General features: G+C 39.0%; 2 protein-coding genes and 1 long non-coding RNA gene across 8 annotated transcripts; 2 read left to right on the top strand and 1 right to left on the bottom strand.

The window, feature by feature from the left end:
• Positions 1-33393: 33393 nt before the first annotated feature.
• LOC106794167 (enolase 1, chloroplastic) lies at positions 33394-76906 on the top strand. Its single transcript, XM_041009597.1, is given in 11 exon segments — positions 33394-33659; positions 72633-72717; positions 74565-74753; positions 74756-74792; positions 75152-75169; positions 75172-75243; positions 75246-75301; positions 75383-75700; positions 75935-76086; positions 76196-76241; positions 76700-76906. Coding segments are annotated over 11 exon segments (1305 nt in total). The 3' UTR covers positions 76766-76906.
• Positions 76907-78016: 1110 nt separating this feature from the next.
• On the bottom strand, positions 78017-82474 carry LOC100780162 (plant cysteine oxidase 3). 6 transcript variants are annotated; one of them, XM_041010076.1, is made up of 5 exons: positions 82119-82460; positions 81079-81230; positions 80567-80738; positions 79125-79325; positions 78017-78557 (listed from the first exon to the last, which is right to left on the bottom strand). In XM_041010076.1, exons 1-5 carry the CDS (start codon positions 82234-82236, stop codon positions 78436-78438), a joined length of 765 nt encoding a protein of 254 aa, XP_040866010.1. In that variant the 5' UTR covers positions 82237-82460; the 3' UTR covers positions 78017-78435. The 6 variants fall into 6 exon arrangements, with proteins under 6 accessions (XP_040866010.1, XP_040866011.1, XP_014623855.1 ...); XM_041010077.1 differs by having other exon boundaries at positions 80576-80738; positions 82119-82457; XM_014768369.3 differs by having other exon boundaries at positions 78090-78560; positions 82119-82474.
• A 25366-nt stretch (positions 82475-107840) lies between these two features.
• LOC106796231 (uncharacterized) lies at positions 107841-109014 on the top strand. The gene is made up of 5 exons (XR_005888853.1): positions 107841-107962; positions 108156-108187; positions 108326-108398; positions 108623-108687; positions 108763-109014. It is a non-coding gene; the product is annotated as an uncharacterized lncRNA (long non-coding RNA).
• Positions 109015-141387: the final 32373 nt, after the last annotated feature.

Here is a 141387-nt window from a genome sequence, read left to right as displayed (position 1 = left end):
TCAGTAATTTTTACAAGTTTGTATGTCCAAGCTGCATGCACCAGCGATTTGTTTTTTTAAGCACGATATATTGATTGCCTTGGGCTTACTTTCAACCTTCCTATGTATGTTGAACTCACTAGGATTGTTTACCACAGTTTTAGGAGTTCAATATTCACTTAGGATCAACATTTCAGCCAGCAATTCAATCACCAAAACTCAAATTCACAATAGACACAATCATAAGGAAACCTAAAAGTTCAAGAAAAGGTTCACAATCAAAGACTCTCTAAGAATTTTGCATGAACATGTTAAGGACTAATTAACATGAAAGATTTGACTCAAATCAAATAATAGGCTAAAAGAATTTCATACACTCATGAACAAATGAGTTAGACAAAGAAACAAGAAAATAAAATTCAGCACAACATAAGAAATCTTATGTGACAAGTTTCATGACTAGACATGACTTCTATGACAAAACTACAATAGGTGAACAAGTCACTCTAGATTTTTGAGGTTTTCTTCTACTTTAATATTTTTGTAAGAATTTTATGGTTTCGGTTTCAGCCACAAAAAATAACAAGACAAAAACTCAAAGGAACCTAAACTCAACACAATTCATGGTTCAAGAACAAGAACAAGAAATTTGAACCATAGAAAATCAAATCCAGCTTTTATAGCAAGTTTAATCGGTGGAAACTCTAAAGAATCATGTTAATAACATTTAGAACAAGACATGTGAGGAGATACATGGAGAAAAATGAAGAAACAACAATGGAGGAGAAGGCAAAGCTGAAAATTAATGGAGGTTTAAGGAGCACCTACTTGAAGCTCTTATGCTCTGATTACCACTTGATGGAAACTTGCTTGTGGGGCTTCTATGGAGGCTGGATCTTTGAGCTTCAATGAGGTCCTTTAATGGTGATTTTCCACCATGGAGATGCAGCGGAAGACAAAGGAGAAGAGGTGAGAGGAGGCGCCATCCACTAGGGAATAAGCCATGGAAGAAGGAGCTTCACCACCAAGATGAGCCTTGGATAAGAAGCTTGGAGAGGATGCTGCAATGGAGGAAAAGAAAGAGGGAGAGAAAGAGAGAGGGGGGAGCACGAAATTGAAGGAATAAAAGAGGTAGAGAAGTGGAACTTTGAAGTATGTCTCACAAGACTCTCATTCATCAAAGTTACAACAAGTGTTACACATGCTTCTATTTATAGACTAGGTAGCTTCCTTGAGAAGCTTTCTTGAGAAAACTTCCTTGAGAAGCTTCCTTAAGAAGATTCCTAAAGAAGCTTGAGCTTAGCTACACATACCTCTCTAATAGCTAAGCTCACCTCCTTGAGATGAGAAGCTAGAGCTTAGCTACACACCCCCTATAATAGCTAAGCTCACCCCCATGACAAAAAACATGAAAATACAAAAAAAAAGTCCTTACTACAAAGACTACTCAAAATGCCCCGAAATACAAGGCTAAAACCCTATACTACTAGAATGGCCAAAATACAAGGCCCAGACGAAGGAAATACCTATTCTAATATTTACAAAGATAAGCGGGCTCATACTTAGCCCATGGGCTCGAAATCTACCCTAAGGCTCATGAGAACCCTAGGGCCTTCCCTTGGATCTCTAGCCAATCTACTTGGAGTCTTCTACCCAATGCCCTTGCGGGGTAGGATTGCATCACCAAGTATATGAAAGAACTTCTAAATATGTTCAACGTGGACAATGCAAAAGAAATGGAGACACCTATACATCCAACTAGATACTTAGGGTTGGACGAAGAATCTAAAAAAGTTGGACAAAACCCAATAAATAGCAATGATTGGATCATTGTTATACCTTATAGCGTATAGGCCTGATATAATGTTTAGTGTTTACTTATGTGCAAGGTTTCAAAAAGAACCAAGGAAAGTCCTTTTATCTGTTATTAAATGCATTTTTAGATATCTTATTGGAACTTATAACCTTGGTCTATGCTTTAAAAGAAGGAAAGATTTTGGACTCACAAGCTACTGTGATGTTGACTATGCTGGAGATAAGCTTGAAAGGAAGAGTAATAGTGGAAGTTGTCACTTCATTGGTGGCAACTTGGTAACTTGGATATGTAAGAATCAAGGTCCAATTGTGTTGTCCACTATTAAAGCATAATACATATCAATTGCAAGTTTTTGTGCTTAACTCCTTTGGATAATGAACTAACTTGAAGACTACAACATCTATGAGAGTAAAATTCCTATCTTCTATGATAATAAAGTTGTTTTCGGTCTTTCAGAAAAACCTACATTGCATTCAAGGGAAAACATATAGAAATTAAGCATCACTTTATAAGAGACCATGTTCAGAAAGGGATAGTGGATTTATAGTTTATACCCACTGATGATTAGCTTGCTAACATATTCACTAAACCTTTTACTGAAGAAAGGTTGATTCTATTAAGAAGTCAACTTGGAATGGACTTTATAAAGGATTAAGTTAATATCTATATGTCATCCACTGTCACTTAGTGTCCATAAAACCCATCGTCCAATGACTCTAAGGAGACACACATGCACCATCGTCCAACGTATGGATACAACATTTACTGAGTCACTTCTTGGATGGCAGGCCTAATGGTTATTTTTCAAAAAAACCCACACAAAACCCTAAACAGAAACCCTCAAAAGGCATTTTCCTTCTCCAAAAAAACCCTTCACCTTCAAACTCTTCACAACTCAAACCCTAACCAAGAAAACCTTATCTATGCCTTCTAAAAGCACACTTGAAGAAATATGTATTCCTAACGTGGAGATTACCACCACCCACACTGATGACAAACCAATCATCCATGTCGAACACTTAATGAGTTAGAGAAAGTTGGTCTCAAACTTAATGAGACTTTGTTGTTATGTGGAGCAAGGATGTACTTCAATGAGCCTCAACTTATCTACCCAGAACTAATAAGGATGTTCTAGAGAAACTCTGAGTTCTTGGACAACAAAGCCATTGTGTCCAAGGTTCTAGGGGTTATTGTGACTTTGTCAAGCAACTCCATCGCCAAGGCTATTGGATGTCTCCATGAAGGCAATGCCTACCATGAAGGTTGGGAGAAGACTTTTGAGCTCTCAACAAGGAAAATGCAGAAAAAGTTGCTAACCAGAAAATGATCATGTACAACCTGATGAGTGAAAGGGCTAAGATTTGGGCCAACATTAAAAAAAAAAAGTGTCCTCTACAAGGTTGGTTCAAAAACTACACTTTCTTACTAGCAAAAATTCGTACCTTTTCACTTTATGAAAAATCTTCATTTTGATCTGCCACACACCATCTACATCAACATTCTTCACAATATAAGGAATCTGGGAGGAATGGATGACATATATTATGCAATGTTGATGAATAAGATATTGTGGGATCAAGGAGTTTATCACATGTTGACAAGATGATCAAACTCCAACCACACCATCATTGTCAAAGGTTTTGTTAGCGCCAAGCAACAAAATTTCAGCAAAGCCAATCTCAAAGCAATGAAAGTGGTGATTGATCTTGGAGAGAAAAGTTACTTAGGTGGACGAGGAAGCCATAAACAAAAGATAACAAAAGAGACATGCCAAAGTAATTGATGATGAAGATAAATGCTTGAATGGTTTTGGCATTGCCAAAAAGGTTGAAAAGACTATGAAAGAGCAACATAAAAGAAGGAAGACAAGAAAATAGATGCAGAGAGAAGAAAAGGAAGAAAAATTAATGGCTAGAGAGAGCAGAACCAAGAAAAGGCATGAGTAACAAGTATGTCCTTTGTTGTTCAAAAAAACCATTAGAATTACTCATCCAATGACCACTAGTCCCAAGAAGATAACTGAGGAGAAAACAACCAATCAAAAGTTTAAAGACTAAGTGAGACTGAGGATAATGAGAATGTCCCACTTGTTCCAAGGAAGAGGAAGGCTAATGCTCAAAAGCAAGCATCCCTTGTTCCTGAGAAAGCCAAGGTAACCAGAACAACACCTAAGGTCAACAAATAAGTAATTACCTCTTATGTACCAAGATGAGTAAAAACCAGAGCAACCAAGGCTAATCCCAAGATAGTTGAAAAGGAATGGGCTCCTCCCTCTCCTCCTTCATCATCAAGCAGTGAAACAACACTAGATGCTCCTTTATCTCCATTGTGAAGATGTCCATCCTCTACATCCAAGCAGTGCCCACCTCCATTTCCTCTCAATCTAGAGAAGTTTAAAATCAACCAAAAGATGAAGGCACCTCTATGGGATGAACAAAGATTTCCATTAGCATTCATTTCAAGTAACCGTGACATCGCATGGAAATTAAGCTACCTTAGGCCTATAAAAGGAGTTGGAAGAAAAGGAAAAAAGAACACCAATCCCTACACACCTACAAGCTGAGACACCGAGACTCGAAGATCTCTAATGAATACATCCTAAGCCTGAGTATCTCAAATAGGGAAAACCCTCTATCTATGTCCATTATCCCCTTCTCTTCCTCTATTCATCCCTCTTCTTCTATCCACATCAGCCCCTAAAGTGTAAAATCTCTCATGACAATGAGAGACTAAAACCCCATTGTTAGGAACTGAACAACCAAATACCCTCGTAATGTAATTTTTCCTTACTATTTATTTAATGCAATGCCAATTTTTATTGTTTCTTTCATGTGCTTTATTGTTATTGTATGGCCTGATCATCCATGCATCTGTTTTAGGGGTTATACATTAGGAAATGGTAATTTCTAAAGAACTGGGAAAGAGCATCTAAACAATTCATTGCTATGGATAAAGTGACTTTGTTTTGTCTCTACAGACATCTTCATACTTCATGCAATTTACCATTCTATCTTTGCAAAGGGATTTGGGAAAGAGAATAGATATATTAAGTTGTTCATCGTGAGGGATCAGGGTTATGTGAATGAGTAGATGTGGATGGAAATTGGGAAAGCAATAGGTAGAGAAAAATCATCAATATTGCATCAAGGGTAGTTGGGCATGCTAGGCCCCAACATATTTTAAATTCTGAATTTACCTTTAATCATCATCTTCATCTTCTATCTTTATCATCTTTTAATTTAAATCTTTATCTTATCTCATAATCTTCTATTTTAAATTTCTTATCCTTCTTATCGCTTACCTTCTTTAAATTTTACATCTAAATTTCTTATCTCTTGCTTGTAAATTGTACTTGCATCAATCTAAGTACAAACAAAGTCCTTGTGGATTAGCTCGGACTTCCGAGTACTTTACTACTTGAGATAATTTGGTGCATTTGCTAATGAGTTAACAAGTTTTTGGCGCCATTACCAGGGACTTTGTTCTTCGTACTTGGTTGTTTGCATATTCAAATTTTAAAGCAATCAGTCTTTATCTTTAACTTTTTATTTTTAATTTTTTCAAAAAAAAAACTATTTTTTTTATTTTTCTTTATTAACTCTTATAATTTTTATTTTTTCAACAAAGAAAAGAGAAAAAAAAAGAAGTATATTTTTTTGGTGAGTCTATGCTTGCAGGGTGGAACCTTAGAAGAACTTGATCCATGGAAGATATTTTAAGGAGGTGGACTGAGCATCTTGAAAGCATACGATTAGGGGTCAGTTGTGATTTTTGTGGAGGAGAGTATTTCAATAATAATTGTCATCTCTACTCTATGAAAAATTCTTGGTGGGGACAAGAGTTACACCCTTACAATCAATATGAAGAAAAAAGACTTTCTAATATGGAGAATATGTTTATGCAACTAATGGAAATATCCCAAGCTAGCTTCAAAGTCAATCAAAACTCAATTCAAAATCTGGAAATTCAAGTTGGCAAGAGTCACTCCATGGAAAATTGTCGATGGGAGCAAGAGTTACAACCTTACAATCAATATGAAGAAAAAATAATTTCTAATCTTGAAAATTTGTTGATGCAACTCATGGAAACAACTGAAGCTACTCAACACGCAATTAAAAATCTAGAAATTCAATTTGGTAAGCTAGCAAAAGAAGTGGATAAATTTTTTGTCACAAGGGAAGAAAACTTTGTAGAGGTTGAAGCTCATGAGGAAAGTCTTCTAGAAGAGCATGATTCAAGAGAAAAAGATGAAGAAAAAAGTGAGAAGAGAATACAACAACCATGGGAGAAGTGCTCACAAGTAGAAATTCAATAAGAAAGTATTCTCCAAGTCAATACCCCTCCTCATCAACTGATTGTCAAGGAAGAAAGGCATGGAGAACATGATAAGTCTTTAATTGTCATTCTCTCCTTGATCACCAGCACTTCTCTTGCAATGATATGGAAGGCATTTCTGGGATACATGAGTTTCATGGAGTCTCTAGCTAAGAAGTGAAAATTCAAGGAAGATGTGTTCTATGTGACCTTTATGCCACCTTGAAGGCATTGGACCCGTCAAGCTAATGACGTTAAAGAAGGGCTTACTGGGAGGCAACCCAGGATTTCTTACCCTATCTCTCTTTTAATTAATCACATTGTGTGTTTTTTAGGATAGTTGTGTTATTTCTTTTCTTTATTTTATTTTGATTTCGTGCAGTTTAATTTTAGTGGTTTAATTCCAGTAGTTTAATTTCCGTCGTTGAATAAAAATTGCATGATAAAGATGTAGGAAATCGATAATTAGCTACAACTTGTTCTGGATGAATTGATGAATGAGATATACCGTGTACTGATGAGATGATTGTGAAAATTCTTATTCTTGTGAGCAGGCGTTATTGTGAGTGATGAAGAATGAACCGAAAGCATAAGAGTGAAGAGGTTAGCATGTCTGAACAGAAATCCTGATATGGTAAGCCGAGCACTTCATAATTGTCCGGTGAGATATGAGACCTTATAACCGTTAGATAATGATTGCTCTTAATTTCTTGATTTTGCATGATTATTAGACTTTTGAATACATGCATAAGGTGGAAATGATCAAGGCCTTGTTTTGATTTTCTTAGCCACAGAGCCAAACAACTGACATATTACTAGAATGAATCCATTGCACCTTGTTTAGCCTAATGCAATAAATTGTTTTTGAAACTTGAGCCGAATGAAATTAATGACCACCTTATCTTAGGTTGTAGGAGAGCATAGGTTAAGACAAATTTAACCCTAATTTGGGGGAGGAGGATTCTTGGGTGAAAATTTTTGTTTCAGGAATAGCACACATCCAGAGGAAAATGAATTATGTGATTAGTTGCTACTGTACTAGTGTAATTCAGTTTTTATAGTTTCTATTGCCAAAAAAAAATAAAAAAAGTATGCTTCAAATAAAAAGCTGATAGCAACTATGAACCGAAGAAATTTGTGTGATGTTAAGAATGAAATACATGAAAGTTGGGGCTGTGAAATATAAAGCCATGGGATATCAGAAAAATATGAGGTAGGTGCTCTCGTAAAACCTAACTTTGAATTCAAAGAAAAATCATGAGTTTCTTGTTAGCCTAGCCACATTACAAGCCTAAAAAGCCCTTAGTAATCCACAATATCTATGTATGATTACCTTAATTGAGAAGAAGTGCAAAGTTGGGAACATTAGTTCGGTTGTTGAGTTTAAAAACACTTTGTCATACCCTAATTTCGTCCGGGGACCATCCGTTTGTTGGGATGCGACCCTCGTTTGACCACTTCGAGGTACATGGCACCCATCGTTAGGCAATTCGTGAAGTCTCGTGACATGCCGGAAGTCAAAAGAAAGCATTGTTGCACAATCCATGAAGTTCCGTGACATGCCGGAAGTCAAAAGGAAGTGTTAATGTGCAATCCGTAAAGTTCTGTAACATCCCGGAAGCCAAAGAAGGGATGATTACATAATCCATAAGGTTTCGTGACATTACGGAAAGAAAACAAGTATCGTTACGTAATTCGTAAAATTCCATAACGTTACGGAAAAATAACAGCAAAAAAAGCAAGGGGTGTATTTAGTAAACAGGGGGTGCAAATAGCAACCAGGCCCACTTGGGCCTTCCAGAAAGTTCCCCAGAAGGCGGTGCCTTCTGGAGGAAGCAACCTAGCTCGCCTAGGCGAGCTGGGTGGCAAGCTTCTCCTTTTTTTCCCCTATAAATAGGGGAAGGAGGGAAGAACAAAAATGTTCAACCCTCCTGGTATCTAAGAATCACTTAAAATTAGTGAGAAAAATTGTTTTCGTGAAGAAAATCCAAGCCGAGGTGCTTCCGAGACGTTTCCGTGGGTGATTTTGCGAAGATTTTCCGCCGTTCTTCGTTCGTTCTTCGGTCTTCAACTGGTAAGTTCCCAAAATCGAACTTTTCAATTCATTCTATGTATCCTTAGTGGTCCTCATTTGTTTCGCGTGCTTTTATATTTATTACATTTACTTTCCGTACCCCCTTTTCATGTGCTTTAATAATTTATTTAAGTCATTTTCTCGCCCAATCAAAAATAAAATAAATTTCCACCGATCATTCGTATTGTAACATCTTTTAATTTTTGTTAAAATGAAATCCGACCGTTCGGTCATGCCGTAACCACGTTTAAAACAAAAAAAGAGGCAAAATAATAATATAGTAATCAAAAAAATATCTTTTAGTAAAATAATCAAAAAGATCAATCGAACGTTTTTTCTTTGGGATTTTTCTTTCTTAATCGAATTGACTAACAACCAAAGTGAAACTAAGGCTAAAATCAATTCATAAATCAAACTTTTGTCATCACCTAAAAAAAAGCCATTTTTAAGGTCCAACGCCTTAAAATGGTCTTTTCCACCTTTATTGGTTAAATGTAGATTTCTAAAAAGCCAAAAACCAACACGTAGTTTTATTACCTCTTGCAAAAAATAACAAGAGATCGTTAATGGTCCAATGCCTTAATGTTTTCTCTCCTTTCAAAAGAATCGAAACATTGTTTAATGGTCCAACGCCTTAAATGACCTTTCATTCAATAAAAACATATTTTGCAAAAAAAGGATAAAAACAATTTAACCAACGTTCGGTTCTCAAAGAACTACGTAGGTCTGATTTCCTTATCACAAATTAAGGAATACGTAGGAGCAAGGGAAACACCCTCGTCGACCACAAAAAGATAAAAAATATAAAAGGCATAAAAAGACATAAGAATGTGAAAAAGGGGAAGATAACATAAATTGAAGTCATATTTGCACATTTGATTAAAGGTTGTCGTCTCTTGTGACGGACGTATGGGGTGCTAATACCTTCCCCATGCGTAAATACAACTCCCGAACCTTTCACTTAAAGTTCGTAGACCACGTCTTTTCCGGTTTTTCCAACATTTTCCTCAAATAAACGTTGGTGGCGACTCCACTGAAGGATAGGTTGCGACAGTTGGCGACTCCACTAGGGACTGTTTTTAGAGAGTTAGGTCATTTAATCTTGTGCAATGTTTTATCATGACTTTCTCTTTTATTGGTTTCCCTTTATTTCTCTTGTGTTCTTGTATATAACTCTTGGATGCCTTTAGTGTATTTTTTGTATGCATAAGATAAATATTTATTCATTTGATGCTCACAAACACCAACACTATTTTGCACACACGGTGAGTTGAAAAAGGGCCCTATACCCGGGTTCGTGGGAACATAAGGAGTGGAGGTGAATCTGTGATGATGCTAGGTCTCCGACTTGCTTGATTACAATGAACCCTCATCTAGAGTTTTTCTCTTTGATAACATATTGTTGCTAGTAGTCCCTACTGTTGCAATATGTTCTTCGAAGCATCAAGAGAGATATGACCACCTTAGGAAATATCACTAAAAGCCCTTTTAGCTCCCTCCCATGTAGGTCCCTAAAATAGGGGCACGAAGCAAACACGCTGCGTGCCATTTTTCACACTGCCATGCATGTAGTCCTAAGTGTCATGTACCCCTTTTCTTATATTTGTTTGTGAATATTGTCGTACTATGTACATCCCCGTGTTGTGCCTTTCGCATATGCATCATACATGGGTTCTGTCTTGATCCCCTCTCTTTGGCAAACCAATGGAGGGTCCGTGTCACCTTCTTAAATACATACGTCGGGCACCGTGCTACCCCAAGACGTTGTATCTAAGAAGGAGACATTTTCCCGGGCTCCCGTATTCATAAATTGTATCTAACAAGGACAACGGCGGCAGAACCAGCCTGATAAGCGCCAGAGGAAACCGTGGGAAGTTTGGGTTAGGCTATAAACCCACACAAGCGGACATAAGGAAAAACGTTGCGGGAAGGAAGAGCGGAGGTCAAGGCTCGCGATTGGGGCGCGAAGTCGAAGGGGGCCCGCCCTACCACATCAGTAAGAGCTTTATAAGCAAAGGTCTAGGACACGAAGGCCAAGTCGTTGCGATATGTGAAGATGATTCTCCGAGTGGGTCGGATTTGGTACGACCATGCCCTCCTGGTTTCCAACTAGGAAATTGGCGAGTGGAGGAGCGCCCGGACATTTACGCGACAAGCATAATGTAACCTTTTGTGGCTTTTAAACTCTACAGCTGGGCCTAGGCTTTACAGTTTCCTTTTGTTAAGGCTTTATGTCTTTTGTTCCTGAATTTATAATACAAAGATCTTTCTTCATTTGTTCCTACGTCTCTACCCATTCTCATCCATTTGCATGTTTATTTCTTTACGTTTAAAACATCAGATCCGACGACGAGTCCCTCGAAGGTACTAATACCTGGGACCCGACCATTGTTTTCGAGCAAGAAATGGATCAGACGGAGGATGAAGAGAACGAAGATGTGGGACTTCCCCCGGAGTTGGAGAAGATAGTCGCCCATGAGGACCAAGAAATGGGGCCTCATCAAGAAGAGATGGAAATAGTGGACTTAGGAACCGACAATGGGAAAAAGGAAGTAAAGATAGGCACGGGTATGACCACACCCATCTGTGAAGAATTGACAGCCCTGCTAAAAGACTACCAAGACATCTTTGCTTGGTCGTACCAAGATATGCCCGGTTTGAGTTTTGACATCGTACAACACAGATTACCTCTAAATCCTAAGTGTTCCTCGGTAAAACACAAACTGAGGAGAATGAAGCCCGAGACATCCTTGAAGATAAAAGAAGAGGTAAAAAACAATTTGACGCTGGTTTTTTGGCTGTCGCTCGGTACCCAAAATGGGTTGCCAACATTGTACCAGTCCCTAAGAAGGATGGGAAAGTAAGAATGTGTGTGGATTTTCGGGACCTGAATCGAGCCAGTCCCAAAGACAATTTTCCTCTGCCGCACATCGATATCCTCGTGGATAATACGGCCAATTTCTCTTTGTTTTCCTTCATGGATAGGTTCTCCGGTTACAATCAGATAAAAATGGCGCTGGAGGATATGGAGAAGACTACCTTCGTCACCCTGTGTAGGCCTAGGATCTTTTTCATCCAATGGAGCTTGTAGGTCTAGGATCTTCGTCATCCAATGGAGCTTGTAGGCCTAGGATCTTTTTCATCAATGGATTCCTTTGCTTCTTAGAAGATAAATGGCAGCGGAATGGCGAAGGAAGAGAGAGAGGAGACGCCACTTCAAGGAGAAGATGAGTCTAGAAGAAACTCACCACCATAGAAGGCCATGGATGAGAGCTTGGAGGAAGAAGGAGATGAATGAAGGGAGAGGAAGATAAGAGCACGAAATTTTGTGCTCTAAATTAGCTTTGAAATCTGAAGTTTAATATTCAAATCATCAAAGTTCCAAAAAAATGCACACACATGACCTCTATTTATAGCCTAAGTGTCACAAAAATTGGAGGGAAATATGAATTTCAATTCAAATTTCACTTGAATTTGAAATTGAATTTGTGGAGCCAAACTTTGGAGCCAAAATTTCACAAATTATGATTAGTGAATTTTAGTTATGGTTCAGCCCACTAATCCAAGATCAATTCCAAGATTCTTCACTAAGTGTGCTTAGGTGTCATGAGGCATGTAAAGCATGAAGGACATGCACAAGGTGTGACTATATGATGTGGCAATGAGGTGTAGTAAGCAAATGCTCACCTCCCCCTCTAAAATTTAATTGGATTGGGCTTTTACCAATTCAATTAAATTTATTTCCAACCACACACATCAAATATTCACTTAGTGCATGTGAAATTACAAAACTACCCCTAATACAAAAACTAGTCTAGGTGCCCTAAAATACAAGGGCTGAAAAATCCTATATTTCTATGGTACCCTACCTACATTATGGAGCCCTAAATACAAGGCCCAAAAATAATGAAACCTTAATCTAATATTTACAAAGATAAGTGGGCTCGTACTTAGCCCATGGGCCCAAAATCTACCCTAAGACTCATAAGAACCCTAGGGCCTTTTCTTGCATCTCTGGCCCAATCTACTTGGAGTCTTCTATCCAATACCCTTGTGGGATAGGATTGCATCATTCCCTCCCCCTTGAAAAGGATTTGAGCTCAAATCCCGAGGTTCTTGAAACTCATTAATTCTTTCCTCAACACCTGTAAAAAGAATAAATACATATGTATTAGTTATGTTGGGTATGTTAGAGTACGGTAAGGACTGAAAGGGGTTTCCTGGCCATCTTCCCATAAGAGAATATAGTTCCTCACCAACTCAATGAGTGGTGCTACAAGTATAGAAAAATATGGGACAAACCTTTTGTAAAAGTTTTTTAAGATATTGAAGCCCCAAATTTCCCTTATACTTGGTGGAGTAGGCCACTCAGGAATGACCTTTATTCTCTTAGGGTCCATGGGAAGCCTTTGATCACTATTTAAAAAGTTAAGGAAAGTAATGGAATAAAACATACCTTTTTCTTTATTTTCATGTTGATTATTCCTACAAAAAATTACGACAAACCTAAGGTGTCCCATATGAGTACCTAAGTTTGTATTGAAAGTAAAAATAAGAACAAACCTACCCAATGAGTCCCTATGTACACAAATCATGAAGTTGTTGGGTGCACGAGTGATTTCACAAAAGAGGGTTGCACCACTCAAAACATTCATCATACCACCTATTTTAGGGATTTGGTGCCTAATAATACCTATTTTGGGCACCAACAAAGCACAAGGATTTAAGCTCTTATGAACCAAACCCTCATCCAACAACTCCTTTACTAGAGGAATAAACTCAAGCCCAAGAGGTGAGGCAATGCTAACAAGTGGCCTTTTACAAAGGAGAAAATGTGGAGGTAGTCTAAGAAGGGAAATTTCTTTAATATTTGTCTTTATTTCAAAATGTCTTTCCTTCTTAGCTAACCTCTTGGAGGAGACACTTACCTCCTTACACTTCTCCTTAACCATTAAAGGTTTTCCTTCTTCTTGGGGGTAGATTTCTTCACTAGATTCTTCCCCTTCTGCTTCTTCACTTTCACTAGAGGAGGGTGAAGTAGTAGCCTCATATTGGCTACTATAAATGTCTTGGATCCTCATAATCATGGTTTTCTTGGTGGGGCATTGAGAAGTAATGTGTCCTCTTCCAAGACATTTAAAGCACTTTATAGAGCTAGTCTTTTCTTGCATACTAGCCTTAGGGGTTGCTTTTCTATTTTCTTCCCCTTATCATCATTGGGCTTAGAAGGTGCTGCCCCTAAGATGCCTAGACCTTGGTCTTTCTTTGGATAAGAATGAGAGCCATAAGATTTTAAAGTAAACTTTCTTTTAAGTTTTTGCTCTACTCTTATTTCCCAATCTAAGTAAGCCTCCACATTGTCCATCCCATGCTCTTATGTGAACTATGATGCCCTCTATAATAGTCGCTAAGTTCTTCACTTAAACTCTTGCAAGAGTCATGACTACTATAGGAGGCATGTTTTTCTCTTTTCATTTCTTTCATTATTTTTCTTCTTTCTTCCTCTCTTATTTTCTCTCTTTCATCTTGACTTATTTCTTCCACTCTTTTTTAACCTTTTTCTTTTCTCTCTTGTTTTTCTTTCCATAACTTAAGGGATCTCAACTCATCTAATATCTTATACAAGGGGTCCTTAGGAGTAGAACCCTCACCATTAACACTAGATGAAGAATGAAGACTCATGTTGGTTCCTAAGTTATGGTTCTTTCTTGTTGGGGGTTTGAAAAAAAGGTAAAAGAAACTATGGTTGAAACTAGCCAAAATAAACACTAAAAGAGGTGTGAAAGATAAGGTAAAAACTAATTGGTAAAAGGCAAGCTATCTAGGCGGTTTGACAATGGAGGGTAAAGGAAATAAGCTATGAAAGTTAGCAAGAAATTAAAGTGCAAGAAATGCAAACTAGGCGGATCCTAAGAGTGTTTGGATGACCTCATTTAAGGATCCCAACAAAACACTCACTATCCTAAGGGAAAATTGCCTAAAATTATTACACACAAATGGAAGTAGGGTGACCTATTGGAGGCTCCCAACTTACTTCCAATGAAAGGCCTTTTTGTTACAAAATTTGAAAGCAAAACAAATTGCCAATTACAAAATTACAAAAAAAAAGTCCTCAATTGTGGTGGCTATTCTCTCTTTAGTGTTTCACTCAATTTGGAGTGCTTCTTAGTCCAATAGCTCTTAAGGTGGTTGGCCCCTTGCTTCTTTACTCAAATTCTTCAAGATATGGCACCAATACTCCTTTCCAATTCCCTATATGGCAACTCACAAGCAAGGAAACAAAGAGACAAGAAATAACCAAAGACAAAAAAAAAAATGAAATGAAAGCTAAACCAATAGAGTTTTAACAAGACAAATTTCCAAGGATTATTCAACAATTAAAGCAATGAAAAGCACAAAAAAAGTAAGCTAGGACTCAAAGAGAAACCTAGAATGGCTCTAGAGTAGAGTAGAAAAACTCTAAAAAAAAAAGACTCAAGAAACCTCTAGTTTTGGCACTTGTTTTCACAATAATTTTCAATTGAAATTTCAGAACTAGGATTGGTATAAAATAGGCACCAATTATAGAACAAATTTTGAGCCAAAACAACAAGCACACTTTCCTTTCACTTTTTTTTCCTGGACACTGATTTTTCTGCCAACTTGTGCGATTTTTCTTATTTTTTCCTTTAATCCAAATCGCTTGGTTCTTTTTTTATAATTTTTTTCCAGATGTCTAAAAAATTCAGTAAAACTTTCAGCTCACAAAATGTAGTGACCAATTCCCAGTAATTTATACAAGTTCGTATGTTCAAGCTGTCAGCACCAGCGATTTCAACCTAGAAATCAAGAGTAGTGTTTATGTTGCTTAAGGCTTGGATAGTTACATTTGTGTTTGCTTATGCTCAATTATCTTGAATAAAAAAATTCAAGAGAGCTTAAGACTTATTTTGATTCACAAATCCAGCCACAACTCAGCACCACAACTCAACTTCATCATAGGCATCATGTAGGAAACTTAGAAAACAAAAAAAAAAGTTCAAGAACAAGACTACTTCTAGGAATTGATTTAGAACATGTTATGAACTAAATAACATGCATGAATTAGACTCAAAATTCAAAATATAGGCTAAGAATGACAAGAATACATGAACAAATGTATCTGGAATTCAATCAACAAAATAAAAATTCAACACAAACTTAGAACATAATGTGACAATTACTATGACTAAACATGACTCTAAGACAACATGGATTAAGTGATTTACACTTAGATTTTTGTGTTTTTTTTCTAATCAATATTTTGGAAGAAAATTTAGATCTAAAGGTTCAGCACAAGAATATTATGAATGAAAAATGATAGAACCTAAAATCAACACAAAAAACATGATTCAAGAGTAGATCTACAAAATTTGAACCAAAGAAATGCAAGAACAAGTGTAGATCTAAGATTTGATCGGTTTATTTTTTTTTAATCTACTCTAAACAGCACCAAACCACAAGACAATGGAGGATATACATGGATAATAAGATGAAGAACAAGGAATTAAAGAGAATTCACCGAACAAAAAGATAGAGGAAGCAAAAGAACATCACCTAGATGAAGATGCTCTTGATACCACATGATGTAAGCTCCATTGGAGCTTGTAGGCCTAGGATCTTCTTCATCAATGGATTCCTTTGCTTCTTGGAAGATAAATGGCGGCGGAATGGAGAAGGAAGAGAGAGAGGAGACGCCACTTCAAGGAGAAGATGAGTCTAGAAGAAGTTCACCACCATAGAAGGCCATGGATAAGAGCTTGGAGGAAGAAGGAGATGAATGAAGGGAGAGGAAGAGAAGAGCACGAAATTTTGTGCTCTAAATGAGCTTTGAAATCTGAAGTTTGATATTCAAATCATCAAAGTTCCAAAAAAATGCACACACATGACCTCTATTTATAGCCTTAGTGTCACAAAAATTGGAGGGAAATTTGAATTTCAATTCAAATTTCACTTGAATTTGAAATTGAATTTGTGGAGCCAAACTTCGGAGCCAAAATTTCACTAATTATGATTAGTTAATTTTAGTTATGGTTCAGCCCACTAATCCAAGATCAATTCCAAGATTATCCACTAAGTGTGCTTAGGTGTCATGAGGCATTTAAAGCATGAAGGACATGCATAAAGTGTGACTATATGATGTGGCAATGGGGTGTAGTAAGCAAATGCTCACCTCCCCCTCTAAAATTTAATTGGATTGGGCTTTTACCAATTCAATTAAATTTATTTCCAACCACTCACATCAAATATTCACTTAGTGCATGTGAAATTACAAAACTGCCCCTAATACAAAAACTAGTCTAGGTGCCCTAAAATACAAGGGCTGAAAAATCCTATATTTCTAAGGTACCCTACCTACATTATGGAGCCCTAAATACAAGGCCCAAAAATAATGAAACCTTAATCTAATATTTACAAAGATAAGTGGGCTCGTACTTAGCCTATGGGCCCAAAATCTACCCTGAGACTCATAAGAACCCTAGGGTCTTCTCTTGCATCTCTGGCCCAATCTACTTGGAGTCTTCTATCCAATACCCTTGCAGGATAGGATTGCATCACTGTGGGGAACATTCTGTTATAAGGTGATGTCCTTTGGGATCAAGAATGTCGGGGCAACTTAAACACGGGCTATGGTGGCTTTGTTCCATGATATGATGCACCGAGAAATCGAAGTCTATGTGGACGACATAATTGCCAAGTCTAAGACCGAGGAGGAACACCTTGTCAACCTGCAGAAGTTGTTCGAAAGGCTTAGGAAGTATCAATTGAGGTTAAACCCCGCTAAGTGCACTTTCGGGGTCAAATCAGGGAAATTGCTAGGTTTCATCGTGAGCCAGAAAGGGATAGAGGTGGACCCCGAAAAGGTGAAGGCCATCCTTGAGATGCCGGAACCCCGTACCGAGAGACAGGTCCGAGGTTTCCTGGGATGTTTGAATTATATTGCCAGATTCATATCACAGCTCACCGCTATCTGTGAGCCATTGTTCAAACTCTTATGCAAAAACCAATACGTCCGCTGGAACGAGGGTTGTTGAGAGGCATTTGGAAGGATCAAACAGTGTCTCATGAACCCTCCTGTGCTTATGCCGCCGGTACCCGGAAGGCCTCTCATCTTGTATATGACGATTTTGGACGAGTCGATGGGATATATGCTGGGGCAACATGACGAGTCCGGGAAGAGAGAGTGCGTTGTCTACTACTTGAGTAAGAAGTTCACGGCCTGTGAAATGAATTAGTCCCTGCTCGAAAGAACATGTTGTGCTTTAGTCTGGGCGTCCCACCGTCTAAGACAATACATGCTGAGCCATACCACCTGGTTGATATCCAAGATGGACCCGGTTAAGTACATCTTCGAGAAGCCTGCTCTCACAGGACAGATCGCCCGGTGACAAGTTTTGCTATCCGAGTTTGATATAGTCTGTCACCCAAAAGGCGATAAAAGGAAGCGCCTTGGCAGATTATTTGGCTCAGCAGCCTCTCAACGACTATCAGCCCATGCATCCCAAATTCCCGGATGAGGACATCATGGCCTTGTTTGAGGAAAAACCAGACGATGACCGGGACAAGTGGACCATGTGGTTTGATGAAGCATCAAACGTTCTAGGCCATGGCATTGGGGTAGTATTGGTCTCTCTAGACAATCAATGTATACCTTTCACAGCCAGGCTGGGGTTTGACTACACCAACAATATGGCTGAGTATGAAGCGTGTGCCCTGGCCGTCTAGGCGGCAATTGACTTTAATGTCAAACTGCTCAAAGTGTACGGGGACTCAGCACTGGTGATTCACCAGCTGAGAGGGGAACGGGAAACTAGAGACCCCAAGTTGATACCCTACCAAGCATATATCAAGGAGTTGGCTGGTTCCTTTGATGAGATCTCCTTCCATCACGTTCCCCGAGAGGAAACCAGATGGCGGATGCGCTTGCCACTTTGGCGTCCATGTTCCAGCTAACACCGCACGGGGACCTACCATACATTGAGTTTTGGTGTCGTGGCAGACCCGCGCATTGTTGTCAGGTGGAAGAGGAATGGGACAGTAAGCCTTGGTATTTCGATATCAAGCGATTCGTTGAAGGCAAAGAGTACCCATCGGGGGCTTCCGACAATGACAAAAGGACATTGAGGAGATTGGTGGCCGGTTTCTTCATGAGCGGGAGCATACTATATAAGAGATACCATGACATGACCCTCCTACGATGCATGGATGCCAAAGAGACGAACCACATGATCGAGGAAGTCCACGAGGGTTCATTTGGAATGCACGCCAATAGGCATGCTATGGCCAGGAAGATCCTGAGAGCAGGTTATTACTGGCTCACCATGGAAAGAGATTGCTGCACCCATGTAAGGAAATGCCATAAATGTCAAGCGTTCGTGGACAATGTCAATGCTCCACCACATCCTTTGAATGTCATGTCCGCCCCTTGGCCTTTTTCCATGTGGGGGATAGACGTCATAGGGGCCATCGAACCCAAGGCTTCGAATGGTCATCACTTAATTCTCGTGGTAATAGATTATTTCACCAAATGGGTCGAAGCGGCTTCCTACACCAATGTCACGAGGAATGTAGTGGTCAGATTCATAAAGAGGGAGCTGATTTGTCGGTACGAACTCCCTAGGAAGATCATTACTGACAATGGCACCAATCTGAATAACAAAATGATGCAGGAAATGTGCGTGGATTTCAAAATCCAGCATCACAATTCCATGCCCTACCGACCAAAGATGAACGGAGCTATGGAAGCAGTCAACAAGAATATTAAGAAAATTATTCTAAAGATGACACTGTCATACAAAGATTGGCATGAGATGTTGCCTTTTGCCCTGCATGGATACCGAACTTCGATACAAACTTCTACTGGGGCAACACCGTATTCCTTGGTTTATGGAATGGAAGCGGTACTCCCGTTTGAGGTAGAGGTCCCCTCCCAGAGGATACTAGCAGAATCAGGCTTAGAAGAATCGGAGTGGGCTCAAACACGCTACGACCAAATCAACCTTATTGAAGGTAAGTGCTTGACGGCCATAAGCCATGGGCGCCTGTATCAATAAAGAATGAAGAACGCGTTCGAAAAGAAGGTGCGCTTGTGCAAGTTCCATTAGGGGGACCTTGTGTTGAAGAAGATGTCCCACGATGTTAAAGATAATCGAGGGAAGTGGGCCCCAAACTACGAAGGGCCTTTCGTTGTGAAAAAGGGCATTTTCCGGAGGGGCCCTGGTGCTTACCAACATGGATGACGAGGAGCTACCTTCACCCATGAACTCCGATGTTGTCAAGTGATACTATGCTTAGAATTTGGGGCAATTGAGGAAGTCACTGCATGTTCTTTTATTTTTATGTGTTCTTCTTGGTTTCCCCCAGGGATTCCAATCCACTGTAATTTTCTCATCACAGTCGTTTAAAAGAAGAGAACATGAGATTGAGGCTTCAGTCCTCACTTTGTGCTTTAAACCATGTGCAGTCTATGATAACCTGAGCTTTTTCGCTCAGTTCATGGGATGCCCCAAGCGCTTAATTAAAACTGAACCTGACCAGTTTTCACTAAAAAGATTGTTGCATTTGAAATATTCATGCATAAGCATACACATGCATATTTTGTTATCTTATGACAGGAGCAGAATCGTCTTAAGCAGTGGTCAGATGTTGGGATGAGGCTGAAGGCAGAAACCAATCAAGGTAAAATGGTAACGCGGCAGACCCGCAGACCCGAGTAAGCGTACACATGCATGTTGGGTTCGAGTAAGCGAACGCCGACCCGCAGAGAGTCATACTTACGTCTTCTCTAAAAAAAATGCAGGTTAGCTCGCCTGGGCGAGCAACCCCTGCACGAAGGTGGTTAAAAAGGGGGAAGGGGAAGTTTTCTGCACCCAAAAACTCTCCCCCATCATTCAAAAAATGAAGGCTCACGAGATTCCTTGGTTTTCCAGCCTTAGGTCACCTTTTCTCCGCGTTTTTGATTCCATTTTGCGCTATTATTCATCTCCAACAAGTAAGTACCTCATTCTTGGACTCTCTAGCTTTCCATTGATGTATTTTGGTGCTCTAAGTTACATGTATTTTCTCAAAAACGTGAGGGATTTATCCTTGAATTGTTGCTTGTTTTTGTTGAATTGAGGGGTTGTAGGGGATGGCCTTAGGCCTAGGTTGTGTTATGAAATAATGGGGCATGCCACATTGCCCCCATTCCCTTGCTATTCATGCCTAAACATGCGCCCACCAAGTGCTCGGTGAAATGCCTCAATGACATTTGGGCATGGTTTTGTGAACTTTGGATTGTGGGGCTGTTTTGTGTGTATAGGGACAACATGTAGAGTTTAAAATAAGTGCCCAAATTAAGGACTTAGACCTTGGAATCCAAGACTTTGGTTTTGAGTGCAAGAAAACATAAAAACGAAGGCATTATGATAGGGATTTCCCTTTAGGCCAGCGGCTGATTTTTGGGGCTGCACCATGATGTTTGCCTTGTTTGTGTAAAGATGTTATTCACCATGTACATGTATATATAGAATAGGTAGCAAGAGACAAATACCCTTCAAATAAAACGTGTATATATTGAATAGGTGGTCAAGCGCTTTATGAATGTACATATGTTTGAATGTGGCACAGGAATGATTCCCAAAATGAATATATGATGTGGAATTGCCTTTCAAAGTATAGATAGATGGCATGAAAATTCCTTTGCAAATAAATGCAAGTGTGTGCATGACATGAGATTGGCTCTCCAATGTGCATATATGTATAAATAAATGTGAATGAAACAACAACAAAATTTTGTATGTTAATAAAATACTTCAAATGTGCATATGTAATTTTTGGTAGCAAAATACTTTGAATATGGACATGTGTAATTTTGGCACAATACCTTGAGCATGCATAGATGAATTCTTTTCAAAAGAATATGTGTGGTAGCTAGAATGTTTTTGTATATTGATATAAATAGCAAGATATTTTGCGCGTATGCACGTTAATAAATGTTCTTCTTTAAGGAAATGTGTGCACAAGTTTGTTCTAAATCGAAAGGATTAGCATGTCGTTTTTGCTTTAAAATAGCATTTCCTTGTAAATTAACTTTCCAAATGTTTGTCCTCGCAGGAAATGGCTCTGAAAAAGCTTTCCGCGAAGATATCTAGGAGGGACGCCGTAGCTGAAGGGACCAGTGCTGTCCCCGAGTTTGATAGCCACCGTTTCAGGAGCGCCGAGCACCAGCAGCGCTTCGAGGCCATCAAAGGATGGTTGTTCCACAGAGAGATACGCGTCCAGCTCAGGGACGATGAGTACACGGAATTTCAGGAAGAGATAGCTCGCCAACATTGGACGTCGTTGGTGACTCCCATGGCTAAGTTTGGCCCTGAGATAGTCCTGGAGTTTTATGCTAATGCTTGGCCCACAGAAGAGGGAGTGCGAGACATGCGGTCATGGGTGAGGGGTCAGTGGATTCCCTTTGACGCAGATGCCCTCAGCCAGTTCCTGGGTGACCCGCTAGTGTTGGAGGAAGGCCAGGAGTGCGAGTTCAGTCAGAGGAGGAACAGGGCCGATGGGTTCGACGAGGAGGCCATTGCCCAGCTGTTATGCACCCCAGGGCAGGATTTCGCCCGGACCGCTGCAGGGAGGCGGGTGCGGATCATGCGCACCAGCATGACCACCTTGACCCAGATGTGGATGACATTGCTACTCAGCAATGTCTTGCCTAGTGATCATAACTTCGATCTCCCTCTGCCGAAGTGTCAGCTAGTGTATGTCATCCTGACACGGATGAGCGTCCACATGGCTCAGTTGATTGCTGACGCCATCTATTTATTTGTAGGTATGCCACCCACCAAGCACCCTCTAGACCCGGATAAGTCTAACAGGGCCCTGGTGATGCAATCCTATCCCGCAAAGGCATTGGGTAGAAGACTGCAAGTAGATTGGGCTAGAGATCCAAGGGAAGGCCCTAGGGTTCTCATGAGCCTTAGGGTAGATTTCGAGCCCATGGGCTAAGCATGATCCCGCTTATCTTTGTAAATATTAGAATATGTTTTTTCTTCGTTTGGGCCTTGTATTTTGGCCATTCTAGTAGTATAGGGTTTTAGCCTTGTATTTCGGGGCATTTTGAGTAGTCTTTGTAGTAAGGACTTTTTTTTTGTATTTTCATGTTTTTTGTCATGGGGGTGAGCTTAGCTATTATAGGGGGTGTGTAGCTAAGCTCTAGCTTCTCATCTCAAGGAGGTGAGCTTAGCTATTAGAGAGGTATGTGTAGCTAAGCTCTAGCTTCTTTAGGAATCTTCTTAAGGAAGCTTCTCAAGGAGGTGAGCTTAGTTATGAGAGGGGTGTGTGTAGCTAAGCTCTAGCTTCTCAAGGAAGTTTTCTCAAAGAAGCTTCTCAAGGAAGTTTTCTCAAGAAAGCTTCTCAAGGAAGCTACCTAGTCTATAAATAGAAGCATGTGTAACACTTGTTATAACTTTGATGAATGAGAATCTTGTGAGACACAACTCAAAGTTCAACTTCTCTCCCTTTTTCTTCCTTCAATTTCGTGCTCCCCCCTCTCTCTTTCTCTCCCTCTTTCTTTTCCTCCATTGAAGCATCCTCTCCAAGCTTCTTATCCAAGGCTCATCTTGGTGGTGAAGCTCCTTCTTCCATGGCTTATTCCCTAGTGGATGGCGCCGCATCTTACCTCTTCTCCTTTGTCTTCCACTGCATCTCCATGGTGGAAAATCACCATTAAAGGACTTCATTGAAGCTCAAAGATCCAGCCTCCATAGAAGCTCCACAAGCAAGCTTCCATCACCTGGGGTTTCTGGCATTGATCACGGGCCTCTGCCAGTCATTCGGGGTTCCCGTCACACCTAGTAAAGTGATCCGACCGCCGATCACCCGAGCTTTCATTGATAAGTATTGCACGCCTAGGCAGGCGCAGGGTGATGCACCTCTGGCCACAGACGCACCACTACCACCTCATCAGGTTGATCCCGCTGTGTCATTAGGCATGGAGCGTTATCTACAGCACTTGGTTCGCCAGCAGGCGGCCAACCACCGGGGGCAGGTGCAGATACATGAGTGTCTTTACCAGCTTAGCCTCAGTCAGCAGGGGCAGGGTTTTGCTCCTTTTGCATGCCCTACTCCAAAGAAGTTTAGGGCTGAGGTCGCATTGCCCAGAGATTGGCCTGAGGCCTATGCAGGGGAGGCGCCTGCAGGATCCCCCGCCAATGCAGAGGAGGCCCGCATGGATGAGGAGATGACGGACTTGCTCGGTTTCTTGGGAGGAAGCGGAGCCATGTGACCGAGGTCACCGCACCTTTTTTTATTGACATTACTGTTTTTGTTAGTTTGCTATTGACGTTTTTTTTGTTATTGTCTATATTGCTGTTGACATTACTATTTTCTGTTTTTGTCTATATGGTTACTAACATTGGGGTTGGACGTAAGTAGGTAGTGTGAACCCCCGTGTGCACGATCTTTTTTAGAGAGAGAAAGGAAAAAAGGAAAAAAAATGAATAAATGATAATAACTTAAAAAAAGAGGAGAAAAAAAAAGGGGGAGCAAGCAAGCAAGAAAAGAAAAAGAAGGAAGAAAAAAAGAAAATAATAAGAATAAAAAGTTGTCTAGCTAAAAAAACAACATGCTTGTGAAAGGAGATAACTTCCAACTTTTCTTTGAAAAACAAAATTCACTGATCATAACCAGTTTTTGAAAAAATGTGTATACATTTGAAGGGTGAATGCTGTAAAAAAATTTCACCGACACCCAAAATGGACTCGGATGAATGCATGAATTGATAAAGGAGCATATTTTGGAAACACTGGGTTGACTTAAATAGGAAAAATGAATCCTGAGCCCTAGTGTCACATGACCATAAAAACTTGATGCTTGAGTGTCCACATGGGTGCATGCATGACCAGTTTTGCATAAAATTTCCTAGTCATCATTGTTGCATGTGTGTCATGGAAATAATGTGGGACATCCCCTTTATCCCTGAACCGCTGGCCAAACCAACACTCCCAGGGTGAGAATGCCCATCCTTGCCCTCAAAAGAAAACAAAACAAAAAAAGAAAGTTCCCGATCAAGGATCGAAAGAAAACAAAGAAAGAAAATTCCCAATCAAAAGAGGGGGAGAAAGCAAAAAAAGGAAAGAAAATTCCCGATCAAACATCGGAAGAAAATAGAAGAAATATACAGAAAGGTCTTTGGACCAGACAATATCTGAACAATACAGAATTGTCACCAAGTAAACAAGAAAAAGAAAGGAAACCACGACCTAAAGTGGTCCTCTCCCTTTGATTGCCAACCAAAATCTTGTGCGCTAGCGACTTTCTCGCCCCGCACTAAACAAAAACAGAAAAGGAAAAGGCAAGAACACTCAAAGCCGCATTCCCCACAAGAAAACAAACCATTCCCAAGAAAAAATCCTATTAATCCATTATCACGCATGTAATCTTTGATTTGATAGGAAATGATTTGCAAAATCAAGTCATGACATATCTATGGTTCGGAATTAGGACGAAACACTTACCTGTGTGAGATCGATACACTTTGAGTGATTTTCTTCTATTTTTGTCGAACCCAGTGTTTCCTCTAAATGGCCATTTAGAAGTGAAATGCTAAATATCCAAAATCTCATTTATGGTTACGAGAAAATTTCATCAGCATACTCTCATTCCCCAGTAGACACATTGTTTTTCATCCAAAAAAGCATATGTTGCTCTGATCAGTTGGAAGTTTTGTCTCTTTACTAAAAGCATGTTCACATTTTAGTGAAGAAAACATCGAGACTATTTTAGTCTCACAAGTTATCCAGAACTACGTAGGTCTGAATTCCTCATTGAGGATACGTAGGAGCAAGAGCCTCGCTTTTGTCGGCCACCCCACAATCTCTGTCATAATGACCCTGGGGTCATGTGACATGCGGAGACAAATTATGGTCATTCCGCTCACCTTTTGTCATTCAGACACAGTCGTGTCCGATGGCACGCAGAGACAAATTATGGTCATTCTGCACCTTTTGTCATCCAAAGGCGGTGGGCCCGATGACATGCAGAGACAAATTATGATCATTCCGCTCACCTTTTGTCATCTAGAGGCGGCGAGCCCGATGACACACGGAGACAAATTATGGTCATTCCACTCACATTTTCACCATTCAGACACAGTCGTGTCTGATGGCACGCAGAGACAAATTATGGTCATTCTGCGCCCTTTTGTCATCCAGAGGCTTCGGGCCCGATGACATGCGGAGACAAATTATGGTCATTCCGCTCCCCTTTTGTCATCCAGAGGCGGCGGGCCCGATGACACGCGGAGACAAATTATGGTCATCCCGCTTACCTTTTCGCCATTCAGACACAGTCGAGTCCGATGGCACCCAGAGACAAATTATGGTCATTCTGCGTCCTTTTGTCATCCAGAGGCGGCAGGCCCGATGACACGCGGAGACAAATTATGGTTATCCGCACGCTTTTGCTATATGTAAGACTCATTGAGTGATAAACGCGCAGAGACCAATTATGGTCATTTTGCGCCCTTTGTCATTCAGGAGCAGGGAGTCGAGTGATAAATGCGCAGAGACAAATTATGGTCATTTTGTGCCCTTTGTCATTCAGATTTCGCAAGTCGAGTGATAAACGCGCAGAGACAAATGATGGTCATTCTGCGCCCTTTGTCATTCAGAGACAGTAAGTCGAGAGGTGGACGGAGACAAATTATGGTCATTCCCCACACCTTTTTGCCATCTGGAAGCGATCATGTCCGGTGGCACGTAGAGACAAATTATGGTCATTCTGCGCCTTGTGTCAACCAAGAGGAACGAACTCGGTAGTATCAGGATGATGTTGGTCGTTCGGTGCTGATCATTTTCAAAATTTTTGCAGGTTCCGCTGGCAGGGAGATTGACCGACCAAATGGTGTTTCGCTCGAACGAAATTAGCGTCTTATCTTTACTTCCCTTTTATCTCCAATAAAAGACAAGTAAAGAGGGGCAACTGCCATACCCTAATTTCGTCCAGGGACCATCCATTTGTTGGGATGCGACCCTCATTTGACCACTTCGAGGTGTTTGCCACCCATCGTTAGGCAATTCGTGAAGTCCCGTGACATGCCGGAAGTCAAAAGAAAGCATTGTTGCACAATCCATGAAGTTCCGTGACATGCCGGAAGTCAAAAGGAAGTATTAATGCATAATCTGTGAAGTTTTGTAACATCTCGGAAGCCAAAGAAGGGATGATTACGTAATCTGTAAGGTTTCGTGACATTACGGAAAGAAAACAAGTATCGTTACGTAATTCGTAAAGTTTCGTAACGTTACGGAAAAAGAATCAGCAAAAAAAAGCAAGGAGGTGTATTTAGTAAACATGGGGGTGCAAATAGCAACTAGGCCCACTTGGGCCTTCCAAGAAGTTCCCCAGAAGGCGGTGCCTTCTGGAGGAAGCAACCTAGCTCGCCTGGGCGAGCTGGGTGGCAAGTTTCTCCTTCTTTTCCCTATAAATAGGGGAAGGAGGGAAGAACAAAAACGTTCACTTAAAATTAGTGAGAAAAATTGTTTCTGTGAAGAAAATCCAAGTCGAGGCGCTTTTGTAACGCTTCCGAGACGTTTCTGTGGGTGATTTCGCGAAGATTTTCTGTCGTTCTTCGGTCTTCAACCGGTAAGTTCCCGAAATCGAACTTTTCAATTCATTCTATGTACCCTTAGTGGTCCTCATTTGTTTCGTGTGCTTTTATTTTTATTACATTTACTTTCCGTACCCCCTTTTGACGTGCTTTAGTAATTTATTTAAGTCATTTTCTTGCCTAATCAAAAATAAAATAAATTTCCACTGATCATTCGTATTGTAACATCTTTTAATTTCTGTTAAAATGAAATCCGACCGTTCGGTCATGCCGTAACCATGTTTAAAACCAAAAAAGAGGCAAAAAAATAATTTAATAATCAAAAAAATATCTTTTAGTAAAATAATCAAAAAGATCAATCGGACGTTTTTTCTTTGGGATTTTTCTTTCTTAATCGAATTGACTAATAACCAAAGTGAAACTAAGGCTAAAATCAATTCATAAATCAAACTTTTGTCATCACCTAAAAAAAATCCATTTTTAAGGTCCAACACCTTAAAATGGTCTTTTCTGCCTTTATTGGTTAAACATAGATTTCTAAAAAGCCTAAAACCAACACGTAGTTTTATTACCTCTTGCAAAAAATAACAAGAGATCATTAATGGTCCAATGCCTTAATGTTTTCTCTCCTTTCAAAAGAATTGAAAGATTGTTTAATGGTCCAACGCCTTAAATGACCTTTCATTCAATAAAAACATATTTTGCAAAAAAAGGATAAAAAAAATTTAACCAACATTTGGTTCTCAAAGAACTACGTAGGTCTGATTTCCTTATCACAAATTGAGGAATACGTAGGAGCAAGGGAAACACCGTCGTCGACCACAAAAAGATAAAAAAAAATATAAAAGACATAAGAACGTGAAAAAGGGGAAGATAACATAAATTGAAGTCATATTTGCACATTTAATTAAAGGCTGTTGTCTCTTGTGACGAACGTGTGAGGTGCTAATACCTTCCCCGTGTGTAAATACAACTCTCGAACATTTCACTTAAAGTTCATAGACCACGTCTTTTCTAGTTTTTCCGACGTTTTCCTCAAATAAACGTTGGTGGCGACTCTGCGCGCATTCCTCCCATGGAAGACACACCCGTGAGTCTCGCGTCACCCTCCCCGCCAAAGGGTAGGTTGCGACACACTCTTAGTAAGACACTTGTATACTGGGAGAAACACTAGCCTTGTGAGGAATGAAGTGTGGTAATTCTGCCTATGGTTGAGATGAAAATATTTTATGATTAGAGTTGACTTTATGTTGAGATCATGAGATTCACCTTAATATGAGTTTTTGGTGAGTTGTTTGCAAGAATTTAAGGTGTTGGAATGTCTTGTTATGCCTTATTAAACTATAGGTGGTTTCATGTGTTTGATAAGCATATGAATGATAAATTTATGATATTATAACCTCTTATAGTGATGAAATTTTTATTTGCTAATTTTTTCCATCTTCGTATGCATTCCTTCATGCTTTCATCACAAGATCAAGACAAATGCAAGCTTAGGGTCAGTCATTGAAAGGTTTGAAATGGTTCGCAGTTATCTCATGTGTCGGTACATTCAAAACTTGTCTTTTACTTGAGACAAGCAAAGATTTTAATTTGGGGGAGTTGATAACTATGAAATTTGAGTTAATTTTGGCTAAGAATGATTGCAATTTCTTTACTTTACCATTGTTTTTAATGAAATAATGAAGAAATTAATATCTTTGCAATTTTTTATTTGTAGGAGTTAAAAGAAGAAGATTTCAAGTGCTTTGGAGGAAAATTGATGCAAAAACTTGAAGAAAAAGCCTTGAAGAAAAGAGTTGAAGAAGGGACAGCTCGCTTAGTGCATAAGCCAGGACCAATGCGTCTCCTCGCTCAACGGCCCGCTCAGGCTTAGCGCGAAGAAGCCCAAAGGCACGCTTTGCATGAAAGCCCGCTCTAAGCGCGAGGTTGCATGGAAATTAAGCTACCTTAGGCCTATAAAAGGAGTAGGAAGCAAAGGAAAAAAGGACACCAAACCCTACACACCTAGAGACTCAGAACTCTCTAATAAATACATCCTAAGCTTGAGTATCTCAAATAGGGGAAACCCTCTATCTATGTCCATTATCCTCTTCTTTTCCTTTATTCATCCTTCTTCTTCTATCCACATCAGCCGACTAAAACTTCATTGTTGGGAGCCTAGCAGCCAAATACCCTAGTAATGTAATCTTTCCTTACTATCTATTTAATGCAATGCCAATTTTTATTGTTTATTTGTTGTGCTTTATTGTTATTGTATGGTATGATCATCAATGCATCTGTTTTAGGGGTTATACATTGGGAAATGGTACTTTCTAAAGAATTGGGAAATGGCATCTAAACAATTCATTACTAAGGATAGAGTGACTTTGTTTTGGCTCTGCATACATCTTCATACTTCATGCAATTTACTATTCTATCTTTGCAAAGGGATTTGGGAGAGAGAATAGATAAATTAGGCTTTTCATCGTGAGGGATCAGGATTGAGTGTCTGAGTAGATATGGGTGGAAATTAGAAAAGCATTAGATAGAGAAAAATCATCAATAATGAATCAAGGGTAATTAGGCATGTTAGGCCCCAACATATTTTAAATTCTGAATTTATCTTTAAGCATTATTATCTTTATCTTCTACATTTCTTATCTTTTACTTTAATCTCTTATCTCTTTAAATTTTTATCTTCTCTCCTACCTCTCTTTATCTTCTATTTTAAACTTCTTATCTCTTGCTTGTAAATTGGATTTGAATCAATCTTAGTACAAACAACGTCCCTATGGATTCGACACTCAGACTTTCGAGTCTTTTACTACTTAAAATGATTTGGTACACTTGCAACGATTTAATAGTTGATTCTGAACTTGCAACAAGCTCAGATGTCCATGTTTGGTGTTGTTGTTGCACCTATCATCCAACCACTTGCTATCGTTCAACCACCACCAACCGTCCAGCAACCACCTGCTTTTAAACAACCACCATCAACAAGTGTTCCACATGCCCCTGTTGAACCTACACCACTAACAACAACAACATAATCTCTTCCACCACCACGAACTCAAGAGAGACAATGATGTCCAATCATGATTTCATTCTTTGAATCCTAAATCTTTTTTATAATGACAAAAAGGGGAGAAGATTAAGGAATTTTGATTCATTGTATGACACCTCTTAATTAATACAAAAGTGGCTTTTTGAGCTACTTTAATTATCTTTGTTTCCGTTCACTCACACACACACACACACACATGTATTCCAATATGCTCTTATACATAACTCATAATCATGCATTACCTCTTCTATCTTATCATGATTATGTCTTATCCTAGTCAATATTTATATGGTTTGTCATCATAAAAAAATGAGAGATTGTTAGGTCTAGATGGTCCACTGACCACTAGACGACCGATCCCTACCTTGGATTTTGATAATTACAAAAAGGTATAAAATTTTTATGCACTAATGAGTTATTGTTAAGTGAGCAGGACCTACTACATAAACAAGCAGACTTGGTATTAAATTGTATTCTACAGCTCTAGTGAGTATGCATCCAAACATAAGTCGAAAACCATTTTATTAAGTTATATTTAGCATCCAACGCCTTGATAAAATAATAATGTCCACTTATTGTGAAATCCAATGTTTACACAATGAGTTGTTTTATATTTGCATCCGCTACACTTAAATCACTTATACACTTCATTTTATATCTTTATAAGTGGCATCCAACAAAGTACGGAAAGACAATGTTGGCTACAAAGGGAAGCACAGGATGTTACTTTTTGAATTTCATATTTGTCTCTCTTGATTTGAATTATTAACATTTGAATTTAAGGAAAGGACAAAATAGAAGCTAATAGAAGGAATTTGCAGAATATTCCCTAAACGTCACTTTCGCTATAGGAAGAGGAACACATGCAGTTGTCTGTTCTGATTATTCATTTCCTCTCCAATCAGAGTGTGTAACGACCCACCTCGTCGCTACGATATCACTACTCTAATAACTGGAAAATTAAATTCTTTTTCTTTCTTTTATGAAAGCTCCATTATTTTGCTTATGAAAATCATAGTAAATTTGAATTTCACAAATATATATATATATATATATATATATATATATATATATATATATATATATGTTCCCAAACACGCACCAATGTTTAACCGAATACATGAATATTAATATAGTAGTTTAGTACACATCATACACATAATGAAGATTAAACCAGTCCGTAGATATAATTAAATCTGTGATTTACATCCTTAATCCAACAAAAGAAATCATGAACCACTATGGAGGAGTTTATTAACAAAACACAACTCTCTCCCTAAAATAATCCCGACGTCATCACATCGGCTTGGCGGCTTCTCAACAGAATCTCATCCCTACACCCTACTGTTGTCATTCTGCTCCCATAAACAAGGTTCACGATCATCACAGGTATCAACCACATGATACAAAATTGCAAGGGTGAGTTCATTATAAAAAGAACCAAATGTTAAATCCAAATAATCACAATTAGCAAGAAAACGTAAGCAAACATCATGAGCTTACACAACATTCATTATTCAACACTCACATCCAACAATTTTTCATTGTCCACATTCAACAATTACTCATAATCCATATTCAACAATTAGTCATCAGACACATCATCCATCCTTGGCTCCAATCAAGACTGCTCAGAATGATGCATGCACCTGACCTCAACTCTCAGATGCAATGCGGTACGTACCGTATCCAATACCAAGGAAATAGCCCTAAGTGTGTTCACACGAAACCTCACTTAGGAAACCATGCAGTATTTTTCGAGGCCACCCAGTCGTGCATAGTAACTTCCCCCCCCCCCCAGGTGATCAACCTGGGGCCACAAGGAGTTCCCTACTAGGTGACATACCCCCTAGTACAAAGTACATACTGCCACAGTTTATACTATTTCTCTTGTCATATGAGGTATGAAACATGGGCACCCCCTCCATGAACATACACTACATACAACGTATGAACGTGGCCAAAAGAAAATGCCAAAGACCATGGACCAATTAAGGCACCTAAGCATCCCTGCAACGAATGCTTAGATTCTTTAACCATGCTTGTCCCCCACGAATGGGCCATCCGACAAGGTCAGTGTACTCCACCCCCCACGAACATACACAACATGCACTTGTCAATGCATTTCCAACATCATCAACATTCCATTTCATTGACATCACCAATAACCACAACAACCTCATTCCATATTGACATAACCATCAATAATAACATCAGTTCATGCTGACATGATCACCATTAACAACGTCATCTCAAATCAATATTGTCGTAAATATCAACATCACCACATATCAATTAAAGTCACCAATAGCAACATCGACAATGAGTCGTATTCCGCACATAAATATATTTTCCATGCCTGAGGTTCACACTTGTCAGGTCTTCAAACATCACAAGTTTAATAAATAATAATGTTATTCATCAACAATAGATATATCGCATCCCATTCATTAAAAACATAGTTTTTCTTGAAAGAAAATCAGCATGCAACAGGGACAGGCAGATATTCTCATAGTTAGGTTCCCTGACCCTAACTATGGTGTTAAAACGGTAAATTTTATAATAACTCCCCTCACCTATCGTGAGCTCTTCATCAGTTCTTCTTTGCGTCACTTAGAGGTCTCTCTCTCATTCGCGCTTGTCGGTCCAACACAAGTCTCTATTACGCCAAAACGAAAGGAATTTTAGCATAGGCTTCAAAAACAAGGTCAAAGGCAACATTTGGGGTCAAATACCACTGTCAAAACATAAAGGGCTGAGGGGTAGTTCGAGTTCTACAGAAAAGAAACATCTTTTTGAAATTCAGATCATGCCAATGTGACCGGGGTTCAGTGAATGCCGCAAAAATAACCTCAAGGTTATAAAAAGATAACTTTTACAATGTCTCATTCTCTAGGTTTTTCAAAGGAAGTGTAAAAACACCCTATTACAGTACCCAACACATAAGAGACACTAAGAGGAACTCAAACTAGTTAGGAGAAGGCTTACAAGTCAAGGTTACCTCAAAGAAACTTTGAAATGGAGGATTGAGAGATTTTCTCCATCGAATCTTCGAGAAGGATTATGAAGATTCCGCTTCGATTAAAGTGTTCCTCTTGGTGTGGGGGTCCAATGGCAAGCAACGGCAGCTCACGGAGGCCACCGGTGGTCTTGGTGGTGGAAAATAAGGTTTTCGGGTTTGGGAGACATTTTTGGGAGAAGAGGAGAGTGAAAATTGTGTTTTTCACGCTAAGGACGTATTTATAACATGTAACTTTCGCTTAGTGGGCCTGTCATGCTAAGCCGAAGTCCATTTCTTGTGCTTAGCGCAAGGATTTAGGCTTAGCGCAGCCCCCTCTGCACTAGGGCTCGCTTAGCGCACCCTCTGGGCGCTCAACACACTTCCTCTCGATTGGAATTGGGCTTAGCCCAGCTTTGGGCCGCTCAGCGCAATTCCCCTTGGTTGGAATTGCACTTAGCGCGCCTTTCTCGCTTAACGGGAGACCAAAAGTTGTTACACTACAAGAAACAAGCTCGTTTGCCAGGGGCGGATTCCCTGGGAAAAGAACAAAAAGCCCTGGGAAATGGACGTTTGCCAGGGATTTTGCCAGGGGCTGAATCCCTGGGAAAAACGCCCATCGCAAATCAGTTTGCCAGGGATTTCACCCCTGGCAAAAAAACGAGGGGCTGGCCCTGGCAAAATCCCTGGCAAAATCCCTGTCAAAATCCCTGTCTTAGCCCCTGTCTTCTCACTGACGCATCTGCACACTTTTCTGACGCGCTGCTGTACTGACACAAGTCAAATCATACAGTGCCAGGGGTTTTGCCAGGGGCAAACCCCTGTGAAACGGTATATATTTTTTTTTAAAAAAAAAATTTAATAAATAATTTATTGTAATAAAAATCATTTTAATTAAAAAAATTATTTAAAATAATTAAAAAAATCGTTTTTTTTAAAAAAATTGTTTTTGAAATATAATTAATTGTTTTAAAAATCATTTTAATTAATAAAAATTATATAAAATAATTAAAAAAATCGTTTTATTTTTTCAAAATTGTTTTTGAAATATAATTAATTGTTTAAAAATTATTTAAAATAAAAAAAATCTTTTTTTTTGCAAAATTTTTTTTTAAATATAATTAATTGTTTTAAAAATCATTTTAATTAATAAAAATCATTTAAAATAATAAAAAATTCGTTTTTTTTTTCAAAATGCTTTTTAAAATATAATTAATTGTTTCAAAAATCATTTTAATTAATAAAAGCGTGACACTAAAATATAAAAAAAAAACCGATTTAATTTAACAAACAGTTTAACTTTTAAAAAATATCAGACTTTTGACTACACAAATTTAAAAACCGATTTTCCTCTAAATTAAAAAAAAAGTTTTAAAAAAACAGTTTTAGTAAATAACCAGTTTTCCATAATAATTAACAAAATGCTATGTATTTTTGTGCATTCTAGTATAACAATAACTACACATAATCCACAAATCTACCTAAAAAGCATATATTCAACAACATGCATATATTCTATTTTGTTAAAAAATAAAAAAACATGCATATATATTCCATAAATAATTTGAATATTCAACAACATGCATATATTCAATAACATCCAACATCATCATCAACATATATCATTCTATATAACATATTTATTAAAATTTCGAATAAAAACAAAGAAAAAATGTTTTACTCTAATTAAACAGTTTTAAAAATAACAGTTTTATTATACATTTTTTTTCTCTAGTTTTAACATTTTTTCTAACTAAACTGTTTTATAAACAGTTTTAAAAATGTTAACATCATATATTATATATAAACAGTTTTATATAAACAGTTTTATTAAACAGATCATGCAAAATTAAACAGTTTTATTAAACAAAAAAATTATACAGTTTCTAATTAAACAGTTTTATTAACAACAAAATTCGAAATATATATAAACATCATATATTATAACACATCATGCAAGTAGAAACATCATATTTTCTTTGACAGATCATGCAAAATTATAACATCATATATATAAACATCATATATCTAAAATTATAAGTAGAAAAATTACTAACTTGTTGAAGCTTGAGAGAACAAATTCAGAGAGCAAGGAGCAGCAGGAGGAGGCAAATTTGGACACTGATACAATAAAAAATATTTATGTTAATAAGTAGTAACAAATAAAAACAGAAAAATATAATAAGTGAAAAGAGTGTTACCAAATTATAGAACAAGTGTATGAACTGAATGATAATGGACTGAAAATGAACTGGTGAGGATGGAAATGGAAACCGAAATTTTTTCTAAGTTTCAAAAACACAACACTGAGCATGAGGATAAACACGCGGTTTGGCTATATAGTGTAAAAAAACCCAGGGAATAACTCACGGAATGCCCCTCGCAAAACAACAGAGTCAAAGGCTAACCTCCTAGCTTCAGCTATATGAGCAGAACGGTGCAGCTAGGAAAGCAGGGATTCCTTTTTGCCAGGGGCTGCAAGCCATTTCCGAGGGGTAACACCCCTGTCACGTCTGGGCCGCACAGCTTTTTGCAGTGCATGGTCATGTCGTGTTGACTTATGGGAAGATTCCGTCAGCTTTACAGAAAACGAGGGCATACCCGTGTGTTTGGCCGTGTGAAAACAACATGCTGTTTTAAAATTCATTTCCCGCTCTTTTTTTTGCCAAGGCTTTTGTATTTTTGCGAGGGACAAACCCCTGTGTAAATGTAAGTGGTCCCAGCCTTCTCAAATGTCATTTTGCCAGGGGTTTCCTTGGCTTAGTCCCTGGGAAATTTGCCAGGGGTTAATGTCCCTGTCAAAAATCCCTGGCAAATGGGCATATTTCTTGTAGTGTTATTTTCAAGATCCCAACGGTCAGACTGTTGAAACTTATCTTAGGGATACCTAGACAATATTTTAAGATGATCCAACGGTTAACGAATCTGGTATCACGATTTCATTGAACTAGGTTTTGGTAAAATCTAAAATCTCATACTTTCAACTTAGCTTAACAAAACTCCACATAATTCAACATCCATATCAAGAAATTCATACATGACTAGTTCAAGGCATACTTCAACTCATTCAAGTCTATCATATAGTCAAACAACACAATAAATACAATTAAACATTGATTTATAATTAATAACATTTCAGGGTGTTACAGAGTGTGCCATGTTGCATCACTTTTAATTGTGAGATAAAAGTCATTTCAAGACTCAACATTGATTCCATAACAAATCCTTCATTGAAGTCAATAAAAGGTGACTCAAGCTCAAGATTTCAATAATAAAAAATATCAAGTGGAGAAGAGCAACAAAATCTTTAAAGTTAAACTCTGTTAAAATTAATGAACGATACAATTTGCACTTAAATTGTTCATTCTCTGCTTAGAAGAGTTTATTTGTACTTGAGCATAATTGTTTATCCATTCTCTGAGTCTTATTAAATCCTTATATTCATTCGAACTTTTGTTTGTGAAAGCCAAAAGTGACTTGGTGTTAAATAATACTTGGGTGTCCTTAGATTTAAGGAGAGTCTAAGGGTGTGAAAGTAGTGGCCTAGAGAATACTTATGTAGCAAGGAGTGACAAGATAGAATACTTGTTTATAATCAAGTTTTGATTAGTGGAACCCTTAACAGTTTTGTAAAGAAGAATTGGATATGACTTTATTTGAGTGAATCAGTATAAATCAAGTGTTTCTACTTCTCTCTTAAGTTATTTGTTTAAGTATTCTTTTAAGCTTACCTTGACACACTTGCTCATTAGTGTTTATTTGAAAAACCTTTGTGAAAACCTTGCTTATTCATTGCTAGATGATAGCTTCCAGTTGTCACTAATACTTGTTTATACTTATTGGATGACATAATCAGTTATTTGATTTTCAAATCATTTGTGAAAAATAGATTATCGTTGATTGAGACATTATTTAACCCCTCTTCTAATATGATTTTTGGTATTTCAAATACTACATTACTTACAATTTAGGTGAGCTTTTTTCTTTTAATTGCAATTGTTGAATTTGATTTCTATTTTGTTCATGGTTTAGTTTGTGTTTTATATACATTAGTTTTTGTTTTGTTCATGGTTTAATTTGCGTTCTTTTCAGTTGCAGTTGTTGGGTATGACTCCTCTAGAATTTTTGTCATTTTTTTCAAAAATCTAATATAGTATTATTTATATTCTATATAGGACAATTGCTCTTCTACAACCTTACTCAATTTCATAAATATCAATGTCTCTTATTTGGTAGGGTGATGGTTGTTGTTGGAGAAAGAATATTAGTAAATAATCACACCAACAATTGTGTTTTCATGATTTTGAGAAAATAAGTATAGATTTTTAATATTGATGTTCAAGTTATAGCAATGTCACTCGTCTAGCTATGTTGGTAATTTATTTATAACTTGAGTTATTCAACATCTTTTGATTTAATCGTAAAGAAAATAATAAATTGTTTAGTTTTAGTATGTTAAAGTTTAAATATTTTTTGTTCATGTTTGTCATTTATTATTATGTAATCTTATATTTGTATCATCAATGTGCAAGTTTTTCACATATATTCATATATTTTTATTTTTACTGTATTAGATGCAAGTTTTGTATCATCATTGATACAAATATTTTATCTTATATTTGTATCGTTATTGTACAAGTTTTTCATCATTTTATAGGATCCAAAATGAGGGTGAAATGAAAAAATCGAGAAGATGCAACAAAAAACAATTGATAAAAAAATGAATCAAACCAAAATATCAAAAATGTTAAGATCAATAATAATTAATGGATATAAAAATATCATTTGAGTGAATAGTCATTATTTGTATTAATTGTGTGAATATCAATAGGCATGAAAACTTTTAATTATATGTTATGTTATATTTTTTTTTCTTCTTCTATTTAAACAAATGAGATCTTGTACCGAACTTTCATCAAAACATTATGTTCATCTAAAATATATGAAGAATAAGGTTTCTTTATTGTTGTTGTTGGATAGGATAACAATGGTATTTAATTTCACTAATCGATTCAGGATTTTTAATTTTATGCTAAAATTGATCCATTTGAGGTTAGCATACATGTATTTGTCAAATTTTTAATATAGAAAGATATCTATTTACTCTTACTATGTCATCATTCCATTTGAAGTTAGCATACATTGATTCAACAATTTTTTAATAAGATATATCTTTAATTTATTTTCCAATTATTTTGTCTTTTTTCATTTTCCACACATAATTGACTATGTAATATAACAACTTTTGGCATGGATATGAGAGGATAACCATGTACATACGTATGTAACAACATTTGGAATTGATCAAATTAATAAATATTTTAAAATTTTAATTTAACTCATTTAACATCTTTTATGTTTATTATTATTTAAATGATAAATTAATTTTAATTGGAATGTTTGAATTAAGATCAATTCTATATTTAATTATTTACATCAATAAATATTTTCAAATTTAAATTATTTAGCATTTTTATATTTTGAATTAGATAATTGCACATTTAAAGTTATTATAAAATAATTTTATATAAGTTTATGTTAGGGCAAAAAACTTCAATAATTTGTGTCCTATTATTATTATGATTAAAATTTAAAATTTAATTAAAAATACAAAAAGTGCATGCTGAATAATAAAATATTTGAATTATTGATTATTTATCGCAGTCTTGATAATATTTAATATAGAAGATATTTGTACTTTTAATAAGAAATTATAAAAAAATAACTCAATTTTCTATAATAATAATAATAATAAAAAAAAATTCAAATAAAAAAATTCCAATTTTTTTTAAAATTTATAAATATATTAGGTATAAGAGTTTCTAAATTTTTATTAATTGCTAAATTTTAGCCTAATTTTTTGTTACTAATGCACTTTAATATAGCATAATATATAATCTTTCTTATTTTTTTCAAGTCAAAATTTAATAAACACAAACTACATATATAAGTTTTTTAAAAAAATAATGACAATTTCAAATTTTGCCTAAAAAAGTATAATAAAATAGCTATAATATATATATATATATATATATATATATATATATATATATATATATTACAAATTTAATGCGTTAATGGAAACAATCATTTGTTAAAAAAGAAAAGGAAACAATCCTTTATTATTCATTTGTTAGAATATAAACTTTAAAATTCATTTATGTAAATTTAATTTAATACTTAAAAACTTTCTTATTCCTTTTTCTTATCATAAATTATGTTTGACTTAATTGTAATTAGTGGAAATTAATGGAAAGTTTTAATTAGGATCCATTTTATATTTTCAATAATTAATATTATTAAAATTGAATTAATGACATTAATAATATTAATGGTATTGAAAATTTGATTTTTTAATAGAATTTATTTTGACAAAATGTTTGATTCTTATTTCATGTAATTTAAATTGTATTATTTAATTGATATTTAATGTTTATTAACGTATTATTAAATCAAATATAAGAAAATTGTATAATTTAATATTTTAATTGATATTTAAATGTTTTTATAACCATTAACTTATCTAATAATTCGAAACTTTAATTTAATAATTAAATTAATCCAAAATGTGAATCATTAAATTAATTTTTCTTAAATCATATTGTTAGATTGAATTATGAATTAAAAATAATGATTTATAAGTTACTTTACAAAAATGTAATATTTGAAAGATTCTTATTAAACAAAATCATATATAGTAAAGTGGTAATATTTATAAAAGAATTAAATTAATTCAGAATGTGAAACGTTATATTAATTTTTCTTTATTAAAATAAATCATGAATTATGAATTAAAAACAAAGATTTATAAAAAGGTATTCTTTATAATAGTAAGTATATGTATATATAAGAAGAGTAAATTCTAATTATACTTTTGTACAATTTAAAGGGAAAAATTTATGATTAAGAAATTTGATTATAAATTAAAAGTTGTAAAATTCATTTATATTAATATTTCTTTAGATTTTACAATGATAAATTTATGAAAAGACAATCATATTTATTTTGAATCAGATAATTACACAATTAAAGTTATTATGAAAAATATTTATATAAAATTAAAAAATTATACATGTAAAAGTATTTCAAAATTTTTATTGATTCCTTAATTTTAGTCTAATTTCATATCAATTAATGGACACAAATGTAATATAATTTTTAATATTACTTATCTTTTTCATGTGAAAATTTAATACTCAATATCGATTTTTTTGTTGGTTTTCATAATTTTAACTTATTTTAATGTCAAAATAAAGGATGAAGATTGTAGAAGTTTTTATTATACTTTATGTATATTATAGAAATTGAAAATACTACTGTTTTAATCAAATAAAGATTTGAATTATATCGATATTCATATTTTAAAAAAATCAAGAAAATCAAATAGAATAGGAAATTGCTTCCTATTTCAACCGAATTCTTCTTAAAATTCTCTTTCAATGAACTTATGTTTAACCATGTTTTATATATATTGAAAATGGGGGATCACGTAATCCCCATTCCATCCCCCCTTTTTGATACCATATCAGGATTGGGATTGTAAAAAGAATCCGAAGAATGAGTTTTTTTTTATTATTTCAAATTCATTGGAATCAATATAAACCAAATAGATGAAACTAAAAAAAAAAAAAATGGACACAATTCTCAAATAGTAGAAATCAAATATATTGGATTATGTTGAAAGTTGTCAAGATTTTAAATAGGCACCGTTGCAATTCACCACAATTGAAAGCATCAATGAATTTGAATTGAAATATATAAATCTAATTGTAAATGACATGATATTAATGTATGATATACATTTACATAAACATATTTTATTCTATCATTATATTATAATGGAAAAATAAAATTATTATATCAATAACAAATTATATGATTGAAAAAAAATTGGTAGTAAAGATATATAAAAAAAGTTTAAACAATTTTTTTAATAATAAAAAATATTATATATTTTTCTAATTAAAATTGTTAAAAATATTAATTTCCAAATTTATAATTATTATTTTTCATTTTTTATTAAACATATATATAATATAATTAGAATTTAATTCATATTACTATTTTCTAATTATTGTTTAAACATAGATATATTATTGTTTTCTAAATAACGAATTCATTTTTTTAATTCATACTACTTCAATCATAACTAAGTGATTTGACACACGTGATTAATGTGTTGAAGTTAAAATTGAATCACTTGGGTAGTATTCAAGTTCAATCATGGACAAAAATAATTCTTGGTAAGACTTTACTTACCTCCTAGTCAAACTTTGGATTAGTCAGAGTCTCTTTTCCTTGATAAATTAGAGGATTAAGACAAAAATATTACTTTAATCATGTTATAAATATTTCCTTTGTGTTCTAGCTCTTAATTTATTTGTTGTTGTTGAAGGATCATGTTGAGCTTCCTAATCATTTTTATGAGCCATTTGGGAAATCATGTTTTGGAAGCAAATATCATGTTGATCCTAGAATTGTGTTTCAGTTTCAACATAAGCAATTTTTAGTAGTGATTTTTTTTTTGCAATGACAATAAATAAAAATCAAGGATAATCTCTTTAAAATGTTGGAATTTATCTTCCAAGATTAGTTTTTCACATGGACAATTATATGTTACAATTTTAAGGGTTACAAAATGCAAAAGATTGAAGATTCTTATATGCAATGATGAAGAAGATAATTCAAATATGACTTTAAATGTTGTTATCGAGAAGTATTTTAAAATTTAAATCATGTGTTATTACTATTTATTATTTCTATCATTATTTCTTATCTACTTTTTAATATTTATTAGCATATTATTTTTTATTTGTGTACTCTTCAATATTGGTTTGTTATTTCAAATTGACAAGAAATCGAAGCATAAGATTGAAACTTTTACATTCTTCATATTAAAAAAAATACCATGAAAATATTTTCATTTTGTTAAACTTCAAAATATAATTCACCACATATTCATGCATATGATATCTCATATTAATTATATATGCATTATGCTTGTGTCAATTTTAATAATATAAAATTGCTATAAAAAATACTTTCATATAACTTAATTGATCAATAACTTATTATCAACTTCACTATACTGAATTAGTTTTATTTATATTTTCTTTGATCAATTATTTTTGGCATGTGATGAATACTTAAAGAACTACGAATCTGTTTCAACAACTTATAGTCATTTTAAAAAAAATAGGTTTAAAGTTTAAATAGTGATGAAGGACTTATTTCTAACACCAATACATGTTTTGTTACATAATAACTCAAGGGTTTTCTTATGTTATCTTTATTTTATTACATTGACTTATTTTTGGGAAGTTTTATTTTTTATATGTTACACCAAATAATTCAATAAAAAAACTTACATTTTTTTTAATGATTCTTGCTTACATAAAAAATCACCCATTGCCTACACAAACAAATTGTTAACCCCAAGCATTACAGGGATCAAAAACTAGTTTCTTTAAAGGTAGGAAGATAAGAGCTAACATAAAAGATAACAAGAATAAATCTATATGTCAAAAGTATTGTTTTTTTAATATATGTGCAGGTATAAATAAATTAGTTTATGAAATTAACCTAGTGTCTTGACAAAATCAATGATTAGTTCAAATTTGATAACATTGAATATATATTGAAGCATAAGAGAAAAGAAAGTCAGAGAAAGTTGTGCCAAAGAGAAATAGTAGGCGAAGGACAATTTTAACTTTTCAATTTTATTATACATAGGACAAAAAGTTGTCTTTTAGTTTAGTGAGTCACAAGTTTTTATGTGTTTATTGTTGGATCGAGTGGCCTCAGAATAATTAAGAAGGGGGGTGAATTAATTATTCCTAAACCTTTACTAATTAAAAAATTACTCTTCTAAGGTTTTTACTTATGTTGTTAAGAGAATATGGAGTGGAAGAGAAACTTAACAGAAAGTAAAAGCGGAAATTAAATGCACAGCGAAAAGTAAAAGAGTATGGAAGAAGGAAACAAACACACAAGAGTTTTTATACTGGTTCGGCAACAACCCGTGCCTACATCCAGTCCCTAAGCGACCTGCAGTCCTTGAGATTTCTTTCAACCTTGTAAAAATTCTTTTACAAGCAAAGATCTACAAGGGATGTACCCTCCCTTGTTCTCTTTGAACCTAGTGGATGTACCCTCCACTAGAACTAATCCACAAGAGATGTACCCTCTCTTGTTCTTAGTCAAACCCAAGTAGATGTACCCTCTACTTATACCACAAAGGATGTACCCTCCAATGTGTTAAGACAAAGATCTCAGGCGGTTAAAACTTTGATACTTTGTGAATGGGGATACAAAAGAATTCTCAGGCGGTTAGTCCTTTGGACACTTTTGTATAAGGGAATGGGAAGAATCAAAAGAATTCTCAGACTGTGTCGTTTTGAATTCTTTGACAAGGGAGAAGGGAGACACAAAAGAATTCAGGCGGTTAGTCCTTTATTCTTTTGGAAAAAGGGAGAAGAGAGACACAAAAAGAATTCAGGCGATTAGTCCTTGGCGAATTCTTTTTGGCAAAGGGAGAAGAGAATGAAAAGATGAATAGCACAAGTTTTTGAACAAAGAACTTTTCTTGGAAGAGAAAGTTTTGAACAAAAACTTTTAGAAAGATGAAGAGAAGATGAAACAGAACAACTGTTGAAAGAGATGAAAGAAAATATTGAAAGATGATTGAAAGAAATGATTGAGATGAATTGATAGAAAGATTGCTTAGAAAGATTGATTGAATAAGTGTAAAACTGTATTGAAAAACAAATCAAAGTCTTGCATTTATAGACTCTTCATGTCTGGCCAAGAGGACCATTTAGAAGAGTTATAACTTTTAGAAAAACTTAAAACCAATTTAAAAAAGTCAAAAACCTTTTGAAGAGTTACATCTTTTGATTTATTCAGAAATAGTCATTGGTAATTATCATACCCTAATTTCGTCCGGGGATTATTACTTGATGACATGTAATCTTTGGTTAGCCGCTTTGAGATACTTGGCGACCTTTGTTGCACAATAAATGAAGTTCCGAGACGTCCCAGAAATCTAAAGGAAGCAGGTTTGCGCGATCCGTGAAATTCCGTAATGTGGCGGAAGTCGAAAAGAGGTCTTTTCGCGCAATCCGTAAGTTTCCGTAACTTCTTCGAAAGCTAAAAAAGAGTAAATACATAATTCGTAAGGGTTCGTAACCTTGCGGAAGAAAAAATAAGTATCGTTACGAAATTCGTAAAGTTTCGTAACGTTACGGAAAAAGAATTACAAAAAAATAGAAAAGGGGGGTGCATTTAGTAAAAAGAGGGGTGTAAATAGCAACCAGGCCCACTTGGGCCCTCCAGAAGATTCCTCCAGAAGCGCTGTTGCTTCTGGAGGAAGTAACCTGGCTCGCCTGGGCGAGCTGGGCGGCAAGCTTCTCCCCTATTTTGCTATAAATAGGGGAAGAAGTGAAGAAGAAAAGGGTTCAGCCCCTTAGGCACTTCTCTCTCTTTCGAATTTGCTTGGAAAAATTGTTTCCGCGAAGAAAATCCAAGCCGAGGCGCTTCCGAAACGTTTCCGTAACGTTTCCGTAAGGAATTTCGTGAAGGTTTCGACCGTTCTTTGACGTTCTTCATTCGTTCTTCATCGTTCTTCGATCTTCAACGGGTAAGTACCTCGAACCAAGCTTTTCGATTCATTCTATGTACCCGTGGTGGTCCACATTGTGTTTCGTGTATTTTTATTCTCGTTTCATTTGCTTTTTGTACTCCCTTTTGACGTGCTTAAGCCATTTTATTTAAGTCATTTCTCGCTTAACCTAAAAATAAAATAAATTTCCACCGATCGTTTGAATTGTATTATCCGTTAACTTCGATTAAAATGAATTCTGACCGTTCGGTCGTGCCGTAACCACGTTGGAAATCAAAAAAGAGGTAAAATAATAATATAATAAAAAAAAATGTCTTTTAGCAAAATAAAGCGGAAAATCAATCGGATGTTTTCTCTTTGGGATTTCTCATTCTTAATTGAATTGACTAATAACTAAAGTGAAACTAAGGCTAAAATCAAACTCGCCTAGTCAAGCTCATCCACAAAAATAGGTTTTTTTTGAAAGTTTATCATTTCAGTTTCTCACTAAGTAAAAAGGATCATTCTTAAGGTCCAACGCCTTAAAATGATCACCCCTCAAGTAAAGAGAATCACTTGATTCACGCTTAAGGAAGAACTACGTAGGTCTGATTTCCTCTCCAAAGGAGGGTACGTAGGAGCAAAAGCCTCGCTTCTGTCGACCTCAAAAATAAAAAAGAAATAAAAGTTAAAATAACACAATTCCACAATTCTAAAAAATAGGCTGTTGTCCTTTGAGACAAACGTGAGAGGTGCTAATACCTTCCTCAAGCATAAATACAACTCCCGGACTTAGAAATTTCATTTTGACCGGTTTCCTTCGGTTTTCCCGACGTTTTCCACAAATAAACGTTGGTGGTGACTCCGCGCACCTTTCCTCCTTTGGAAAGCGCACTCGTGAGCCTCGCCCTCGCTCGCCCGCGAAGGGCACGTTGCGACAGTTGGCGACTCCACTGGGGACTATTTTTGTGAGTTAGGCCTATTTTAGGAATTGTGGAATTGTGAACTTTGGGTGTGCTTTTATTGAACTGTGTAAAATGTAAATAACTGTTGTCTATTTCGCATTCTTTACACTGCATTCTAAGCACCCACGGGTTTGAGTAAAAAAAGGGCCCTACACCCGGGTTCATGGGAATTTAAGGAGTGGAGGTGAATCTATCATCATGCTAGGTCTCCGACTTGCTTGATAATAGTGAAACCTCGTCTAGAACTTTCTCTCTTTATAATATGTTGTCGCTGGTATTCCATACCGCCACAACATTATTATCTTGAGTGATGATACCTCTAGAAAACAGCCGTGTGAATTATGAATTGTTGGGGAGTAGTTATTAGAGACCCCTAGATATTGTCCTAGGTTCCCAAATAGGGGCAAAGAGCAAACACGCTCCGTGCCATTCGTTCTCATGCATTTTTTGTAAATAACACTAGTTTATAGTTTTGCTAGTGATGTTTGTTTTCTTTAGAGTAATACGTAACCTTTTTAATGCTACGTTAAGGCGCCATCATGCCCAAAGCGTATTATTAAAATTGGGTCTCTGCGGTCTCGTATGTGTGGATTACCCCTTTGTGTTGTTTTCTTTCCGTTTCATGCATACGCATTGCATCATTCATGTCGGAGTCTTGATCCACCCCTTTTTTAGGTAAATGATGGGGACAAATCAAAATGGCAAAAGGTTTTATCAAGTCAAGGTTAAAGGTCTAGACGTCACTAGCCTCAAGGAATTGGGATGATTGATGGGACCTCTCCAAAGGCAAGCCTTCCGCAAAGTGTACGGGAAGAATCTAGATTTGACCGCAACGGAAGTATTTACGGAAGCTGTCGTATCCCTCGCCCAATACTATGACCAGTCGTTGAGGTGTTTCACGTTTGGGGACTTCCAAATGGTGCCAACTATTGAAGAGTTTGAGGAAATATTAGGATACCCTCTTGAAGGGAGAAAACCGTATCTTTTCTCCGGCTTTCTTCCTTCTTTCAGCAAGATTGCAGCTATGGTTGGAGATTCAGCAAAAGAGTTGGATCGTATGAAGCAAACTCGGAACGGCGTAGTGGGCCTGCCTCGGAAGTACTTGGAAGACAAGGCAAGGGATATGGCGAGCCAAGAGAAGTGGGGCCCGTTTGCCGATGTTTTAGCTTTGCTGATTTTTGGGGTTGTCCTCTTTCCGAACGTTGACGGCTTGGTAGACTTAGCCGCCATTGATGCTTTCCTCGCATATCACTATAGCAAGGAAAGTCCAGTGGTGGCTATCTTGGCAGATTTGTTCGACACCTTTGACCGGAGGTGTGAGAAAAACAGTGCACGGATTGTCTGTTGTTTACCCGCTCTCTGTGTATGGTTGATTTCACACCTGTTCCGACAAGACACGAGACACCCGTGTCCGCTTCAAAGCTATCGCTCGTGCGCCGAAAAAGGAAGAGTTGTTTGGGACCAACATTTGGCTGGGATAGGGGGCAGCATGATCAATTGGTTTCCTCGTTGGAAGGAAGGCAAGGAAGGAGTTCTTTTCTCGTGTGGGAACTATCCTAATGTTCCACTGATAGGGACTAGGGGTTGTATTAATTATAATCTCGCACTCGCCATAAGACAACTAGGGTATCCCATGAGGGGAGCGCCAACCGAAGAAAGTCTCTCGCCTTTTCTTGTGAGGGATCTAGGCGCGCAAGGTCTCAAGGTTATACAAAGAATCCACAAGGCGTGGAGGAGTCTATTGAGGAAAGACAAGGAGCTTAGGGGCATCCGAAATGGCGTCATCGGAGGTTATCATGGGTGGCTAAGAATTCACACGTGGGACTTAGGTTGGCTCTCCAAGTTGAAAGTTATCGACGAGGAGAACTTCGAAGCTCCGGAGGAAGATGAAGAAGTCCGAGCTCTAAAATTGGAGCTAGGGAAGGCAAGGCTCGCCAAGGAGAAGTTCAAATCAGCTGCTACACACATCCGGAAGGAGTGCACCGAGTTACAAGAGGAAAACGCGGCCACTGCAAAAGCCCTTGAGCAAGAAACCAAAAGGGCCCGCAAGGAGGAATATGGCCGAGAGAAATTCCGAGGAGCATTGTGGGGTAGCAACAATGAGCTCAAGCTCCGAAGAGAGGAGAGAGATCGATCACGGGTGCATGGCATGATCTTAAAAGAAGAGTTAGTTGCTTGCGCGAGGTCCAAAAGGAGTTTGGCTCAACACTTGGAAGCCACGGAGCAAAGCATGCTAGCCATCATAGGGCAATACAAGGAAGAATTGAACTAGTCCACGGCCCATGAACAAAAGCTAGTGGAGGATTTTGCACAAGTGTATGCCGAAAAAGAAGCAAGAGGGAGGGTGATTGATGCGCTGCATCAAGAAGCGACTATGTGGATGGATAGATTCGCCTTGACCTTGAATGGGAGTCAAGACCTCCCGCGTCTATTAGCCAAAGCAAAAGCCATGGCCGAAGTGTGTACCGCCCCCGAGGAGATTCATGGGCTAATCAATTACTGTCAGCACATGATAGATTTGATGGCCCATATAATTAGGAATCGTTAGTTTCTTTTGTAACACCTTTGTATAATCTTGGCTAGATGAAAGCTTTGTTCTTTTTTATAAAATGAGAAGTTCTGAACTCATTACGTTATCTAAAAATCTTGGGGTGGATCCAAGTGCTCCGGTCATTAATTTGCATATTCATGTTTTGGTGGCATACTCACCGTTGTTTATTTCTTTAGGAATTTCATCATAACTAAGAAAACACCAAGGCACCCCTATAACACTCGATCCAGAAAAATGGATAATAAAGAGGGCGTGCAGGAACAGATGAAGGCCGATCTATCGGCCTTAAAAGATCAAATGGCTTCCATCTCGGAGGTCATGTTAAAACTCCAGAAAACCATAGAGGATAAAGCCACCGCAACCGCCTCCAGTACAGTTAGGGAAGCGGAGCCGGTGCTGCAGTCCGCCTTGAATCCGGGCCTAGACAGGAACATGGTCGTATTCGGTCGAAGGTATAGTCCGCAAACTTATCCTTATGGCCTGCCTCCGGACTTTACCCCCCGTGCCACTCCGGAAGATTTAAGCCAAGCTCCTACTTTTGAAGGGCAACTCCCACCTTTTGAAGACTATCCCAGACAAGACGATGGGGAAGGAGATACCCATCTTGGCCCCCTGCTCCACCTCAAAGATCCATCCCCGCATGAACTACCCCACCCGAACATAGTCCGTCATATCCCGGCCTCACCCACACCCGTAAAAGAATCTGTTCCCTTTGCGGAAGATAAGGGAAAGATTGAGGCGCTTGAAGAGAGGTTAAGAGCAGTCGAGGGCCTCGGTAATTACCCTTTCTCGGATTTGGCAGATTTATGTCTTGTGCCCAACATCGTCATCCCTCCCAAATTCAAAGTACCAGACTTTGATAAGTACAAAGGGACGACATGTCCAAAAGGGCATCTCTGGATGTATTGCCGGAAGATGGGGGCGTATTCTGCGGACGAAAAGTTGTTGGTCCATTTCTTTCAAGACAGCTTGGTCGGGGCAGCTGCAGCTATACCAATCTGGAAGCTTCCCAGATCCGCTCATGGAAGGACTTGGCAACTGCCTTCATTAGGCAGTACCAGTACAATACGGACATGGCCCCCGATCGGAACCATCTCCAGGGTATGACTAAACGAGAGCATGAGTCCATTAAGGAGTATTCCCAGAGATGGAGAGATCTCGCAGCCTAAGTCGTGCCGCCCATGACGGAAAGGGAGATGATCACAATTATGGTAGATACGTTACCCACGTTCTACTATGAAAAGCTGATAGGCTACATGCCAGCTAACTTTGCGGACCTCGTCTTCGCCGGAGAAAGGATTGAATCCGGGCTACGAAAAGGCAAGTTCGAATATGCTGCCAATATGGCCCCCAACAACAACAGAAAAGCCCCAGCAGTGGGCGCGAGGAAAAAGGAAGGAGACGCCCATGCTGTCACCACCGCCCCAACATGGATGAAAGCACCCCAAAATATCCAAAGCTCATACCAGCCCAATCCCCCAAATTTTTTTATCCGAGCCGGGAATTCCCTCCCGGCTCAAGTAAAAGGACCACCCGCAGCAGAAAGAGCGCCGGCCCAACGCACAGCTCCAGCCGTACCCCGGCCAGTTAATAATACAGCCCCCGGCGCGACCTATAAATATGCACAGCACCCGAAAGACAACTTCCCTCCTATTCCCATGGCATACTCCGAGTTATGGCCTTCACTATTAGAGAATCACTTGGTGGTGGCCATACCAGGGAAGGTTCTTCAGCCACCCTACCCCAAGTGGTATGATCTGGGTGCCAAGTGTGTGTATCATAGTGGAGTTCCCGGACACAATATTGACTCCTGCATCCCGTTCAAGTATAAGGTGCAACACCTGCTTAGTGCCGGCTGGCTAGAGTTTCAAGAGGAAGGCCCGAATGTTAAAACCAACCCGCTAGCTAGTCATGGAGGGGCTAGCGTGAACGCCGTCAAAGAGGATGGGCCATCACGGACAAAGAGGTTAGGAGACGTGACTACTTCTAGACGCTTCATCTATCAATCACTGCAAGCGACGTGCATGGTCCCCCGAGGTGGGGATGAAAGGGATGAATGTTTGTTTCACCTCGGGGAGTCGCATGACATGGAAACCTGTCCCATGGTAGAAAAATTGCTTCAGCGGCTCATGGATTGCGGGCAGCTTGAAGTGTTCATAGGAGGGAAGGAAGAACCACAAATCTGCATGCAATCGGAAGAGAAGAGGGTTCCTCTAACCCCCAAGGCCCTAGTGATATGTTTTACTAGGAAAGGGACCGGCTCCACACCCATATACCCGCGGGCGGCACCCAAGCCAACACCATTTGCATATCAAAGTAATAAGGCCGTCCCGTGGAAGTATACCCCTCCCACGTCCAGCGAAAAAGTTGCAACCGAAGTTGACTCCCTATCAGCTAAGGTAACCAACATCACCGGCCTCAGTGGCGTAACCCGCAGTGGTCGGGTGTTCGCTTCCCCTCACCCGGCGGAATTGCCCTCTAAAGGGAAGGCCCCCATGGTCCAAGAGCCCACAGACATAGTCATCCCCTCAAAGGAAGTAGATCCTCCCATGGCAAGAGGAGCCGAAAAGAAAGAGGGACTTCAAGAAAAAACAGTGACTTTGGAAGAGGCCCATGAGTTCCTCCGCCTCATCCAACAAAGCGAGTTTAAGGTAGTCGAGCAACTAAATAAAACTCCAGCAAGGATCTCCTTGCTTGAACTACTCATAAACTCTGAGCCTCATCGTGCGCTGTTGATGAAGGTCCTTAACGATGCCCATGTGGCACATGATATCTCAGTAGAGGGTTTCGAAGGCATCGTTAATCATATAACCACCAACAACTACATCGCGTTTGCGGAAGAAGAGATTCCCATTGAGGGGAGAGGACACAACAAGGCTCTACATGTGTCGGTGAGATGTATAGACCACGTTGTCGCAAAGGTACTTATCGACAATGGATCGAGTCTAAATGTAATGCCAAAGACCACTTTGGAAAAGCTTCCTTTTAGTGCGTCACATTTAAAGCCGAGCTCGATGGTGGTGCGAGCCTTTGATGGTACTCGGCTGGAAGTAATGGGGGAAATCGACATTCCCATTCAGATAGGCCCCCACACTTGCAATGTGGTGTTTCAAGTAATGGATATAAATCCTGCCTATAGCTGCCTCTTGGGAAGATCGTGGATTCATGCCCTGGGAGTGGTCCCTTCAACGCTTCACCAGATATTGAAGTTCGCAGTGGGTGGACTTTTAGTAATAGTGTCGGGTGAAGAGGACATGTTAGTGAGCTGCCCTTCCTCCGCACCATATGTAGAAGCGGCGGAAGAATCGTTGGAAACGGCTTTCCAATCCTTTGAGGTTGTGAGCTGCGCCTCTGTGGAACCAAGTCCGTCGCTACCTTCTCTCTCCAACGCGGCCATAATGGTGGCACGTGTTATGCTCAGGAATGGATTTGAGCTCGGAATGGGTTTAGGCAAGGACTGCCTCGGGAATGCTGACGTGGTCGATATCAAAGGAAATCCATACAAGTATGGATTAGGGTATGAGCCCGGGATGCCGGGAAGGAGGAACGTGCCCTCAAGATTTCGGGCGGACAGGTTATGGCCCGGCCGTATTAGCCAGTGTTTCACCAGCACTGGAATGGTGTCGGAAGAGGAGGTGGCCGCAATAGAAGAGGAGTTCCCTCAAGACCCACCAAGTTTTGTGCAACCATGCCACCCCGATTCCCAAGTAGGGAACTGGCGCGTGATAAGCCAGTCAGAAGTCTATACCGCTGATTCAATGTAATTAGAGCCCATAGATTTCCTTTCTCTTTTGTTTTGTGAAACCTACCTTATTAAATAAACAAAGAGATCTTGTTTCATCTGTTCTTGCAGTACCACCCTTTCTCATATCATTTTGCATGTTTTTGTTTCTTTTGTCTTGTTTGGTATAGATATGAGGGTCGAGTCTTTGAGGATCCTAACAACGAGGGTTCGACAATCGATTTCGATCGAGACATAAGCCAAACGATGAATGAGGAAGAGGAAGAGGACGTCCTGTCACCAGAGTTGGAGAGGTTGGTCGCTCAGGAAGAACGTGAAATGAAGCCCCACCAAGAAGAAACCGAATTGGTAAACTTGGGGACCACGGAGGAAAAGAAGGAAGTAAAGGTAGGAACCGGCATGACCGCGCTTATCCGCCAAGGCTTGATAACCCTTCTTGAAGAGTATCAAGATGTCTTTGCGTGGTCGTATCAAGACATGCCCGGTCTGGATTCCGACATTGTGCAGCATAAGTTGCCTTTGAATCCGGGGTCTTCTCCGGTTAAGCAAAAGTTACGAAGAATGAGACCCGAGATGTCCTTAAAAATTAAAGAAGAAGTAAGGAAGCAGTTTGATGCAGGTTTCTTAGCTGTGGCACGATACCCGGAGTGGGTGGCCAACATTGTCCCAGTCCCGAAAAAGGACGGCAAGGTTCGAATGTGTGTAGACTACCGGGACTTGAACCGGGCCAGTCTAAAGGACAATTTTCCCCTGCCACACATTGACATATTGGTAGATAATACAGCCAAGTTCGCCCTTTTCTCGTTTATGGATGGTTTCTCGGGGTATAATCAAATAAAGATGGCGCCCGAAGATGTAGAGAAAACCACTTTCGTCACCCTATGGGGGACATTCTGCTATAAAGTGATGGCCTTCGGTTTGAAAAACGCTGGGGCAACCTATCAGCGTGCCATGGTGGCGTTGTTCCATGACATGATGCATAAGGAAATCGAGGTCTACGTGGATGACATGATTGCTAAGTCTCGGACTGAGGACGAACACCTTGTCAATCTGCGTAAGCTGTTTGAAAGGTTGCGGAAATACCAATTAAAACTGAACCCAACCAAGTGCACCTTTGGGGTAAAGTCGGGCAAGCTGCTAGGATTTATCATAAGTTAGAAAGGGATAGAGATAGATCCCGAGAAAGTGAAGGACATCCTTGAAATGCCGGAACCACGCACAGAGAAGCAGGTTCGGGGGTTTTTAGGCAGGTTGAATTATATCGCGAGATTTATCTCGCAACTCACCCCTACCTGTGAGCCCATTTTTAAGCTGTTACGTAAGAACCAAGCGGTCCTATGGAACAGTGACTGCCAAGAGGCTTTCGAGAAGATCAAACAGAGTCTCGCGAATCCCCCGGTACTCATGCCACCTGTAACGGGAAGACCCCTTTTCCTGTACATGACCGTGTTGGACGAGTCTATGGGGTGCGTGTTGGGTCAGCATGATGATTTTGGAAAAAAAAGAGCAAGCCATCTACTATCTAAGCAAGAAGTTTACCGCATGTGAGATGAATTACTCAATGTTGGAAAGGACGTGTTGTGCTCTGGTATGGGCATCACATCGGCTTAGACAGTACATGCTCAGCCATACCACGTGGCTTATTTCCAAAATGGATCCCGTAAAATACATCTTTGAAAAACCGGCCCTCACGGGACGAATCGCCAGGTGGCAGGTACTATTGTCTGAATTTGATATCGTTTACGTCACCCAAAAGGCGGTAAAGGAAAGTGCCTTAGCAGATTATTTGGCCCAACAACCCCTCCAGGATTATCGGCCGATGCACCCCGAGTTCCCAGATGAAGATATCATGGCCCTGTTTGAAGAGAAGCGGACGCATGAAGACCTAGACAAATGGATTGTTTGCTTCGATGGGGCTTCAAATGCTTTGGGCCACGGAGTAGGGGCAGTCCTTGTATCCCCGGATGATCAGTGCATTCCTTTCACGGCTAGGCTAGGTTTTGATTGTACCAACAATATGGCCGAGTACGAAGCGTGCGCCCTCGGGGTTCAGGTGACCATTGATTTTGATGTAAAACTACTCAAGGTGTATGGAGACTCAGCTTTGGTGATACGCCAGTTAAAAGGAGAATGGGAAACTAGGGATTCGAAGTTGATACCCTATCAAACTCATATCTTGAGGTTAGCCAAGTAACATTTCCTTCCACCACATACCTCGGGAAGAAAATCAGATGGCGGACGCACTAGCCACCCTGGCATCCATGTTTCAACTGGCCCCACACGGGGATCTGCCATACATCGAATTCAAATCTCAAGGCAAGCCGGCATATTGTTATGCAATAGCGGAAGAGCGGGATGGGAAACCGTGGTATTTCGACATCAAGCAGTATGTCGAGAACAAGGAATACCCACCAGGGATTTCTGACAATGACAAAAGGACGTTGAGGAGATTGGCTACTGGTTTCTTTGTAAGTGGTACCGTCCTGTACAAACGAAACCACGACATGACCCTCCTACGATGCATAGATGCCAAAGAGGCGAACTTCATGATTGAGGAGATCCACGAAGGTTCCTTTGGGACACATGCCAATGGGCATGCCATGGCCAGAAAAATCCTTAGGGCCGGTTATTACTGGCTCACCATGGAAAGTGATTGCTGCGCTCATGTAAGGAAGTGTCATAAATGTCAGGCATACGCGGACAACGTCAATGTTCCGCCACATCCTCTGAATGTTATGTCCGCCCCATGGCCTTTTTCTACGTGGGGAATAGATGTCATTGGGGCCATAGAACCAAAAGCGTCCAACGGTCACCGCTTCATTCTTGTGGTGATAGATTACTTCACCAAATGGATCGAAGCAGCCTCCTATACTAACGTCACAAGGAATGTGGTAGTTAGATTCATAAAGAAGGAGTTGATTTGTCGATACGGACTCCCCAGGAAGATCATTACTGACAATGGCACCAATCTAAACAATAAGATAATGCAGGAGATGTGCGAAGACTTCAAAATCCAGCATCATAACTCTACCCCTTATCGGCCAAAGATGAATGGGGCTGTAGAGGCTGCGAATAAGAATATCAAGAAGATTGTTCAAAAGATGACGGTGTCATACAAGGATTGGCATGAGATGTTGCCTTTCGCCCTACACGGATACAGAACCTCGGTACGAACTTCTACTGGGGCAACGCCGTATTCTTTGGTTTATGGGATGGAGGCAGTACTCCCATTTGAGGTAGAAGTTCCTTCTCAGAGGATAATGGCGGAGTCGGGCCTAAAAGAGTCAGAATGGGCTCAAGTACGCTACGACCAACTTAACCTTATTGAAGGTAAGCATTTGGCCGCCATGAGCCATGGGCGTTTGTATCAACGAAGGATAAAGAACGCATTCGACAAGAAGGTACGCCCGCGCAAGTTCAACGAGGGGGACCTCGTGTTGAAGAAAATGTCCCACGCTGTTAAAGATAATCGAGGCAAGTGGGCCCCAAATTATGAAGGACCTTTTGTTGTGAAAAGAGCTTTTTCTGGGGGTGCTCTGATACTCACCTACATGGATGGCGAGGAATTGCCTTCGCCCGTGAACTCCGATGTAGTTAAATGATATTACGCTTAAAGTCTGGGGCAATCGAGAGGACCGTTGCACGTTTTTATTTCTGAGTTTTTCTTGTTCCTTTTGGTTTCCTCTAGGGATTCTCAGTCACTGTAGTTGTCTCGTTTCTTTGAAAAGAAAAGATGGGCGAGGTTTTAGTCCTCCCTTTGGTGTTTCAAACTTTGTGTTTTAGATTTGTTATAACTTGAGCCCTCTTCGCTCGGTGTATGGGGTGCCCCAAACGCTTATTTAAAATTGAACCTAACTAGCCTTCACTAAAATAAAATCATCGCATTAGAAGCATTCATACATTCATACATGCACATACATATCTTATGATAGCAAAGAGTAGAATCGTCTCAGGCCACGGTCAGAAGTCAAGACAAATCAATGGCAGGAATCAACCAAGGTAAGACGATGACCGGTCACGATTGGCCGCGTATTTTTGTTTCCTACTTGCAGGTACATAAAGACGGATGCAAGTGGGGCTAGGGTCACGACCGACTGATCGTTGCCCCTTCCCGACGCTAAACAAGCGGAGAACGTCGCTGCAAGGCAGCCCAGTATCCTTTGTGTTCGCAGTTTTCTTTTACTATTTGTTTGTTTTAAAATAAGTAATCAACGCCTAATTCTAACTTAAGTAAGTTCAAGTTAGGCGAGACGCTAACCCATGAAAAAGGGAGGGGACATGGTTAATATTCCCCTCAAAAAAAAAAAAAAAAAAGCAGGTTAGCTCGTCTGGGCGAGCAACCCCTGCACCCAAATTATAAAAAACGAGGGAGGGAAACATTTTGGGCATCCAAAAACTTCCCCCCTCATTCAAGAAAAGAGAGAATACGAAGGCTTGCGGGTTCTTGCTCCCCTAAGCCTTTTGATCGCGTTTTGCTTTCATTTTTGGTGTTTCAATTCACTCCAACAAGCATTCCATCCTTGAGGTTTTTTGCTTCCCATTGATGTGTTTTCTTCATCTTTTGGTGCCTTAAATTGTGAGAACATGCTTATATTTGTGAGGCAGTTTTGGTTTGCTTTGGTGCTTGTTTTCTTGAATTAAGGATTTGAATGAAAAGGCCTTAGGCCTAGGTTGTATTCTGAAGCAATGGGGCATGCCACATTGCTCCCATTATCTTGCAATTTATGTCCAAACATGTGCCCACCAAGTGCTCGGTGAAATGCCTCAATGACATATGAGCATGGTTTCGTAGGTTTAGGATTGTGGGACTGTTTTATATACATAGGGACAGTATGAAGGATTTACAATGAGAGTCTGAATGCAATTCTAGGCCTAGGAACCCAAGTTTTTAATTTCAATGCAAGGAAGCATGCTTATGGCTAGGAATCCAAAATTTGGTTTTAGGATTAGAAAAGCATGAAAATAGGGACTTGTTTGTAAAAATTTGGGCTGCCCCATGATTGGCACTTTGCACCTAAGTAACATGGGAGATGTTTTTCAAGGGTGTGCAGATATACGTGTAAAAATATATGGCATAAAAATATGTTGCAAAGTGTGTGAATATATGGCATAAAAATACCTTGCAAAGTGAATGAATAGTAAATAATGCATTTCAAAGTATGTATATTTGTGGATAAGTAGCATAAGGAGTCTTTCAAAAAAATGTGTACCCATGCCAAAGATGGCACGAGAATGCTTCCCAAATGAATATATGATGTGGAATTGCCCCTCCATTGTAGATAAATGGCATGAAAGTTTCTTTTCAAATGCAAGTATGTGCGGGACGTGAGATTGACTCTCCAATGTGCATATATGTATAAATAAAAATGAATGAAACAACAAAATTTGTATGTTGATAAAATACTTCAAATGTGTGTGGGTAGTTCGTGGTAGTAAAATAGTTATGATAGGAACATATGTAATTTTTGCACAATACCTTGAGCATGCGTGTAAGTATTTTTTCCAAAAAAATATATATGTGTGGTAACTAGAATGTTTTGAATATCCTTGTATGTTGATGTAAATAATAGGGTATTTTCTACACATGCGTGTGTGCATGAATGGATCATATGAGTTTAGTCTAAATTAGAGGGATTGGCATGACATTTTTGCGTTAAGATAAGCATTATCTTGTAAAACTAACTTCTGAATGTCTGTTCTCGCAGGAAAAGGCCCCGAGGAAACTTGCCTCAAAGAGATCCAGGAAGGATAAGGCGGTCGAAGGAACTAGTTCTGCTCCCGAGTATGACAGTCACCACTTTAGGAGCGCTGTACACCAGCAGCGCTTCGAGGCCATCAAGGGATGGTCATTTCTCCGGGAGCGACGCGTCCAGCTCAGGGACGACGAGTATACGGATTTCCAGGAAGAGATAGGTCGCTGGCGGTGGGCATCACTGGTTACCCCCATGGCCAAGTTCGATCCAGAAATAGTCCTCGAATTTTATGTCAATGCTTGGCCAATAGAGGAGGGCGTGCAGGATATGAGGTCCTGGGTGAGGGGTCAGTGGATCCCGTTCGATGCAGATGCTATCGGCCAGCTCCTGGGATATCCTTTAGTGTTGGATGAGGGCCAGGAGTGCGAGTATGGCTAGAGGAGGAACCGGTCTGATGGGTTCGATGAGGAGGCCATCGCCCAGTTGCTATGTATACCAGGGCAAGATTTTGCCCGGACTGCTGCCGAGAGACGGGTGCGGATCATGCGTACCAACATGACCACCCTGACTCAGATATGGATGACTTTGCTGCTCAGCAACGTCCTGCCCACCGATAATAATTCCGACCTCCCCCTGCCGAAGTGTCAGCTGGTGTACGCCATCCTGACGCGGATGAGCATCCATGTGGCTCAGTTAATTGCTGATGCCATCTATATTTTTGCAGGTATGGCGCCTACCAGGCACCCTCTGGACTCAGATAAGTCCAACGGGGCCCTGGGATTTTCCGCCTTGATCACAGGACTCTGCCAGTCGTTCGGCGTCCCTGTCACACCTAGCAAGGTGATTCGGCCGCCCATCACCCGAGCTTTTATCGAGAAGTACTGCACGCAGAGACAGGTCCAGGGTGACGCACCACAGGCCGCAGATGCGCCGCCACCTCATCAGGCTGGTCCAACCGGATTGTTTGATACAGAGCAGTATTTGCGGCATTTGGTTCGCCAACAGGCGGCCAACCATCGGGCACATGTACAGACTCATGATTGTCTGTATCAGATGAGTCTCAGCCTGCAGAGTCAGGGCTTTACTTCTTTTCCGTGCCCTACTCCGGACCAGTTCAGGGTAGAGGTCGCATGGCCTGAGGCCCAGGCAGGAGAGGCACCAGCAGGGGCACCAGCAGAGGCTCCCGATGAGGCAGAGGAGGCCCGCGAGGACGAAGAGATGACCGATTTACTTGATTTCTTAGGAGGGAGCGGAGCCGCATGATTGGGAGATTCTTTGATCCATATTTCTTTTTGTTTCCATTTTTTCTTGGTATATATCATCTTACTTTTGTTTGACTAAGGGACTAACGTTTGTTTCATGTTTTGACTTTTGTTTTTGTACATACATATCGTTTGAGTTTGTTACATCGGTACTTGTTTCATTGTTGTCAATAGTGTTTGTTGAAATGCTGGAACCGCGTAGAGTTTTTTTTTCATTTAGGAACGTCGTTCTAAAAAATAAAATGAGCCAAAAATCCTAATAAAAAGAAAGAAGCGCTGTGAATAAAAGTCATGTTCATAAAGAAAAGAAAAAGGTTTTTATTTATACATGTATGTAAAAGGAGAATGTGTATAGAAGGATTCTTATGTGTAAATGATGCGTGGAAAGGAATTCTTGTGCGTGTGAGCAACGAGTGTACTTTTGTGTATAAGTGTGTGTTGGGAAAAATGAAAAATCTTTGAATGTAAATAGGGATTGTATATAGACTGTGTGACGTAAAAAGAAGAGTTCTAATGTGTGTACAGTTTTAGTGAACATGTATAAAAACCACAAGTGTATAGTTTTAGTGAACATGTATAAAAATAAAACAAAAAAGGTAAAAAGAAAGAAAGATCACGAAGGTCGACATGTTATAATTGAGAAGTATAAATCATTCGTAAAGAGCAAACACATCTTCTGGAAACAAAGGACTGATGCTGAGAGTTTATTTTCCGGAATGAACCGAGATAAGGATGGATGAATTCGTTGAACTGATTGGGAAACGTTGGGTCTGTCTGTGTAAATTCCCAACCGTAGTATCACAATGCCATAAACGGGATGCTTTAGGGCCCACCTGGCTGTAGCCATGACTAATTTTGCACGTTATTTTCAAATCATCATCATCACGCGTGTCTTATGGAATAATGCAGAAGTTCGGGCCACGAGCGACCCCTTGACACCCAAATTTGTCTCGCCCCAGATATCAAGATTGGGGTTCCCACGATAAAGACCCCATTGAAACACAACCTTGGACTTTTTTGAACCTTGGCCTATCCAAAGAATCCTCCTCCTTTCCCCGAAGCAAAGGACAGTGAAATCTCCTCAAGGGAGAGCGAATGGAATGTTGAGGGATGGGAAGGAAAAGAGAAGGAAGAAATGAAAGAAAGAAAAGAAAAAGATGAAAATAAAGAAAAGAACAAAAGAAAGAAAAGGAAGGATTCCCGATCAAAGATCGAAAGGAAGTGAAAAGGGAAAAGAAGCAATTCTCGATCAATGAAAGAAAGAAGACAGAAATTCTTCAAAGCCAGATTGCCACTCAGAATCATTCTTGACTGGCAATATCCCACCCCACATGAACAAAGAGGAAAAGACTAAAACACCCAGCTTCCTCTAAAAAAAAAACACTATCCTCGAGAAAATCCTATTGGTCCGTGATCGTACGCTTGATCTTTGATTCGATAGGAAATCGTGTGCAAAATGAAGTCATGATGCAGTTATGGTTTAGGAATAGGATAAAACACTTGCCTTGTAAGTTCTATACACTATGAGTGATTTATTTTTAGCTTAGCCCGATGTTTCCCCTGCGCGTTCATTCGAAAGCTAGAAGTTGACATCCTACCCTTCATTCTCGGTTACAAGGAAGATTACCCTTGGCACAAGTATATTGTTTCTCTAAGATGTGGTGCTCTCGCGAATGATTTATTTTTCTTTGCAAAAAGCATGTTATCCTGTTAGGTGGAAAAACCCGGTGGACCGTTCGGTCCCGCCAACACCCTGTTCCGGAGTCACATGGATGAATTGCGTTGTCATTCATGTGTCCTCCATTTTCGAGTTTGGAGCTGAGTTCCATGATTGCCTAAGAGAGGACCCTCAAGGCAATCCTCAATTCTCATCCTTTTCCGGAGCCACATGAATGTTATTGCTTAGGGCTGTTCATGTGTCCTCCACTTTTCGAGTCTGGAGCTGTGTTTCATGATTGCCTAAGAGAGGACCCTCAAGGCAATCCTCCATTCTCATCCTTTTCCGGAGCCACATGAATGTTATTGCTTAGGGCTGTTCATGTGTCCTCCACTTTTGAGTTTGGAGTTGTGTTCCATGATTGCCTAAGAGAGGACCCTCAAGGCAATCCTCCATTCTCATCCTTTTCCGGAGCCACATGAATGTTATTGCTTAGGGCTGTTCATGTGTCCTCCACTTTTCGAGTCTGGAGCTATGTTTCATGATTGCCTAAGAGAGGACCCTCAAGGCAATCCTCCATTCTCGTCCTTTTCCGGAGCTGCATGGATGAATTGCATTGTCATTTATGTGTCCTCCATTTTCGAGTCTGGAGCTGTGTTCCATGATTGCCTAAGAGAGGACCCTCAAGGCAATCCTCCATTCTCGTCCTTTTCTGGAGCCACATGAATGTTATTGCTTAGGGCTGTTCATGTGTCCTCCACTTTTGAGTTTAGAGCTGTGTTCCATGATTGCCTAAGAGAGGACCCTCAAGGAAATCCTCCATTCTCGTCCTTTTCCGGAGCCGCATGGATGAATTGCGTTGTCATTCATGTGTCCTCCATTTTCGAGTCTGGAGCTGTGTTCCATGATTGCCTAAGAGAGGACCCTCAAGGCAATCCTCCATTCTCGTCCTTTTTCGATGCCACATGAATGTTATTGCTTAGGGCTGTTCATGTGTCCTCCACTTTCGAGTTTGGAGCTGAGTTTCATGATTGCCTAAGTGCGGACCCTCAAGGCAATCCTCCATACTCCACCTTTGTTCGGAGCACCATGAATGTCATTGCCTAGCGCTGTTCATGTGTTCTCCATTATCATGTGCGAAGCTTCTGGTGACTGGGAAGCACGTTATTCTGTTGTTTTCCAGATCGGTTCCTTCGCCAAGTATGTGTATATGTGTATATCTGTATTATATTCGTTGTTCTGGTTGTTGTTTGTATTTTGTTTTGTGCAGAAGAAAAAAAAAGAAGAAGTAGAGATAAGAGTCGTCATCACAGAAAGGGCAGGACGGACGAAATCAGTGTCCTATCTTTGCTTTTCTCTTATCTCCGATGAGAGATAAGTAAAGAGGGGCAACTGTCATACCCTAATTTCGTCCGGGGATTATTACTTGATGACATGCAATCTTTGGTTAGCCGCTTTGAGATACTTGGCATCCTTTGTTGCACAATAAATGAAGTCCCGAGATGTCCCAGAAATCTAAAGGAAGCAGGTTTGCATGATCCATGAAATTCCGTAATGTGGCGGAAGTCGAAAAGAGGTGTTTTCGCGCAATCCGTAAGTTTCTGTAACTTCTTCGAAAGCTAAAAAAGAGTAAATACATAATTCGTAAGGGTTCGTAACCTTGCGGAAGAAAAAATAAGTATCGTTACGAAATTCGTAAAGTTTCGTAACGTTACGGAAAAAGAATTACAAAAAAATAGAAAAGGGGGGTGCATTTAGTAAAAAGAGGGGTGTAAATAGCAACCAGGCCCACTCGGGCTCTCCAGAAGATTCCTCCAGAAGGCTGTTGCTTCTGGAGGAAGCAACCTGGCTCGCCTGGGCGAGCTGGGCGGCAAGCTTCTCCCCTATTTTGCTATAAATAGGGGAAGAAGTGAAGAAGAAAAGGGTTCAGCCCCTTAGGCACTTCTCTCTCTTTCGAATTTGCTTGGAAAAATTATTTCCGCGAAGAAAATCCAAGCCGAGGCGCTTCCGAAACGTTTTCGTAACGTTTCCGTAAGGAATTTCGCGAAGGTTTCGACCGTTCTTCGATCTTCAACGGGTAAGTACCTCGAACCAAGCTTTTCAATTCATTCTATGTACCCGTGGTGGTCCACATTGTGTTTCGTGTATTTTTATTCTCGTTTCATTTGCTTTTTATACTTCCTTTTGACGTGCTTAAGCCATTTTATTTAAGTCATTTCTCGCTTAACCTAAAAATAAAATAAATTTCCACCGATCGTTTGAATTGTATTATCCGTTAACTTCGGTTAAAATGAATTCCGACCGTTCGGTCGTGCCGTAACCACGTTGGAAATAAAAAAAGAGGTAAAATAATAATATAATAATAAAAAAAAACGTCTTTTAGAAAAATAAAGCGGAAAATCAATCAGACGTTTTCTCTTTGGGATTTCTCATTCTTAATTGAATTGACTAATAACTAAAGTGAAACTAAGGCTAAAATCAAACTCGCCTAGTCAAGCTCGTCCACAAAAATAGGTTTTTTTGAAAGTTTATCATTTCAGTTTTTCACTAAGTAAAAAGGATCATTCTTAAGGTCCAACGCCTTAAAATGATCACCCCTCAAGTAAAGAGAATCACTTGATTCACGCTTAAGGAAGAACTACGTAGGTCTGATTTCCTCTCCAAAGGAGGGTACGTAGGAGCAAAAGCCCCGCTTCTGTCGACCTCAAAAATAAAAAAGAAATAAAAGTTAAAATAACACAATTCCACAATTCTAAAAAATAGGCTGTTGTCCTTTGAGACAAACGTGAGAGGTGCTAATACCTTCCTCAAGCGTAAATACAACTCCCGGACTTAGAAATTTCATTTTGACCGATTTCCTTCGGTTTTCCCGACGTTTTCCACAAATAAACGTTGGTGGCGACTCCGTGCACCTTTCCTCCTTTGGAAAGCGCACTCGTGAGCCTCGCCCTCGCTCGCCCGCGAAGGGCACGTTGCGACAGTAATCGATTACCAAATCAGTGTAATCGATTACACAAGGCTTTTATGTGAAAGGATGTGACTCTTCACATTTGAATTTGAAGTTCAATGTTCAAAGGCACTGATAATCGATTACCAAAACATTGTAATCGATTACAGCTTTTTGAAATTAATTGGAACGTTGTAAATTCAATTTGAAAACTTTTTCAAAACAATTTTGCTACTGGTAATCGATTACAACAATCTGGTAATCGATTACCAGAGAGTAAAAACTATTTGGTAAACATGTTTTGAGAAAAATCATGTGCTACTCAATTTTTGAGAAAAACTTTTCATACTTATCTTGATTAAGCCTTCTCTTGATTCTTGAATCTTGAGTCTTGAATCTTGATCTTGATTCTTGAGATCTTGAACCTTGAATCTTGATTCTTGATTCAAAACTTTCTTCTTGAGTCTTGAATTCTTCTTGATTCTTATCTTGAACTCTTAAATTGTTCTTGATTCACTTGAGTTGTTCTTTGATTGATCTTTGAGCTTTTTGTCATCATCTTTTGTTATCATCATTGTTATCATCAAAACACATTTGAATCACCTTTGATTCTCCATGAAGCTTTGCTTCTACATTTATTTTGTTCCTCATTAGTCATCACTTCTTTAATTTTGTCCCACAATCATTTTCTATACAATTTATTATAGGAGATTCAATAGAGAACTACATTTTTTACTCTAAAAATAGCGACTCAATACTATTTTTAGTGGGTTTTGTAATGTTGGTTGCGAATTGGTAATGTATGATCTATAATCTATGTATGTATGTGTCAGTTTTGTATTAGGGATGTGAATATTTAATCTTTTTTTTCTCCCAAGATATGTGACCTATTTCAATACTATGTTTTTTTATAAGAATTTTTTTTATAAAGTTTCTACTTTTTAGGAAAATAATCCCTTTTAGTCTTTGTACAAGCCCTTTTGGAATCTTTTTAAAATTTCACTTTTGGATTCTTTGCAATTATGTAATCTCTTTTGGTCCCTACTACAAAATTGCAAGGAATAAAAGGTAATGTTTATGTAACGATGGGGACCAAAAGAGATTCAAAAGTGCTTATACAGGGACAAAAATGAATGGTTTTTAAGTGTAGGGACTAAAAGGTAAAATTTGTGTAACAATAGAAACCAAATGAGTATTTTTCCCTTCATTTTATATCGAACAATTTATATTTCTTAGATTTTTTTAACCATATTATTTTGGTGCAAAATATTTACCAACTCTATTGATGACTAATTTCTATCGGAGAACTTAGTTGATTACCTTTAGTGTGTTGGACCAGTGGCCTCAATAAGTTAAGAGGGGAGGGGTGAATTAAGTTTTAAGATTCCCACTAACAAACTTTTAACCCCTCTTTTTAAATGATAGGCTTAGAATGCAGAAGAAGGACAAGAAGCAATCAACTTAACAATGTTCTTTTAAACGTGCAATGAAAAATTGGTTATAATAACATAAGATAAGGGAAGAGAGAAATGCAAACTCGATTTATACTGGTTCGGCCACGTCCTGTGCCTGTGTCCAGTCCTCAAGCAACCCACTTGAGATTTTCCACTTTCTTTGTAAAAATCCTTTTTACAACTTCTGAACACCCAAAGAATCCATTTCCCTTGTATTCAGGAAACTCACATTTCAAGAGACAACTAGTCTCTTGATTACAATTAGGGGTGGGAATAGGCCAGGCCGGCCTACAGGGGCCTATGGCCTGGCCTACCTGGCCTGAACTGACCTATTTAATTAAAAGGCTAGGTTCAGACTTTTTTAAAAGCCTATTAAATTAAATAGACTAGGCTTAGGCTTATTAAGAAGCCTGATAAGCCTGATAGGCCGGCCTATATATATATATATATATATATATATATATATATATATATATATATATATATATATATATATATAATTATTTTTTAGATACAATTAATTTTTAAAAAACTATCAGACTTTGATTACCTTTATAACTTTTATTCCTATAATTATGTAAAAATGTAATTATAATTTAGGTATGAGTTATGTGTCCTTTTATGTTCCTTATTATTTTTATTGACTTCCATAAAAATATTAAATATTTATTGTGAAGAAGGCTTTTAAAAAGGCTATCAGACCAGGCCAAACTTTTAAAAAGGTCAGGCCGAACCAAAATAAAAAGCCTTTATAGGCTATAGGCCAGGCTCAAACCTCAAAGATCCATCGTAGGCTAGGCTCAAGCCTTTCAAAGCCTAGCTTGGCCTGGCCTATTCCCACCCCTAATTACAATTGACTTTTTGAAAAGAACAGAAAAATTTCTCTTCTTTAGAGTGGATAATACAATTTGAAGTTTCTGGATGAACTCTCAATAGATTTGCAAGTGCTTGCCCAAGAGTTGTTTAGAGAGCATTTGACAATGAAGTTCTCTTGGAATATCTCTCTCTTGCTTTTCGAATTCAGACACACATATATATAGGCACTTTGTGCCTTTTCAAAATGGTTTGAAGAGATGTGTCTTTTCAAAAAGCTTTTTCTGGATTTTTTCACTGGTAATCGATTACAGGTTTTTGTAACCGATTACACGGTTATATTTTAAAGGGTCATGACTTTTGAATTTGAATTTCAAGAGTTTCGTTGCTGGTAATCAATTACAAACATCTGGTAATCGATTACAGGTTCGAAATTTAAATTCAAAACCCTTTTTAACAACTATTTTTCAAAATTGTCTTCTGGTAATCGATTACCAGACAGGGCTTGATCTTTAGTTAATCTTGAAGCAAAACTTTGTTTGTTGAAGCAATCTTGTATTAATCTTGAAGCAATTCTTATCCTTTGAAGCAACCTTGTTTGATTCTTCTTTGGCATCATCAAAATTGTGTATTCATACATTCACATTCTCCCCCTTTTTGATGATGACAATCATTATCAAGTGATTTCTTTTCAGCATCATCAAACCATGTATGATTCACATTCTCTCCCTTTTTTATGATGACACTCATTATCAAGCAAATTCTTTTTGACATCATCAAAACCTGCATGATTTACATTCTCCCTTTTTTTGATGATGACAACCATCTGTAGGTTAGGAGCAATAAAAAAATATCTATTTGTATATAGTTTACTCCCCCTTCATTTCACAATGATTGCTTATATGAGACAGTTGAAGATTTCATAGACTTCATGTATAAAAAGTTGTCTCATAAAGAATAGATAATTTCCCTTACTATCTTATTACCACTTGTTGCAATGTATGAGAGTCAAGTGATATCAAAAGGCCTTAAAACTAACTATTTTGCACTCACAGAAATACATAATACATATTTAGTACAAATAATCAAAATATATATAAATTTTTTTATCAAAAGTAATCAATAATCAACATAACTCTCAAAGACAATTATCAAGGACAATCAAAACTCAATAAAAAACAATCATAAAAAAACAATCATCAAAGACAATTAAAACTCAATCAAGAACAATAATAAAAAACAATCATCAAAGACAATCAAAACTCAATCAAGAACAATCATAAAAAACAATCATCAAAGACAATCAAAACTCAATCAAGAACAATCATAAAAAACAAACCAATCATAAAAAAAATTATAAAAAACAATCAACATAACTCACAAACACAATCACCATAGACAATCAAAAACTCAATCAAAAGCAATCATCAAAAGTAATTAACAAAGACAAGTGGCCTTTTGGTATCATTTGATACCACTTGTTGGGCTTGTTGAACAAGTAGCCTTAATAAACCATGCATAAGATCATTAATAAGTAAAGCAATTTTTTTTATGGAGGTAGAGGGATTCGTACCTATTTTTCCAACTCCAATAGTTTTACCTTTATTTTTTGTCTCCATAGACCACATATTCACTATCTTTGGAAGAAATATAAATAAACTTGGATGCATCTCTCGCCATGTGTTTGGAGCAACCACTATTTAGTGTATCAACTTTGCTTCAAAGAGTCCATCATTCATATAATCATATTTTGATTTTGGTACCCAAATTTTCTTGGGTCCTTGTATGTTAGTTTTAAGTAAGAATCCTTTTGGAACTCAAACCATTTTTCCAATACTATTATGATTAAGTGGTTGAATTCATATAATTGGATAGGAATCTCTAATGCTTTCTTACCAGAATAAAAGCAATAGAACTAGTAACAAGAGTAAATTTGGCAATAACAATATTTTCACTGAAAATGTTTTCAAAAATTCAACCTAACACATTTCCATCACCATTTTCTATTTTCAGTGAAAATGAAAACAGAAAACAACCAAACCAAACACCCCCTAAGCTTCTCTAAAATCACTTATAGGAGAAGAAAATAAGAAGAAAAGAATGAAACAACCTTTTTCATAAGCTAAAATTAGCTCTCCATTAATTAATTTATATATGTCCTCTCATCTTTCTTTTAGAGAAGTTATATGAGAAAAGTTCTACAAATTAGCTAATGGAGAAGTTGTGGCGTCCCTAAATAATGACTGCTTTAATAGTAATGATTTAAATAACAAAAACCATGGGATTTTGTTTTTCTTTTTCTTTTTCGTTTCTTCCTCTTTTTCACAGTAATTAAGTTCAGAAGGAAAATCATCACTATAGAGTCCTGAATGCCCAGTTCACAACTCTATTCGGAGTCATTTCTTTCTAATAACTCATAACCTCTAAACTATTTTGCTCTTTCAAAAATAAAAGTGTACCAGCCATCATTTTAGGTCGTCACGTGTAAAATAATAAAATAAAATACGGTCGGTGAACTCTCTTGCAAATAATGTTTGTTAACACTTTCGTTTCAAATAACAAGATTAAACATAAGTACATTCATCATCTAAAGCTGTCCAAAATATGGGAGTTTTGCAAAATACACAGTGACATCCAGAGCAAAGGTATCCACTGTGGTGGCTTCAGCCACATGTATACAATCATCAAATTCCTATACAATAGGTCTACCCATACAAAAACAAAAAGAGTAAACCTAACAATCTGTACTAGATACACCCACCCCCAAAAAGTATATAAACCTAGTCTAAGGAGTTGTCTGCTATGATGAAGAACCTCCACTAGTCGCTATCCCCTCAGGACCGCTCTCCTCCATAGAGTCTGCCTCAGATGCCGACATGACGTCCTCGGGAGAATCCACCTCAGGGAGTGGGTCCTCATCACCCTCTAGAAAGTCAAGAGCATCCACAGCAGGCTCAGGAGGTAGCTCCTCTGGGTCCTCCTCAGGGTCTTCCTCTGATGACGTCACCTCTATCACTTGGATTGGCTCCACTAGTCGATATGGAGTAGGTGTAGGTAATATCCACTCCACAGTGCGCTGAAGCGAGTGTGCTGGTTCCTCTGGATGTACCAATGAAGTAGCCGTGAATCGAATCATGCCCCGGAATCGGCACCTTGCATTGCCTTCGAGGGTCTCCCAAACTCCCTCTAGGCACTCCATCTCCACTCGGTCATGGATTAATTGCGCTGCCATCGTGATCTACAAGAAATAAAAGAAAGGGGGTAGACTCTTTCACGAGAGATCTAACTACGGTAGCAACACAATGCGTCCCATAACCACTACATGCAATTAAAAAGGTGTGTCTCAAGGCTTTCCTTCTCTGGTAATTGATTACACAGCATTGGTAATCGATTACCAGAGGCCCAACTCGAGTTACACAGCTTCAGAACATGAAAACCTGCAATATGCACTGTGTAATCGAATACACATAACTGGTAATCGATTACCAGTGACCCGTTACTCTGTGTAATCGATTACACAGTATTGGTAATCGATTACACCCCTTGGTAATCGATTACCAGAAGCCCTCTCAACTTCCTGATCCCATTTTTAGGCCTGGTAATCGATTACACACCCTTGGTAATCGATTACCAGAGACCATCTTAACTTCCTGTCTTCATTTTTAAGCCTTGTAATCGATTACACACCCTTGGTAATCGATTACCAGAGGCCATATTGCAGATATCACTCAAAATCCATAGCTGGCCAGCCACCACACAAGCCTCCTTGCTTTGTGGTATTTGTTCTTTTATCAGTTGACTGCCAGGAGCTCGCCTATTTAGGTACATCACAGGTTCTCACTGATTGACTATGCCCGGGTTGGGTCGGGATTGGTCAATCTTGGTTTTGGGCAATAGCACCCCACCTGACGTCCCCAAGGTCTCCTGACCCCCGCGACATATCTCCAGGTACCACTCTGTGGTCAACGAATAAAAGTAGGAAGACTAACTCTTCCACACCTTCTCACTTCGAGCTTATGGGATTATGGGGTACCCGTCACATGTGGTACTAGGTGGCGATCGGGCGATGGTGCAAGTCGACTATCCACATCCACAAATCACACATAAATCCACCATCCCCAGTTGCCCACCTTCAACTGAGCTCACGTACTCCCACGTAGCCCTTATCCTCGTTCTTCTCAACACCGGGTCCCCATCAATCCCTCCAAGCTTCCACAACATCCAAGCAATTCAACATCCAAACATCATGCACTATCAAAAACAATAAAATAGGGCAGAGGGAGAAAACTCTGCCCAAAACACAAACCAATACCACAACTTTCCTTACTCAAATACCCTAGTAACATTCTCTTTGTTCCAATTCTTTCACCGTTGGATCGACTTGAAAATTTTACTGGAGGTCCCTAGTACATAAGTCTACATTTTGACCGTTGGGATCTGTTAGAAAACATCCAGAACCCAATATGTACTACCCTTTCCACAACCAGCAATACACAACATTTTCTGCACAAACACAATTTTCTGCTGCACAAAATTTGACAGCTTTTTGCTGCACAAATTGGGCAGATTTCGAAATCACTCTTGCCCTCATCCAATTTTTCCCAAATTGGATCCTACAAGTCCTAAATCATGTATAAATCATATCTAAGCCAAAGACAAGCTTCAGACCAAAGCAACTCAAAATCTAGGTATCTAACACCCCTCAATTTAGTGGATTTTCAAGGTTTGAGAAGTGAAACTGAGAATGGGGGTAATTTTGGAGCAAACTCTCATCTCAAACAAGTCTATAACATTAATCTAAACTCGCTCAAACTAGTTTTATGACGAAAACTCTACCGAATCAAAATTTGACTCCTCAACACCCAATTTACCCTAGAAAAGGGCTCTTGCCTTCACTTTGGTCACTCATTTTCCTCCTTTGCACAGCCCAAGCTTTCCCACAGTCCTAAATGACATTTCAAACTAGGATTTACTCACTTTAACCTCCAATTACCACTAAATCCAGATTTAGCTTTTCAAATCCTCAAAGCATCACACTTTTCCACTCATATCACTACATTCTCACTTTTTAACCCTAGGTTAACTCTACCCTTCATCTCTATCAGTTTTCCATCAACAATTTCAGCACATAAGCATCACAAGCATCATCATAAAACCCTAAAACAGAATGGGTAAGCTTGACTCACACCAAACATGACAAGTTTAGCATGCTTTCAACAAATTCCTTCACAAATAATTACCACAAGGCATAAACCTAGTAAAACTACCCATCATATCTCCCAAACACCCAATACCCACAAAATTATGTGAGAAAGAAGTATACCCAAACCTGAAATTTGAAGTCCCACAACGTAGAGGTGCGCTTCACGACTCCGAAAATGGTTTCCTTTCGCGATTTGGAGCAGAAATGGTGAGCAAAGGTTGGAGCTTTGATGGAGCTTCAATGGTGAGGAAGAAGAAGAAAATAGCAACGTGAGAGAGAGAGGGAGAAAAGCTTCTGAATTTTTGGGCTGAGGGAGGAGAGAGAACGTGGCTGTTTAATTTAAAAAGGCTTATTCTTTTCTTCTTTTTTTTTTTAAAAAAAAAAGGTATGCCACATGTCTCCTTTTGAGTGGAGCAAAAAGGGGTCCACTTTTTCTCTTGATGTGACTCATACTCAGCCACAAGAAGAGAAAAATCTGACCTTTTGAAACGTTAAATTCCTGCCTTGGTTTGCGTGTCGTTTCTCTGGTTCCAGTCCCTCGCGTTTCTCTGCACCCGTCGGGGCCCGTTTTTGAAAGTAAGCAATATATATATCAAAACGCTCAGAATGAAACCCCGAGCGTGGTTCAGAGGTTGTTTTGTTAAATTTTAAGTTGCACGTAAAACGATAATTTTTAGACTAATTAATTGATAATTAACCTATAACTATCCAGTTATGGATTTCTATTCCTTAATTAGCCTAACCCGTGTATCTTTCCCCCAATATACCTACTTCTACCAGGAGTATATATATATATATATATATATATATATATATATATATATATACATTGAATAATACTTATATATAATCATTCAAAATGCATCGTTTACAAAATTTCGGGTAGAAATTTCCAGGATGTCACAGAAGTAATTTTAGCTTATGGAGAAGCTCATTTTATTTTTTTCTTCTTATTTTCTTTTCATTGAAGTGCTTCTAGAGAAACTTACACCCAAACATGCCCTTAAAAGGTTTCGCTGGAGTGTTTGGAAGAGAAGAAAGAAGGTTGATATTGCGTTTATGTTGATAAAATGTTTGTAAGATTGAATCAGGTGTGGTTGGAATGTTATGCGACAAGGGAAAGAATTAAGGGATGAGAGCTTCTGTTCAACCTGTTTCTTTTGTTGTCATCACATAGGAAGTAGTATCAGAATTAGTTTTAGTAAAGATACATATGCCTTATTATTGTTCAGTAAAATTGATTTTGCTTACAAACTTGGGTTTGACTAAATGTGGTAAAAAATAGCTTTTTTGCATTAAGTTGAAAAAATTATAGTAAGTTTTGCATCAAACTTTCTTTCAGGGTAAAAACATTCAAACATAAGTTACTTTACTTCAAAAGCAATTTTGAAAATGCGTCGAATAGTACCATTTCCAATAAGATTACATTTTGATCAATTTTTTTGGCAAATACTTATCCAAACACACACTCAACTATACATGTAATATATCAAAAGCTCTGGAGTTGTGTTTTTGTTAATGATTAATAATCCAATACTAAAGTTGGGAAGTTGTTGTAAGGCTACAACAGTGTGTACTAATGCAGTAGAAAGAAGAGACAACTTTGGAATAAAATTTATGTGAAATATTATGATATAGAGTTCGTTAGCTGAAGTTTTTCTGACCTAGTTGTATGTAGCCTACTATACATTGAGTCGAACACCATTTTTTGAGGGTTATGCTTGGCTCTTGATATTGGTTTTGCTTTGAATGAACAATATTTCCATCTTTTTTTCTTCTAACTTGTTATTGCTTTTGAAAGGAAGAAAAGAAAGAGAAATTGATTTTATATTTACATATACTCTTACCAAAGATATTGGGTTTTGTTTTTGAAGTTTTGTGTTGTACAACTGATATTTATGGCTCTGTGTTTGTCAAGGAATCAAGCTAATGTTGATGCTATTATGCTGGAAATTGATGGAACTCCTAACAAATCAAAACTATGGGCTAATGCAATATTGGGAGTTTCGTTGAGTGTAACATCCCATTTTTTCATAAACTAATTTAAAAAAGATTATATTTATAAATAAATATAGTTTTAGAAAAAAATGATGGGGTTTTTATAATTAAATAAATAAGGAGAAATAATTTTATTAATTAAAATAATGGTTTGAGAGAAAATAAAAAGGATGTTTTATTTATTCAGGGAAATTTTTGTGTTTTGACCCATGATTTTAATACAAGGAGGAAACACACCTACGATGCAAAGGATATTTCTCTCGGCTCCGACAACCTTTCAAAGGATGTTTTTGTGTTTTGACCCATGATTTTAATATAATTGTGTGAAATTATTTGAGGGATTTTACTTCCCATGTTATGATGAACCTTTTGTATAAATTGTTATATTAAAATTATGAAGGGGTGATTCAAATTGTGAGTATATGATAAATTGAACATGTGATAAATAGTGAAATACATGTGTATTGAGATGTGTGTATTGAGTTGTGAGTTATGAACTGTGCAATCACATAATTGTAAGACCCTTTTAAGGTCGATGAGTATTGTAATGGAATCCACTATGGGAACCCGACGAGTTAAAATGATTTTGAAAACAATTGAGTAGTTGTGTGTATGGCATAGTTCATAGATAAAGTGTATATGATTCATTAGGTGTGATAACGTGTTAAATTGAGATTATAACATTGTGATTGAGATCAAGTGTATGTGATAAATTGAGTATGCACGTGATTGAGATGTTGTGTGCATTGAGATGTTGTGTGTATTGAGTTATGAACTATGAATTGTATAATCGCACGACTATAAAAACCTTTAAGGGCGACGAGTTAATACTAAGACCCTTTAAGGGCGACGAGTTAATGCTAAGACCCTTAAAGGGCGACGAGTTAAAACTATTTTGAGAATAATTAAGGAGTTGTGTGTTTTATATAGTTCATAGATAGAGTCTGTGTACAAAAATGTTTTCTGGGTTGGACCTGAATCAGGAGGGAGAGACCCTGACGGACTCTTCGGAGTGTAGGCCATGAGGGTAAATACACCCAGTTTGAGTGCTCCTTTAAGCCTGTGCCGATCCCACATGGTTGGAGCATTCTCGCAAAACAACGTGACCCTGACTGGTCTCCCTATGATCTTACCTAGTGAGAGTGACCTGACTTGCTAGTGTGTGGTTTGTCTTATCATGTACTCATAGGCGTCCGATGAGGTTTTTCACTTACATGGTACCACATTGCATATAGGATTGAGGCTTAGTGTATATGTTTCATAACACTTGTGTATTGATCGATATTGATTGACTTGGTGATATTGTGTTTTGATCCTTGAGTACGTGAATGAATGAGACGTGTTGTGTTGTGATGTGATGTTAGACGACAAAGTGATGAAATGATGTGAGTTATGTTTAAGTAAGTTTTATTTTGTTTATATGATATTTATACCTACATGTGATCTTGTTTCTCTCTATTAGTTAGGAATGTGATAACTCACTCCCTGTGTGTTGTTTGTATTTGGATCCTGTGATGACCTTGAATTTTATGTTCGGGGGAGCAAATGACTAGGTGAGTTGCTTTAAGGAACCTTGTGTTGAAGGACGTTGGGACACAATGCTCTAATAGGATGTGGCATTGAGACATAAGTTTCTATATTAATTACATGATATTAGTCTATTTTATTTTACCTCACTGATTTAACAAAACATTTTTTTTTGTAAATTTTGACAGCCTTGTTTTGAGCCGAATATACTTTTAATAAGCTTTATTTGACAATAGTGAAATGAATGTGAACTTTTTATCCACGTGAATTTGTTTACCAATTTTTTTAATATATTTTATTTATTTATATATATGTCGGGATAAAGGGTGTCACATTGAGTGTATGTAGAGCTGGTGCAGGGGCAAAGGGAGTGCCCTTGTACAGGCACATCAAGGAGATTTCAGGAACAAAAGAACTTGCTATGCCAGTTCCAAATTTCAATGTTATAAATGGGGGCAGTCATGCTGGGAATAATCTGGCTATGCAAGAGTTTATGATACTACTAGTTGGAGCACAACTTCATTTGCTGAGGCTCTCCGCATGGGCAGTGAAGGTTAGAAACCTATTTCTTTGTGACTGGCTGTAACCACACCCACGAAGTATGGTTGTGACTTGTGACTGTAATTATGCATCTTTTGTGTGCATTTTTCTCATTTTGGCATTCAACGTGATGTCTGCCTTTTTCGTCAATAACTCAATTGTTTGGTGAGTGTGAATTGGTGAGTTCAGATATTAACTTCTGTGCTAATATTAGGTTCTTAGGTAGGTATTACATATGATTTGATAGCTAATCTTAATTCCATTTTTCCTGACTGCATATTATCTATAGCATAAATTCCATGATTTTTTCAATCTCACCAGCGATCTATATATGGTGACAATCAGTTAACTTGGTTATTTCTGGTAGAACAGTTTATCATGTATTAAGGGGTACAAGGCAAAATATGGACAAGATGCATGTAATGTTGGAGATGACGGAGGATTTGCTCCCAATGTTCAAGATAACAGGAGGGTCTTGTTTTACTCATGGATGCCATTGAGAAGGCTGGTTATACTAGCAAGGTGGGTGAAGCTTTGATTATTTCTGTTGCATACTTTGAATATTCACTTGTGCTGATCTGGAAATAAAAAAAAATGGTGCAGATTAAAATAGGTATGGATGTTGCAGCTTCAGAGTTTTACACTAAGGATGGGAAGTATGATTTGAACTTCAAGAAACAGCCAAATGATGGAGCTCATGTTCACTCTGCTCAGAGTCTTGGTCAACTATATAAAGATTTTGTTAAAGAATTTCCCATTGTGTCAATTGAGGATCCGTTTGATCAAGATGATTGGGGTTCATGGGCTTCATTGCTCGCTTCAGTTGATATTCAACTTGTAGGAGATGATTTGTTAGTTACAAATCCTAAGAGAATAGTTGAGGCCATCAAAAAGAAGGCTTGCAATGGTTTGCTTCAAAAGGTTAGCATCCTTAAACAAAATTTCTTTCAATTATTAGAATTATTTCATTATATTTTTGTTTAGTTTCCCCAGCATTTCCTCCTGCAGCTTGCTTTAAGATAGTTGTTTTTATTTGCATTTTATCGAAACTAATCAAACACCAGCTGAATTTACAGCTTTCTTTAAGATAGTTGCTGGCTGAATTTACAACTGAAATTAATGCTTCGTTTGTTTTGTGTTGTCCATTAACTGCAGGTTAATAAGATTGGTACAGTGATCGAATCTATTCAGGCTGCACTTGACGCAAAGGCTGCAGGTTGGGGTGTCATGGTTAGTCATTGGAGTGGCGAGACTGAGGATAACCTCATCGCTGATCTCTCTGTTGGCTTGGCTAGTGGACAAATTCTATATCCTTAATTTTTTTTGGTGAATTTAATCTTTTTAGCTACCATACATTATACTGTGATGTTATCACTTTCATATTGATGATCCAAATTCTGTCCTCCAGATAAAGACTGGTGGTGCTCCTTGCCGAAGTGAGCAATTGGCAAAGTATAATCAGGTAATTGGAACTTGTGTTCCTCTTTGATTCAAGGATTTTAGGTCACCCTATGACACCATAGAAATCATTATGAATAGACTATTGCAAAGTGTGTTCATTAATCAAATGTTTCCATATAATCTTTTTGTCTGGCCTATTTTAACTCGTCTTCATTTTTCCTTTTGGTATCTGCATTATTTGGGCTTGAAATGGACTCGGCATGGTAAAAGATTGATAAAAGTAAAACACAAACCTGAGTATAATCATGTAGAGTTAAGAGTTATTGATTCATAGTCAATGTTTCTATTTAGTATGTCTCAGTTTCAAAACTTAATTTATATTTTTTTAATAGATAAAATATCAATGTTCTTGAAAAGTAATTTTTAGAATGCTTCTTTAGCAGCCAATTGCTAAAATTATGTGAATGGCTAGCATGATAATGAAGTGATCTAACACACATGTATTCAATTTCTTTTCAGCTTCTTCGGATTGAAGAGGAACTTGGAAGTGTGCAATATGCTGGTGAAACTTTTAGATCACCTTAGAGTGAACTCAATTGATCCAAAAAATTCTTATTTTCTGGAAAAGATTCTGCATCAGAATCATTGTCATCATTGATTTACCAAGGAAAATCCTGAGTTTTGATATAGTTGCTAGCCTTTTGGGGTTTTCAGATCTACTTGATGAGTTAGCCTTAAGATATGTGTTTTGAACTGAAATAATTACCATGTGATTGGATGATAACTTGGTGCAGTAACATGGTTCCATCGGTGTAACTTGTTTTCTTTTTTTGAAAGAACCCTACTTGTGAATTAGTCCCTCTGCTTACGACAATAAGATTTTATACTGTGTCATCTTTTGAAGAAGGGAGAGGTTTAGACGTTGTTGTTTGGTAGTTCAGTGTTTGTAATGGTACTTCTCTACATAACTTGTGAACAATTCCCGTCTGTTACTACCAAGCATTAGTGATATAGGATTGAAATTTCTTTCGCCTCACCCTGCGCCTAAAAAGGAAATCGTTAACTTTAATTTTAGACTGCAATACTTTTTTTTGGCTTCGGTTCTTATAAATATCTTTAATTTTTTATATTTTGGTTTTATTCTTTATATCGTTTTGGTTAAATTACTTTTTTGTTTCTAATTTATCTTTTTTTATTATTTTAAGATTCAATTAGTTCTGCTTTTTAACAAAGATTTAATTAGGTTCTTTATTTTTAAAAAGATCAATTAGGTTTTTTATTTTTTAAAATGAGTTCAAATTGATTTTTTTTAAATAATACCTAATTGGAATATTTAAAACCTAATTAAATCTAAAAAATAAATTAAAAGAAAACAAACTAAATCTAAAAAATAAGACTTTTTTTTTTTTTTTTAAGTTTGTATACTTTTATTCGTCAAAACATATAAAGGAAATCCTTATCCACTTATTAAATTATTGACCTAATTGAATAAGGTCTATATAAAGGATGAGAATTTTTAATAAAGAAAAAATATTTGTTGACACCAAAACCTAATTAAGAGTTTAAGACAGCTAGGACCACCACGTACCCTGAACCAAAAGAAAAGGGAAATGCTAAAATTTACCTTAAAAAACAGAGAAAGGAAAATGCTTTTCGTTTACAAAGACTTGCTAAAATCACGTATCCTGAACCTAGACTATCTCAAAAGAAAGTCAAAATGAACCCTGGCTCATAATTTCAGACTTGTATCAGGAAATTGGCAAATCGAATGTCATTTGCAACCCACGCAGCACAGCAAATAATAAAGACAGACTGATGCCAGGACATCTTTTTCCATCATACTAAAAGTATTACCATACTTGATTACGGCTACACAGGAATCCGTTTTGTACATACCATATGATAATTATTACAAAACAATTATGCTTATATTAATGTGCAGGGACAGAACATCTATAACTTGTAACAATGAGGGAACATGGTATGAAACACAATAGCCACTGGTAACTATAGCAAAGATTTGTTGTTCAAAGGTAATGAGAAAATGCAGATTTATGTACGAAAATCTTTGCTCAAAATATGCATCCAGCACAAGGAGGCACAAATAAACCAGAACATTCCATCCATCAGCATTTCAGATCCTCTTGTCACTAGCTTCCAGGAGCAAAATGGGATAAGTATATTTTCAGGCATTAATATCATCCACCCTTCACAGCAGGAAACAAGCAATTGCTTTTAAATCCAAGCAAGCAGAGCTAAAGCTGAATAGCTGGACCAGCATATACCCCCTGGCGCATATAAAGATCACTAGGTGATTCTAACTCTGTGAGCCATGCATATTCCTCCTCTTCCCCGTCACATATAGGTGCATTTGCAACTGCTGCAGAGCCATAGCATCAAGAAAATCACTCATGGAAATCTCATATTTGACTCACTTCCTAAAAGAGTGTGAGTTCTATAAAAAGGATTCTAACTTCCTAAGACCATCAATATACTTTTAGAATTAAGAATTGTAATTCAATTTATCAATCCTCAATCAAGACTTAAGGTCTGTTTAGCTAAACTTCTCAATAGGTATTTATAGAAGAAGAAAATATGGAAGTATAATAACTTAAACTTCTCCCACAAACAAAAATCAACTTGTGCTCTTAGCTTTTACAGAAAACCTCTCATTTAACTTCTCCAAAAGCTAATGTGCAAGAGTTGGTTTTAGCTTATAGGAGAAACTCAATTTTGATGTAATGACATGTAGTTCTACTAAGTTGTGATAGCAGGCCAATAGTGGGTGATGCAATCCACAATCAGGGCCTACTGTGGTTACAGAAATCACCACAACCGAAATGTTGCAATTGCATCAAGTGATGTGGTCTGTAATTAAAATCTTGATCACTGCTATATATTATGATGTATAGAAAGCAAGCAATATTGCTAAGCAGTTACTTACAGAATGCTGAATAAGGATAATCATGATAGTAAGTACACCTCCTTCCTTCCTCTTCTCTGTAAGGAGGTGTGAGAATGTCTAGCATGGCACAAGGTGTCACTGCTGTGAAACAGTGCAGATTTCCACCGTGTTTGGGATATAAAACTGATGTATCACACGGTGCATTCAAGACCTTATCAACTTCTAACTTTGCTAGTCTTACTGCATAAAAGGAAAATTAAAGCATAATAATAATGAAATCAATTAACAAGTAACTTAAAAATAAGGATGCAGAAGAGCAGGATGTATAAGCCATTAACATGATGATTTTTACATTCTCTAATATTAGAAAATTTATAAATCTATTGAAGATAATATATAAGAATGTAAACCACCAAGAGCCAAAACATAGCATAATGAAATTATTTATTACTTGTAAACAATCTGCCTTATAAGGATTTTAATTACTGTCTTAGTCAATCATACCAGGCACTAGTTTCCAACAACATTCATTCTTTTTTCCGTTTTATTAGTAGACAAAGGGGAAAGGCACATCAAACAGTCTGCATCTCCACCCATTGATAAGCAAAGTTAAGGGATAATAAAGAGATGAAACATATCGCAACAAGGTAAGTTATCAGGTTTTGTATTATAATATATTAGATTAGATGAACCAAAATAAACAATTAACCCTTTGAGTTGAGTAAACAAAACATAGTCTTTCAGTAGATCTAAGACAGAGTGAACATTTGAAACAAAATATAGCCTCCAATACTATTACACCAATCACCCACCATGTTTGTGTCCTCATGGTTTTCATGTAAGCAGGAGAAATGTAAAATCCAGATGTATACGAGGATAGATAGACATTTGAACAACAACAACAACAACAACAACGCCTTATCCCACTAGGTGGGGTTGGCTACATGGATCAACTTCCGCCATAATGTTCTATCAAGTACCATACTTCTATCCAAATCATTAAGTTCGAGATCCTTTTTGATAACCTCTCTTATAGTCTTTTTGGGTCTTCCTCTGCCTCGAATTGTTTGCCTTCTCTCCATCTGGTCTACTCTCCTCACTACAGAGTCTACCGGTCTTCTCTCTACATGCCCAAACCACCTAAGTCTATTTTCCACCATCTTCTCTACAATAGGCGCTACTCTCCTCACTACAGATAGACATTTGAACCAAAAGCATTATTTATATTTATTATATCGAGGAAGATCTAGAGTATATAATTTGAAGCATTATGGTAAAATAAGGTTCCATAGGAGGATAATATGCACTATGCAATATGATGGAACAAGGTATTTGTAGTTCAAATGACAAATTAACAAGAGCAATTTCACCTTATCAAAAAAATAAGAGCACATACAAAAATTAAAAAATGAAAGTAAGAAGCAGTAAATGAAAGAATGGGAGGAAATAAGAAAGTCAACTCAAAAGTAAATGAAACATACAAGTCAGACCTTGAGCATATCCTGGTTCTTTGCTTTCTATGATGCAGGGAGGCTCAACCCAGTCATAAGCTTTCACATGTAAAGAGCCATAGAGAAGTTTGCTAAATACAGTCATCCCCGGATGGTCATGGAGAGGAATAACTGAAGAAGTAGGGAAACAAAATATACACATCTGCACCAATCAACATCGCTTATTTTAATTGTAAATCTCATTTCATACAGAATTTAAATGTCATGATCAACCCAATTAAAAGAATGCAAGGAACAGTTTGGCTATATTTGAATTCAATTAACAAATTGTACTATAAATACCTTATACCAGTACTCAGAAGACAAGAATGAAAAATATATCAATAAACATACACGAGCATAGACATGAAGCTTGCAGCAGTGCAGAGGCAGTCTACTAACGCAACATACATACAAACACATAAAGTTGACTACCACCGTGTTAATATAAATAGTTGTCTTACAGTGGTGTCACTGGTGTGTCCTAAAATGGTGAAGCTCACCGTAAAATTATCACATTCATGAATGTCCACATATGTTATTGGTTGAGCCCATCGAGCTAATCTACTAAGTGCATTAGTGCCAAAAAATCCATGCCCTCGATCATCGTCTGCAGTTTCTTCTTTAAGGCCAACATCAGCAGGTTGAATAGTGTCTGCCAAGTCATGAATTAACAAAGATCAAGATTCCATTATCCAAAGCAATGTAACATCTGCATTTCAAAGTTCAAAAAATATGAAAATTTAATCTGGATTTTGATAGGAAACGTCCAATTTGTAAAATGATGCAGAAACAGAATAAATACCTTAACAATGTGCAGAGATAAAACAGTGCTAAAGTTCATTTTGCAGAACAAATCAAACCTGACAACAATTGACCACTATCATATTTCTCTATACTCATTGAATAATTGCTCAAAATCAGTGACATCAGAATCCAGCAACATGCCAAATTCCCACAAATCAACTCTTCAAAACATCCTTTCAGTTTTGCAATCATTCTAATACGAGAGTGCTTACGTAGGGTTAGAACCCCAAAAACAAAAATGGCCAAATCTACTTTGTTGTTCTACAATTCATCTTGGACCTCTCGAAGAAGTAAATTGCCTAGACTGACTAGTAATTACAATAATAAAAAACTACCCATATTACAAGTCCAAGTACGCAGCTTTCAGTTTTAAAGTTATATTGGTCTTGGTTCATGCATCTTTCCTAATAGTTTAATTCCCACCCCCCAGTCTTATTGGAGCATATTCTCATTCTTCAAAACCAAATCAATCTTAGATGCATTAACATAAAACATCATCTTAACATAACGCTTCAATTTAACCGTAAAAGACCAAACTCGCCCCGCCCCAACAATGTTCCCAACACTAGCAACTTAAAACACCCCCAAAACCCCAATTGGACCAACTGAACATTCACCAATCTAAAAAAACAAAAGAATACATTTTTTTATGTTATGTTTTTTTTTTTTTTTTTTTTTTGCTTAAAAGGAGAAAAAGCTGCAAAGTTGAACGTTGAGAACAACAAAAGAGACATACCCAGAATCGAAGAAAGCTTCTGCAAAGCTTGGGACGAAGGAGGGGGTGATCCAGAGGGCGATAAGATGGTTTTGCAATGTTCATACAAAGCCTGAACCTTGGAGCTTTGGTGCCTCATACTAAAGTACCTGCGAAGTGAAGAGAAAACATGTCCTTGTTCTCTATAACTACCCTCAGCTTATCAGTTAATAATTGTCGTAATTTTGACGACGTTTTTTTTTTCTTTTACTAGGGATTGGTCCGTGCCAAACTGCCAATCCACGACACATGACAATTCATATTCAAAACAAAACCATTTTACTTCAACCAAAATGCGATATTTCCCCTGTTTCTCTCTGCCCACAGTTTTTCTTTCTTTTCCCTTGAAAATTTAACTTTTTTGTATAAAAATTAAAAACAATAAATAGTGTCTACAAGTAAATTTTACGCTGTAATCCGATAACAAACTACTACTTCCGTCCGTGTTAACAGTGGTGCTCACTGGTTGGTCGGGTTTAATTAGACCCGTTATTCAATTCCATAAAAAAATTTATGGGTTGTGGATTAATCCTGAGGCTCCTCTAGAAGTGCAATGACAAAAATTTTATGTATTATTTTTTATTTATATGAAAATATCATATGTGATTAAAAATATAATTTTTTAGTTAGTTTTATGTATCATTTTTCTAATGTGTTAATATCATAAATTCATATTAAATGAATTTTTAATTATCTATGATATATCACGATACAATGAATCTATGATAAAATATACTTAAAATATTTTTTTTAAACAAGATAAGGAATACAAATAAAAATTACGATTATAATGAAAATAAAACTAAAATTAGTATTTTTAAAATATATGTAAGCTTTAATATGAAAAAAATATGTTTTTTTAATGAAAGACAATAATGGTAGAACTAAAACATTCTCTTTGAGGGACCAAATAAAAAAAATTAAAGTAAAACATAAATTAATATTTTAAAAATATATAAATGAATTAGAATTATAAAAAATGAATGAGTTTAAAAAAAATATAATATCTATCCCTTTGTCATATCTATCTTATATTTAAATATTTATGTGTATGTAATTTTTTCTAAAGATATAAATTGAATGATAAGTGTAAATTAAATAAAAAAATATGATATATCTTTTTTAGATTTTTAAAATTATATTATATTTGTATAATGCAATAAAATATATATATATGTTATAAAAATTATGTGTGTATTTTTAAGTACTTGATTATAAGATTGTAACAAATAAACAATATTGAAAAAACAATACTTAATTATAAGAGGATCTTATTTAATATTTTTTTGAGGTTTATAAAATCTTAAGACCAACCTTTGGATTGGGTTAGGTTGAGTTTGTGCAATTTTTTTTTCAGACCCAAACCAACCCAATCATAAATGAGTTGGGTTGGGTTGTTTAATCGGATTTGAATATTTAAAAACTTATTTTTTACTTTGTAAAAAAAATAAGATTTTTAGAATAATAATTTGTTTTTGGCTAAACTTTGATGACTAAATGCACTTAAAAGAGACTAAATTGTGAAAATATTTGGATAATAGAATTAATGATTTCAATGCTCATACAATATTTTTATTTTAGTAGAAATAAAGTATTGTATTAACACAAGAAAACATAAACAAAATTAAGACAGGGATAAAAAAAAGTTAAAAAATAAAAATAAATCATGGTTGGTTTAATTTAATAAACGATATGAGCAAAAAAATTAATGTGTTCTTTATTTATAATTAATTTATATATAATAATAAATTTAACTAGATGGTATGAGTTGGATCGAATTAAAAAAAAATAGAACTCATTATCCAATGAATTTATGATTGTTAGTCGTCATTTACGATTAACTTTTGTATTGAAAAGTTTCATGAAATTTATATCTTTTCCCCAATTTATGGTTCTTTTTGTAGGTTTATACATATTTTTATGTTTAGTTTAATTTTACTCAGTAGATATTTCCAATATTGCGAGTTAATGTGGTTCAACTTTAGTTTCAAGCTAAAGGATGAAGAAGAAGAAGGTTGAAGCAGCTGATGTCTCGCTAAGCGAGGCATATGCGCTTAGCGAGTAACATCCGCCAAGCGAGGCACTCAGCTCGCTTAGTGAGTGTGTTCTCAGAGTTTTTGTGAAGAGAGACGTAACAAAGAAAAGCTTGAACGAAAGGCCTCAGCTTTCAAGAGGATTTTAGGTTTAGGAATGATTGTTAGGTTTCTAGAGGTGGAGGAGACATCCCCACCACTTTGTAATCTTAATTTTCCCTCAAAAATCTCATTTTGGTGCTGAAAGGTGCTAACTTGCAATGGAAGGCTAATTCTCTGGTTGGGAATTTATGCTGAGCTTTGATGTAAAAATTTTCACTATCTATTTAAATTTGTTTATATGCGTTTATTGCTTCTATCTGTATTTAATTCTTGCATGCTTATGGCTTTATCACCCATTTGTGTGTAAAGTTAGGATTTTTAGCATTGGGAAGTGTTTTAAATCCTTAGAACTGGATAGAGCAGGCTAGAGAACTGTATGTATGGACACAGAGTGCAGGGATTTAGTTTATATTATGTCGTAATCTTAATGCAATTCGTTTAAGCTAAGTTTGACGAGGAATCTAGAACTAAGTTTAAATATAATTAGACTCATTCACTAGAGGGATCTTGGTTTGAGTAGTTGTTTTCGGCATAGAACACAAAAACAACCTTAAATAGAGAAAAACACTTAATTACATCATTTTGTTCAATAGAAAGACTCAACTTTTTTAATCATCTGTTTATCTGTCACATTTAGATAGTTAATTTTGTAGCTAAATTAGAACTGTTAACACAACTTCATTTTATAATTACTAGCTTTATACAAATGTTTACCTACTGAATGAATGCTCTCTAAATGAAACAAGTTTCCTGATGATACGATACTCGGTCATACCGTTTTATATTACTTGTGCGACTCGATGCACTTGACGATTAGCATCGCTGACCAGTGAAACAAGTATTTCAGCGAACCAACAAGTTTTTGGCGCTGTTGCCAGGGAACTTCTTTTTGCATTTGGGAAGTATAGTTCAATTTGTAGGCATTGATTCTTTATTCTTTGATTAATTTTTGTGTGAATAGTTAGTTGTAATTTATTTTTCTCTTGATTTGGTTAACTGCTGCTCTTGTTAGTGTTTTGTATGCGAGGTAACTCTTCTGCAGGTGATTTAGCTCCATTGGATTTGCAGATATAAGCCACTTGTAGGAGGAACAACATAGAGAGAAGAAGGAAAATACTGCAGGACAGGACAACACACTACTACAATAAATGCCATTTTACAACGCTGTAATTATGACGGTTAAATGCAACGCGTCGTAGAAATAGTAGCGGTGGCATTATTGTAATTTTTACAAAGTTTTATAAGGAAGCATGCTGGTATAACGATGGGTGTATTAAGACCGTCTTAAAGATATGATGATACAAAGACGATCTTTTTACAATGATCGTCTTTGAATAATTTTTTAAATTTTTTACTGCGCGTCCATTCATATTTCACAAATTTCACGTCTGTGCTCTCTTCTTGTCGCTCGCTGAGGTCTTTCTTCTTCTCTCCTCTTCCCTTTTCCCAATCCAATCCTAAGCTCTCCACCTCCTCCAGCATCACCCTCCTCGCCTGCACCTTATGCGCCTTGCGGATGAACGCAAGCTCCTCCTGATCCATGCGCCACCTGTTGGATCGAGTGGCCTCAGAATAATTAAGAAGGGGGGGTTGAATTAATTATTCCTAAACCTTTACTAATTAAAAAATTACTCTTCTAAGGCTTTTACTATGTTGTTAAGAGAATAAGGAGTAGAAGATGTTAGTGCTTAGCTTTACTGAGATTTAAAAGATTGGCTAAAATTTTGTTAAAACATAAGCACTTAGACAATGAAGGAAAGCTGGAGTTGCTGCACATGTTGTCTAACATTATGTCAAGGAATCAGATTGGGCTGCACAATGCACAAGGCAAGATAAAATGTCAAATGAAGAATTGAAGCTGCAGGATCCACGATGTCGGATACAATGTCCAGGACATCCTGCCCGAAAATACTGGACACATAAATCTGTTATATCTTTAACAGATTAATGTGCAGTTAGCAACAGATTAGGCGCTATAATCTTTAGGAACGAATTAGAAGATAATTAAAGTTTGAATTACAAACTTGAATAGTTTCGTTCAGGGATTAGAGATTGAAGATAAAAACTAAAAGATAAAACTTTATCTTTTAGATCTTTAAGTGCAGATTTTCAGGAGAATGATAGATCTTATCCAGCGCAAGTTGTTGCAGCCCAGATACGTACACTGCTATATAAACATGAAGGCTGCACGGGTTTTCCAATCAAGTCAGAGATTGAAGAGTTATTTTGTGAGTTTTGTGACTTGAGTGTTTTTTGTGAGCCACCTTGATGCTACCCTAACATCAAGTGTTGGACCTGAGTGTGTAGAGTTGATCTCTATTGTTCAGAGAGCAATCTCTGGTGTGTCTTTGATTTGTTTGTAAACACGGGTGAGTAATTGAGAGGGAGTGAGAGGGGTTCTCATATCTAAGAGTGGCTCTTAGGTAGAAGTTGCATGGGTAGTGGTTAGGTGAGAAGGTGGTATACAGTGGCTGTTAGATCTTCGAACTAATACTATTTTAGTGGATTTCCTCCCTGGCTTGGTAGCCCCCAGATGTAGGTGACGTTGCACCGAACTGGGTTAACAATTCCCTTGTGTTATTTACTTGTTTAATCTGTTCATACTGTCATATATAATCTGCATGTTCTGAAGCGCGATGTCGTGACATCCTGTACGACATCTGTCCTCTGTATCAGAATTTCAATTGGTATCAGAGCGGGCACTCTAAATCACTGAGTGAGATCTAGGGAGATAAATTCTGATGAACATGGAGAAAGAAGGAGGACCAGTGAACAGACCACCAATTCTGGATGGAACCAATTATGAATACTGGAAAGCAAGGATGGTGGCCTTCCTCAAATCACTGGATAGCAGAACCTGGAAAGCTGTCATCAAAGGCTGGGAACATCCCAAGATGCTGGACACAGAAGGAAAGCCCACTGATGAATTGAAGCCAGAAGAAGACTGGACAAAAGAGGAAGACGAATTGGCACTTGGAAACTCCAAAGCCTTGAATGCCCTATTCAATGGAGTTGACAAGAATATCTTCAGATTGATCAACACATGCACAGTTGCCAAGGATGCATGGGAGATTCTGAAAACCACTCATGAAGGAACCTCCAAAGTGAAGATGTCCAGATTGCAACTATTGGCTACAAAATTCGAAAATCTGAAGATGAAGGAGGAAGAATGCATTCATGACTTCCACATGAACATTCTTGAAATTGCCAATGCTTGCACTGCCTTGGGAGAAAGGATGACAGATGAAAAGCTGGTGAGAAAGATCCTCAGATCCTTGCCTAAGAGATTTGACATGAAAGTCACTGCAATAGAGGAGGCCCAAGACATTTGCAACATGAGAGTAGATGAACTCATTGGTTCTCTTCAAACCTTTGAGCTAGGACTCTCGGATAGGACTGAAAAGAAGAGTAAGAGCCTTGCGTTCGTGTCCAATGATGAAGGAGAAGAAGATGAGTATGACCTGGATACTGATGAAGGTCTAACTAACGCAGTTGTGCTCCTTGGAAAACAGTTCAACAAAGTGCTGAACAGAATGGACAGGAGGCAGAAACCACATGTCCGGAACATCCCTTTCGACATCAGGAAAGGTAGTGAATACCAGAAGAAGTCAGATGAAAAGCCTAGTCACAGCAAAGGAATTCAATGCCATGGGTGTGAAGGCTATGGACACATCAAAGCTGAATGTCCCACCCATCTCAAGAAGCAGAGGAAAGGACTTTCTGTATGTTGGTCTGATGATACAGAGAGTGAACAAGAAAGTGATTCTGACAGAGATGTGAATGCACTCACTGGGAGATTTGAATCTGATGAAGATTCAAGTGATATTGATATTGAAATCACTTTTGATGAGCTTGCTATATCCTATAGAGAACTATGCATCAAAAGTGAGAAGATTCTTCAGCAAGAAGCACAACTGAAGAAGGTCATTGCAAATCTGGAGGCTGAGAAGGAGGCACATGAAGAGGAGATCTCTGAACTTAAAGGAGAAATTGGTTTTCTGAACTCTAAACTGGAAAACATGACAAAATCGATAAAGATGCTGAATAAAGGCTCAGATATGCTTGATGAGGTGCTACAGCTTGGGAAGAATGTTGGAAACCAGAGAGGACTTGGATTTAATCATAAATCTGCTGGCAGAACAACCATGACAGAATTTGTTCCTGCCAAAAACAGCACTGGAGCCACGATGTCACAACATCGGTCTCGACATCATGGAACTCAGCAGAAAAAGAGCAAAAGAAAGAAGTGGAGGTGTCACTACTGTGGCAAGTATGGTCACATAAAGCCCTTTTGCTATCATCTACATGGCCATCCACATCATGGAAATCAAAGTAGCAGCAGCGGAAGGAAGATGATGTGGGTTCCAAAACACAAGATTGTTAGTCTTGTTGTTCATACTTCACTTAGAGCATCAGCTAAGGAAGATTGGTACCTAGATAGCGGCTGTTCCAGACACATGATAGGAGTTAAAGAATTCCTGGTGAACATTGAACCCTGCTCCACTAGCTATGTGACATTTGGAGATGGCTCTAAAGGAAAGATCACTGGAATGGGAAAACTAGTCCATGATGGACTTCCTAGTCTGAACAAAGTACTGCTGGTAAAGGGACTGACTGCAAACTTGATCAGCATCAGTCAGTTGTGTGATGAAGGATTCAATGTAAACTTCACGAAGTCAGAATGCTTGGTGACAAATGAGAGGAGTGAAGTTCTAATGAAGGGCAGCAGATCAAAGGACAACTGTTACCTATGGACACCTCAAGAAACCAGTTACTCCTCCACGTGTCTATCCTCCAAAGAAGATGAAGTCAACATATGGCATCAAAGATTTGGACATCTGCACTTAAGAGGCATGAAGAAAATCATTGACAAAGGTGCTGTTAGAGGCATTCCCAATCTGAAAATAGAAGAAGGCAGAATCTGTGGGGAATGTCAGATTGGAAAGCAAGTCAAGATGTCCCACCAGAAGCTTCAACATCAGACCACTTCCAGGGTGCTGGAACTACTTCACATGGACTTGATGGGGCCTATGCAAGTTGAAAGCCTTGGAGGAAAGAGGTATGCCTATGTTGTTGTGGATGATTTTTCCAGATTTACCTGGGTCAACTTTATCAGAGAGAAAACAGACACCTTTGAAGTATTCAAAGAGTTGAGTCTAAGACTTCAAAGAGAAAAAGACTGTGTCATCAAGAGAATTAGGAGTGACCATGGCAGAGAGTTTGAAAACAGCAAGTTTACTGAATTCTGCACATCTGAAGGCATCACTCATGAGTTCTCTGCAGCCATCACACCTCAACAAAATGGCATAGTTGAAAGGAAAAACAGAACTTTGCAAGAAGCTGCTAGGGTCATGCTTCATGCCAAAGAACTTCCCTATAATCTCTGGGCTGAAGCCATGAACACAGCATGCTATATCCACAACAGAGTCACACTTAGAAGGGGGACTCCAACCACCCTGTATGAAATCTGGAAAGGGAGGAAGCCAACTGTCAAGCACTTCCACATCTTTGGAAGTCCATGTTACATTTTGGCAGATAGAGAGCAAAGGAGAAAGATGGATCCCAAGAGTGATGCAGGAATATTCTTGGGATACTCCACAAACAGCAGAGCATATAGAGTATTAAATTCCAGAACCAGAACTGTGATGGAATCCATCAATGTGGTTGTTGATGATCTAACTCCAGCAAGAAAGAAGGATGTCGAAGAAGATGTCAGAACATCGGGAGACAATGTAGCAGATACAGCTAAAAGTGCAGAAAATGCAGAAAAAGCAGAAAACTCTGATTCTGCTACAGATGAACCAAACATCAATCAACCTGACAAGAGTCCTTCCATTAGAATCCAGAAGATGCACCCCAAGGAGCTGATTATAGGAGATCCAAACAGAGGAGTCACTACAAGATCAAGGGAGATTGAGATTGTCTCCAATTCATGCTTTGTCTCCAAAACTGAGCCAAAGAATGTGAAAGAGGCACTGACTGATGAGTTCTGGATCAATGCTATGCAAGAAGAATTGGAGCAATTCAAAAGGAATGAAGTTTGGGAGCTAGTTCCTAGACCCGAGGGAACTAATGTGATTGGCACCAAGTGGATCTTCAAGAACAAAACCAACGAAGAAGGTGTTATAACCAGAAACAAGGCCAGACTTGTTGCTCAAGGCTACACTCAGATTGAAGGTGTAGACTTTGATGAAACTTTCGCCCCTGTTGCTAGACTTGAGTCCATCAGATTGTTACTTGGTGTAGCTTGCATCCTCAAATTCAAGCTGTACCAGATGGATGTGAAGAGCGCGTTTCTGAATGGATACCTGAATGAAGAAGCCTATGTGGAGCAGCCAAAGGGATTTGTAGATCCAACTCATCCAGATCATGTATACAGGCTCAAGAAGGCTCTCTATGGATTGAAGCAAGCTCCAAGAGCTTGGTATGAAAGGCTAACAGAGTTCCTTACTCAGCAAGGGTATAGGAAGGGAGGAATTGACAAGACTCTCTTTGTCAAACAAGATGCTAAAAACTTGATGATAGCACAGATATATGTTGATGACATTGTGTTTGGAGGGATGTCGAATGAGATGCTTCGACATTTTGTTCAACAGATGCAATCTGAATTTGAAATGAGTCTTGTTGGAGAGCTGACTTATTTTCTGGGACTCCAAGTGAAGCAGATGGAAGACTTCATGTTCCTCTCACAAAGCAAGTATGCAAAGAACATTGTCAAGAAGTTTGGGATGGAAAATGCTAGCCATAAAAGAACACCTGCACCTACTCACTTGAAGCTGTCAAAGGATGAAGCTGGCACCAGTGTTGATCAAAGTCTGTACAGAAGCATGATTGGAAGCTTACTATATTTAACAGCAAGCAGACCTGACATCACCTTTGCAGTAGGTGTTTGTGCAAGATATCAAGTCGATCCCAAGATAAGTCACTTGAATCAAGTAAAGAGAATTCTGAAATATGTAAATGGCACCAGTGACTATGGGATTATGTACTGTCATTGTTCAGATTCAATGCTGGTTGGATATTGTGATGCTGATTGGGCTGGAAGTGCAGATGACAGAAAAAGCACTTCTGGTGGATGTTTCTATTTGGGAAACAACCTTATTTCATGGTTCAGCAAGAAGCAGAACTGTGTGTCCCTATCTACTGCAGAAGCAGAGTATATTGCAGCAGGAAGCAGCTGTTCACAACTAGTTTGGATGAAGCAGATGCTGAAGGAGTACAATGTCGAACAAGATGTCATGACATTGTACTGTGACAACATGAGTGCTATTAATATTTCTAAAAATCCTGTTCAACACAGCAGAACCAAGCACATTGACATTAGACATCATTATATTAGAGATCTTGTTGATGATAAAGTTATCACACTGAAGCATGTTGCCACTGAGGAACAAGTGGCAGATATTTTCACAAAGGCATTGGATGCAAATCAGTTTGAAAAACTGAGGGGCAAGCTGGGCATTTGTCTGCTAGAGGAGTTATAGCAATTACTTCTATCTGAACGTGCTCAAACGTCAATAGCACGTTCACTACTGAGCCAAAACAAATTCAACCTTCGTTTCACACGTCCCTCTACATTCCTCATTCAAACTTACATTTTCGTGGCAATCTCGTTTTTATCAGCATTCCCCAACATTTCTCAGATATTCACGAAACCACTCCAAAAGCTCTGCTTCTCCATGGCTACCTCACCAAAAGAGACCTCATCCCCTGCTTCACCCTCTGTACCATCATCTCCATCATCCACCAAAACTCCATCAAACCAGGAACAACCTGAATTCAATATCCAACCCATACAAATGATTCCTGGTCCAGGCCCTGTTCCTGAGAAACTGGTCCCTAAAAGACAACAGAGAGTGAAGATTTCTGAAAACCCTAGCTTTGCAACAAGCCCTAGGGAAGAAGACACTGAGATGGATAAGAAGATCCGCAGTCTTGTGAATAGCATTTTGAAAAATGCTTCTGTCCCTGATGCTGATAAAGATGTTCCAACATCTTCCACCCCAAATGCTGAAGTCCGCTCTTCATCCAGTGAAGAGGAATCAACAGAGGAAGAGGATCAAGCCACAGAGGAGACCCCTGCACCAAGGGCACCAGAACCTGCTCCAGGTGACCTCATTGACCTAGAAGAAGTAGAATCTGATGAGGAACCTGAAATTCTGATACCAGGGGACAGATGTCGTACCGGATGTCACGACATCACGCTTCAGAACATGGAGATCGTATGTGTCCGTATGAACAGATTAAACAAGTAAATAACACAAGAGAATTGTTTACCCAGTTCGGTGCAACCTCACCTACATCTGGGGGCTACCAAGCCAGGGAGGAAATCCACTCTCAATAGTGTTAGTTCAAGGTCTAACAGCCCCTGTTTACAACCTTCTCACCTAACCACTACCCGTGCGATCTCTACCTAAGACCCAATCTTAGATATGAGAACCTCCGCTCACTCCCTCTCACTCACACTCCCGTGTTTACAATTAAATCAAAGACACACCAGAGATCAACTCTGAACAAAAGAGATCAACTCTACACACTAGAGATCAACTCTAGACACAAGAGATCAACTCTACACACATAGGTCCAACACTTGATGCTAGGGTACCATCAAGGTGGCTCACAAAAGACTCAAGTCCCAAAAACTCACAAACTAACTCTTCAATCCCGGACTTGGTACAGAACTCATGCAGCCTCCATGATTATATAGCAATTTGCGTTTCTGGGCTGCAACGGCTTGTGCTGGAGGAGATCTATCTTCTTCTGAAAAAATCTGCAGTTAAAGAACTAAAAGATAACTTTTGATCTTTTAGTTTGAATCTTTAATCTTTAATCTTTAATCCCTGAACGAACTCTTCTACTTTGAAATTCGAACTTTAATGATCTTTTAATTCGTTCCAGAAGATAGATCATCTAATCTCTTGCTAACTGCACAATAATCTGTTAAAGATATAACAGATTTATATGTCCAGTATTATCGGGCCGGATGTCAGGACATCGTGTCCGACATCGTGGATCCTGCAGCTTCACTTCTGCACTTGACTTTTATCTTGCATTGTACAGCAACTCCAGTATTCTCGGGCAGGATGTCAGGACATTGTATCTGACATCGTGGATCCTGCAACTTCACTTCTGCACTTGACTTTTATCTTGCATTGTACAGCAACTCCAGTATTCTCGGGCAGGATGTCAGGACATTGTATCCGACATCGTGGATCCTGCAACTTCAATTCTTCATTTGACATTTTATCTTGCCTTGTGCATTGTGCAGCCCGATCTCATTCCTTGATATAACGTTGGACATCATGTGCAGCAACTCCAGCTTTCCTTCATTGTCTAAGTGCTTATGTTTTAACAAAATCTTAGCCAATCTTTTAAAGCTCAGTAGAGCTAAACACTAACAATCTCCCCCTTTGGCAAATTTTGTCTAAAACATACTTAGACACTTCCTGAGCAGGTACGAGCAGTTATGCAAGTGGGATCAGCAACTTCCATTATCAGAGTAATCAAGCACAGCGGAAATTCTTCAAGTTGCAAATCTACAAGTCTTCTCCAGGATGTCAAGACATCTCTCGTGACATCAGCTTTCTGCTACTGCTCCCCCTGTCTCCATGCTTACTGCAGCATCTTCTATCAGCTACTAGTCTTTTCCAGGATGTCGAGACATCTCTTGTGACATCCGCTATCTGCTCCCCCTGTCTTCATGCTCTTACTGCAGCATCTTCTATCAGCTTCTAGTAGCTTACATCATTCATCATCAGCAGCAGTCTCCCCCTCAAACTCGTATACATACAACTCCCCCTCAAAATCATGAATCATGCATACATCGTTTCCTACTGCCATACATCGTATATAGTATCCTACTACTCAAAATCATGCATAATAGCAAGCATAATACTATTACTCCCCCTTTTTAGACATAAATTTGGCAAAAGTAGGATGCATGAAATTAATGTGCAAATATTACAGACCAATAACTAGTAATTGTTCAAGGGACATGCCCCTTTAGCTAGTAAAAGTAAAAAGCAAAAATAGAAAGGTCTGATGATCATGGGGTGGCTTCAGAATCTTCATCATCGGATTCTGTTTCCTCTGCTGCATCTTCCTCTTCCTCAGCAGCTTCTTCTTCTTCCTCGGCTGCTTCTTCCTCTTCTTCAGCAGCTTCTTCTTCTACTTCAGCTGCTTCACCATCTTCCTCAGCTGCTTCACCATCAATGCCGCTTTCTGAGAGCCTTTTGATCAGCCGTTCCAGCTCCATCTTCTTCTCTGTGTTGGCTTTGATGGTTGCTTCCAGCACCTTGCATGTGTCCTTGAGTTCTGCAATCAAGGCATCCTTGGACACAGCACCTGAAGCAGCTTTCCCTGATGTCGAGACAATGTCTGGGACATGTGTCCCCTCAAACAGTTTATAGTGCAGGGATAGAGGAGATTCTCTTTTCATCACAGAGTCAGTGTAGTTTAACATATTGGGATGCTGACTCAACATAATGCCACACAACACAGTAGGGAAGGCAATGGGTAATTTGACAGCAAATGATTCTGAATGCTTAACAGTTTGATCAAAAATATAGTTTCCAAAATTAAATTTGGATTTGGTTCCAACAGCATACAGAAATTTACCCAAACCTGTGGCAACGGTGGAAGTATGATTGGTGGGTACCCAGTTTGCAGCACCAATCCTGTGTAGAATTGCATACTTCACACTTAGCTTCCCTGCTGAAAGCTTCCCTTTCTTTGGCCAATGCTGGACTCGTTTGGCAGTGATTTCCTTGGCAATTTGATGCTCAGAAACATCAATATCTATCACTCCATCAGTAGGTCTGCCCAGATATTTGTTGATCACAGCAGGGGAGAATCTAACACACTTTCCTCTGACAAACACTCTTTGATAATCATCACTTTTTCTGTTTGATATGTCAGAGGGAATGTTGACAATGAATTCCCTGACTAGGCCTTCATAGCAGTCTCCCAATTTGGTGACTGTCTTCAGTAGTCCAGCAGCCTTAATGAGGTCCATGGTCTCCTTGCAATCCAAGGCATCTCTTCCCAGTTCTCTTTCAACCGCAAGTCTGCGTTGATACACATATTTCCACTTTTCAACATTGCCAATGGAGTGGAAAGAGATGTTGTCCAGTGGTGCATCAGGAATATTTCCAGGCACCTTTCTTCCAGATTTCTTGGCCCTCTTAGATGTCGAGACATCTAGTTCGACATCCTCATCAGAATCGGATGAGGAAATTTCTTTCCTTTTCTTGGAGGGGATAGCAACCTTGCTTCTTCTGGATGTGGCAGGGGTGATTGGAGTACTCTTCTTCTGTGCCATTGTTTTGATTCGTCCAGACCTCTTGATGGGAGTTTTCCCTTTTCGGCTTTGTAATCGTTCTGCAACGCCTGGTGCCAATCTGTTGGCAATGGGTTCCTCGTCAGATTCTACTTCTTCCAGGTCAATGAGGTCACCTGGAGCAGGTTCTGGTGCCCTTGGTGCAGGGGTCTCCTTTGTCGCTTGATCATCTTCCTCTGTTGATCTCTCTTTGCTGGGGGAAGAGAGTACTTCAGCATTTGGACCGGAAGATGTTGGAACATCTTTCTTGACATCAGGCACAGAAACATTTGGGTTGGACGATGTTGGGACATCTTTCTCAGCATCAGGCACAGAAGCATCTTTCAGAATGCTACTCACAATACTGCGGATCTTCTTATCCATCTCCGTGTCTACTTCCCTAGGACTTGTTGCAGGGCTAGGGTTTTCAGCAATCTTCACTCCCTGTGGTCTTCTGGGAATCAGTTTCTCAGGGACTGAAGCTTGACCAGGAATTATTTGTATGGGTTGGATGTTGAATTCTGGTTGTTCCTGGTGCGGAGATGATGATACAGAGGGTGAACCAGAAGCGGAAGTTTCTTTTGGTGAGGTAGCCATGGAAAAGCAGAGCGTTTGGAATGATTTCGTAAATCTCAGAAGGCTATTGGGAAATGCTGGTAAAAACACGAATGCCAAGCAGATATAAATTTGAATGAAGAATGTAGAGGGGCGTGTGAAGCAACGGTCGAATTTGCTTTGTGGTGAACGTGCTATTAATGTTAAGTGATTCGTTTGGGCACGTTCAGATTGCAGTAGCTGCTATAATTCCTCTAGCAGACAAATGCCCAGCTTGCCCCTCAGTTTTTCAAACTGATTTGCATCCAAAGCCTTTGTGAAAATATCTGCTATTTGTTCCTCAGTGTCAACATGCTTCAGTGTGATCACTTTATCATCAACAAGATCTCTGATATAGTGATGTCTAATGTCAATGTGCTTGGTTCTGCTGTGTTGAACAGGATTTTTAGAAATATTAATAGCACTCATGTTGTCACAGTACAATGTCATGACATCTTGTTCGACATTGTACTCCTTCAGCATCTGCTTCATCCAAACTAGTTGTGAACAACTGCTTCCTGCTGCAATATACTCGGCTTCTGCAGTAGATAGGGACACACAGTTCTGCTTCTTGCTGAACCATGAAATAAGGTTGTTCCCCAAATAGAAGCATCCACCAGAAGTGCTTTTTCTGTCATCTGCACTTCCAGCCCAATCAGCATCACAATACCCAACCAGCATTGAATTTGAACAATGACAGTACATAATCCCATAGTCACTAGTGCCATTTACATATTTCAGAATTCTCTTTACTTGATTCAAGTGACTTATCTTGGGATTGGCTTGATATCTTGCACAAACACCCACTGCATAGGTGATGTCGGGTCTGCTAGCTGTTAAATATAGTAAGCTCCCTATCATGCTTCTGTACAGACTTTGATCAACACTGGTACCTGCTTCATCCTTTGACAGCTTCAAGTGAGTAGGTGCAGGTGTCCTTTTATGACTGGCATTCTCCATCCCAAACTTCTTGACAATGTTCTTTGCATACTTGCTTTGAGAGAGGAATATGGAGTCTTCCATCTGCTTCACTTGGAGTCCCAGAAAATAAGTCAGCTCTCCAACAAGACTCATCTCAAATTCAGATTGCATCTGTTGGACAAAATGTCGAAGCATCTCATTCGACATCCCTCCAAACACAATGTCATCAACATATATCTGTGCAATCATCAAGTTTTCAGCATCTTGTTTGACAAAGAGGGTCTTGTCAATTCCTCCCTTCCTATACCCTTGCTGAGTAAGGAACTCTGTTAGCCTTTCATACCAAGCTCTTGGAGCTTGCTTCAATCCATAGAGAGCCTTCTTGAGCCTGTATACATGATTTGGATGAGTCGGGTCTACAAATCCCTTTGGCTGCTCCACATAGACTTCTTCATTCAGGTATCCATTCAGAAATGCGCTCTTCACATCCATCTGGTACAGCTTGAATTTGAGGATGCAAGCTACACCAAGTAATAATCTGATGGACTCAAGTCTAGCAACTGGGGCAAAAGTCTCATCAAAGTCTACACCTTCAATCTGAGTGTAGCCTTGAGCAACCAGTCTGGCCTTGTTTCTGGTTATGACACCTTCTTCATTGGTTTTGTTCTTGAAGATCCACTTGGTGCCAATCACATTAGTTCCCTCGGGCCTAGGAACTAGCTCCCAAACTTCATTCCTTTTGAATTGCTCCAATTCTTCTTGCATAGCATTGATCCAGAACTCATCAGTCAGTGCCACTTTCACATTCTTGGGCTCAATTTTGGAGACAAAGCATGAATTGGAGACGATCTCCATCTCCCTTGATCTTGTAGTGACTCCTCTGTTTGGATCTCCTATAATCAGCTCCTTGGGGTGCATCTTCTGGATTCTAATGGAGGGTCTCTTGTCAGGTTGGTTGATGTTTGAATCATCTGTAGCAGAATCAGAGTTTTCTGCATTTTCTCCACTTTGAGCTGCATCTGCTACATTGTCTCCCGATGTTCTGACATCTTCTTCGACATCCTTCTTTCTTGCTGGAGTTAGATCATCATCAACCACATTGATGGATTCCATCACAGTTCTGGTTCTGGAATTGAATACTCTATATGCTCTGCTGTTTGTAGAGTATCCCAGGAATATTCCTGCATCACTCTTGGGATCCATCTTTCTCCTTTGCTCTCTATCTGCCAAAATGTAACATGGACTTCCAAAGATGTGGAAGTGCTTGACAGTTGGCTTCCTCCCTTTCCAGATTTCATACAGTGTGGTTGGAGTGCCTCTTCTAAGTGTGACTCTGTTGTGGATGTAGCATGCTGTGTTCATGGCTTCAGCCCAGAGATTATAGGGAAGTTCTTTGGCATGAAGCATGACCCGAGCAGCCTCTTGCAAGGTCCTGTTTTTCCTCTCAACTATCCCATTCTGTTGTGGTGTAATGGCTGCAGAGAACTCATGAGTGATGCCTTCAGATGTGCAGAATTCAGTGAACCTGCTGTTTTCAAATTCTCTGCCATGGTCACTCCTGATTCTCTTGATGACACAGTCTTTTTCTCTTTGAAGTCTTAGAATCAACTCTTTGAATACTTCAAAGGTTTCTGATTTCTCTCTGATAAAGTTGACCCAGGTAAATCTGGAGAAATCATCCACAACAACATAGGCATACCTCTTTCCTCCAAGGCTTTCAACCTGCATAGGCCCCATCAAATCCATGTGAAGTAGTTCCAGCACCCTGGAAGTGGTCTGATGTTGAAGCTTCTGGTGGGACATCTTGACTTGCTTTCCAATCTGACATTCACCACAGATTCTGCCTTCTTCTATTTTCAGATTGGGAATGCCTCTCACAGCACCTTTGTCAATGATTTTCTTCATGCCTCTTAAGTGCAGATGTCCGAACCTTTGATGCCATAATTTGACTTCATCTTCTTTGGAGGATAGACATGTGGAGGAGTAGCTGGTTTCTTGGGGTGTCCATAGGTAACAATTGTCCTTTGATCTGCTGCCCTTCATTAGAACTTCACTCTTCTCATTTGTCACCAAGCATTCTGACTTTGTGAAGTTTACATTGAATCCTTCATCACACAGCTGACTGATGCTGATCAAGTTTGCAGTCAGTCCCTTCACCAGCAGTACTTTGTTCAGACTAGGAAGTCCATCATGAACTAGCTTTCCCATTCCAATGATCTTTCCTTTAGAGCCATCTCCAAATGTCACATAGCTAGTGGAGCAGGGCTCAATGTTCACCAGGAATTCTTTAACTCCTGTCATGTGTCTGGAACAGCCGCTATCTAGGTACCAATCTTCCTTAGCTGATGCTCTAAGTGAAGTATGAACAACAAGACTGACAATCTTGTGTTTTGGAACCCACATCATCTTCTTTCTGCTGTTGCTACTTTGAGTTCCATGATGTGGATGGCCATGTAGATGATAGCAAAAGGGCTTTATGTGACCATACTTGCCACAGTAGTGACACCTCCACTTCTTTCTTTTGCTCTTTTTCTGCTGCATTCCATGATGTCGAGACCGATGTTGTGACATCGTGGCTCCAGTCCTGTTTTTGGCAGGAACAAATTCTGTCATGGTTGTTCTGCCAGCAGACTTAGGATTAAATCCAAGTCCTCTCTGGTTTCCAGCATTCTTTCCAAGCAGCAGCACCTCATCAAGCGTATCTGAGCCTTTATTCAGCATTTTTATTGATTTTGTCATGTTTTCCAGCTTAGAGTTCAGAAAACCGACTTCTCCTTTAAGCTCAGAGATCTCCTCTTTATGTGCCTCCTTTTCAGCCTCCAGATCTGCAATGACCTTCTTCAGTTGTGCTTCTTGCTGAAGAATCTTCTCACTTCTGATGCATAGTTCTCTATAGGATGTAGCAAGCTCATCAAAAGTGATTTCACTGTCTGTATCACTTGAATCTTCAGCAGTGTCAAATCTCCCAGTGAGTGCATTCACATCTCTGTCAGAGTCACTTTCTTGTTCACTCTCTGTATCAGATCGACATACAGAAAGTCCTTTCCTCTGCTTCTTGAGATGAGTGGGACATTCAGCTATGATGTGTCCATAGCCTTCACACCCATGGCATTGAATTCCTTTGCTGTGACTGGGCTTTTCATCTGACCTTTTCTGGTATTTACTGCCTTTCCTGATGTCGAAAGGGATGTTCTGGACATGTGGCTTCTGCCTTCTGTCCATTCTGTTCTGCACTTTGTTGAACTGCTTTCCAAGGAGCACAACTGCCTTAGTCAGACCTTCATCAGTATCCAGGTCATACTCATCTTCTTCTCCTTCATCATTGGACACGAACGCCAAGTTCTTGCTCTTCTTTTCAGCCCTATCCGAGAGTCCTAGCTCAAAGGTTTGAAGGGAACCAATGAGTTCATCCACTCTCATGTTGCAAATGTCTTGGGCCTCCTCTATTGCAGTGACTTTCATGTCAAATCTCTTAGGCAAGGATCTGAGGATCTTTCTCACCAGCTTTTCATCTGTTATCCTCTCTCCCAAGGCAGTGCAGGCATTGGCAATTTCAAGAATGTTCATGTGAAAGTCATGAATACACTCTTCCTCCTTCATCTTCAGATTTTCGAATTTTGTAGCCAATAGTTGCAATCTGGACATCTTCACTTTGGAGGTTCCTTCATGAGTGGTTTTCAGGATCTCCCATGCATCTTTGGCCACTGTGCAAGTGTTGATCAGTCTGAAGATATTCTTGTCAACTCCATTGAATAGAGCATTCAAAGCTTTGGAGTTTCCAAGTGCCAATTCGTCTTCTTCTTTAGTCCAGTCTTCTTCTGGCTTCAATTCATCAGTGGGCTTTCCTTCTGTGTCCAGCATCTTGGGATGTTCCCAGCCTTTGATGACAGCTTTCCAGGTTCTGCTATCCAGTGATTTGAGGAAGGCCACCATTCTTGCTTTCCAGTATTCATAGTTGGTTCCATCAAGAATTGGTGGTCTGTTCACTGGCCCTCCTTCTTTCTCCATGTTCATCAGAATTTATCTCCCTAGATCTCACTCTGTGATTTCGAGTGTTGGCTCTGATACCAATTGAAATTCTGATACCAGGGGACAGATGTCGTACCGGATGTCACGACATCACGCTTCAGAACATGGAGATCGTATGTGTCCGTATGAACAGATTAAACAAGTAAATAACACAAGAGAATTGTTTACCCAGTTCGGTGCAACCTCACCTACATCTGGGGGCTACCAAGCCAGGGAGGAAATCCACTCTCAATAGTGTTAGTTCAAGGTCTAACAGCCCCTGTTTACAACCTTCTCACCTAACCACTACCCGTGCGATCTCTACCTAAGACCCAATCTTAGATATGAGAACCTCCGCTCACTCCCTCTCACTCACACTCCCGTGTTTACAATTAAATCAAAGACACACCAGAGATCAACTCTGAACAAAAGAGATCAACTCTACACACTAGAGATCAACTCTAGACACAAGAGATCAACTCTACACACATAGGTCCAACACTTGATGCTAGGGTACCATCAAGGTGGCTCACAAAAGACTCAAGTCCCAAAAACTCACAAACTAACTCTTCAATCCCGGACTTGGTACAGAACTCGTGCAGCCTCCATGATTATATAGCAATTTGCGTTTCTGGGCTGCAACGGCTTGTGCTGGAGGAGATCTATCTTCTTCTGAAAAAATCTGCAGTTAAAGAACTAAAAGATAACTTTTGATCTTTTAGTTTGAATCTTTAATCTTTAATCTTTAATCCCTGAACGAACTCTTCTACTTTGAAATTCGAACTTTAATGATCTTTTAATTCGTTCCAGAAGATAGATCATCTAATCTCTTGCTAACTGCACAATAATCTGTTAAAGATATAACAGATTTATATGTCCAGTATTATCGGGCCGGATGTCAGGACATCGTGTCCGACATCGTGGATCCTGCAGCTTCACTTCTGCACTTGACTTTTATCTTGCATTGTACAGCAACTCCAGTATTCTCGGGCAGGATGTCAGGACATTGTATCCGACATCGTGGATCCTGCAACTTCACTTCTGCACTTGACTTTTATCTTGCATTGTACAGCAACTCCAGTATTCTCGGGCAGGATGTCAGGACATTGTATCCGACATCGTGGATCCTGCAACTTCAATTCTTCATTTGACATTTTATCTTGCCTTGTGCATTGTGCAGCCCGATCTCATTCCTTGATATAACGTTGGACATCATGTGCAGCAACTCCAGCTTTCCTTCATTGTCTAAGTGCTTATGTTTTAACAAAATCTTAGCCAATCTTTTAAAGCTCAGTAGAGCTAAACACTAACAGAACCCATTGCCAAAAAGTTGGCACCTGGCATTGCAGAAAGATTACAAAGCAGAAAGGGAAAAACCCCCATTACTAGGTCTGGACGAATCAAAACTACTGCACAGAAGAAGAGCACACCAATCACTCCTACCACATCCAGATGGAGCAAAGTTGCAATCCCTTCCAAGAAGAGGAAAGAAATTTCCTCATCTGATTCTGATGATGATGTCGAACTAGATGTTCCCGACATCAAGAGAGCCAAGAAATCGGGGAAAAAGGTGCCTGGAAATGTCCCTGATGCCCCATTGGACAACATTTCATTCCACTCCATTGGCAATGTTGAAAGGTGGAAATTTGTATATCAACGCAGACTTGCTTTAGAAAGAGAACTGGGAAGAGATGCCTTGGTTTGCAAGGAGATCATGGACCTCATCAAGGCTGCTGGACTGCTGAAAACTGTCACCAAGTTGGGAGATTGCTATGAAAGTCTAGTCAGAGAATTCATTGTCAACATTCCCTCTGACATAACAAACAGAAAGAGTGATGAGTATCAGAAAGTGTTTGTCAGAGGAAAATGTATTAGATTCTCTCCTACTGTAATCAACAAGTACCTGGGCAGACCAACTGAAGGAGTGGTGGATATTGCTGTTTCTGAGCATCAAATTGCCAAGGAAATCACTGCCAAGCAAGTCCAGCATTGGCCAAAGAAAGGGAAGCTTTCTGCAGGGAAGCTAAGTGTGAAGTATGCAATCTTGCATAGGATTGGCACTGCCAACTGGGTACCCACCAATCATACTTCCACTGTTGCCACAGGTTTGGGTAAATTTCTGTATGCTGTTGGAACCAAGTCCAAATTTAATTTTGGAAACTATATTTTTGATCAAACTATTAAGCATTCAGAATCTTTTGCTGTCAAATTACCCATTGCCTTTCCAACTGTATTGTGTGGCATTATGTTGAGTCAACATCCCAATATTTTAAACAACATTGACTCTGTGAAGAAGAGAGAATCTCCTCTATCCCTGCATTACAAACTGTTTGAGGGGACACATGTCCCAGACATTGTCTCGACATCAGGGAAAGCTGCTGCTTCAGGTGCTGTGTCCAAGGATGATTTGATTGCTGAACTCAAGGACACATGCAAGGTGCTGGAGGCAACCATCAAAGCCAGCACAGAGAAGAAAATGGAGCTGGAACGCCTGATCAAAAGACTCTCAGACAATGGCGTTGATGATGGAGAAGCAGTTGAGGAAGAAGAAGATGCAGCAGAGGATACAGAATCAGATGATGATGATTCTGATGCCACCCCATGACCATCAGACCTTTATGTTTTTGCTTTTTACTCTTACTAGCTATTGGGGCATGTCCTTTTGAACAATTGATTCTTATTGGTCTGTAATAATTGCACATTAATTTCATGCATTCTACCTTTGCCAAATTCTGTCTAAAAAGGGGGAGTAGTAGGATATTATGCATGATTTATGATTCTGAGGGGGAGTAGTATTTGTACTGCTACTGCTGCTGCTGATGATTGATGTAAGCTACTGAAACTAGTAGCTGATAGAAGATGCTGCAGTGAACTGCTGCCTAGCAGAATATTCACTTCACAGCAGCAAGAGCATGGAGACAGGGGGAGCAGAAAGCTGATGTCACGTGAGATGTCTTGACATCCTGGAAAAGACTTGTAGATGTGCAACTTGCAGAATTTTGCTGTCACCACTACAGATACTGCTGTGCTTGATTACTCTGATAATGAAAGTTGCTGATCCCACTTGCATGACTGCTCGTACCTGCTCAGGAAGTGTCTAAGTATGTTTTAGACAAAATTTGCCAAAGGGGGAGATTGTTAGTGCTTAGCTTTACTGAGATTTAAAAGATTGGCTAAAATTTTGTTAAAACATAAGCACTTAGATAATGAAGGAAAGCTGGAGTTGCTGCACATGATGTCTAACATTATGTCAAGGAATCAGATTGGGCTGCACAATGCACAAGGCAAGATAAAATGTCAAATGAAGAATTGAAGCTGCAGGATCCACGATGTCGGATACAATGTCCAGGACATCCTGCCCGAAAATACTGGACACATAAATCTGTTATATCTTTAACAGATTAATGTGCAGTTAGCAACAGATTAGGCGCTATAATCTTTAGGAACGAATTAGAAGATAATTAAAGTTTGAATTACAAACTTGAATAGTTTCGTTCAGGGATTAGAGATTGAAGATAAAAACTAAAAGATAAAACTTTATCTTTTAGATCTTTAAGTGCAGATTTTCAGGAGAATGATAGATCTTATCCAGCGCAAGTTGTTGCAGCCCAGATACGTACACTGCTATATAAACATGAAGGCTGCACGGGTTTTCCAATCAAGTCAGAGATTGAAGAGTTATTTTGTGAGTTTTGTGACTTGAGTGTTTTTTGTGAGCCACCTTGATGCTACCCTAACATCAAGTGTTGGACCTGAGTGTGTAGAGTTGATCTCTATTGTTCAGAGAGCAATCTCTGGTGTGTCTTTGATTTGTTTGTAAACATGGGTGAGTAATTGAGAGGGAGTGAGAGGGGTTCTCATATCTAAGAGTGGCTCTTAGGTAGAAGTTGCATGGGTAGTGGTTAGGTGAGAAGGTTGTATACAGTGGCTGTTAGATCTTCGAACTAATACTATTTTAGTGGATTTCCTCCCTGGCTTGGTAGCCCCCAGATGTAGGTGACGTTGCACCGAACTGGGTTAACAATTCCCTTGTGTTATTTACTTGTTTAATCTGTTCATACTGTCATATATAATCTGCATGTTCTGAAGCGCGATGTCGTGACATCCTGTACGACATCTGTCCTCTGTATCAGAATTTCAGAAGAGAAACTTAACCAAAAGTAAAAGCGGAAATTAAAATGCACAGCAGAAAGTAAAAGAGTAGGGAAGAAGGAGGCAAACACACAAGAGTTTTTATACTGGTTCAGCAACAACCCGTGCCTACATCCAGTTCCCAAGCGACCTGCGGTCCTTGAGATTTCTTTCAACCTTGTAAAAATCCTTTTACAAGAAAAGATCCACAAGGGATGTACCCTCCCTTGTTCTCTTTGAAACCCTAGTGGATGTACCCTCCCCTAGAACTGATCCACAAGAGATGTATCCTCTCTTGTTGTCAGTCAAACCCAAGTAGATGTACCCTATACTTGTACCACAAAGGATGTATCCTCCAATGTGTTAAGACAAAGATCTCAGGCTGTTAAACCTTTGATACTTTGTGAATAGGGATACAAAAGAATTCTCAGGTGGTTAGTCCTTTGAACACTTTTGTATTAGGGAAAAGGAAGAATCAAAAGAATTCTCAGACTGTGTCATTTTAAATTCTTTGACAAGGGAGAAGGGAGACACAAAAGAATTCAGGCGGTTAGTCCTTTGTTCTTTTGGAAAAGGGAGAAGAGAGACACAAAAAGAATTCAGGCGGTTAGTCCTTGGCGAATTCTTTTTGGCGGAGGGAGAAGAGAATGAAAAGATGAATAGCACAAGTTTTAAAGTTTTAGAAAATCAGAAAATTTTAGAAAGCTTTTGGTACAAAGAAGAAGAAGAAGTTCAAAGAGATTCAAGGCTTGTTAAGGATTGTAAGAGATTGATTGGAAAGGTATTCAAGATTATTGAAATGCAAGACAAAGCCTTGCTTTAATAGACTCTTCATCTCTGGTCAAGACAACCATTAGAAGAGTTATGACTTTTAGAAAAACTTAAAACCAATTTGAAAAAGTCAAAAACCTTTTGAAGAGTTACATCTTTTGATTTATTCAGAAACAATCACTGGTAATCGATTACCAAATCAGTGTAATTGATTACACAAAGCTTTTATGTGAAAGGATGTGACTCTTCACATTTGAATTTGAATTTCAACGTTCAAAAGCACTGGTAATCGATTACCAAAACATTGTAATCGATTACAGCTTTTTGAAATCAATTGAAACGTTGTAAATTCATTTGAAAACTTTTTCAAATCCATTTTGCTACTGGTAATCGATTACAACAATCTGGTAATCGATTACCAGAGAGTAAAAACTCTTTGGTAAACATGTTTTGAGAAAAATCCATGTGCTACTCAATTTTTGAGAAAACCTTTTCATACTTATCTTGATTAAGCCTTCTCTTGATTCTCGAATCTTGAGTCTTGAATCTTGATCTCTTGAATCTTGATTCTTGAAATCTTGATCTCTTGAATCTTGATTCTTGATTCTTGAAATCAACTTTCCTCTTGAATCTTGAAGTGTTCTTGATTCTATCTTGAATATATTGAACTCATTCTTCGATTGATCTTTGAGCTTTTTGTCATCACCTTTGTCATCATCTTTTGTTATCATCTTTGTTATCATCAAAACATCTTTGAATCACTATTGATTCATCATGAAGCTTTACTTCTACACCACCCACAAGGCGGCCAGTCGTGTGGTGGCACGAGTCGAAGCTCACCATTCTGAAGTCCCTGACGGGCCACGAGATCGAGGCCCGCTACGAGCTGGGTCGCGAGTGGGCATAGAAGAGGAGGAGGCGGGTGATGCCGGAGTGGTTGTGGAGTTCACCGATGGCTTTGGGGAACACGTGGCGGCCGAAGATTTTTTCCTGGGAGAGGCATTGGGTTTCGGTGAAGTGGCAGGTGTAGCTGGCGGCACCCGAGTGGAACTTCACGACGTGGACCATGTCGTTGCTGTCAAAGAAGTGGTTCCCTGCGACGGGCTCGTAGAGTGGGTTCGCACCATTGCGAATGTAGACGCATTCAATGGATTTAGGGATTTTTCCAATCACCGGGAGGAACTGATGCGCCAGGTGCTTTGGCACGGGGGTGAAGTTGCCAGCGATTTGGACACGCGGGTTGGCGGTTTTGGGGAGTGGGTGTTGCCGCTCATGGGAGACCAAGGCTGTTTTGACCATGTCTAAGGCTGAAGCTGCTGCTTTCTGGAGAAAGTTCCATTTTTGAGGTAATGGGTGTTTTGTTTCGGAAGGAGAAGCGATTACTGGTTTGGTTTCTCTTGCCGGGGTGGTGGCGGTGGTGGTTGTTGTTGTTTTTGTTGTTGTGGTGTTGGAGGTTGGTTGGTACTTTAGAACTACACAAAGTGGATTGTCTTTGAACATAGTATTTTGATGTAGGGGTTTTCAGTTCCTTATTTGGTTGGATAACTTCACTCCTTGTTGATTAAGTTTGTTACTAGTATTTTGATTCTCCTCTGTTATGCCAAGTTTATTGATATTGATTTCTGTTATTATTATTATATTGTGATTGTGATTGTCATTTTTTTTGTTTGCTATTAGAGGAGGAATTGATTGCAAATGAATCATCTGGCAAGCAAGTAGTAGGTGAAACTAGTGTCCAAATTAACTGTTCTGATGGAGATGGATTAACTGAACTTGAGAAACTATTAAAGCAGAACACTTTCACCAAGTATCCTTTGAATGATGTGCATGACTTTATGTGGCATCACTGATTTTGGTATTGGGTTGGTTGGTCTGTGTTTGGTAGTTTGCCGCAATACCATAAAAAGTGCACATTTCGCGTACCATCATGAAAGAAAAAGAACCCTCTGGTAAGTCTACACTCAACACAAAGCTTATTTAACCCTTTTGCTTGATGTGCTGTTTTTGTAACATGTGCGTGCTCTACAAATGTGCACAAGCAAAAGTAGCTATGCTTGGAAAGTGGAACGTTAGATCCCGTCTTGTTATTCTTTTGATCTATGTGGTCAAACTATAATCTGTTTTGTATCATTTAAATGATAGGTAGGACCTGGAATATTATAGCAGAAGACTTGGTACGCATATTAAAACGAATTAAAAAGTTGTTTTAACATTATCGCATAATTGGTTTCATGAGGGCTGTTGCTTTTCATTCATTCCTGACTATTACCAGGCAATCCCTTGTAAATTTTTGGGTTTGTGATTTATGGCAGGGAGTTATGACTGAGGATGTAATCCAACTAAGAAGATCCACTGGAGCACCTGGAATGGCTGTTCTTCAATTTGGTAATGATTAATTGCTAATTTTGTTTACCATCCTTCAGTCTCTAGAGAGTTATCACTGAGTTGTGTTGTGGTGTTAGTTTCTTGTTGATTAATCTCTCATTTTTCTCTTAATCTTTTTGTTTTGAAAACTTCCAGTTTTTTCAGAAAAGGCTTGGTCTTGGTGTTAGTTTCTGTTGATCATTGGTCTTGGTGTTAAAACTTTATGCATTTTTTTTATGAAGCAGTTGTTCCTATTGTAGATGAGTGGGGCAGTTGTACAAGGCTGTTACATCGTGAAGACTACATAGAGGTATTTTTGCTTACCTTGGAGTATCTGCTTTTTAAGATTTCTATTTCATTAAATACTATAAAGTTATGCATGCAGCATCCTACAATCTTTAATTGATGAACTTATTCCTCAAGTCAATGACATGGAGAGAAGCGAATAAGATTGTGTGAAAGATGCCTACCTTTTGTCTTGGTCAATTGAATATACCCCTTCAATTATAACGTATAACTGAAGTACTATCTATGTATATGAGAGCACATGGTAGTTTTTATTGGTTTTTCCTTTGATTAAGTGTATTATGCACATGTGGCAGCCATAGCTCTTTGAATAATATAGAATATACTCTTGTGTGGGAATTTTAACTGGTTGAGAATTAAGTGTATTATGCACACAGTTAATATGTGGAGGGCGTGTGTCCTCTGTATTATATTTATATTCTACACAATTATTGAGGCAACTAATAGCAATGCTATTGTGCTTTGTTGAGCATCACAGCTGATGGCTGCTCTACTACAAGAAACACAGTAGCAATTTTGTATCACACAAATAGCCCACCCAAATTGTGGCTGAATAGTAGCCAAATCACGGGGGATACGTAGTCATCAATCTTGGATAGTAGTACTAGAGATTGGCTCTCCATAAAGTTTAAAACTAAAGATTGAATATCTGCTGAAAAATAATTTATATTTAGGGTCTAATAATGTTTTGAATAAGATTATCTTAAAAACATATACACGTGAAAATATGAAAAGTTATAAATTTAAAATGATAAAATAAGAAACAACAAAGCCCTTGCAAATCACAACCCTCTAAATGTTATCTATAAAACAGTTTCTTTTGTAATATTTTCAAATCCGCTCCTGCACCTCCTTCCTTTCTTCACCCAGCCAAAACACAATGTGTTAGATTGCTTCGAAATTCACATTAGGATATTTGGATTGAATGTGCTTACATATAGTGGTAGAATGCAATAACGCCCCACATTAATACTGGCATATAAATATTATTATATTTGATAGGGTGTATTCTAGAAAGCTAGAAGTCTTATATACCTCTAAATTAACAACTTGTGTGAGATACTTCTTTACCGTGGTGACTACAATAACTATATTAAAAAATTATATTAAATTTGTAAATGGCAAAAATATCAATGAAAGTTACATATGGATCAAATTTGAACAATTAAAATATTACATTATCAAAACCATTGTACCTATCATATCAAAAGCAGTGTTCTTTGTTGGCTGGAACAAAAAATAACATGAAAGATATGTTAGCAGCACTATGTGTGAACCAATAAAAGATGAAGCAGATCAAACACAAAGTAAAATATTTGTCATGGTTATTAATCTTATTCCTTGGTATTTATGATTATAGTTTTAAAAATTAAACAGGTAATCAATCCGATCGTGATACTAAGTCAATGATTAAATCAATAGATCACTAAATTGATTTGCATGATTCAGTCTACATTTAAAAAAAAAATAACTACACTAACTTAACGACATGCGATAAATTATATTACATCATATAGCCATTTGTCACGTTATCCAAAATTAACATTGTTAGAGCAAACTATTGACAAAAAAACAATCTTCATCATCTAATAGCTGGAGACGTTTTAAAATACCAAAGAGAGAAAAAAAAATCAACATCCAAGGAAGATTCTTTAAAATTCTAAAAATGTTTAACTTTTTAAATTAAAAGAATAAAATAAAAGATAAAATCAGACAACAAACTTTCATCTGGATGAGACAAATACTTGCTTCTCAATTTGGTGCATTAGAATGTGTATTTTTCCGGTTTAATAAGTTTCAAATTGCAATCTAAACACACTTACACATCTGTCGCAACGTGCCCTTCGCGGGCGAGTGAGGGCGAGACTCTCAGGTGCGCTTTCCAAAGGAGGAAAGATGCGCGGAGTCGCCACCAACGTTTATTTGTGGAAAACGTCGGAAAAACCGAAGGAAACCGGTCAAAATGAAAATTCTAAGTTCGGGAGTTGTATTTACGTTTGAGGAAGGTATTAGCACCTCTTACGTTTGTCTCAAAGGACAACAACCTATTTTTCAGAATTGTGGAAATTGTGTTACCCTAACTTTTAGTTCATTTTATTTTTTGAGATCGACAAAAGCGGGGCTCTTGCTCCTACGTATCCTCCATCAAAGAGGAAATCAGACCTACGTAGTTCTTTCTTATGCGTGAATCAAGTGATTCTTTTTACTTGAAAGGTGATCATTTTAAGGCGTTGGACTTTAAAAATGATCCATTTTACTTGGTAAGAAACTGAAATGATAAACTTTCAAAACCCTATTTTTGTGGACGAGCTTGACTAGGCGAATTGATTTTAGCCTTAGTTTCACTTTAGTTATTAGTCAATTCAATTAAGAATGAGAAATCCCAAAGAGAAAACGTCTGATTGATTTTTCGCTTTATTCTACTAAAAGGTATTTTTTTCGATTATTATATTATTATTTTACCTCTTTTTTGATTTCCGACGTGGTTACGGCACGACCGAACAGTCGGAATTCATTTTAACAGAAATTAACGAATGATACAATTCAAACGATCGGTGGAAATTTATTTTATTTTTAGATTAGGCGAGAAATGACTTAAATAAATGACTGAAGCACGTCAAAAGGGGGTATAGAAAGCGAATGAAAATTAGAATAAAAATACATGAAACAAAATGTGGACCACCACGGGTATATAGAATGAATTGAAAAGCTCGGTTTGAGGTACTTACCTGTTGAAGACTGAAGAAAACGAAGAACGAACGATGAATGTTGAAGAACGGTCGAGAATCTTCGCGTAATTACTCACGGAAACGTTACGGAAGCGTCTCGGCTTGGATTTTCTTCATGGAAATAATTTTCCTCAGCAATTTCAAGAGAATAAGAAGTGCCAAGAAGGCTGAACCCCTTCTCCCTTCACTCCTCCCCCTATTTATAGCAAAATAGGGGATGAGCTTGCCACCCAGCTCGCCCAGGCGAGCTCAGCTCGCCCAGGCGAGCTCAGCTCGCCCAAGCGAGCAAGGTTGCTTCCTCCAGAAGCAACAGCCTTCTGGAGGAAGAATCTGGAAGGCTCAAGTGGGCCTGATTGCTATTTATACCCCTTTTTTACTAAATGCACCCCCCTCTACCTTTTTTGGTAATTTTTTTTCCGTAACGTTACGAAAATTTACGAATTTCGTAACGATACTTATTTTCCTTCCGCAAGGTTACGAGTCCTTACAGATTATGTTTTTACTCTTTTTTAGCTTTCGAAGAAGTTACGAAAACTCACGGATTGCGGAAAATACCTCCTTTCGATTTCCGTCACATTACGGAATTTTCACGGATCGCGTAAGCCTGCTTCCTTTTGATTTTCGGCACGTCTCGGGACTTCACATATTGTGCAACAAAGGGTGCCAAATATCTCGAAGCGGCCAACCAAAGGTTGTATATCATCAAATTATAATCCTCGGACAAAATTAGAGTATGACAGTTGCCCCTCTCTACTTACTTCTCATCGGAGATAAGAGGAAAGCAAAGATAAGACACTGATTTCATCCATCCTACCCTTTCCGTGATGACGATTCTCGTCTCTACTCCTTCTTTGTTGCTGTACAACACAAAACAAAATACAAAAAACAACAAGAACAACGAATATAATATACATATACACATATACACATGTTTGGCGAAGGAACCGATCCGGAAAACAACAGAAAAACATATTTCCCAGTCACCAGAGGCTCCGCGCTTGATAATGGAGGACACATGAACAGCGCAAGGCAATGACATTCATGGGGCTCCGAAAAAAGTGGAGAATGGAGGATTGCACTTGAGGGTCCACACTTAGGCAATCATGAAGCATAGCTCCAAACTCGAAGGTGGAGGACACATGAACAGCGCTAGGCAATCACATTCATGGGGCTCTGAAAAAAGGTGGAGAATGGAGGATTGCCTTGAGGTTCCACACTTAGGCAATCATGAAACATAGCTCCAAACTCGAAGGTGGATGACACATGAATAGCGCTAGGCAATGACATTCATGGGGCTCCGAAAAAGGTGGAGAATGGAGGATTGCACTTGAGGGTCCACACTTAGGCAATCATGAAACATAGATCCAAACTCGAAGGTGGAGGACACATGAACAGTGCTAGGCAATGACATTCGTGGGGCTCCGAAAAAGGTGGAGAATGGAGGATTGCACTTGAGGGTCCACACTTAGGCAATCATGAAACATAGCTCTTAACGCGAAGGTGGAGGACACATGAACAGCGCCAGGCAATAACATTCATGGGGCTCTGAAAAAGGTGGAGAATGGAGGATTGCACTTGAGGGTCCACACTTAGGCAATCATGAAACATAGCTCCAAACTCGATAGTGGAGGACACATGAACAGCGCCAGGCAATAACATTCATGGGGCTCTGAAAAAGGTGGAGAATGGAGGATTGCACTTGAGGGTCCACACTTAGGCAATCATGAAACATAGCTCCAAACTCGATAGTGGAGGACACATGAACAGCGCCAGGCAATAACATTCATGGGGCTCCGAAAAAGGTGGAGAATGGAGGATTGCACTTGAGGGCCCACACTTAGGCAATCATGAAACATAGCTCCAAACTCGAAGGTGGATGACACATGAATAGCGCTAGGCAATAACATTCATGGGGCTCCGAAAAAGGTGGAGTATGGAGGATTGCACTTGAGGGTCCACACTTAGGCAATCATGAAACATAGCTCCAAACTCGAAGGGGGAGGACACATGAACAGCGCTAGGCAATGACATTCATGGGGCTCCGAAAAAAAAAGGAGAATGGAGGATTGCACTTGAGGGTCCACACTTAGGAAATCATGAAGCATAGCTCCAAACTCGAAGATGGAGGACACATGAACAGCGCTAGGCAATGACATTCATGGGGCTCCGAAAAAAAGGGGAGAATGGAGGATTGCACTTGAGGGTCCACACTTAGGCAATCATGAAGCATAGCTCCAAACTCGAAGGTGGAGGACACATGAACAGCGCTAGGCAATGACATTCATGGGGCTCCGAAAAAAAGGGGAGAATGGAGGATTGCACCTGAGGGTCCACACTTAGGCAATCATGAAGCATAGCTCCAAACTCAAAGGTGGAGGACTCATGAACAGCGCTAGGCAATGACATTCATGGGGCTCCGAAGAAAAGGGGAGAATGGAGGATTGCACTTGAGGGTCCACACTTAGGCAATCATGAAGCATAGCTCCAAACTCGAAGGTGGAGGACACATGAACAGCGCTAAGCAATGACATTCATGCGGCTCCGAAAAAAAAGGGAGAATGGAGGATTGCACTTGAGGGTCCACACTTAGGCAATCATGAAGCATAGCTCCAAACTCGAAGGTGGAGGACACATGAACAGTGCTAGGCAATGACATTCATGGGGCTCCGAAAAAAAAAGGAGTTGGCAGGACCGAACGGGTCACCGGGTTTTTCCACCTGAAAGGAAAACATGCTTTTTGTAAAGAAAAATAAATCATTCGCGAGAGCACCATATCTTAGAGAAACAATATACTTTTGCCAAGGGTAATCTTCCTTGTAACCGAGAATGAAGGGCAGGATGTGAACTTTTAGCTTTTAAATGAACATGCAGGGGAAACATCGGGCTAAGCTGAAAATAAATCACTCATAGTGTATAAAACTCACACAGGCAAGTGTTTTATCCTATTCCCAAACCATAACTGCACCATGACTCTATTTTGCACACGACTTCCTATCGAATCAAAGATCAAACGTACGATCACGGACCAATAGGATTTTCTCGAGGGTAGTGTTTTTGGAGAGGAAGCTGAGTGTTTTGGTCTTTTCCTCTTTGTTCAGGTGGGATGGGATATCGCCAGTCGAGAATGGCAATCTGAAAGGAAGAGACACCAAAAATGGGTTTCCCTTTGCCGGCAGTCACTTACCTTGCCGAGAATTTATCAGGTCTGAAGATTTTCCATTCCTTTTCTTTCATTGACCCAAAATTATTTTGTTTGCCTCCGCTCTTTTCCATTTTCACTTCCCTTCGACCTTCGATCGGGAATCCTTCCTTTTCTTTTTTATTGTTCTTTTCTTTTTTTTTTTCATCTTTTTCTTTTTCTTTCTTTCCATTTATTCCTTTTCTTTCTTTTCACTTCTCCTTCCCCATCCCTTTGTTTGGGAAATCGGGTTTTAGCATTCTATTCGCTCTCCCTTGAGGAGATTCCGCTGTCCTTTGCTTCGGGGGAAAGAATGAGGATTCCTTTTTTACAGGCCAAGGTTCAAAAAGGTCTAAGGTTGTGTTTCAATGAGGTCTTTTATCGTGGGAACCCAATCTTGATATTTGGGGCGAAACAAATTTGGGTGTCAAGGTGTCGGTCTCGGGCCGAACTCCTCTATCACTCCATAAGGCACGCGTGACAATGATGATTTGAAAACAACGTGCAAAATTAGTCATGGCTACAGTCAGGTGGGCACTCAAGCATCCTGTTTATGACATTCTGATACTACGGTTGGGAATTTGCACAAACAGACCCAATGTTTCCAAATTATGTTCTTTTATCAGTTCAATGAATTCATCCATTCTTATCTCGGTTATTCTGGAAAATAAACTCTTAGCATCAGTCCCTTGTTTCCAGAAGATATGTTTGCTCTTTACGAATGATTTATACTTCTTAACTATAACATGTCGACCTTCGCGGTCTTTCTTTCTTTTTCCTTTTTGTTTCATTTTTATATATTCACAAAATTATACACCTATGGTCCTCTATGAAGAAATTTTCTTTTGTATATCTTCACTCTTATTCATGACAAACTTTTTCTATATACGCATTGGAACTCTCTCTCTTTACGTCACACGGTCAAACCCTATTTACATTCAAAGATCTTTTTTGTTTTTCTCCAATGCACACCTATGGTTCATACAAAAGTTTCTTTATATACACTCATTGTTCACACACACAAGAATTTCTCTACACGTATTTTTTATAAAAACCCTTCTATGCACATTTTCCTTTTTCTTTATATACGCAGACATTTTATTCACAACACTTCTTTCTTTTTATTAGGATTTTTGGTTCATTTTATTTTTAGGACGACGTTCCTAAATGAAAAACTCTACACGGTTCCGGAATTTCAACAAACGCTATTGACAACAACAAAATAAGCACTAACGCAATAGTCCAAACAAAATATATGCACAAAACAAATGACAAATCGCGACATCAAAAAACAAACGTTAGTCCCTCAAGTCATGTAAATGATAAAGGATGAAACATAAAAGAACATGAATCTGGGGATCCCACGGTCATGTGGCTCCGCATGCCACCGGTCTCTTGGGACACGGTAACAAAAAGTGGGGTGGTCGACAAAAGCAGGGCTTTTGCTCCTTCGTATCCTCAATTTGTGATGAGGAACTTAGACCTACGTAGTTCTTGACAACTGTGAGACTAAAAATAGTCTCGGTGTTTTCTTCACCAAAATGCGAATATGCTTTAGTAAAGAGACAAAACTTCCAACTGATTAGAGCAACATATGCTTTTTGGATGAAAAACAATGTGTCTATCGGGGAAGGAGAGTATGCTGATGAAATTTTCTCATAACCGTAAATGAGATTTTGGATGTTAGCATTTCATTTCTAAACGACCATTTAGAGGAAACACTGGGTCCAACAAAGATAGGAGAAAATCACTCAAAGTGTATCAATCTCACACAGGTAAGTGTTTTATCCTAATTCCGAACCATAGATATGTCATGACTTGATTTTGCAAATCATTTCCTATCAAATCAAAGATTACATGCATGATCATGGATCAATAGGACTTTTTTCGGGAATGGTTTTTAGATGGGGAACTTGGCTTTGAGTGTTTTTGCCTTCTCCTTTTCTGTTTTTGTTTAGTGCGGGGCGAGAAAGTCGCTAGCGCACAGGATTTTGGTTGGCAATCAAAGGGAGAGGACCACTTTAGGTCGTGGGTTCCTTTTTTTCTTGTTTACTTGGTGAAAATTCTGTATTGTTTAGATATTGTATGACCCAAAGACCTTTCTGGATGTTTCTTTTGTTTTCTTCCGATCCTTGATCGAGAAATTTTGCTTTCTCCCACTCTTCCATTGGGAATTTTCTTTCTTTTTTGTGTCTTCTCCCTTTCTTGGTTTGGGAATTTTATTTTCTTTTTGTGTCTTCTCCCTTTCTTGGATTGGGAACTTTCCTTCTCTTTGTGTTTTCTTTCGAGGGCAAGGATTGACATTCTCACCCTGGGTCAAGGTTTATGGTAAGTTGGAATTTTGGCTCAAGGCTTGTAGAACGGCTGGTCATGATATATGTCAAGGTTTGGCCAGCGGTTCGGGGATAAAGGGGATGTCCTACATTATTTCCATGATACACATGCAACAATGATGATTAGGAAATTTTATGCAAAACTGGTCACGCATGCACCCACGTGGACACTCAAGCATCAAGTTTTTATGGTCATGTGACACTAGGGCTCAGGATTCGTTTTCCCTATTTTAAGTCAACCCAGTGTTTCCAAAATATGTTCTTCTATCAATTTGTGCATTCATCTGAGTCTATCTTGGGTGTTCAAAAAACTTTTCACAGCATTTACCCTTCAAATGTGTACACATTTTTTTTCAAAAACTGGTTAAGATCAGTGAAATCTTTCAAAGAAAAGTTGGAAATTATCTCTTTTCACAAGCATGTTGTTTTTTAGCTAGACAACTTTTTTTTATTATTTTTTTTCTTCGTATTCTTTTCTTGCTCGCTCTCTTTTTGCTCTCTTTTTTCATGGGGTATTTTGCTACCTAAACATACGTATATTTTTGTGAGGTATTTTGCTATATACATGCATATCCAAGGTATCTTGCTACCTAAACATACATATATACGTTTTGTGAAGTATTTTTGCTACATACATGCATATTCAAGGTATCTTTCTACCTAAACATACATACATATATATATATATATATATATATATATATATATATATATATATATATATATTTTGTGAGGTATGACTACCTTCCGAGCTTGTGCTTGTTTTATTTAAATTCCTAGGATCATGAGCAACTAGGTGTGTCCTGCTATGACTTGAGAAACAAAAGTGATCAAATAACAAGCAGAGATTTAAAAGGTTCTAGGTTGCCTCCTAGTAGCGCTTCTTTAACGTCTTGAGCTGGACGCATGATGGCTTGTCGGTCACGGACCTAGTACTTTGCTTACCTTTGGCTCTGGACTTGGTCGCCTATTGCTCGGCCATGGGTCGTAAGCAACGCTCTAACCTTTTTGTGGATGAGCTGAGGTGAACTCTAGAGGTGATGGCGGTGCGTCTGTTGCCCGCTGCTGGCCATCCCCAGGCTGCTGTGGTGTTTCGCCCTGCGCCTGGCTAGAGCAGCAATACTTCTTGATGAAAGCTCGATTAGTAGGGGGCTTGATGCCCTTGCTGGAGGTGACAGGTACTCTGTAGAACTAACAGAGACCCGTAATTAGAGCTTGACAACTCCAAGACCCTGTTGGACTTCTTCGGGTCCACTAGGTGTCTTGCAGGCGCGATCCCTGCAAACAATAGATGAAATCAGAAATCAATTGAGCGATGTGCATACTTACCTATGATGACGTGACCTTGCTGGGGGGAACGAGCACCCTGTAGGACTACGGAGGCCCGTAACCAGAGCTGGAAACCCTAGGGCCCTGTTGGACTTCTCCGGGTGCACTGGGTGTCTTTGTGGGTGCGATTCCTGCAAACAATAGATGGTATCAGAAATCAGTTGAACCATCTGTATACTTACCTATGTCACGATGGCATGACCTCGCTGGGGGAACGGGCACCCTGTAGCACTGACAGAGGCCCGTAACCAGAGCTGGAAACCCCAGGGCCCTGTTGGACTTCTTCGGGCCCACTGGGCGACTTATGGGCGCGATCCCTGCAAACAATAGATGACATCAAAAATCAATTGAACCATGTGCATACTTACCTATGTCATGACGACACAGACCAACCGATACATCTGCAGGGGAGATTGGCATTGTGGTCACTGGGCAGAATGTTGCTAAATAGCAACGTCATCTATATCCATGTAAGGGTGGTCATGTTGGTGCACATGATCCGCGCTCGTCTTTTTGTAGCGACACGGGTGATATCTTGCCCCGGTATGCATAGTAGATGCGTGATAGCCTCCCTTTCTGGATGTGCTCGCACAGTTGGTCGCCCTCTAATATCAAGGGGTGGCCCAGGAACTGATAAAAGGAAACTACTGGCCCCTTAACCGGGAGCGCAAGTCTCGGTTAAGCATCTAAGGGCAAAGGACCTTATATTCTCTTAAGGTGTGGATATGGAGCACACTAAAAATGAGGACGCGTAGCCTTCTAAAGGCGAGGGCGTGCAGCCCTCTGCAGGCGAGGACATATAGTCCTCTAAAGGTGATAGGTACTAGTACCCAAGGGTCCACCTTTATGAGAAAGCAAGAGATTGACTCATCGAAAGGGCAGGTCATCCAAAAAGATTGAACTCGAGATGTAGGAAATCTATGCAGTTAACATGATTTTTAGGGATGCAGACGCATGCAACCTTTGTTGTGAAATTTGGTAATGCTGACCGCACATGAAACAATGCAATGCAATGGAAAGTTGCACAATGTTCATGACATTCTTTCCTTATTTCGTGACTTTGATTTTGATTTAATTTTTTTGGAAAACACAGATTGACTGTCCTTTTGAAAAAGGTGATAATTCATGCAACCTTATCCTATCTTTTGCAAATCTCTCCGGGAACTCCCTCAGAGTGTATATTCTGTTTGATTTAGTCACTTGACCATTTTGGAGTGACAACAATGGAGCCGTTTGACGTTTAATCAATCTATTTGAAATTCCAGGGTTTGTCTCCCCCCCCCCCCCCTTTTTTTTATTTAAAAACATCGACGGGTGAGGACTTTTGATCAGCCCCTATATTCACTTGAGACTCATGCACGATGCCCCTCATTGCCCTAGTGTAAGACTTTGAGGTACCAATTGTTATCTTTCATCATGACCTTGTAGCTGGGAACCTATTGGGTGAAAACTTCTAATCTGCCCCTAGGTTCGCTTGAGGTTTTTGCATGGTACCTTTCATTGGCCTAGTGTAAGGCTTTGAGGTACCAATTGTTGTCTTTCGTCATGACCTTGTAGCTGGGAACCTATCGGGTGAGAACTTCTAATCTGCCCCTAGGCTCGCTTGAGGCTTTTGCATGGTACCTTTCATTGCCCCAGTGTAAGGCTTTGAGGTACCTATTGTTGTCTTTCGTCATGACCTTGTAGCTGGGAACCTATCGGGTGAGAACTTCTAATCTGCCCCTAGGCTCGCTTGAGGTTTTTGCACGGTACCTTTCATTGCCCCAGTGTAAGGCTTTGAGGTACCAATTGTTGTCTTGTCTTCACAACCTTGTAGTGAGGAAGAATGAAAGAAGCAATTGATTCTTGCAAAAAGAATTTTCCAAGGACGAGAAATAGTTGAAGGATTTTTCAGTTGATGGATTAAGTCAAATGACTCCTATGTAGAAGCAAGATGTTTTGATGTCTTGATGATGCTAAAGGATCAAGTGCTTCTAAGTTTTATTCAAGACAAGAATCCAAGAAAATCAAGATATATGATCAAGTTGATCTCTAGAATCTTTAGGAAGAAGTTTCCAAATTGAAAACAAACAAAAGGTTTGACCAACGAATTCTATCATTTCAAATTGAGATTTGCTCTCTGGTAATCGATTACCAGCAGTTGAAAATGTTTTAATTCAAATTTTTAAAACCTGTAATCGATTACATAAGTCTTGTAATTGATTACCAAAGGGGATTTTCAGAAAATAATTTCCAAGAGACATATCTATTCAAATGTTTTATGAATGGCCATTCAAATGTTTTAAAGAGAGTTTTCATTGCCCAAACAGTTTTATCCTCTCGAAAGATTAAGAGTTTTTCTGAATTGAAATGTCTTATCCTCTCAAAAAGATTCCTTGGTCAACCACTTGCATATTCAATAAGGAATTTTGATTGATCTTCATTGTACATTCTATCTCTTTTAAGAGAGATTTCTTCTTCTCTTCTTCTTATTTCTGAAAAGGGATTAAGAGACCAGGGGTCTCTTGTCGTAGAGGATTCCCCAACACAAGGGAAGAGTTATCCCTGTGTGGTTCAGACTTTGTAAAAGGAGTTTTACAAAGAGAGTGGAAAATCTCAAGTGAGTTGCTTGAGGGCTGGATGTAGGCACGGGAAGTGACCGAACCAGTATAAATCAAGTTTGCATTCCTCTTGTCGCAACCTACCCTTCGGCGGGAGGGCGACGCGAGACTCGCGGGATGCGTGTTCCACGAAAGGAATACGCGCGGAGTCACCACCAACGTTTATTTGAGGAAAACGTCGGAAAAACCGGAAAAGACACGATCTACAAACTTTTAAGTGAAAGGTTCGGGAGTTGTATTTACGCACGGGGAAGGTATTGGCACCCCACACGTCCGCCCCAAGGGACGGCAGCCTTTAATCGAATGTGCAAACATGACTTTGATTTTTACGTTCCCTTTTATGTCCTTATATCCTTTATACCCTTTTTATATTTTTTCTTTTTTGTGGTCGACAAGGGTGTTTCCCTTTGCTCCTACGTATTCCTCAATTTGGGATGAGAAAATCATACCTACGTAGTTCTTTCTTTCGCGTGAATCAAGTGATTCTTTTTACTTGAAAGGTGATCATTTTAAGGCGTTGGACCTTAAAAATGACCCATTTTACTTAATAAGAAATTGAAGCGATAAACTTTCAAAAACCTATTTTTGTGGACGAGCTTGACTAGGCGAGTTGATTTTAGCCTTAGTTTCACCTTAGTTATTAGTCAATTCGATTAAGAATGAGAAATCCCAAAGAGAAAACGTCCGATTGATTTTTCGCTTTATTTTACTAAAAAATATTTTTTTGATTATTATATTATTATTTTACCTCTTTTTTTTTTATTTCCAACATGGTTACGGCACGACCGAACGGTCGGAATTCATTTTAAACGAAATTAACGGATGATACAATTCAAACGATCGGTGGAAATTTATTCTATTTTTAGATTAAGCGAGAAATGACTTAAATAAATGGCTTAAGCACGTCAAAAGGGAAGAAAAGAAAACTGAAAGTAAACGAAATTAAAGTGAAAGTACACAAAACAAGAAATGAATTGAAAGTCTCGGATTCGAAAACTTACCCGTTGAAGAACGAAGAACGAACGAAGAACGGATGAAGAACGGTGAAGAACGACGAAGAACGATGAAGAATTTCCACAGAATCGCTTACGGAAGCGTTACAGAAGCACTTCGACTCGATTTTTCTTCACGAAAACGTGTTTTTTGCCCAAAATAGCTGAAAAAAGGGAGGTGCTTGCCGCCCAAAGACTTAATGAAGAAGATTTCTAAGCGCACCCGAATTACTAAGTTCACCCCCCTTTTCGTATTTTACGGAAAAGTTACGGAAGCCTTACGGAACTGTTTTCGAATTTGATTTTCATCTTTTTTCTCTTCCCTTTCACCAATGTTAAGTGGAATATGCTTACCCAAGGTTTTCGGAAATTTTACGGAAGTATTACGGAAGCCGCGGAAGCCCCGAAAACCATTTTTCAAAAACGTGGAGGAGCTTGCCGCCCAGTTGCTTCCTCCTTAAGCAACCCAACTTCCAAAATGTTCTGGAAGGGCCTAGATTTAAATTGCTATTTACACCCCTATCTTGATAAGTTCACCCCCTTACCTTTTTTGGTGATTCTTTTTTCGTAAAGTTACGGAAACTTACGAATCTCGTAACGATACTTGTTTTCTTTCCGTAATGTTACGGAACCTTGCGGATTACATAATCATCCCCTTTTTGACTTACGGAATGTTACGAAATCTCACTTAATTATGCAACGATGCTTCCATTTGATTTCCGGTGTGTCACGGAAACTTACGGATTGTGCATCAATATTTTTTGGTTTTCCGGCATGTCCTGGAATTTCACAAATTGCCTAATGATGGGTGCCAAGCACCTCACAAGGACCAAAGAAAGGTTGCATGTCATCAAGCAAAGGTCCCCGGACGAAATTAGGGTATGACACCTCTCTTCCCTTAAACTTCTTTTATTTATTGCTATTTATCTTTTGCTTTAAAGAAGTTTATTTTGAATTGCCTTTTGAGTAATTCTTGTTAAGGGTGCATTGTTAATCCAAAAAGAGAGAGTGAAAGTTTAATTGGGGAATAGTCTTCGTATCTTAATTCAACCCCCATTTTTCTTAAGTTAACTGAGGCCATTTGTCCAACATCCTATTCTTGATAACTCACTTCTCTCTAAAAAGACAAACTTTCCGGAATGATAAAATGAGGTCACATGAACGTCTTGAAAACACAGCCAATCAAATACTTTTTTTTTCTTTTTCTTTTTGAACCCTTTTTTTATTTTTATTTTGAAATTTATTTGTTTTGAACTTTACTTGTTGTTTTACGGCAGCCCCACCAACGTGCAAGATGAGTAATCTCTGATTGAATGGTCTTGGAAGTCCAAACTCAGGAGCACAGGTCACTTGAGCAAACAGACCAATGGCTTGCCCCCACATTCCGGTGAAAGTTGAATAAGCAAAGATGCATTTGTGAGAGGATGAGGAACAAAGATATCAACTTTATCCATTTCATTTAACATTGTAACTGTGGTTTACAATAATGGTACAAACTTGAAAATCCTAATGGGTCATTAGAGACATCTAACTACAGCTTTCAAAATTGCCCCATGTGTGGCATCTCTTGTTAATGTCAGGATTTACATGCGATTCTCCTCAAATTTCAGCCAACCCGCATCAATCAGACCTTGCACCTTACGCTTCAGGCCCCTACAATGCTCAATGGAATGCCCCGGGGCTTCTCCATGACAAGCACACGTTGCGTTCGAGTCATATTCTCGGAGAAATGGAGGTTGATGAACCTTGGTTGGGGTTATGGCTACCATTGAATTATCAAGTAGATATAAGAGCAAGTCAGCATAGGACACTGGAATTGGGGTGAATTCTACAGGATTTCTCGCTGCAAAATTCATTTCTTGGTTGGTGTTTTTGGATTGTGCTAAAGGTGATGTTCATCATTGGAAGTGCGGTAGACAGACTTTGTGGTTGTTTTAGGGATGGCCTTTGTGGATAGCTGGGCGGTGGGTAAGGAGAAGGTTTGTTATTGGCTGAGTAATGACATTGTTGGGTTGGTGGGAAACTTGGCTGTATAGGAATGGCAGTCACAGCACGGGCTTCTCCTGCATCCTCACCCTCTTCATTTGCCCTAGTTTTCTCATTTGTCCAAGCAGGATGACTAAATTTGCCTCTTTTCAGACCCACATCGATCCTTTCACTGGCAAAGACCAAATCCTCAAAGCTTTGCAGGTGCGTAGCCCACCATTTTTCATAGTAGAATACTGGTAATGTGTCTACTATCATTGTCATAGTTTTTTCGTCATTGAGGTGCCACTTGAGCTGCTAGGTTCTCCACCTTTGGGCGTATTCTTTGAAAGATCCGTGCCCCTTTTTTTTTTTGCACATGTTTTGTAGTTGCATCCTATCCAAAGCCATTATACCGACACTGCCTAGCGAAGGCAACCATTAGGTCCTCCCAGGAATAGACTCGGGAAGGTTCCAAGTTAGTGTACCAGGTAACAACTACCCCAGTAAGACTTTCTTGGAAGGAATGTATCAATAATTCCTCATCTTTTGCGTATGCCCCCATCTTCCGACAATACATCTTTAGATGGTTCTTGGGGCAAGTAATCCCCTTGTACTTGTCAAAGTCCAGCACCTTGAACTTGGGAGGGGTGATGATATTGGGTACTAGGAACAACTCTTCTAGGTTAGCAAAGGCATAATCTTCACCTCCTTCAATGGCCCTGAGCCTTTCCTCTAGATGATCCAACTTTCCCATTTCTGCCATAGCATGAGGGTTTTTACTTGTCGTGGAATGCAAGAGGTGTAGTTGTGGGTGATACTGAGGGCCTTCCGAAGTGTTTTCAAGGGGTATACCACCAACTGCTTGCCCTTCAGTGGCATATCCGAGCCAAGGCTCGAAGTCGGTTAGATTGTGATGGGGAATTTCATGTGTCTCACCCATGGGTTGAGAGACATGTGCATGAACAGTTTGGGGTTGTCGGCTCTCAATGGGTATAGGAGTGGAGTTATTGACATCCTCATTGAGAGTGTACGCCACATTGGGTGGTGTATAGTTGGGAGGCAGGCCTTGTGGCGGGAAGGCGTGCTTGTTTGGATTTTGCACATCATGGAGGCCGTCCCTACTTCCCAAATCTTTGCCTACCATATCTAAGGTCGGATGATTCATTTGGTTGAGGCCAGATGGGGACGTCGGGTTCACCTTAGCAACAACGCTGGTAGCGGCAGTTGCAACCGCGTTGGCTTCCATTATCTTCTTCACGCTCATCATGGCCTCCATCATTGCGGCCATTTGCTCTTTCATGGCCTCCATGTCGGCCTCCATCTACTCTTGTACCTCCTCCGCTTTACCCATTACTCTAGCTATAGCACAGGTTCGGTGAGGGCACCGTAAAGCATGTTTTTTTTTTCTTTTTTATAACAATGATTAGGTTCTCTTTTCTTTTCAAGGAAAGAATGCAATGAGCAATGCAACCAATGAACAACATGGATGTATGCGAATGATGCACAATTGAAGTATTGCGAATTTTTACACAGGATATGGGGTTGAATCAATTTAGATTTTCAACATGGTCCATGACATCTCCGTCAAGGTGAAACTGGAAGTAACAGGGACATCGACAGCCCTAAATGTGTTTGGCAGTAGACGAAGGAGCGATGTAACACGATCCATCTTTTGCCCCAATTTTTTGCAAGATGGTTACTTCCATACTTCAACTTGACTCGATGAACCTTTTGGTAAAAGCACGAGCTTGGTTCAACCCCATAACCCAGAGAATGGAAATTTTGATCGCCAATACTTCAACAACATTTCATAGGGATGAAAGACTCGACAATACGCATGCTATGCATGGAAAATGTAATTATGAGATTGAGATGCCCGAAGAGACATCCTTTCTTAATTAACCACACATTAGGTACCATGCTCAATCATTTTGTTTTGTTGTTTGTGTTTTTTTTTTTTAATTTTAGAAATGGGTTTATGATCCCAACATAGTTGGCTCATGGTACCTAACACATGCAACTAAGAATGCATCATGAATTTTCATGCTTCCCCTTTTTTTTGTTTTTGTTTTGTAGAGGAAAATACAAGGATCATGTATGAGCAAACATGTAGAACAAAAAGTATGTTGAACGCATATGCATGATGATGCAATGACTCATGCAAAATGGGAATGTAATAACGGACAAATGCAGGAACGATATGTTCATTATGATGCTGAAGAGATGTTTATGCGGTGCATGATATGAATGCATTTACGGACACGAGAGCCCGGAAAATTATCTCTCCTTATTGCGCATTTGGGGGGCACAGTGCCCCATGTGTGTAGTTAAGAAGACGATATGGATCTTCCGGCTTCCCATGACAAAAGACGAGACCCACATACAACGCATGTGTGATGGTATGATGTAGATGCGCATGCATGAAACGGAAAGAAAACAACACAAAGGGGTAATTCACATACACGAAACTGCAGAGATCCAACTTTAATGCTACGTTTTGGGCATGATGGCACCTCAACGTAGTATTAAAAAGGTTACATATTACTCTAAAGAAACCAAACATCGCTAGCAAAACTATAAACTAGTGCTATTTACCAAAAAATGCATGAGAACGAATGGCACGGAGCGTGTTTGCTCTTTGCCCCTATTCGGGAACCTATAGGACAATATCTAGGGGTCTCTAATAACTACTCCCCAACAATTCATAACTCACACGGCTGTTTTCTAGAGGTATCATCACTCAAGATAATAATATTGTGGCGGTATGGAATACCAGCGATAACACATTATAAAGAGAGAAAGCTCTAGACGAGGTTTCACTATTATCAAGCAAGTCGGAGACCTAACATGATGATAGATTCACCTCCACTCCTTAAATTCCCATGAACCCGGGTATAGGGCCCCTTTTTTACTAAAACCCGTGGGTGCTTAGAATGCAGTGTAAAGAATGCAAAATAGACAACAATTATTTACATTTTACACAGTTCAACAAATGCACACACGAAGTTTCACAAATCCACAATTCCTTAAAATAGGCCTAACTCACAAAAAAAGTCCCCAGTGGAGTCGCCAACTGTCGCAACGTGCCCTTCACGGGCGAGCGAGGGCGAGGCTCTCGGGTGCGCTTTCCAAAGGAGGAAAGATGCGCGGAGTCGCCACCAACGTTTATTTGTGGAAAACGTCGAAAAAACCGAAGGAAACCGGTCAAAATGAAAATTCTAAGTTCGGGAGTTGTATTTACGTTTGAGGAAGGTATTAGCACCTCTTACGTTTGTCTCAAAGGACAACAACCTATTTTTCAGAATTGTGGAAATTGTGTTACCTTAACTTTTAGTTCTTTTTATTTTTTGAGATCGACAAAAGCGGGGCTCTTGCTCCTACGTATCCTCCATCAAAGAGGAAATCAGACCTACGTAGTTCTTTCTTATGCGTGAATCAAGTGATTCTTTTTACTTGAAAGGTGATCATTTTAAGGCGTTGGACTTTAAAAATGATCCATTTTACTTGGTAAGAAACTGAAATGATAAACTTTCAAAACCCTATTTTTGTGGATGAGCTTGACTAGGCGAATTGATTTTAGCCTTAGTTTCACTTTAGTTATTAGTCAATTCAATTAAGAATGAGAAATCCCAAAGAGAAAACATCCGATTGATTTTTCGCTTTATTCTACTAAAAGGTATTTTTTCCGATTATTATATTATTATTTTACCTCTTTTTTGATTTCCGACGTGGTTACGGCACGACCGAACGGTCAGAATTCATTTTAACAGAAATTAACGAATGATACAATTCAAACGATCGGTGGAAATTTATTTTATTTTTAGATTAGGCGAGAAATGACTTAAATAAATGACTGAAGCACGTCAAAAGGGGGTATAGAAAGCGAATGAAAATGAGAATAAAAATACATGAAACAAAATGTGGACCACCACGGGTACATAGAATGAATTGAAAAGCTCGGTTTGAGGTACTTACCCGTTGAAGACTGAAGAAAACGAAGAACGAACGATGAATGTTGAAGAACAGTCGTGAATCTTCGCGTAATTACTCACAGAAACGTTACGGAAGCGCCTAGGCTTGGATTTTCTTCACGGAAATAATTTTCCTCAGCAATTTCGAGAGAATAAGAAGTGCCAAGAAGGCTGAACCCCTTCTCCCTTCACTCCTCCCCCTATTTATAGCAAAATAGAGGAGGAGCTTGCCACCCAGCTCGCCCAGGCGAGCTCAGCTCGCCTAAGCGAGCAAGGTTGCTTCCTCCAGAAGCAACAGCCTTCTGGAGGAAGAATCTGGAAGGCCCAAGTGGGCCTGATTGCTATTTATACCCCCTTTTTACTAAATGCACCCCCTCTACCTTTTTTGGTAATTTTTTTTCCGTAACGTTACAAAAATTTACGAATTTCGTAACGATACTTATTTTCCTTCTGCAAGGTTATGAGTCCTTACGGATTATGTATTTACTCTTTTTTAGCTTTCGAAGAAGTTACGAAAACTCACGGATTGCGAAAAATACCTCCTTTCGATTTCCATCACATTACAGAATTTTCACGGATCGCGTAAGCCTGCTTCCTTTTGATTTTCGGCACGTCTCGGGACTTCACATATTGTGCAACAAAGGGTGCCAAATATCTCGAAGCGGCCAATCAAAGGTTGTATATCATCAAATTATAATCCCCGGACGAAATTAGGGTATGACAACATCATACACACAAAAATCAATTCTAGAGACAAAGTAACTATATCTAATAAATGCCTCTTTAAAATACTAAAGTTTAACTTTTTAAACTTAGAAGACTAAAAGAAAAGATAAAATGAGAAAATAACAAACTTTCATCTCATCTTAACGAGAAAAAGTGTAATATTAAAAACACATTTTTTAAATATATTCTGTTTCATTGGTTAAAATTCATTAAAAATAAAAATTTTAATGATATTATATTTAATAGTTGTCTTCAAATTTTATAATTTTTAATAAATGTTAATCAATTAGAAAAAAAGGAATTTGAATGAGTGTGTGTCACTCCTCTTAGGAAAAAAATACTTAGCTTTTCACTTTGGGGCATTTGAATGTGTGTTTTTGGTTTGATAAGTTTCGAACTACAATTCACAACATACACACAAAAAAACGATTCTTGAGACAACAAACACACATTCAAATGCCCCACGAATTGATGGCCTAACGTTGTTCATGCATCCTCCATCATCAAGTCTGGATCCCCATGAATTGATTGCCTAGTGCTGTTCATGCATCCTCCACCATCAAGTCTGGAGCCCCATGAATTGATTGCTTAGCGATGTTCATGCATCCTCCACCATTGAGTCTGGAGCCCCATGAATTGATTGCCTAGCGCTGTTCATGCATCCTCCATCATTGAGTCCGGAGCCCCATGAATTGATTGCCTAGCGCTGTTCATGCATCCTCCACCATCATGTCTGAAGCCCCATGAATTGATTGCCTAGCGTTGTTCATGCATCCTCCACCATCAAGTCTGGAGCCCTACGAATTGATTGCCTAGCGCTGTTTGTGCATCCTCCATCATTGAGTCCGGAGTCCCATGAATGGATTGCCTAGCGCTGTTCATGCATCCTCCATTATCAAGTATGGAGCCCCCGGTGAGGGGAAAATACAGTTTTTGTTATTTTCCCAATCGGTTCCTTCACCAAAAAATGTGTATACGTGTATATTATGATATTTTTTGTTCTGTGTTGTTTGGAGAAAAAGAAGGAGAGACGAGAGTCAATTATTTCAAATCTTTTTGGATGGAACTATTGTAATTAAGATCAATTAAATCCCCATGATGGGCAAAGGATGGCCTTCGGGAATCATCATAGATTAATTACGGAAAAGGCTGAGACGGACGAAATCAGTGTCTTATCTTTACTTTCCTCCTATCTCTGATAAAAGGTAAGTAAATAAGGGCAACTGTCATACCCTAATTTCGTCCGGGGACCATTGTTTGGTGGCATGCAACCTTCGCTTGACCGCCTTGATGTACTTAACCCACATCATTAGGGAATCCGTAAAGTTCCACAACATTCCGGAAGTAAAAAAGAAACATTGTTGCACAATCCGTAAAGTTCCGAAACATTCCGGAAGTCAAAAAGAGCATTATTGCGCAATCCGTAAAGTTTCGCAACATTCCGGAAAGAAAATGGATGTCGTTACGGAATCCGTAAAGTTTCATGAGATTTCGGAAAGAAAACAGCTAAAAACACAAAAATGGGGGTTGAACTTATCAAGATAGGGGTGTAAATAGCAATTTGAGTCTAGGCCCTTCCGGAACATTTTGGAAGTTGGGTTGCTTAAGGAGGAAGCAACTGGGCGGCAAGCTCCTCCACGTTTTTGAAAAATGGTTTCTGGGGCTTCCCTGGCTTCCATAAAATTTCTGAAAACCTTGGGTAAGCATATTTCACTTAACATTGATGAAAGGGAAGAGAAAAAAATATGAAAATCAAATCCAAAACACTTCCGTAAGGCTTCCGTAACTTTTCCGTAAAATATAAAAAAGGGCGATGAACTTAGTAATTCAGGTGCGCTTAGAAATCTTCTTCATTAAGTCTTTCGGTGGCAAGCACCTCTCTTTTTCCCTATAAATAGGGGAGGGGGGCTGTTCCAAAAAATACTCGTCACCCCTTAGCTATGCATTTCGGCTATTTTGGGGAAAAAACATGATTTCGTGAAGAAAAAATCGAGTCGAAGTGCTTCCGTAACGCTTCTGTAAGCGATTCTGTGGAAATTCTTCATCATTCTTCATCGTTCTTCACCATTCTTCGTCGTTCTTCGGTCTTCAACCGGTAAGTTCCCGAAATCGAATCTTTCAATTCATTCTATGCACCCTTAGTGGTCCCTACTTGTTTTGTGTACTTTCACTTTAATTTCGCTTACTTTCAGTTTTCTTTTCCTCCGTTTTCTCACCTAATAAATGATAAAATGAATTTCAACCGATCATTTGCGTTGTAATCTCGTTTAATCACTGTTAAAACAAAATCTAACCGATCATTCACGCTGTAATCTCAGTTAAACCAAAAAAAACAAAATAATAATAACACAATCAAAATATCTTGAAAAATAATAATAAAATAATCAAAATATCTTTGAATAAAATAATAAAAAAAATCAATCAGACGTTTTTCTTTGGAAGTTTCCTTGGATCAATAAACTAATAACCAAAGTGAACCTAAGGCTAAAATCAACTCACAAATCAAGCTTTGTCCGCAAAAAATCACTAAAAACTGTTTTAAGGTCCAACGCCTTAAACGATCCTCTTTGCTTTTATCGGTTAACATGGACCATTCAAAAGCATAAAATCAACATGTAACTTTACCGCTTTTGCGAGACGCATGGGGTGCTAATACCTTCCCCGTGCGTAAATACAACTCCCGAACCTTTCACACTTAAAGTTCGTAGACCACACCTTTCCGATTTTTCCGACGTTTTCCTCGAATAAACGTTGGTGGCGACTCCGCGCATTTTCCTCCCATGGAAGACGCACCCATGAGCCCCGCGTCGCCCTCCCGCCGAAGGGTGGGTTGCGACACACGTGGTGAAGCCTCGTCGTATTCTAGATCAGCATTGCACTCCGCAATTGACAGAAAGTGCTCGTATATCCAACACTATAGAGGTTACATGAAAATCATACAAAATTCAAATGAATGTCTAAAATACCCTAATTAGAACATTGTTGTAATTAACTTATCAAAAACATGTTAATTACCTGTAACAAGGTGATGTAACCAGCAACCTGTCAGCTGGTGCTGGTACAAGCATCATTCAGGTGATCGTACATATACACTAGCGCAGCAGCTCCCCATGCATTCCTCCCAAACTAACTGAGGTCGCACAGAGCATCCAAGAACACAACATGAACATGGGTTGCACTCTTGTTAGCAAAAAGAGTGCAACCCAAAAGATGAAGAAGATATGCACGAGCTGCAGCTGTCCAATATCCAGCTTGACATCTGCACTGATACATATCTTGTAGCCAAGATAGGCATACGTACGGTCCATGACAATGTCCTATCTCGGCCCTAGCTGCCTCTGCTGAGACCAGTAGTAAGTCGACCAACATCAGCATCGCCTCATCGACGTGCAGAGCCTGGAAGGTATGGAACTCGCCAATGATAGGCAGATGAATAAGAGACGCCACGTCGTCCAGTGTGATGATAACCTCCCCCACAGGAAGATGGAAACTACTCGTCTCCCGGTGCCACCTCTCTACAAACGAGGATATAAGTCCCTGATCGCCGGTGTCTACTGAACACGCGATCAAAGGACTTAGTAATGTCCCAGCAACTAGCCCCTCAATGGCAGGGATAGGCCTACCTAATTTTTGCACTTGCTCCCGTGGGAGGACAACTTCAACTCATGACGTTTTTTAATTGAAGTATAAAGGAACAGACAATTCATTAACATAATATTTTAAAGGAACACAAATTTCATTTCAATAATAACACATACTTAACAAATAACTTTAATTGAAAATTATAAATACCTCTCCCATACACACGCTGGCTGCAACATGCTCAACATACTCGGTAAGCATGGATGTGTCGGTGGGTCCACCAGGAAATCCCTCAGCCTCATCTGCAGCAGCCTCTGCACCGGTGTTTGCACCAGTGTCCTATATGTGAGCATCTACCATCGGCTCATTGGCAGCTACCAAAGGCTCAGCCGCAGGTACCACAAGCGAGTCTGCAGGTACCACTGGCTCATCATCAGCAACAGTGATCGGTACCCGTTGCCTGCGTGCCGATGCGGTAGGCCTTTGCCGCTGGGGAGCACCGTCAGAATCATCACGATCTCCTTTGCCCAGACCTCTGTCAACAACCTTACCTAAGGCACGACCTAAGCCTCTAGTCCTAAGCATGATTTGCAAATGTCTACCACAAATTCCATCACTAAACAACACAAATTCATCAAAATATTAACTTGTTCAAACAAAACAAAAATTGAAGGTGGAATTAGTTCTTCATGGGAAGGCACTCAAGAATATGACAAGTTGAAGTTAAAGGTGGAAATTTAATAGCTTCTAAAGTTCTTCATTCAAAGGCACTAAAGAATATGAGAAGCAAGTTGTCAAAGTTCTAAAGTTCTTCATTGGAAGGTGTCGCAACATGCCCTTTTGCGGGCGAGCGGGGCGAGGCTCACGGGTGCGCTTTCCAAAGGAGGAAAATGCGCAGAGTCGCCACCAACGTTTATTTGTGGAAAACGTTGGAAAAACCGAAGGAAACCGGTCATAAAGAATATTCCAAGTTTGGGAGTTGTATTTACGCTTGAAGAAGATATTAGCACCTCTCACGTTTGTCCCAAAGGACAAGAGCCTTAATTTAGAATTGTGTGAAATTGTGTATCTAAACGTTTATTTCCTTTTATTTTTTGAGGTCGACAAAAGCGGGGCTCTTGCTCCTACGTACCCTCCATCGAAGAGGAAATCAGACCTACGTAGTTCTTCTTAAGGGTGCATCAAGCGATTCTTTTTACTTGGAAGGTGATCATTTTAAGGTGTTGGACCTTAAAAACGATCCATTTACTTGGTAAGAAAAACTGAGATATTGAACTTTCAAATCCTTTTTAGTGATTTTTTGTGGACGAGCTTGACTTTGCGAGTTGATTTTAGCCTTAGTTTCACTTTAGTTATTAGTCAATTCAATTAAGAAAGAGAAATCCCAAAGAGAAATGTCTGATTGATTTTTTCGCTTTATTTTACTAAAAGGTATTTTTTCATTATTATATTATTATTTTATCTCTTTTTTTTATTTCCAACGTGGTTACGGCATGACCGAATGGTCGGATTTCATTTTTACAGAAATTAACGGATATTACAAATCAAACGATCAGTGGAAATTTATTTTATTTTTTTGATTAGGCGAAAATAACTTAAATAAATGACTGAAGCACGTCAAAAGGGGGTACGGAAAGTAAATGAAACGAGAATAAAAGTACACGAAACAGATGGGGACCGCCACGGGTACATAGAATGAATTGGAAAGCTCGATTTAGGGTACTTACCGATTGAAGACCGAAGAAAAATGAAGAACGAACGATGAACGTCGAAGAACGGTTGAAAATTTTCGCGTAATTACCCACGGAAACGTTACAGAAATGTTACGGAAGCGCCTCAGCTTGGATTTTCTTCACGGAAACAATTTTCCTCATTAATTTCAAGTGAATATGAAGTGCCAAGAAGGTTGAACCCTTTTCATCTTCACTCCTCCCCCTATTTATAGCAAAATTGGGGAGGAGCTTGCCACCCAGCTCACCCAGGCGAGCCAGGTTGCTTCCTCCAGAAGCAACCGCCTTCTGGAGGAAGAATCTGGAAGGCCCAAGTGGGCCTGGATGCTATTTGCACCCTTTTTTTTTACTAAATACACCCCCTTTTACTTTTTTTGGTGATTCTTTTTCCGTAACGTTACGAAACTTTACGAATTTCATAACGATACTTATTTGCTTTCCGTAAGGTTACGGAACCTTACAGATCATGTAATTACTCTTTTTTGGCTTTCGAAAAAGTTACGGAAACTCACGGATTGCGTAACAATACTTCCTTTTGATTTCCGTCATGTTACGGAATTTTATGGATTGCGTAACAACGCTTCCTTTTGATTTCCGGCACGTCTCGGGACTTCACATATTTTGCAACAAAGGGTGCCAAGTACTTGAAGCGGTCAATTAAAGGTTGCATGCCATCAAGCAATAGTCCCCGGACGAAATTATTGTATGACAGTTGCCCCTCTTTACTTACCTTTTATCGGAGATAAGAGGAAAGCAAAGATACAACCTTTTAGTCTATGACGACTCTCATCTCTCCTTCTCTTTTTTCTCTGCACAACACAAACAACAAAAACACCAATAACATAATATACATATATACAGGCTTGGCGAAGGAACCGATCGGGAAAATAACAAAAACCACATTTCCCAGTCACCGGAGGCTCTGCACTTGATGGTGGAGAACACATGAACAGCGCTAGGCAATCAATTCACGGGTCTCCGAACAAGATTTGAGGGTGGAGGATAGGCGAACAGCGCTAGGAAATCAATTCGTGGGGCTCCAAACTCGTTGGTGGAGGATGCATGAATGATAATCAATTCATGGGGCTCCGAATAAAAGTGGAGAATGGAGGATAGGCGAACAGCGCTAGGCAATCAATTTGCGGGGCTCCAGACTCATTGGTGGAGGATGCATGAATGACAATCAATTCATGGGGCTCTGAATAAAAGTGGAGAATGGAGGATAGGCGAGCAGCGCTAGGCAATCAATTCGCGGGACTCCAGACTCTTTGGTGGAGAATGCATGAATGACAATCAATTCATGGGGCTCCGAATAAAAGTTGAGAATGGAGGATAGGCGAACAAAGCTAGGCAATCAATTCGCGGGGCTCCAGACTCATTGGTGGAGGATGCATGAATGACAATCAATTCATGGGGCTCCGAATAAGATTTTTTGGAAGGACCGAATGGTCCACCTATTTTTTCCACCTAAAAAGGCAAACATGCTTTTGCAAAGAAAAATAAATCATTCGCGAGAGCACCATATCTTAGAGAAACAATATACCCATGCCAAAGGTAATTTTCCTTGTAACCGAAAATGAAGGGCAGGATGTCAACATTTAGCTTTTAAATGAACATTCAGGGGAAACATCGGGTTAAACTGAAACTGGGGATAAATCACTCATAGTGTATAAAAACTCACATAGGCAAGTGTTTTACCCTAATCCCAAACCATAACTGCACCATGACTTTATTTTGCACACGATTTCCTATCGAACCAAAAGATCACACGCCCGATCACGGATCAATAGGATTTTCTCGAGGGTAGTGTTTTTGGAGAGGAAGCTGGGTGTTTTGATCTTTTCCTCTTTGTTTAAGTGGGACGGGATATCACCAGACGAGAATGACTTTGAATGGCAATCCCAAAGGAAGAACCACCAAAAAAATGGGTTTTCCTTTGCCAGAAATCATTTACCTTGCCGAAAATTTATCTGGTCTGGAGATCTTCTATTCTCTTTCTTTCATTGATCGGGAATTACTCTGTTTTCCTCCAATCTTTCCTTTTTACTTTCTTCCGATCTTTTGATCGAGAATCCTTCTTTTCCTTTCTTTTACTTTTCTTTCTTTTCATTTCTTCCTTTTCTTTCTTTTTGTTTCTCCCTCTCCATTTCTTTCTTTGGGAAATCCGGTTTTAGCATTCGTTATTTGCTCTCCCTTGAGGAGATTCCGTTGTCCTTTGCTTCGGGGGAAAGGATGAGGATTCTTTTTATAGGCCAAGGTTCAAAGTAGTCTAAGGTTGGGTCTCAACGGGGTCTTTTATCGTGGGAGCCCAATCTTGATATCTGGGGCAAAACAAATTCATGGGTCAAGGTGTCGGTCTCGGATTGAACTTCCATATTATTTCCGCAAGGCACGCGCAACAATGATGATTTGGAAACAACGTGCAAAATTAGTCACGGCTACCGCTAGGTGGGCACTGAAGCATCCAGCTTATGGCATTGTGATACTACGGTTGGGAATTTACACAAACAGACCCAATGTTTCCAAATTACGTTCTTTCATCAGTTCAATGAGTCCATCCATTCTTATCTCGGTTATTCGAGAAAATAAACTCTTAGCGTCAGTCCCTTGTTTCCAAAAGATATGTTTGCTCTCTACGAATGATTTATTCTTCCTAACCATAACATGCCGACCTTTGAGGTCTTTCTTTCTTTTTCCTTTTTGTTTCATTTTTATATTCATAAAACTATACATCCATTGCCATCTACGAGAAAAACTTTTCTTTGTACACCTACATTCCTATACATGACGAACTTTTTCTATATACGCATTAGAACTCTTTCTTTTTACATCAACACGGTCTATATACAAACCCTATTCATGTTCAAAGATCTCCTTTTTTCGTTTTTTCCAACACACACCCATAGTTTATACAAAAATTTCTTTACATACACTTGTCGCTCACACACACAAGAATTTCTTTTTCACACATTATTCTCACACACAAAATCCTTCTATACACATTTTCTTTTACATATATAAAAAACTCTTTTCTTTTCTTTGTATACATAGACACGACATTTGTTCACAACAATTCTTTCTTAGTTCATTTTATTTTTAGGACGATGTCCCTAAATGAAAAAAAAACTCTACACGGTTCCGGAATTTCAACAAACTCTATTGCCAACAACGAAGTAAGCACTAACGTAATAGTTCAAATGACATGTATGCACAAAACAAGAGTCAATCAAAACGAAACAAACGTTAGTCCCTCAGTTATACAAAATAAAACGATACATAACAGATAAAAGAGGAAACATAAAAAGAGAATTTGGATCTAGAGATCTCCTGGTCATGTGGCTTCGCTCTCTCCCAAGAAATCGAGTAAATCAGTCATCTCCTCGTCCATGCGGGCCTCATCTACATCGCTGGGAGCCTCTGCGGGTGCCTCCCCTGCCTGGGCCTCAGGCCAATCTCCGGGCCATGCGACCTATGCCCTGAACTGATCCGGAGTAGGGCATGGAAAAGAAGCGAGACCCTGGCTCTGCAGGCTGAGGCTGAGCTGGTAGAGACAGTCATGGGTCTGCACGTGCACCCTGTGGTTGGCCGCCTGCTGGTGAACCAAATGTCGTAAATACCGCTCTGTGTCAAATGACCCAGCTGGATCTGCCTGATGAAGTGGTGGCGGTGCGTCAGGGGCCTGCGGGTCGCCACCCTGTGCCTGTCTTGGCATGCAATACTTCTCTATGAAAGCTCGGGTGATCGGCAGTCGAATCACTTTACTAGGTGTGACAGGAACCCCGAACGACTGGCAGAGACCCATGATCAATGCCGGAAAACCCAGGGCCCTGTTAGACTTATCTGGGTCTAGAGGGTGCCTGGTAGGTGGCATACCTGCAAATAAATAAATGGCGTCAGCGATCAACTGAGCCACATGAACGCTCATCCGTGTCCGGATGGCATACACCAGCTGACAATTCGGTAGAGGGAGGTAATAATTATGATCGCTGGGTAGGATGTTGCTGAGCAGCAATGTCATCCAAGTCTGGGTCAAGGTAGTCATGTTGGTGCGCATGATCCGCACCCGTCTCCCGGCAGCGGTCCGGGCAAAATCCTGACCTGGTATACAGAGTAGCTGAGCAATGGCCTCCTCATCAAATCCATCGGCCCAGTTCCGTCTCTGACCATATTCGCACTCCTGGCCTTCCTCCAATACTAGCGGATATCCCAGGAACCGACTGAGGGCGTCTGCATCGAAAGGAATCCACTGGCCCCTCACCCAGGACCGCAGGTCCTGTACGCCCTCCTCTGTAGGCCAAGCATTGGCGTAAAACTCGAGAACTATATCTGGATCAAACTTGGCCATGGGCGTGACCAGCGACGTCCAACACCGGCGAGCTATCTCCTCCTGGAAATCTGTGTACTTGTTGTCCCTGAGGTGGACGCGTCTCTCTCGGTGGAAGGACCATCCCTTGATGGCTTCGAAACGCTACTGGTGCTTAGCGCTCCTGAAACGATGGCTATCGAACTCGGGAGCGGCACTAGTCTCTGCGGCCGCGGCGTCCTTCCTAGATCTCTTCAAGGAAAGCTTCTTCGGAGCCATTTCCTGTGAAGATAGACAGTTGCAAAGTTAGTCTACAAGAAAATGCTTATTTTAACACAAAAATGACATGCTAATCTTTCCGATTTAGAACAAACTCATGCACACATTTAATGTAGCACATTTATGAACATGCGTATGTGTAAAATATCCTACCATTTATGTCAACATACAAGGACATTCAACACATTCTAGTTACCACACATATATACATCTTTGAAAAGAATACACATTCTCGTGCTCAAGGCATTGTGTCAAAATTACACCTATTCACATCCTAAATATTTTGTTATCACAAACTACCTACACATATTTGAAGTACTTAACATACAAATTTTTGTTGTATCACTCGCACTTATTCATATGCACATTGGAAAGCTAACTACGTCATGCACATACTTGCATTTGAAAAGGGAATTCTGTGCCATCATATATTCATTTAGGAAGCTACTCATTCACACTTTGCAAGGGATTTTATGCCATATATTCACATATATACACACCATTGAAAGGTGTTTTCCATGCTACCTATATTCACACACATATATACATACCATTGAAAGGTATTTTTCATGCTACCAAGGTGCAAAGTATCCCTCATGGGGCAGCCAAATTCGAGTAAAAACCCTCTCAAGCATGTCCTAATTTTCTTGCCTTTCCACTTCCAAAACAAAAATTTAGATTCTTAGCCATAAGTATGTTTCCTTGCATTGAAGCTAAGAGCTTGGGTTACTAAGCTTAGAATTGCATTTGGGCACCCATTTTGAATCCTCTATGTTGTCCCTATGTATACAAAACAGTCCCACAATCCCAATCTTACAAAATCATATTCATATGTCATTGGGGCATTTCACCGAGCACTTGGTGGGCGCATGTTTAGGCATAAATTGCAAGAGAATGGGGGCAATGTGGCATGCCCCATTGCTTCAGAATACAACATAGGCCTAAGGCCATCCCCTACAACCCCTCAACTCTAACAAATCAAGCATAAAAAACAACCCAAAACTGCCCCACAAATATGAGCACATTCTCACAATTTATAGCACCAAAAGATGAACAAAATGCACCAATGGAAAGCTAAAAACTCAAGGATTAAATACTTACTTGCTGGAGTGAGTAGGAATACCAAAAATGAAAGCAAAATGCAACCAAAAAGTGGCTTGGGGGAGCAAAAACCGCAAGCCTCGTGAGCTCTCTCCTTTTGAATAAGGGGGGGGGGGAAGTTTTTTTAGGTGCAGAAAACGTTCCCCTCCCTCGTTTTTTATAATCTGGTGCAGGGGTTGCTCGTCCAAGCGAGCTCAGCTCGCCCAGGCGAGCTAACCTGCAAAATTTTTTTTAAGGGAAACATAACCATGGCCCCCTACAGGTTAGCATTCGCCTATTCGAACCTACTTAAGTTAGATCAGGCATCCATTACTTATTTTAAATAAACAATAGTAATAATTACTGTGAATTCAAAGGATACTGGGCTGCCTTGCAGCGACGTTTTCTGCTTGTCCAGCGCCGGGAAGGGATGACGATCTGTCGGTCGTGACCCTATCCTCCATTCGCATCCGTCCCTAAGTACCTGCAAGTAAGAAACAAACAATGTGCAGCCAATCTTGACCGGGTCGTCGTCTTACCTTGGTTGATTTCTGCCGTCAACTTTGTCTCGAGTTCTGACCGTGGCCTAAGACGATTTTTCCCCTTTTATCACAAGATATGCATGTGCATGCATGAATGTTTTTAATGCAATGATCTTCTTAGTGAAAGCTGATTAGGTTCAGTTTTATTTAAGCGTTTGGGGCACCCCATGAACTGAGCGAAAAGGGCTCAGTTTATTACAAACTAATACAAGGTTTAAAACCAAAGTTAGGACTGAAGCCTCAACCCATGTTCTCTTCTTTTAAAGAAACGTCACGGGACAATTTACAGTGGATGGGAATCCCTGGAGGAAACCAAGAAGAACAAAAAAAACTCAGAAAAAAAAAAAGAACATGCAGCGGTTCCCTCAATTGCCCCAGACTTCAAGCGTAATATCGCTTAACGACATCAGAGTTCACCGGCGAGGGTAGTTCCTCGCCATCCATGTTGGTGAGTACCAGAGCACCCCCAGAAAAAGCCCTTTTCACAATGAAAGGGCCTTCGTAATTCGGGGCCCACTTCCCTCGATTATCCTTATCAACGTGGGATATCGTTTTCAGCACAAGGTCCCCCTCGTTGAACTTACGCGGGCGTACCTTCTTGTCGAGCGTGTTCTTTATCCTTTGTTGATACAGGCGCCCATGGCTCATGGCCGTCAAATGCTTACCTTCAATAAGGTTGAGTTGGTCGTAGCGTGCTTGAGCCCACTCTGACTCTTCTAGGCCTGATTCCGCTAGTATCTTCTGGGAAGGGACCTCTACCTCAAATGGGAGTACCGCTTCCATCCCATAAACCAAGGAATATGGCGTTGCCCCAGTAGAAGTTCATACCGAGGTTCTATATCCGTGCAGGGCGAAAGGCAGCATCTCATGCCAATCTTTGTATGACACCGTCATCTTCTGAATAATCTTCTTAATATTTTTATTTGCAGCCTCTACAGCCCCATTCATCTTCGACCGATAAGGGGTAGAGTTATGATGTTGGATCTTGAAATCCCCACACATTTCCTGCATCATTTTGTTATTCAAACTGGTGCCATTGTCAGTAATGATCTTCCTAGGGAGTCCGTATCGACAAATCAGTTCCCTCTTTATGAATCTAACCACCACACTTCTCGTGACATTGGTATAAGAAGCCGCTTCGACCCATTTGGTGAAGTAATCTATCGCCACAAGAATGAAGCGATGACCATTCGAAGCTTTGGGTATGCTTGACATAACATTCAGAGGATATGGCAGAACATTAACATTGTCCGCGTATGCTTGACATTTATGACATTTCCTTACATGGGCGCAGCAATCGCTTTCCATAGTGAGCCAGTAATAACCGGATCTAAGGATCTTCCTGGCCATAGCATGCCTATT

This window comes from Glycine max, chromosome 15 (assembly GCF_000004515.6).
Source record: "Glycine max cultivar Williams 82 chromosome 15, Glycine_max_v4.0, whole genome shotgun sequence".
Classification (NCBI taxonomy): domain Eukaryota; kingdom Viridiplantae; phylum Streptophyta; class Magnoliopsida; order Fabales; family Fabaceae; genus Glycine; species Glycine max.
This window is presented reverse-complemented; position numbering and strand designations above follow the sequence as displayed.

Excerpts from the sequence above, each read along its gene's own strand:
- LOC100780162 (XM_014768369.3), bottom strand. The coding sequence starts at position 82,236 with ATGAGGCACCAAAGCTCCAAGGTTCAGGCTTTGTATGAACATTGCAAA. Across the intron at positions 79,326-80,566 it reads ATATGCTCAAGGTCTGACTT|TAAGACTAGCAAAGTTAGAA; the intron begins GTATGTTTCATT and ends CCTTTTATGCAG. Across the intron at positions 78,561-79,124 it reads TTATCCTTATTCAGCATTCT|CAGTTGCAAATGCACCTATA; the intron begins GTAAGTAACTGC and ends ATGGCTCTGCAG.